This window comes from Lagopus muta, chromosome 1, assembly GCF_023343835.1.
Source record: "Lagopus muta isolate bLagMut1 chromosome 1, bLagMut1 primary, whole genome shotgun sequence".
Taxonomy (NCBI): Eukaryota; Metazoa; Chordata; class Aves; order Galliformes; family Phasianidae; genus Lagopus; species Lagopus muta.
The window spans coordinates 121,474,533-121,607,775 of NC_064433.1; the positions used below are offsets into that span (position 1 = coordinate 121,474,533).

The 133,243-nt window shown below is 38.2% G+C and overlaps 2 protein-coding genes across 3 annotated transcripts; one reads left to right on the plus strand and one right to left on the minus strand.

The window, feature by feature from the left end:
* Window positions 1-65,871: 65,871 nt before the first annotated feature.
* On the minus strand, window positions 65,872-97,677 carry MOSPD2 (motile sperm domain containing 2). Of its 2 annotated transcripts, none has more exons than XM_048957203.1 (15): window positions 97,586-97,677; window positions 97,351-97,414; window positions 88,504-88,659; window positions 87,665-87,751; window positions 85,082-85,236; window positions 82,780-82,840; window positions 82,062-82,100; window positions 80,890-81,014; window positions 77,109-77,279; window positions 74,321-74,433; window positions 70,727-70,823; window positions 69,886-69,982; window positions 69,223-69,352; window positions 68,427-68,529; window positions 65,872-67,950 (listed from the first exon to the last, which is right to left on the minus strand). In XM_048957203.1, exons 1-15 carry the CDS (start codon window positions 97,592-97,594, stop codon window positions 67,804-67,806), a joined length of 1,554 nt encoding a protein of 517 aa, XP_048813160.1. In that variant the 5' UTR covers window positions 97,595-97,677; the 3' UTR covers window positions 65,872-67,803. The 2 variants fall into 2 exon arrangements, with proteins under 2 accessions (XP_048813160.1, XP_048813168.1); XM_048957211.1 differs by having other exon boundaries at window positions 97,351-97,411; window positions 97,586-97,652.
* Window positions 97,678-97,783: 106 nt separating this feature from the next.
* FANCB (FA complementation group B) lies at window positions 97,784-113,945 on the plus strand. The gene is made up of 9 exons (XM_048951297.1): window positions 97,784-97,903; window positions 98,235-99,255; window positions 100,087-100,239; window positions 100,779-100,871; window positions 105,673-105,801; window positions 106,542-106,705; window positions 108,772-109,226; window positions 110,062-110,299; window positions 112,495-113,945. Exons 2-9 carry the CDS (start codon window positions 98,323-98,325, stop codon window positions 112,913-112,915), a joined length of 2,586 nt encoding a protein of 861 aa, XP_048807254.1. The 5' UTR covers window positions 97,784-97,903; window positions 98,235-98,322; the 3' UTR covers window positions 112,916-113,945.
* The last annotated feature ends 19,298 nt before the right edge of the window (window positions 113,946-133,243 follow it).

A 133,243-nucleotide genomic window follows, 5' to 3' on the forward strand; every position in this document is an offset into this window, starting at 1 on the left:
GCACAACTGCCACGGAGTTATGAGTATTCATAGGACCATAGAATCAGATTCGTAGATTCATAAAGTCACAGAATGACCTGCCATGAGCAGGCTCACCATCCACTAGACCAGGCTGCCCAGAGCCACATACAGGCTGCCCTTAAATGCCTCCAGGGATGTGCCATTCATAATTTTTGACTCACCATAAGTCGGTCTTCATCCAACACTTGCAACAACATTTCATGTTTTCTGTTGCATATTTTCTGTTATTACCATCAAGTAGATTTTGAAAACTATCTAGAAAATCTTGCAGATGTAGATGCTTCCAAGTTTCCTTGTGCAACACATGAAACAGGACTAACAGTCAGACTATATTTAATATGAAAGCTTGTTAAGGCCAACCCAAGACATGAGGTAGCAGTTAGTGCTTCAACAGCCCAGGCAACACAGACAGCCAATGCAAGAAATGCAGTAGCACTTGCTAGGCAGGCTTCTTGATATGTTTGGCATTAGCAAAAGTATACCTGCCTCCCACAGCCTCCCAAGTGATTTTATCTTCTGTAGCTGACTCTGAATAACTTTTAATTACAGTAGATGCTTAGTTTCCTCATATAAAGTGTGGTGCAGACTATAGGCAGACAGACATGCCTTCAGTGTAAGAGGGTATGATTTGCTATGTTTAAATGGACATAAGTAAACAGCATGAGCTAGGCCTTGAGTGATAGCAGAGAAACAAGGATGCACAGGCTTTCTTGCTATTGAGTTTATTTTTGATCAGAGAAACAGCACTGATGATCTAATCTATCCAGTCAAAAGTCTTTAGCGTCAATACAGAAAGAATAGCAATTTAAATCTGTCACTGACAACTGCCCATTTTCAGCTCTAGCCAACAGTGTAACTCAGGAAAGAAGAAATGCAGGTTTATATTGACATGAAAGAAGACAGCTTTTGTAAATTCATGGTAACCACCTGTCCCTCACTATAATTGACCAGCATTAGCTTTCAGATACAAATGTTCATCTCTTCAGTGACTAATGTAGATTTCATCACTTCCCTTATAGTAAGTGGTTTTATTTTCCCTGCAGGGCCAACACTAATGAGTTTATTTAATAACAGGAAGAACAAAATGGAATAACTTTGTATAGTTTCTACGTCTAGCTGACTTGAGTTTGCTGACAGAAGAATTGGTAGGAAACTGCCACTTTCACTGGATAAATATTAAACTTACGTTGGCTAAAATATATTTGCTCAGCAGTCAGCTGTGTGACTACAACCATACACAACCATACCAGAGCTAACAATTACCTCTGCTAAAGTCAGGTGAAGACAGCAATGTGGCTGTGTAGACCTTGGCACGGACTAGTTGCAAGCAGCAGTGCTTCATGTCATGCCTATTACATCTCCTTGATTCTTAATTCATTTTATGCTGTGTTTTTTTGCCGTTATTGGAGACAATAGAGACAGTACACAGGGCACAGAGAAAGTACAGGAGCAAGTATTTAGACTAAGTTTTAAATCTCAACCTAGAAGCAATTTCCAACCTTCATGTTCACTCAGTCCTGTCCTCATAGGGTAAGTTGTTTCAGCCTCAGTGAAATCTGAGTAAGTTTTACACAGTGATTTGTGAATTATTTAGGAATCAAACTTAATATATGGTGATAACAGATTCTCAACAAAAATATTTTCAACTCTGTTGCAAATATTGCAAATATTTCTTACCAGAACTCTTCAGAGAAAAGCTTTTTGGAAGAGCAGCCTATTGCCTACACATGCCTGAAGACAATATCAGAAATGCACAAGCTGGTATGCACGTCACTGGCTATGGGATGTACATCAGTTCCTCTAGATCTGACATATGCTTCATTTTCTACACGCATGACACGATATGCTGCTGCAGTGCTAAGGACACTGTAAGCTGCACAGCGTTAATACACAGAGCCAAGTGAGCTCTTACACACAAGGTGGTGCTGCTGGGCTGCACAGTGCCACTCCTGCTACTGCAATGCACAGACCATTTTGTGAGAGAAAGCCTCACTTATGAAAAGCTTTCTTTTTTGATTTTCCACTTTCCAAATACTCCACCCTCCCAGTTTGAGCCAGCTAGGAAATAACAGTTCTGCTTGTCAGAGATGGTGTGCGTCTGACTTTTGTCTTTGTTGAACTCTTTAGGATTTGTGACACTATTTTCAATTCTGTCCTATGCACCTTTTTCACTAGACTTCAAATACTACACAGGTCTGTCAGTGAAATAACCTGAGGTAAAATTTTCAAAGTGACTACATGGAATGTCACAGTACACATCCCAAAGTTCCAAATCTTTTTCTTTTTCTTTTTCTTTTTTTTTTTCTGTTTTATGTAAGTGAGATATTAAGTTGTGAGCCATACAGACACGTCCCTACATTTGTTTCAGAGACTCTAATTCAACTCCATGAAATCAAAACAAGAGACACTTTACAACAACACTTCTGCTACCAAGAGTGAAATTCATATTTCTGTTTTAATAAGCACTGATGTAACATGCAGTGAGATTTAGGTATGTTAAAAGATTGAAGTAGTAGATGTATCTGATACGTAATGTTACTATTCGCAAAAAAGGAAATGTAATGTCTGAAAATCCAAGCATTTGTGGAAATAATATGTGCATACACTCCTGAATTGGTTCCATCAAGTAATACCAGTTGGTGGCAGCTGAATTAATTGCCATAAATTTTCAGATAATAACTGTTGAAATCTATACATTTATGTTGATATGAGCTGGAATAATTCTGGAAATCACTGAAGATCACAACAGCAACACACAGAAGATGGACCAGATTATTTTGTTAGCCATTAAAAATGAAAGAACACGGAGAATTAGAATAGCAATGAACATGAGCAGAATTTTCTCACTAGTGTACAGAATGCCTCACTGTCCCCAGGAGAGTTCTTAACAAAATCTTAAGTACAGAGTGAATCACAGAACATTCATTATTTCCTCTAAAGTATCAGTTTTCCTGTATTTTGATGTAGTCTGCCTGACTTCATACTGTTGCTGAATCTGGCCAGAGAAACTCTTAACAATCTCTTTTGCAGATAATGAGTTTCTAGATAATCAGAAAGAAGTAAAAGTTTGCCAAGTTTTGCTTAATGATCAGGGTAGTTATTAGTTATGCTTTGAAGAGAAGGAGGTTGCTTACAGACTGATTGCATTCACTGGTGAAGTTAAATAGGCATTCCTTTGCTAGAGTACAAGCTCTGCATTGTTCATGATAACCTGAAACAACTTGTCTGTAAACTTTATGACAAGAATTCTCTTCCTTAGTGAGTCCAGTATGGCTGGGCAGTCTGCTCACTGCAGTTATGAAGAGAAGCAAGACTTATGACTTTCTTGTTTCTAAGGGCTGATTTTAAAATGAATGGTCAATTTGAGATCTCAGTAGTGTTGGCATAGAAACCTGCAATAGCTCCTCAGCATCATCAGGGTTTATTATTTAAACCACTGTTGTTATTTCCATGTCACACTGTTGGTGATAAGATCAAAATGTTGTTCCAAGTAATAGTGTCCTGAATTCTGGTCTTTTGGTCTTTTTTTTCCTTGAAAAAATACTTTCCTTCCCACGTTTTCCTTCTAAAGCAGATCCATCTCTATTTTCATTTGTGCTAGCAAGGTATCTTTCACCAGACAATCATGTCTGGTCTAATGCTACAAGCTCCACACACGAATGAACTCCCACACACAGACAATGTGTAATAAAAACAAAATAGTATAGCACCTGGTGAAGCAGTGTGCAACATAAAGAAGATAAAAATTCCTGCTGCTTTTTTTAAGGAGCAGTCACTTTTGCTTTGTGGACTACATTTCTGCTTTACAGAGATACTCCACAGTAACTTACTTGCTTCTCTGGAAAGTGCCTGCCCTTTCATTTGTTGTGCTTTAACACCTCTTGTTTTCTTTACAGTGTGCTGACTGCTAAATTGCCTGATGATCCTCATTTTAAAATAATGGCACCTCCATTTTATTCCTGAAGGAAGGAAATAATAACGATAATAAAACCCATTTTATTCTCCCGACCCATGCATTTTTCCTCTACCAGTGGGCTTTTCTCTGCAATTCCTACTGTAAATTTCCACTGTAAATCCAACCATATACTGTAGATGGAGCTTTAAGTTTTGCCAGGAAGAAGTCCACTGGCATAAGCCTTAGAGATGCCCCAGTAGCAAAAGTACGGAGGGTGTCACATGGAAGACAGGATAGGGAGTGGGATTATGCCAGATGTGTTTGTGGTTTGGATTCATTCCTTTGCATTTGTGTCTTACAGATTAGCATGCAGAAAAAACCAGACCCAAGAAAATCTGGTCTCCAGACCCTCTGGAATCCTCAGAAAATAATGGGAAGCCCTTAGAGCAGGAACCCAAGTGTATCTCACAAAAATTAGAGGCGACTTTTCAAGTGTTTTATTGAAGAAAACAGTACAGCAATCACTAAGCAGAAGAATTACTATGAAATAAGTGAAAAAGATTCCTGCAAACCAGAGTCTACACAAAAATGAAAGGTCAATGGCAAATTCTAATTAGCATAACATTTTTAATGGGATTAATCTTACCCATGTGTATCAGCAGCAGATGCAGGCTTACAAAAGAAAAACTCTAAGTGGGAAAGAGGTTAATTATGTAGGTAGGCATTACAGGACCACTTATAACAAGATTCAGAAAAATGCTTTTGTGAAAAAGTGGAATTGTCATATTCATTTAGAAGTATACTTTTCCAGATACTATCTTCTCGTTAGAAAAAGCGTTTCTAAACATGCTTACCTAAGCTTTGCTGGAAAGTTGGGAATCAGGGATTGCTTTTTTTCAGGGAGACATAATGCTGATCCAGGCTGACACAGCCTGCTTTTCTCTGTCTGCATTCCACTGCCCTCTCTCCCCCTTGTACACACATACATCTCTACTTGCCCTGTAACTCACAAGCCTGCCCTGTAATATGTTTGGAAACTTGTTTTTTGCTCAAATACGCTTGCTAAATTATCTTTATCCCAAAAGAGATGGAGGAGAGTCGTTAGCATTCTTTATTTGAACAAAGGGAGACTTTACTGGGTTCATTTCCCAGTAGGGTGTCACAACTTGTCGGAGGTTGCAGCCTCTTTTTTATCCCTACTTCCCAGCTGCAGTTTCACTACCTCTTTCTTCATTGACTGAAGTTCTTGGACGTTACAGACTTAATGGTCCACCTAATAAATGTTCTCCGGTGTATATCACCACCTTGTGTATCACACACTGCATGTGTAATTAACGCTGACATTATATTGCCCAGGGTGGAGAAGCTAATATTAATTAGCCTATTAATCCTGCACAGTAAATCTAAAGTTTCTAAGTTCAAGTTGTCCATTGACCACTGTAACTTCTTTTGGTTTCAGCTAGTTCTTCTTCCTGATATACCTTATTTATTTGGTGAGAGTTTCAACTAGTTCTTCTTTCTGATAAGCAATATTTGTTGAGAGTTTACAAAGTTAGTACAATTGTCAAGCAGAGAGGAATTTGCAAGCCTCTGCACAACTTGTTTGCAAGGACACCTTGTTTGCAAGCCTCTTCTATCTCAAACAAGTAGAAAAGGAGTACAATTTTAGGCCAAGGGAATTGGGTTTAATCTAGAGAAGTGATTTCATGTCAAGCAGCACTACTGCCGAGCTGATGTGGTAGTCAGGGGGTTGAACCAGATGACCTTCATCATTGCCTTCCAACCTCAGCCACACTTTGTATAGGCACCTCAGCATGGAGGTAGGTAGAAGAGAGTTGCAGGGTGCTTCTCTGTAAAATGTAGCTGAAAACACTTAGGAATACCAGTCTTACCTAGCTAGGGTGTCCAGATGAAGATATTAAGCTCTGAATTAAAATGTTTGCCAAAGCAATAGACAGCTAAGTCTTTATTTTTGTCTGTTTATCTATCTATCTATCTATCTATCTATCTATCTATCTATCTATCTATCTATCTATCTATCTATCTATCAAATTAGAAGAATGGTCCTTGCATTTTGCAAAAAGCCTGTGAGGTAGTGTCCTTGCATATATCAGAAAAACTGGTTTAAGTTTTGTATTCACCCTCAGGCAATACACATCCTTATCTCCTATCTGCAGAGGAGGAACAAGCTGGAGATTATCTGGGGATGAGTGCACACTCCCTCTCTCCTACTAAACCGAGTGAGAAGCGTACCCTGTGCAGTGCCTGGGTCACAGGGGGGAAGAACAGGTCTTTGCATTAATGGTGAAGGGATTGACTGAATTCCTTCCTGTCACAGCTCCATGAATTGCCCATGATATTTTTCTTCACAAAAACACTGTGTGGGTGTTTTATTATCACTTAAAGTCAGTGCTTTTCTTCAGCCTCACTGCAGGGAAGGGCCATGAAAGACCTTTGTGTGCATATAGCTGAGCTATACAGCCTGTTCTTCCAGTAATGCACCCTTGACCACCATCCACTTTTACAGCAGCAGCTCTGGCACCTCTGTCAGCAAATGTAACTTTTACACCCAGCTCATGCTGAGATGATCCAAACATACATCCCAATCTCTGTAGGGAATGCTGTACTCACCTGGAGTATATAAATTTAGCTTACATCTATCTCTATTATTAATAGACATTTTAATAAATTGCTGTAGCCAGCTGGAATAAGTCCACCAGGTGAACAAGCTGTCTGAAACAATAGCTCATCCCCACCTACTGCCTTCTGTTGGGGTGCTTGTATCTACCTATTTATGTCTGTAATATGCTGGTAACATTAATTAACGCTCCATAAACTATTTATAGGTGTTCCTTTTATGTAAAATTGTCATCTGAAATGCAAACAAAGGTTTATCACCCTCCACTGCACTCCCAGCTTGCAACAACCTGTGCCTCAAACTTTGGACTGAATGATGGCCTCCTAAGTATATCGGGGCATGGACTTTCCCTTCCTCTTAAGATCATTAAGATCACTTGCCACAGAGAGGCAAGTTTTCAAGCCAGTTAGTTCCATGAGGCTCAGCATCAAAGTGATGGTTTGTGTGTGCAATGGCAACATTTGTTAAGCACATCAGTGTATAATGAAGTTAGAATAGTGGGAGCACTACATTAGGAAAAGGATCCATATAATTACAACCACTGCGTAATTCTAAATGCACTTTTGCCTGGAAAACCACTACTCTCTGATTTTATAATGTCATTACTGCTGCCTATTTCATTTTAAATTACAATTATCACTATTTTTTTATTCCAACTCTTCAGAAATAGAAAAAAGTCCCATGGATAGAAGCAGTGCAATTTCTGTCAGTGAAATCAGATCTGTCTTTCTGTTACATGTAGAATCTATGATGAAAATAGATCTTTTCCCCATAGCATAAATAAAATGTAGTATCAGTTCATTTGTTATCTATTAGATATGTACATAGTGTAGCATCTTACCAATGATCCACTTTAAAGCAGCCTTATCTTCTAAAATCCTCTTTATTCTGATTATTGGACAAGCACAACAGAAAATAGGAGAAAGTCATTCTGAAATCCTTCTTTGATCTATTTACAAAACCAATTTGCAACAAGGTAACTCCAAATTGATTTCAGGATTTAATCTTCACGGAGACAAACAACATCAATCAATATTATGTGTTACAAAAACTCCCAAATCTAATGGCTAAAAAAATTAAGAGTTCAGAAATATTCTCATTTCTTTACTATTCGACATCACGGATCATAAATCATAATTATCAACTATAAATCCTAATTTTTCACTGTAAAAGGAGACTATTTCATTACAAGATTTTAAAGACTGCTTGCAAAACTAAGTATACCAGAAAATGTCCTGTTTTCTTTTCTAAAAATGACTCATCTGGTTCTCTTTTGCTTCTCTTCTCCTATAGTGTTACTTACAGTCAGCCTCTCCTCTTGATGACACAGTCAGTCTGCTATATGGCATTATGTGTCCAAAACTTGTGAATGTAATGACACCAGCTACCATCTGATCATCTTGTACAAATTTTGATAGTGCTTGACATATATTTAGATTATGTTTGTTTTATGAGCAGGTTTTGTGACTCTATGGTGTTTAAATATACCAGTAGTATCTTACATAATGAAGAGTTATCTTAACATTTTAACAACAGAATATGCATCAGAGTAATGCGACATTATGTCAAGATAATGAGATGTTACAGACTCCATCCAGCCACCTCAGCATTGTACCAATGAACTCCCAGATTTAAGCATCAGTCAAGATTTCAATGTGCATCTGCAAGACTATTTCCTTGGCTCAGTTTTTAAAAAGGTAAGTTTGTTTACCTGTGGTCTGCTTTGTTCTCTGCTGTGCTATTAGGCCAGAACTGTTCTGTCTGAACTGCAGTGACCCTCTCTGGCCTACAAAAATGATCAAGTCCTGCAATGTCATGACTATGCAGAATGATTTATAGCAGCCTGTACTAATTATGCAAGAGGTGAAGTAGAAAGAAACATTTGCATTGCACAACAAGCACAGACTAGACTCTTCCATGCCAAATATCCATGTGCTTCTTACCAAGGAAACCAAGAGGAAGTTCCATGTTTCACGATTCTATGTTAATTCAGTGGGTTCACAGTAATCTCTTATGCCCAGGATTCTAGAGCACATACACATGACCATGCTCATCATGGAACTTCCCAACACTGCCTATCTCCATACCTCCATGAGCCCTCCGCCTGGTGTCCAGATTTCACAGACAAAGCATGGGTGTATCTGGTATAACCAGTCTTATCTAGCAGCTAATGAAATAAATGACAAAACTGACTGAAACAGGAAAAGTTGCAGGGAGGGATGTATCTCCCAAGGCTTGGAGTCAAACTATGGGAATTCATGTCTTTAAACTCAACAGGAATCTGCACACTATGGAGATCCTATTCACAACACACAGCTGAAGGAAAAGGATATGTCATGACACAAAATCAAGACATGAGGGATTGAACGGAATGTCTGAAAGCAGCAGGATCAAAACCTTGCCCTTATCTATAAGAAAATGCAGGGGTAACTTAACCCATGAAGACATGCCTAACATGGTGTGGCACAACTCCTGATGTCATAGCCATGCTGTCTAACATTTCCAAAGATGAGATACCACTTCCAAACTGCCCATGGAAGATGACTTTGAAGGGTGTTAACCTAAACTGTGCCAAGATATTACTGAGGTCTGTGCTGGCTGATCCGGGACAAAACCTGGAGTACACTGACAATTAAGCCCACTTAGTGGTCCGTATTTATTTTGTCAGTATAGCTACATTCTAAGAGGCCAGGTATTCCAGGTGGTCTAGTCCAAAACTTTCCATGCTAGTGTGAAATCAGTGCTGTGGAAAAGTTAACTGTTCTATAGAGAAGAAGAGTGCAGACCCTGAAGCCTGACTTCTTGAAGACTTACATGAGAGACTTGTTTTAAAGTTCCTCTATCCTTTAAAGACTGTACTATTAAGATATTATTAATAAATATGACCCTTTCTTATTAAATATTTATCTTAGGCAGGTTTGGACCTGAGATCTCACCTCTCCTAGATGGGTACTCCTACTATCATTACTTTATGCCTTGATTATAAAAGAGGAGAGATCAGACATGGGCAATTTCATGCATTAAACATGTAAACTCTGTAGGGCTGCTGAATATATATGGCACCTTTTAGGCACCTGTGAGTCTCCAGTGGGGGAATGAAAGTTTAAATCACATAAATCTAGGAAGTAGATGGGCATTAATAGAACTTATCACCACTGCCATTTCTGTAATAATAGAGTGGTTAATGAACAGCCTTGTGCCTTACAGGAGGTGAATATATTGGCATGACCTCTAAAGTAGCCTCAGTCTTCCAAGGGATTACCTTATACTGATTTCAAGTTCCTTCTTTGTGTCATGTTCCCTCTAAACCTGTACCACTGACAACATGCAAGCACTCACCCTCCAGTAAGAATGTTCTTTCTTGCCAGTATATTTTTTCATGCTTTAAAAAGTTTTGCCTGTGCCCAAGAAACCTATACCTGATGAAGGAAAAGCAACAAAACATCAAAGTTAAGAGTTAAGTCTTCACAAGAGAGCAGCATTTGTTACCTGCATATGCTACATTAACTCAGCCAAATGATGAAATTGTGGCTCTCATGGCTTCAGACCCAGGAAATGCAATGCTACAGAATGCAGAAAACCTATTATTTCTTAGCACATATACATATGGCACATTTTTTGATAACTAAATTTTATTACAACCTTCTATGGAAAAACAAGTAACTGTATGTCTCCTTTATAGTTCCCTATCCTTCATGCAGATGTTTACTAGAACATCTTTACCTGAAGATAGCTTACTAGTGGGAGGCACAGAGCTCAGATAATCACTCTGCTTCTGATTACAGAAGCAGTACAGTGTCAAAGTTTACGATGGGATTTGATTTGTAAGTCACGCCTTGCAGATGTTCAGTAAGGCCTTTTCTTCCACACCATAAGCATGACATGGGGCTCAGAAAGGATTTGCAAATAAAACCTCTCATCTCATTTCTCTTTGGGAAGCGGAGTCCCTGGCACTTTTCTGAAAGGGAGGAAATGCCTTGTCCTGTGTTTTTCTGGTGAACCAGCGGTTGTGCTCAAAAAGTGTTTTGTTGGAGCTTCATTTCCTTGCCTTTAAATACAAAGTGTGTGTTGCAGTTAATGAAACAAGAATCCTTCACTGCAACAATGTAAAAGACAGCAACATGGCACACACACCTCTTCTGCCATAACCTTCTGCATGGTGACCATCGTCTGGTTGTAATGTCAAAGAGGTCATCCTCATGTTAATGAGGGAATACCCCTTAACACTGACATATTTTTGTATGCTTATTTTTCAATTTGGGATACTGGTCTTTCATTTGACTTTTATAAAGGAAGTGCTTTGGAAATTTTCAAGCAAGCATTTCAGTTATTTTACCCTATGTTTTAGGGACAAACTCATCTGTCAAACTATAAATTATTAATAAATCACAGTCATTCATTCCTTAATGTCCGTTTAAATATCCTCTAATGCTGCTTTTACCTTAAAAAAAAAATCAATAATGGTCTCCACCAGTTCCCACTGTGATGGGCTTCATTGAGAGAGCTACTCCTACCTGTGGCAGTATTTTATTTCATGGCATGCGTCTAACCTTCATTTCTCAACAGGAAAGTTTGTGTGAGGTAGAAGTCTGTGAAATTTACATTCTTATGATCAACTTCTTCAGCTCATTGGGTATTCTACCAGGTTTCAAATAGGAGCTCTAGGAAATAATGAAACAATAATACGCTGGTTTGCACTTAGTAGGTGTCATACAAGGTCCCTAATTGCTTCTGGTTTAGCCTCTGGAAAATTGCAGATATTAACACTCTTTATAAGCTCTCTATTGCAACTCAAAGTGATGAAAATGGGTAAGATAATTTTTCTCATTGAATCTAGTAAATGTAATTTTGGCTACATAGTTACCAAGGGAATTAACTAGAAGGAATACGATTCTTCTTTCCTAATGTGCTTTCTAACACATGCAGTACATCTGAGAAGAGCCAGACAAGATTCTCGGAAGATATTTATACCCTAAATTCCATTGCTTTAATCAAAGAGCAGAGAATGAAATTGGAGTCCACTACTTTTGTATTTTTATGGATCTAAATTCTAGACCTGGGTGTTTGAGGAGAAGTGTATAGAGGCAAAGGGGAAATCCATGTCCTACAGAGTCCAGAGTTAGACATGAAAGATACCATTAGCCTGGTGAGTCTTCATCTCAGATTTCTCTAACATCAAAGTCCAAAGCCATTCTCTTCTCAGTCAGCTCCACAAGCCTCGTTCCTACAGATGCTGTTATTTCTTACCACATAAAGGGCGGTGCTGATAATTTAAGTCACCAGGAGGATTGCCACACAAAGGTAATTGTTATTACCTTACTATAGGCTTGCCAATGATCTGTGTCTGTTAACAATTCTTAGCAGTAGTGAATCTGAAGTTGGTCTTAGAAACTGCACTTTAGACTTGCACTGGTTAGACTTCACCTTGCAAAACATACCTTCAAAGCTTGATTAGCTTTGATTAGCTGCACTGCAATAGAAAATTTCAGGTTCCTGTTTCTCGGGCACAGTGAATACTGGGACATTGATGTCATGACAAAACACGAATTCTAATCACAAAGATTTCAGAAGACAGTTGTGCATGACGTTCCTCTACTGTTGTGTCTATAAGATATCAGCTAGATTTATACTGCACTCCTGAAACTCTCCATTAATCAGTGTGCTTTTCCAGCCTGAATAATTAGAAACATCAACTTCTGCCCAGTCTATACCAGCTGAACTCAAAATAGCACTTAAAAACACATTTCCCTAATTAGAATGTCTCCTAATTAAACCTTAAATATTTGCAGGTCTTATCAGACTCTAGTATAAATATTAATGAGGTATAGTTTGTGAATGCACAGAACTTTAGAGAGCAGTTGTGACTTTCAAATTACCCAGTGCACTATCTGGTACACAGTATTGATGTGCTACTCATCTGCAAAGTTTGCAAAGTTATTTCTGTAACTGATAAACCTTTAGAGGCTTGGACTGTATGAGCTCTGCAGCTTATGTTACATAAATCTTCCACTTTCTTGCTCAGCTTCACCTTGAGCCCGTTACTACAGTGAAAGGCTACTGCTCTATCTCAAGACTACTATACATGATTTATCAAAGTAAAATGCAAAATTTAAGCTAAAATGAAGCTAAAGATTTCCTAATTACATATGGGCGAACCCAGCAGCACTTAACTTAAAATTAAAAACACCAAAATATATAAAATCATGTTATCTGCATTCACTAACTTGCCAGGTTCCTAGGGCGCCTAGGGCATCAACCGTCACTTTTCCTACTATTATAAACATGATAAAGGGAAATGAAATTTAATAAAAGCACAGAAATCTGGCCCATGAGAAAGCCCTTCCATTTGAATGCACTGTTCGTTTTACCCCCTTTCCCTGATGCAGAACTGTATAAGTCCAACCTAAATATGCAGGTTTAGCCATGTTCACCATGCACAAATTGAGTTGCAGTTATGGCATTTGGCACCCAATGGCAGGCACTTCATCCAGCTCCACCCTCCAAGCACTTCTTTCTAGAGTCTCCTCCACATCTCTCCCTTAACCTTCTATCCCCTCCTGCAGGGAAGCCCACTGAGTCTCTCCGCTATCCCAGATAAGCACCTGGGACAGTTTCAGCTTGCCCAGTTGATCTCTGCTATCCTTATACATAGGTAAAGTAAGGTAAAGTCATCAGAAACGGAGGATCAACATCCAGACCCATTCACCCTGAGTTTGGTACCTCTGTTAGAAAGGTCTCTGTATCCAGCAGAGAGAAACAGGTGGCTCTAGAGGTTAAATTAATCAACACGATAAAGAGGAAGCCTGAATTTAAACAGAGATGAACCATCTGTTCCATGCAGGAATTTGTCTTTAGACATATGCTATAGGAATGATTAAATAAATTTCTTATAAGATCAATTTATTTTTATCCTTAGCCTGAAAAGATTAAAAATTATAATATATAGTAAAATTATTCTAGCAGTCCATTCATGGGGGATTTCTCTGGGATAACACAGCACAATACCTAGAGACTGATCTTTGAAAATTTAAAAAAAAAATCATAAAAATGGAGAGAAGTGAATGGAAATTGTTGACATGAATGTTGGAATTAAGCACAAAAATATCCAGATCTCTGCTTTCTTTCACGTTGTTTAATTCCCAAGCAATAAATGATTTATATCTACTTTATAGAACAGGATGAATCCTGTTATCCCGTACAGAATATAATGCCTACAGTCAACTGTTCAGCACTGTAGAGTGAAAATGACTCTTCAAGCAAGTTAGTCAGCAACGTCTACAGACAGTAGTAGCATAACAACGGTATGGAGATTATATGAAAAATAAAACCACATACAAAGTCTGCCACAAATTTCTAAGATCCAAACATTCTTATAAAAATATAAAAAAATAAAAACCCAATATAGAGGAAACTTGTTTTAAAATAATCTTTGCAAAGACACCAGCTCATCTCAAAGGGGTGTAAGAAAGTATGAAAATTAGACTCAAACTCCCAAACTTCACACTTATCACACAAACCACATCAGCTGTGGGAACTCTTCTTCATGCTTGATGTCCAAAGCCAAAGCCCAGTTATTTGATCTCGTTTAACCTCCTTTGAAATTTTTTTCTCCACTTGCTGGACGTTTTCCCAGAGCTCACAGTACACACACAGAAATATACAGTGGTTAGATGCATGCACAGTAACTTCGTATTTGGAAGTTAGAAAATACATAGATCTTTTCATGGCAATTTTGTATCCTTGGTGAAGTTTTCACAGCTCCCAGAAGCGGCTAAATTCGTAGAATCATGGAATGTGTTGTGTTCAAAGCAACTTTTAGAGGTTACCTAATTTCTCTGCCATGGACAAGGACACCTTCCACTAGTACATGTTTCCCAAGGCCCCATCCAACCTGTCCTTAAACACTTCCAGGGATGGGGCATTCAAAAGTTTCTCTCAACATCTTTGATAATCACAGGTTTCCAATAGTCTAAAACTAGAAACCTGCTCAGAAATAGCTTGTTGGCTGCAAACAGTGGCTGGGCACAGTAACATACCATTCCCTACAGCAGCTGTGATTTCTGTTCAGCACCATATTCCTTCAAGCAAGATGTCACAGCTGTCAAGGGATGTTTCTCCAGAGAAAGGAAAGTCGAAATAATTCAGCTGAGCCAAGAACAAACCACAAACAGGTTAAAAAGCAGATACAAACAAGAAATATCCTGCTGTCATTGGACAAGATTCAATTTCTGCTGGGATATTTATCTGGTCAGTGCTTCAGGCTCAAGTCTACCTGAGCTCAATGATAAGCATGTCTGTATTGAAGAGGGGGTGGAAACTTGGGTTTGTTTGAATAAATGTTAAGCCTTCCATACCAGGTGCATCTGTAGCCCAGCTGTGTACGTTTAGGAGTGTATTTGCTGCTGTGCAAAGAGAAGGTGATAAATTAGGCAGCAGCAAATGCAAGGATACCTTTGGCTTTCCAGTTCAAAGTCATACACACATTCATCACTTTTTCTGCCATATTTTCTTCCCCAGGCACAACAAGAGCGAGGAGCTGAGGCAGACAGAAATCCTGTAATGATTTCCTGGTACCTGTGGACACAGATGATGACTGCTCTGTGCCTCAGCTCTGCCTGGAATCTGAGGCTGCTGGAGAAGCAAAATGAGGAATTATGGCACTAGCCAGTTAAAAAAGCTCCCCTTGAAAAGCCCAGGGCTTTTCCTTCTTATAAAGGCAGGAGAAAGAGCCTGCAGCAGGTATTTGATGTTCAGTAGCAAGAAACAAGTATTTTAATAAAGATAGTGTAAAAAGCCTTTAAATACTAATAGCCAAGCAAGTGAACTGAGGTCTACAAGCTCTCAAGTGATGTTCAGAGCAGACCTCAGGAAAACCCCTGCCTTTCCAGATACACCTCCATGTCTGGCAGCAGCTCACCTCTCCCAGGTGTCCTCTCTTCCCCAGCAGTGCTAATGATCCTTGCCCCATGTCCAGAATCCACAGGGCCTGATAGTGCCAGGAAGCTTGGCCTGCCTGGGAACCCAGAGCAGCCATTGGCAAGAAGATTTACATTTTACCAAGGGTTTCCTCAGTTGCTTACTCTTGGAGATTTGTCTACAGGGCTTTAATCTAAAATGAGAGATCATTTCAGGCTTTTCTAAGTTTCTAGCTAGTCTTTATTCAGGGATGAATTCCTATCAAGGAAATGAATAGCAGAGTGAGACGATGTGTTTCGCTGACATTTTCATGAGCCAGCAAGAGAGTATCTAAAGACTTTAAATATTAATAATCCTCCAGATCTTCAAACCTGATTTTCCCCTAAAATCCGCATCAGCTCCTTAATCAAAGCCTATGTAACCTATTAGCATCTTATTTTAAGCTGAATACTATAATAAATACTGTATATAAAGACTACAGAACGATTGGGAAGCCCCAAGACAGTAATTCCAGAATATAGTAGAGTATGCAATTACCTTTAAAGTTCTCTCATTACTGCATTGCTCTGCTACAGCATGCATCTGGATTTCACACCACAAGGAATTTTAAAGTGAACTGACTGAATTAACATCAAGATAGAATTATCAATGAAGTAATGCAGTGGGTTAATGCAGCCAACAATGGACCTGTGTGCCATTCACAGCCAGGAACACAGACATTTGACTTCCAGACTAACTTTGCCTGCACAAAAATCATGCAGACCTAGTAGTAGAGGTGGTGAACAGGAGATCTTCTGGCAGTTCTCAAGTATATCCTTCTGTGACCAGATCTCTGAATAGCTGTGCAAAACAATCCTCACAGTATTCCTCTGTAATGTTTCTTCCCCAGTCACACTTTTAGGCCATAAAGAAACTTAAGGAGAATTCTTCCAAAGTGCCTTAAGATTGATTTCCATTGAGGGTTGTCTAGCAAAGGGATAAGTTTTTAAGTAGGAACCAGACAGTGTTTTCCAAAAATGCCCATGCTTCTGACTCCCCAAGATGGCCATGTAAGATAGGCATCCAAGGATTTGAACTTCTGTAAAATGGGACTTTGATAGAACACAGACACTTTTAAATACATTTTGTCCCATTACTCTACTCCAGCCTCTAGCCTCCAAATGGCTCCAAAGCACTCCTTGGCACTAGGTATTTAAATAGTAGTATTTCTTATTAAGTTCCAGGAGGGCAACTGATGTAATCTCCTTTTCGGTGACATCTTTGATTAATTCATCCTTTGTCATCTGTAATTTTTTGCTTAAATCTCTGTAAGTGAAATCTCATCTTCATTGTACTCAATTATGACATTTTCAGTGCCTTGTAGACATTAGAATTTCTTCCAGTGTATTAACTTGACACTTGATTCAGTCTCAGCTTTTCTTCCCAAGTGCTATCAGTGTTTTCAGCTACTGCACCATGATTATCTGGAAGAAAAGTAGGACTAGGAGTAAGAGGTGTATAAAATTCCACAGTTGTGTCATTTTGAAGAATCACAGGCATATAATCCACGTCTGAACATTACCTGTTTGAAATGGGAAAGCTGACAGTCAGAGCTGGATCACTGAGGATGATTTGCTTGTATTTCAAGCTTTCATTCAAAGAGCTCTTTGCTAGAATTTGCAACAAAGCATTGTTTATTTACATACCCTATATGTTTGAGACCACTAATCACAGAAGAAGCCTCTACAGATAAATGCTATACAAAAAAGATAGAAAAGTGCTGAGATCTAGCCCAGTGACTTGGTAATGCGGAACAAGTGATAATAAAGAAATGTAGATAGTCTGGAGAATACTAAGGTAAAGTAAATCAATATTGGTCAGCATATCACACAGTAATGCTGACATGCTGGTAATCCAAAATCCATCAAACGCTTCTGTATTCATCAAGTTCAAGAGAAAATTAAGGAGGAATTTTTAGGAGAATATGGTTTGACTTTGTGCAGAGAGAGCATCCCAAGTATGGAAGGTCATGTAGGCGAAGAACATCATTTGGAAGCATAAGGACTGAAATAAAGAAGCTTCTGAATTCTCAGTGAGAGGTAACGCAGGAGTGAAGTAGGTCTAAAGAAACCTTAAACAGTGGTTTAAAATGCCATTCTCTACCTTTGGGTATGGCCCCTTGTTCAGGGGCTGCATTTCAGCTTCAGACAATTCCCAAACCTTGTAGGCAGCAACATGATACGCCAGCCTCACTTTGGGGCTCTGCAACCTGGCAGACATAAGTGATGGGCAACAACATCAAGCATGGGAAAAATTATTTTTGCAATAGAATTTCTATGTGTATAGAGTCACAGCAAGACTGAGAGTGCAAGAGTAAAAGGAATGTTATTGTAGGTGCTGAGAAAGAAGAGCAGGAGCCAGAGGAAGAGAGATTCTGCAAGCAGAACCCATGATTTTGAAATAAACATGGGTGTGAGAGCCTCAAGTGAGAAAGTGGCTTGGAGCAGTTAGCAAGTAATGGGACTATCAGCCATCTATATGATACCTGAGAAAAGGAGTTATGGAGGAGGAAGACAGAGGCTGATCTTAGACGTGTTGAGCAAAAGATCGTAATAGAACTTCTGAAGGGCTGATGAGAGACAAACTAACACTAGAGGTGTTAGTTGGGCTTGTGAGTTTGGAGATGAGGGCTAGTGAGGAGACTACAGGCCAGTTACAAACCAATTTTGATCTATAAAAAAGTTTTTGAAAAATTAGTAACTAGCATTAGAAATTCAATAATTCCTTTACTCACTGGAAGTAAATTATCTTGCTGGAATTAATTTTCTGTATTGACTGTTTTTTCCTTCTAACAGTAGAAGTACACATATTTAAGCAGTTTTTATTCTTATGAAAATTATGCCCTATACATAAGTGTTGCCAATTCCTGCCTCAACACTTCCTCATTTGATCCTCATTTCTTTATTTTCCAAAATTCAATGAGCAATCAGAGAGGATCAAATGTCTTGTGTTTGATCAGTAGAACTCTGCATGAGAGAAGAAAGTCAGATTATGCCTTGTTTATCAGACTTTGTTTCAAAATGAAGAGATTTTTTGTATCTTTAGCCTTAATAGATACATTGCTGTGGATTTAATTTCCTTTGAGTTAGTATCTAGATTTTATAAGGAAGGAAAAAAAAAACATCAAAACATCCCCTCTTATATTCATGCACTTTAGAAATAAGAAATTGCTATCATGTTCTTATCATGTTCTTCTTTCATGTCTAAGGAGGTTGTGGATACCCCATCCCTGGAGGCATTCAAAGCCAGGCTGGATGTAGCTCTGGGCAGCCTGGTCTAGTAGTAGGTGACCCTACCAACAGCAGGGGAGTTGTAACCGGGTGATCTTTGAGGTCCTTTTTGACCCAGGCCATTCTATGATTCTGAGCAGCCCTCAGAAAATGCATCATATAATATAATAAATAACACAACTTATTTTAAGTTTTTACTTTTTCTTATTTAATGAAGAGATCAGACTTCAGATTGCAGTTCTACATGCTCCATCTGAAAATTAGCCAGTAATGCATTTATGACAATGAAAAATGGATCCACAAAGAAACAAAAAAGTGGATGAATTTTTGGCAGTCTTGAAACCTATTCTCTGATTCCTGTATCAAAACAGAAAACACAACTGCATTTTTTGCACTAGGGGCTGACCTGCAGGAGAGGATCTCTGCAGAGAAGGACCTGGGTGTCCCAGTAGACAGCAGGCTTTCCCTTTCCCTTTCCCTTTTCCTTTCCCTTTCCCTTTCCCTTTCCCTTTCCCTTTCCCTTTCCCTTTCCCTTTCCCTTTCCCTTTCCCTTTCCCTTTCCCTTTCCCTTTCCCTTTCCCTTTCCCTTTCCCTTTCCCTTTCCCTATCTCTTTTCCTTTCTCTTTCTCCTCTCTTTCTTTTCTTTCTTCTCATGCACACACAGTCACACACACACAAATGCATGTCATGTCATCAGCTCCGTGCACTGGGTGCCTGAAGGCCAGATATAGCTCAGAGCCTCCTGCTACTTGCTGAGAAAAGCAGTCTCAGGGTGACAGCTCAATCTGCAAATGGTATAAGAGGCTGGAAGCAGCATAGGGTTGTACAGAAGCCTCTACTGCAATCCCACTACCCCTTTTTGGATCCGCTTAAGCTTGCAGTTTTGGATGAGATCTGGAGATGAGAGACAGTGCTGCGGGCATGCAGCCCCTCACACAGGCTCCCGATGTCCATAGAAGTACTGATGTATGTTAAAGGAAATAACATTTTCCTAACCCACCTTAAAATATCATTTCATTCTTCTTCGTATGCTTCTCTTTATTTCCATGCAAAGATGGTTCTTCTCCAACAGCCCAAACAATGAGCAGGACTGCTGAGCAGCTCCACAGACATGCTTTGTCATGGACCAGATCTAAATGCTCTCTCAAGTGATTCCCAGGCAGAGCTTAGGAGTCACAATGCTGCAGGAGCCTCTTGCAGGAGGCAGTTTGCAGGCAGCAACCTCATTTTTCATAGCACAGAGGAGGCGGTACTTTATTTGCTGCTGTTCATTCTGTACACAGACAATAGCAAAGCTGGCAACTTGTTCAAGCACTTCAAATCTTCTAGAACTGATTTTCCGACTCTCCAGCTTTCTACTGGCTGTATAAGGAACACTGATGCTTAACTTGGATGCCCAAACTCTGTTGACACCTCTGGAGTGAAGTCACTGATTGAGACTTCAGTGACTGAAACAGGTGGTCAGAACCTAGACTTTGATCAGAGGCCTATCATAGTATAGCCTTAAACCTCTATGTTCTGACTCATTTATTATTTCCTTGCCATGTGTGATAGATAAGTAGAAGACCTTTTTTGTGCTGCACCGAGAATTTGCTTCTCTCTTGAAAAACTGATATAATAACACAAAAAAGCAAAAGTTACAGATATGATAAAATTAAGACAAAATGATTAATAAATGATGATAAATAAAATGGTAAAATAATGATTAAAAGCTTTGAGAAATACATGCCATAAAATGCACAAGAACAATGAACTCCTAAACAACATTAACAACCAAAAACCCATTATCTCCTCAAGCACTAATATTATCCTAAACGATTTAAAAGTAGTAGTAACAACATACTCAAGAAAGGCAAAATCGCACTTAGGTGAATTAGGCATTAATATCACCTTCTTGCACAGGATGCAAGCATATAGGAGTCCCTGAAAAGCTCTGAAACAATTTTCTTGGAAACTGACAGAAAGTTAAAGTGGCCCATGTGGAATTGCCCAAATGCATGTTGGCATCAAAAGAGCTCGGCCAGCACGTCGAGGGAGGTGATCCTCCCCCTCTGCTCTGCACTGGTGAGGCCACACTTACACTGCTGTGCCCAGTTCTGGGCACCTCAATTAAGTGAAGTTAAAAGACAGGGACCTCCTAGAAGGAGTCCAGCAGAGGACGACCACAAGGATGACTGGGGGCCTCCCATGTGAGGAAAGGCTGAGTAACCGCGCTCCGTTCAGCCTGGGAAAAAGGACACTGAGAGGGGATCTGGTAAATATTTATCACTATTATACATAACTGTTATATACAACTATTTATAACTAAAGGACGGTGGGAGGCAAATGAGTGAGGCCAGGCTCTTCTCGATGGTGTGTAGCAAGAGCACAAGGAGTAGTGGCCTAAACCTTGTACATAGGAAGATTTGTACTAACATGCAGAAGAACTTCTTTATGGTAAGGGTGATGGAGCACTGGAACAGGTTGCCCAGATAGGTTGTGGGGTCTCCTTCTCTGGAGACATTATACAAAAACAGCCTGGATGCATTTCCCATGCGACCTAATCTAGGAGTTCCTGCTCAGGCAGGGGATTGGACTCGAGCAGCCTCCTTCTAATCCCTGTCATTCGGTGATTCTGTAATTCTGTCGTTGGTATGGAGAAGAGACAGCAGCTATAAATAGGAAGACTTGGTAAAGAAATACTCTTTTCACATCTTGGCCAGGATTCTGGCAATTATTTATTTTTAATAAATAATACAATTTTTTTTTAGCTCTTCCCTTCCCTTCCCTTCCCTTCCCTTCCCTTCCCTTCCCTTCCCTTCCCTTCCCTTCCCTTCCCTTCCCTTCCCTTCCCTTCCCTTCCCTTCCCTTCCCTTCCCTTCCCTTCCCTTCCCTTCCCTTCCCTTCCCTTCCCTTCCCTTCCCTTCCCTCCCATCCCCTCCTCTCCTCTCCTCTCCCCTCCTCTGAGCTCTTGGGTTCCAGTTCCATGCTGATGCAGGGAATCACCTCAGCAGGTGATGGAGAGCCCCTGCCAGGGAGCAGCTGCTGGGCACCGTTGCCCGGCGTTGTCTTAGTGACTGGGGACTATATCCATGCTGGGAGGCACTGAGGCCCCCATCTGCTGCCCAGACAACCTCTCCAGAGAGCTTTGCTGTCTACTGGGGGCACGTGTCAGAGATGTTAAGGAGACTCCACCGCATCTGATCAAATAAGAACTCCACCATCTGGTTGTTGTCATTCTAGCAGGGTCATGGGAGGCTGGTGTGTGGGCATGAGATGGAATGCAACTGAGCAATTGGGGGCAAAGTGTTCCGGGGGGCAAGTTGGCTGGATTGATTACCAGAGTGTTAAACCAGATTTGATGGAGGAAGAGCATGGAGTTCCTTGTGAAATGAGGAAAAAAGTCAGGCTAAAAGTTATATGCCTTCATGAGTGCTGAAATGGCAGCTACAGATCTGACCTTTCTAAGCCAGGTTTTCGCTCCCGATAACAAATGCATTCCTACAGACATAGAGAGTCAGTGCGGACAGCGAGTCTCCTGTTTCTCCAAATAACATTGTTAGCTATCCTATCTCTGGAATGCAAGGCAGCAGGCTGGGACAGTAAACCACAAATTAACAAAGAAGCAGTGGATTGGTGGATGAAGTTGATGCTGATAAGAGGACCGTTCAGAGCCAGGCAAGCATCCTCCAACTCCACCCAGGTTAAAGAGTACACAGCCAGGAAGACAACGGCCTTCATCAGAAAGACCACCAGATGACCGGGGCGAAATGCCATGCATGGGTAGAAGAACTGAGACTCGAAGCGGGGAAAAATGTCAATCATTCTGAGGACTCACTGTAATAAAACAATCTTTTCTTGGACATCCAATGCATATGTGAGCGGCTTGCTCTTTAAGCATGTGCCTTTCTTGACCTCTGGTAAGCAGGCTAGGAGGCAATACCCCCCTGCATCCAGCATAGATGTGCAGCGCTGAGTGAACATGCCTGCTTTATGACTGCTCTGTGGTTATAGACTTTGATTCCGCGTGTCACTTGCAACAGAGAAGGGACTGGGAATGATGACTTCTAAGTAAACTGTGGAGAGAAACCTCCAGTTGTCCAGCAAGATCTTGTGAGGACTCCTAGGGAAGACAACATTGCCAAGAGCCTGGCTTAAACCTTCCCGCATCCCTCTAGAGATTCCTGCACCCTCTGCTTCCCTACAGTGCCTGTATAGCAATGCACACTGCATGGGGAATAAACAGGCAGAACTAGAGATCTGTGCGTGCTTACAGGGGTGTGATGTCATTGCAATCACACATGAGACATGGTGGGACCTGAGTCTGTTCATCGTGCGGAAAGGAGGGCTGAGGGGGGATCACATAAATGTTTGTGAATATTCTGGGAGTCCTGGTGGATGAGAAGCTGGACATGAGCCAGCAGCGTGCACTTGCAACCAGGAAGGCCAGCTACACCCTGGGCTACATTAAAAAAGGGGAGGACAGCAAGGAAAGAGAGATGGTAGACCTCCTCTACTCAGTGCTTGTGAGGCCCCATCTGCAGTTCTGCATCCAGGCTTGGGGCCCCCAGCACAAGAAAGGTGCAGAGCTCTTGTATTGGGTCCAGAGGAGGGCCACTAAAATGATCAGAAGGCTGGTGCACATCTACGGTGGAGTAAGGTTGAGGGAACTGGACTTGTTTAGCTTGGAGAAGAAAAGGCTCTGGGAGACCTTATTGTGGTCTTTAAATACTTGAAGGGAGCACATAAACAGGAGGGGGAACAGCTGTTTATGAGGGTGGATAGTGATAGGACAAGGGAGAATGGTTTTAAACTGTGATAGGGGAGGTTCAGGTTAGATATTAGGAGGAAGTTTTTCACTCAGAGGGTGGTGATGCACTGGAACAGGTTGCCCAAATATGTTGTGGATGCCCCATCCCTGGAGGCATTCAAGGCCAGGCTGGATGTGGCTCTGGGCAGCCTGGTCTAATGGTTGGCGACCCTGCTGTGGTTGAAGGGTTGAAACTGGATGATTTTTGAGGTCCTTTGCAACCCAGGCCACTCTATGACTCTATGTTACTAAAAAGGTGATGCTTTTAGATTTGCAGGAGGAAAATGCAGATTCCTGGGGACTCCCTTCCCTCTGAAGGGCTTTGAAGAGGAACACTTGAACACTTACACTGATGCTACAGCCACCGCCCTAAAGCCAGGATTGATACCCTCATCTGCTGTGCAGTAGCTGCACTGAAAAGCAGACTTTAGCTCCTCAGTCCATTAGCATTTTTGTTTGCTGTTTTTGGGCTGTGCTCAAGCAATCTAAGGGTGCAATGACTTATTTGCATGGAACAGGAGGAGAAATAAACCTCTACCCTGAGAATTTATAAGATTTTGGTTTTTCTCTCAAACCTGCTCAGTGCTTAACACATACAAGTCTTCATTTGTCAGTGTCTCTTGAATAATCATCCTTTGAAGCCACTTCATGAAGAAACTCACTGTTAAGGTTGTTTATTAATGCTAGCAAATGAGTTCTCATTAGAAACAGTTACATGCTACTGCATTATCATGAAATGAGAAAGAGTATCAATAGGGATGACATGACTGGATGCAAAATTCATTATGGACTCAGTGTGGAGTCCAGTAGAGCTTCGTGGTCATATAAACATCGAGTTTATAAAGCCCATTTTGAAAGAAATGTTAGAAGACATTTTCTGGCTCACATACCAAGAATACATGTGCTCAATCTTCTGCCAGGCTGTGTCTTTAAACTCATACAAATGTGTCAATACTTATATATACTTGAGACACATCTCTACCACCAATAAATTAAGCATTATATGGCTCTGCATGGATGTACCAAATCACCTCCAAGAACAGACTAAATGCATTATATCTATGATACACCAGCGATAATTCTCCCTCTCTCAGCAGGATCTATTAGCCTGAGCACTGCAGCAGGCTAACGGAGCTGGTGTACCAACTAAGAGGAGGGGTGTCTGTGCAATCCATAGTCCAACTTACTCTTCCCATTACTGCTTATGGAAGTTTTAGCATTAAAACAAGATAAAAGTTCAAGAGACATCATGCAAAATAATATATACGATTTTCAAATAATTTACCAGAGAATGCCCTTTTCATTAAATCATCTTTTTTTTTTTTTTTTTTTTTTTTTTTTAATTCAGACCTTTTGATGTATTTCTCTGGAAGGATGTAGCGTCTAAACAGGTTATTACTGTTTTAAAACCACTTTCACTCCGTAGTTCTAAAGCAGTGGTTCTTTGCATTGTGCAGTGAAATACTAAGGAACTTAGCCTGAGAGTTGCAGAAATGTAATTAAAAGAGTGCTTGACATTTCTGAGCATGCATGCTGTTTGTATTTCAGTCCACATATGCAACTAACTGTTCTTGCATCTGAGCAGAGAAGTTAGCAATACTGAAAAAAGTGATGGCGTTTCAAAAGATGACAGGCCTACTTTAGTTCAGTTTTAAATTTATGATTATTTTTGGAGTTGTAAGATGTGGGTACTACAAATGTAAATCACTGTCACTTGAACACAGCTCACTAGAAACATTCCTGAGAAGCTGGCTCTGTTTCTGTCTCAAACAGGCTGAAGGAAGGCTACTTTTTAATTTTCTTTTTTATTATGATGTTTCTTACTCTACTCATTTCCCATAATATAGCAGAGAGCTAAATCAGTGAGAAGATACAGATTTTGCAGGACCATTCTAATCCTCCATGATATTTGAAAGGCTTCTCCTTATTTACTAAATTAGTCTCAGTGTTACAAAAGTAGTTCATAAAAATATTAATAGAATTATTCTTGTTTATAATATGCTATAACATCACACTTTCCATTGTGTAACATTGAGTCTGGGATGCACTTACAAGGTAGCGCTGCTAATTTGTTCATCCAGTTTGAAGACCAGCACGTGACCTTAATGTATAATCAGGAAAAGCGTGGGAGTATGTATTTCTATCACATCCTCAATATTCTGTCTGATATTCTAAGAGAGGAGTCTTATTTTTGATTTGATACAGGCTGCTTGTATGAAGTACTGACATCAAGCAGAAGCATAGAAGAGAGGGAGACTTCCGATATGTCGCATAGGACTTCCTTCCCACTTGTACACGCACTCCTTGTCCATGTTTATACACCAAACCAGTGGTAACAGCCTATGTCCACAGAAGTGGACATTTTGGAGGATGCTCCAAAATGAGATGGCACTGTCTAAACTGCCAGCTGCTGCAGATGGCTTTGATTCACGCTAGCTTCCAAATAGTGCCTGAGGTCATCACAGACTACAACCATACCCAGGACCCATCTTACAATCTGCCAGTAGCAGTATAAAGGGCTCAAAGTTTGGGAAATTCCTTGGTACTGCTTTAATTTTCAGGCAACACTACACAAATCTGGAAAAAGAAACTCCATTACCAGTCGTGTTTTATCCCCACTGTGTGTTCCTAAAAACATGTCTGAATCTGTCCCGCTAGCGCTTGAACCCAGGGAGATCTTATAATGATGGAAAGCAGATAAATGCCAGAATGGGAGTTGGTAAGAACTGTGTGATGTGGTTCTGGCTTTGGGGCTAGAGTGTTTAGCTCTGAAACTGCTGTACCTCACAGACATTTGCTCCAAGGAGCCTTTCCAATATTCTAGCCATGTAAAGCTCTCCTAACACGTTTGAAATGTACTTGGTATTCAGAGACCTTTTGGACTTCATCCAGATGTGCAGAAGTACACACTTTTTATTTCTAATTCTTAAGCTTGGCACAAGTTTGGCTTCTTGAGACTGACATCACAACTGTAAAATGCTTTTAATGTTGGTGAGAGACAGGCTGAAAGACTTTATTTTGTCATTAACTCCCTGGGCAGAGTCTGAAACTGCACTGTGTTTATTTATTATTATCCAGTCAGGATATCCTGCATCACTTCAGCCGAAATTAGGCACTTTGGTACAAGCAGCTGAGGCTCACCTTGAGTGACGTACAACTCATGGATTGCAGAACTTATACGTGGATATCTATACACAGGCGCCACATGTGAGTAGGTATCCACAGTGAAACACAAGGACAACACATTGGCTCAAGTGTGATCAAATTGAACCCAGGATGTCCCACATTTAGGCAGCTGAAGGCAAGTAAGGGGAACCTCATGCTGTGTTAGTACTGACCATGGCAGAGAGTGGTCAGGACTGACACATCCTTTGACTGGACTCCAACTCCTCCCAGTAGAGAAGCAGGCACTGTCTCCTGCACCTGGGCCTGAAACGTACGTAACTGTTTGTGTCTCTGTGACAACGGACACTTCTCAGAGATGCCAAGTAATCTCTGACTTATTCAGAATGAATTTCAACTGAAAGCCAGAGTCTTTGAAGAGAGTCTCTTTTCTTTTGAGAAAAAGTCTTTGCCGCTGATGTGAATTTTCTGTGACTCCTGATCTTCACAGACAGCTTCAAAACTTGACACCGCCTGAACACATCTGCTCTGTTGTCAGTATTGAATTGACAGTTCTTGACCTTCTTTAATCCTTTAGGTTTAACTTTATTTACACTTCATTTAAATTTAATGACTTGAGGCAACCATGGGCAGTCATGCCTTTCTCTTTACAGTTTTTGTTTTGTGCAAGGACTCTCCTTTTTCCATTGTTACCATCCTGCCAGTCCCAAAGGCTGCTCAGAAGGATCATGAGTTCTGATTTCAGTCTGAGCTACTCATTTTAACCACAGTCTGGAAAACCACAAAGTAGTGCCAACCAATTGAGCCTGCATGGATCTGCATTTGTTTTTTTTAATGTACTCTCAGGCTTGACTAGTCATCCTTCTCATTGACTACACATGAATAATGCATCTTGCTTGAACTAGGTAGATGAATTCCCAGCTGCATTCAGTCATCATCTACCTGCTTAATGCCTCTGGAATATAAAAGATGCCCATCTATTTTTAACTATTCAAGACCAGGAATGATAAATATATTCATGTACAGACTCATGACTCATTTGTTGTGATTGCTTATACTAAAGCAAGGGGGACTGCAACTACTAAATAAAATGATGTTGAGGGAGAAGAAAGTCAATATCAAAAACATCTTGTGTTGATAGCAAACAAAGTATTCACACTAAGCTTTTGATCCTTCAGCAAATAAGAGCCTATGAGCAGAGTTCCTGCTCTGAGCCATCTTGGAATACTTCAGCAGCACCAGGGCCCAAGTCCTGGGAAGAAATCCCTTGTGCACTTCCCCAGGTGTATATGATGTTGAGTATTGTCTGCATACCATATTGAACACCACATGCTATCTATATGCGTGCATGTATATAGAGGTATAATCTTCCAGTGTGAGTGGATCCACAGCTATTGAAGGGAATTCAAGAGCAGTACTAAAAAACATTCCCTTCTGACAGACAGAAAAAGGAGCTACAGTGCATCTGTCTTTTTGGGAAGGGGTAACGGAAACTCAGAAATCACCTATCCTTTCAGCTTCTCTACAGTTTTCTGTTCTCTTTTTGTTGCATAAACAACAAGGGGTTTTCAGGACAAGAAAGCCTTTTCCTTTATAGGCCTTCTGCATTTTTCCATTACTTTACTGCATAGCTAGCATTATGTTCACACTATATTTGATCTGACAGCAAATGGACTGGAGACTGCAAAAATGCTGTAAAACCTTTGGTTTATCCCAGGGTAAACTCTTCCAGTGCAGCTACTGCAAAAGATGCCAGTAAATCTGCCTTCACAAGTTATCCTTGCAGACCACATAGTGGGGTTGGGGCCTCCATCAGGTCAGAAGAAAGGAGTAACAGCTTACAGGATCCTGGAGGTTACCAAAAGAGTGCCAAGAGAAAACCTACAGTTGTCAGAGTGGGTAAGAAATCTGGCTCCAGCTTTGTCTTTTTCTTTTCTTTTTGGTTTGTTTTTTGCTCATATTCATAAACAGCCAGTTCTGTGCTGGGCATATCAGTGGAAAACAAAAAGATCGTAAATAAAGGATTATGATGACAGAGGAGAAGTAAATAAAAGGAATGGATGAATTTTCAGAAAAATGTTTCTGATTATGCTACAATAAAAGACTGCTGTGGACACAAACATCTCTGTGACGTACAGTTCTCCCAGGTCTGGAGAGGACTTCCCATGGTAATAACAGCAAAAGTGAGGAAAACCAAGATTGTTTCACTGGAAGTATGATGATTTGAATTTTCATTGTAAGTAGTTTCCAGTACACAACACTGTTTCCAGGCATAGCTTTGTTAAGAGCTTTGGGAGTCCCACAACGAGTGGAATGTAGGCACCATGCATCACTTTTCTAGGTGGGAACACAGCAATCAATCTGTCTTGCTCCTCACCCTGGGCTGTATTTGTCCTTGTTAGACAACAGCTGGGAGGTGAGATGGAGAGGGATATAATTCAGCCAATGATTTGACGTAGACCTCAGAACACTAGTGCCAGTCCTGTATCCCTCAGTTCTGTTCCCAGTGCAGCAAAGCGTGCCCAGAAGGTGATTCCTCCTATCCTTGAGCACTCTGTGCCCTCAGCATGCTGCACAGCAGTGCTCTTCTGAAATTATACAGCTGGTCCTGCCCATGTTAATTTCTATCAACATCCTGTGTACTCACTGTGAGGAGCTGCAGCCGCCATGAGGCCTCCTCTCAGCTCCTCTGCTGTGTGCTAAGCAAACCCAGGGGCCTCAGCTGCTCCTCATACAACTTGCCTGCTACAACCTTCACCATCTCCTTTGCATACTCTTATTGCAGATCAAACACATCCAGGAGAATTAGGAGGCAAATTCTGGAACCTCAGTGCCACTTTGTTTTTCTGCTCCCTCCTCAGCCTGCCTCCCATTGACTCTGACATCCCCGCCATCCCAAGTGTTCGCAGAGTTGTCCTTTCTGCCTACCCTTTGTGCTAACTTTTCCCCATCTTCTCAAAAGATACTTCATGTTGGAACTTGCAGAAGTTGTTGGAGGCATTTGCTTGAACTTTTTGGATGATATAGTTAATCATTCACTTCAAGTTGTAGTCTCTTTTCTGTGTCTGGATGCAAGTGATCATTAGTTTTATAGACTGTGACTGTTATCTAGCAGCAGAGATTTCTTTCATCTTTGCAGATCTCATTTTGTTGTATGATCAAAGGTATTTCAACTTCAAATTAAGAACATTCATTATGAACACCCTCTAACTCAAGTCACATCGGTCCAGCAGAGCTTTTTTGCAGGGAAAAAAAATTGAATGGTTTATGTATTTTACTGCTGCACAAGATGATTCACCCAATGTTAACATGCCTCTAAAACCTCAGACTCTGACTTATCTGATCCATATCTTATCTGTATGTAGTTTTGCACAAGAAAAATGTTGTTTTGAGTTATGCTTGCAGGCAGTTTCTATAGTATTGCTGGGGGTATAATGCAGTCGGTGCTAGGAAGCTCTGGCTCTACAAGCATCTAAATTTCAGCATAAATTTATGTGATTTCCACAATAACAGCTAATGAGATCTGACAAAGCAGAACCAAAATGAACTGTGAAAGACAGATGACAGGAAAAAAGTATCTCTGAAGTAAACTTCAGCGCAACATGCACCTGCTTGCTCAGTAATTTGTGCTGCACTGTTTGTTCCAGCGGCTAAGCTGCTGCACTGGGCATAGCTGATACATAACTAGTCTAGCTACCTGTACACTGCAGAGCAGCTTTAAGATAGATGGATTCATAAAAGAAATTCAGTTAGATAAAATTAAATTTAGCATATGCAGAGTCCTACCGAAAAAATATATACAGGATAATTTTATTAAAAAATAATCCACAACAAAACAACAACAAAACCCCACAGACAGCATTTTCATTTCCCTGTACGGATATATAACTATCTGGTTTCTACAGTCTTGTGTGTGAGTGTACACATTAGTAAATATTAGCCAAGAAGCACACATGACTTCTCTCCTTTTTTGAGAGAACATGCACTTTTGGTTGTTGCAAGATTTTATTAGGCCTACAGGAAAAAAGAAAAAGAAAAAGAAAAAAAAAAAAAAAGAAAAATAGAAGAGGTAAAACCAGTACTTGCTGAGTAGTAAACTTAGTTTCCAACTCTGTCAAAAGATCAGAATATAAAAGGTCTTTCTTTTTTGCTTAAAAATCAGCAGACAATTATTTTGGCAGTGTGTTACCTGTTATAATGCAGGCAAAGAATATTTTTAATTCTATCGTTTCAGAGGAAGAATAGGCAAACTGCTGGTTTCTATCTGCTTTATATCTGCTGAAATGACCTCTGTATAGAAGTCTCACAAAAAAGGATGAGTATTTGCCCCAGAGAATGGGGATAGTAATTCAGATCATTTGAGTCCTAGTTCAGGCTGTGCCACAGGGTCCTTGCCCCCATCCCAACCTTTATCTTCTTGCATTCTATCTTCATTTCACCTCCAGCAGGGATTTCCTCTGGGTAGGAACTGACTCTGACATGTCAGTTCAGTGTTCAGCAAAAAGAACCTTCCAGCCCCAGGGACCCAGATCTGTTTGAGTATTACAGTAGTACATAATATCTGACTACTCAGGCACACCTCCATACCTGCTGCCACGTGCCCTGACAGCCTGAGGATCCAGGGCTCTCAGCTTCCTTCTTCATTCTCCTGGCAGACGCAAGCTTGTGTTGACAGGTCTGTTTCATTTTTTCCATTTTGCACAGGAACCAACAAGTCTCTATGCCCAGGAAACTGCTACCATAGCAGAGCTTAGGATCTACTCATCAGTGGTGAAGGCTTGGGAAGCTTTTGCTTCCATGGAAATTAGTGCTCTCTGATTTGTACATAGCAGAAATACAGACATTCTTTCCACCAGCTCAAAAACTCCACAGGCGGTCAGAAGCCTTTGTAGTGGAAGGAGTGTTAGAAGCCTCAGCTAAGCAGTCTTCATAATTACCCGTCAGTGGTAGGAACGTGGAGTATCTGGATACTCCACCTAATTGAAGTTATCCAGGGAAGCAGTACACTTCAATGGGTACATCTTTCTCCTTAAGTAGTCAAGGAACCACACACCACTTATGGACACCTCAGCACTTTTTATAGATATGGCTTGTGAGTAGCTGGCCTAATTTATTACATTTCCACAGCTGCCTTATTAGGAGGCTGAGGATCCATATCTTGCATTCAGCTTGGAGCAAAGATGCCTTTATCTCCATCCCTTGTTAGCCTCGGGAGTAATGCCACAGAAGTCAACTGAACTGCATCTTCGTGAAGCCAGCATAAGCAAAATCAAATTCAGCATGCAAAACAGTCTGACTCACCAACTGAGGGAGCAGACAGATGAGTCAAGTGTAAAAACTAGTAAGGAACTCAGTGCAATGCAGAGAAACCCAAGCAGGCTGGGATGGTGGGAGCAGCTCCTCCTAGCAGAGCAAATTGGCCAGAAGAGACCTTGCTGAGAGCCAGCTGGGAGATCTCCTTACCTGGTACTGTCACTGCACCAGTGTCTAATGGAAAGGGAGCTTCTCTCTGAGCTGGGATTCAAGGCTTGTTTTTTTTTTTTCTTTCTTTGTTATGTATGAATATGGAGTGAATGATAATTTAAAGCAAGTTAGTCTTCAGGGCATGTGTTTTAAAGCATATACCTGAGTTTCTTCTGACCTGGAAAGTAAAAATAAAATAAAAAGAATAAAATAGAACTAATAATTCTCACAACATAGGGCTGAAAATTTCTATGTTCTCGGGCCTTCAGATGAAGATAATAACATGTGAAATAAGAGAAATAGAGAATGCAGCTTTTCACATCTGTCACTATATGAAGCTCTGACATTTTCTTCTACTTTTTTAATTATCTGTTTTGAAATATTTATGATTACCTTTAATGCCAGATCTGGATTTTGGAATAGCTCATTTTCAAATGAATTTGAAATTACCTCATTATATATATATGTATGTATGTGTGTATATATATACATGTATAATTTGAACTCTGCATCTCTCTGATTTATTTATTTTTTTTAATAATTTCAGCAAACTGCACATTTTCTTGCAAAATGCAAAATTGATTTGCTTCTGGAAGGCAGAAATCCTCTCTGCTTATTCAGGAACTATGTAGAAACACTTTGACAGTGCATGTGTCCCAGTGATGGATTATGCAGCAACACCAGGGCATTATCAGACCCATGGCATTCTGATAATGGATTAGTACTGCAAGTCACTGGTGCTTAAGAGCAGATTTTTCATTATGAAAATGAAGGTGTGATATATTACTCCAAAATACAGTACCAGGATGTGAAAGTTGCAAGTGAAAGTACAGGAGGAAGAAAGACACTCACACCATGCTGATATCTTCTGATATATATTTAAACCAAGCTTCCATTTTTAGTAAGTCTCCAGAAGCTGCCAGCTTCCCTGGAGGTACAATTTTTGTACACCAAAGCAGAGTCAGGGAAGATACATGTTATTGCCCTCAGCTGGCATTGTTCTCACTTTTTTTTTTTATAGCAAAGTAAGGAGTGAAGATATAGAACCACTGCCTACATGCACATATTAAAAAAAATCCATTTATTTACTTAGATTCAGTTCATTATGATTAATTTTGCACATTTGTAACTGTGTCCTCAAATGAAACCCCATTTGCAGGATAGGGAACTCCAGGAATAGATGATGGCTGAGCCCAGTAGATGGCAAAGCAGTACAGCCTGCAGCAGTAACCCCTTAGCATGCCATGGGCTTCTTGACGAGCCACATGAACCTTCCTGCTATGTTGTTTACAATAAGTATTAGATTTTCAGTTTCAGAGCCTTTAATCTCAAGGAAGAATTGAGCAGCTATGTTTTCTGCATTCATTTGCATTTGTGCATCCAAATTCACCTGTTTTACAGTGAGAAGTTGAGCAGAACAGCACCTCTAGCATTGCTAAACAAAGTATATTCATAGGAGGATTCCTCATGAACAGTTAGCACAGAAAAATCATGAGGGAGACTGCTCAGCTGCCCAGAGAGTTGCGTTAGCGGCTGACTAAGACACACTGTGGATTGCTGGGATGTTGTTATCTCATCCATACATAGCCTGTATTGGACTATATACTGATCTCGTGCTGCTGAGTAATAACCTGAGGAACGGCACAGGGAGTTAGGCTCAGACCTACTTTCTCAAAAAGACAATAAGATGCCTCTGTAAGGCTCAAGTCTGGCCCTCTTCCTTCATGTTAGAGGTGATTTTCAAGGCCCATGCTCCCTGAGGCTTGGGACATGGCAAGTGCCTTTTTGCTAGGAGGAAGCAACAAAAAAGATGCTAATATTGCTCACATGTGTGCAGCAGCTTCCCGGCAGATGGCTGGTACATGTTTGTTTGTTTGTTTGTTTTACCAGAGGGAGGAAAGGAGAATAATTCCATCACTAGCCCCATTTAGCAGCTTACACTACATCTTCATGTTTTGCAAGAGTTTTTGCTCTCGGAAAGGCAATAGACCTGCTCCAGGACTCCAAATCACAACTGATCAACTGTATGTTGGAAGAATACAAAGCAGCTGTGGATTCAGAGTCCAATTTGACCACCACTTATGGTTGAAGGCAATGTCCAAACAGACAGTCAGCCGAGGTCTCTTCATTGTTGAAGAAAGAGCTTCACAATACATCAATCCAGGCTGATGGACCCTGCTTTTGACAACAAGCGGTTGCTCAAATAAATCAGTATGGGAATTACGAAAGCTTTAGCCAAAGACAGCTGTGCATTTCCATCCTTATCCTGTAGTGGGCCTTAGACAGAAGATGATGGAAGCGTTCCTGCTGACTGAATTAATGATATATATATTTTTTCCATTATGGATTCTGAAAGGAAGAAGACCACTGCAACTATACAGGTGCAAGCACCAAGTGCCTTGGGGAAAAGAGAAGGAATTTCCTTCAGCATCAGCTGCAAGTTTAGTTTTGGAAACTGAGTGGATAAAGTCATGTGCAAGGAACCCAGAGTGTAAGCAAGAATTGATGAGTGCACCCAAAGGGGATGGGATGGCAGAGCTCTTCCAAGCACTGTCTGCAAAAACTGGCTTAGATCTGGGGATCAAAGAAACCATCCCTGCATTATTCTGTCATACTCAAGGGAAAGGATAGTTTTTGCTAACTAACATACCTCCTCAAAGAAATACCAGACCACTATTACTTTCCCAAGAAAGTCCCCCATGACACCTGTACTGAATAACCAAAAAAGTTAAAAAGCAACAGCATCATAGCATTTGGTAAACTTTGTGAATGTTGGCAGCTCTTATAGTGCCAGCTTCTGCTTACCCTAGACTTGTCTTTGTCTCCACAGCTTCTGAAATCACCAAAGCACCAGCTGCAGTGATTACAGACATACTTAGACCTTTATGAAACTTGACAAAGAGCCACGGTGTCAGATTTTAGTTTGTATAAATCGACTTCTCTCTATTAAAATTAATGGAGCTGCACCACTTTGAGCAGCTGAAGATGTAGCCCATTAATTTCAGTTTCTAAACAGAGGGAACAACACTGTGATACAAAAACTGTCAGCCATGGGCTTTTTACTTATTGATTTTTACTATTTTAGGAGAATATAATCAGGAAAAAAAGTGTTTTATAGAATAGCCAGAATTATTCCTGTACTCTAGCATTAAACAATGTGAAAATACTGAAAAATATGTTTTTCTTCTTGTGGTAATAAAAATAGCTATCTAAAATTTAAGGAAATAAGACAGGATGAAGAAGATATGCAAATCCAATTCTACAATGAAGTCTTTCTTTTTTTCTCTTATGGATACATTTTTAAATTAATTACAGAGATCCTTTGTAGCAGTGCAAAAAGCAAGTGACAAGAAAACATAGTGACTCTGAATTCATTGGAGAGTTACATTTTCAGAACTGTTATTTCAGAACTGTTATTTCTTCAAGCTCTATTGGTATTTTCCTGAAGATACTGGCTTTGCAGAGAGAATCTGTGTTGTTTGGTGTTGGATCAAAGATAACTATGGTATACCATGATAGTTGTCTGCACTTTATTGACTGCATCCCAAATCTTCTTTAAAACTTGCTAAGTTCCACATAATTTCATTCCCCTTATATTGAGAATCAAGAAGTTGAGCTCTAGGAGAGGAAGAAAGGTATACAAACCCTGAGCAATTCTTATGGGCCTTATGAATGGGGTCTAAAATGATGCAAATATTGTACACATTTTGTATTTGGTGGATTTGTGTGGGGGAATTTTAGCTGGCTAAGAAGCTGAAGTAATAAAAACTTCATGATTTAAAAAAAAAAAAAAAAGGATATGACTGAATGTATTTCATAGATCTTTTTACCTTAATAGTTCAAGATTGTATTTCTGTACAGATTTTGGGATGCTGTATTAAAAGCTGCTGTCTCCTTACCACCTTTCCACCGTGTTTGAATGTCATTTGATAAAATGCTGTAGAAGAACACCTGATTACACTCATATTTCACAAGAGGTGACCTGACAGGGTGGTATAAATTAGAATGGCAACCCCTTTAGAATGCCCATGCACTGCTCTTTTTATCCAGATCAGTGGAAGAGTCTAATTAATTTGGCAGAATTCTTGGGTCCTCGATTACAACATCTGTTCTGCTGTGGAGTGATCCAGCACAACCATCTGTCTTTCACTGTGCAAAGCAAGTGGCTGAGGAAAGATTTAATATTTTTTGACAGCAAAGGATAGAAATGAACACAATATCAAATTTAAAGCCACGTTCTTCAGACCTTCAAGGTTAACTACTGGAGTTATGCATAGAGCAGAATACTGGATTAGAGAGACATGGTTTCTGCCAGGACATTATTAGAGAAGGACGACCAGAAAATGTGCTCTGTTGGAGTGCACAAGGTTCATTGCAATTTTTGTCTCAACCTGCTAATCAGTATCAATTCCAATATTATGCCTGAGTCATTAATTTTTGTGGCTCTCTCAAGCAAAATACAATCTTGCTGTCCTAAATGCGGCCATCACTGTGAAATTTGCCAACAGCTCAATATCAATGAAAACAGTGAAAAAGAACCACCTTCCTTCTCCTCATCATGACAGCCGCGTTGGCAACCCTCCTGGTATACATCTAATTATGTTGCCAGAAGAGTAACTCTGTCAGCTGGAATAATGTTGTTCTGAGAGACAGCTTTGCCCAGGTGCCAGTTTTGGAGTCTGTCTCATGTCTGCTGAGACTGCACTAACCAATGGATCTGCATGTCCACTGGCGAGGACGTGGCAAGGAGACAAGGCTGCAGCCCCTCAGAATGGTCTTCTCTTCAACTCCGTTGTCTTCAGGCCCAAGCTATCAGCTCTGTGGTGTCGGCACACATGCCTTAGTAGCTCATGTTTGCAGAAAGAGGCCCAAATCCTGGTTTCTAGAGGATATCAAGATCTAAGGTTTCCAGTAGGAAGGAGTTGTTTGCTATCTAGCTAGAATATTTCCATGCAAAATGACTGGTGCAAAATCCCTTAGTAACTGAGGTGAAAATTTTTGTAATCTGTGGGGCTATCTTTTGGACCATTCGGGCCATTAATTTCACTGGTAAAATACTTTGACTATTCAAAGGATGTCAGCATCACAAACAGGCCTTCTACATTCAACTCATTACTTACAGCCCCTGTGTCCTCTTATTATGTAAGACTGGTGATAGCCAATGGTCAAGGCATGCCATGATGCTGAAACAAGAATTACATTTGGGTTTAAAGTAAGGCAAAACAGTCTTACATTGGTCACTCATGCATCAGTATCAAGTAAAAGATAACTGACAAGGGAGAATGGCCTGTGGTGTCTTTTGTCCATAGATTCAGTATTACAATTATTTCTGTAAGAACATGTGTCCTATATCCTCCTTACATCTTCTGCTTTCAGGTTTAACTTGCAGTAGCTGAAATTTCAGTCTATATGTTTCACTCATCTTTTTTTCACACATCACATTTCTTGTCCTTTCCCTATTTCACAACTGTATCTGTCTGTGTTTTAGTATCTTATGCTATGAGATTCCTTTTTGTTTTGTTTTTTGTTGTGTTTTTGGTTTTGTTTTGTTGTGGCTCAAAGTTTTCTTTATTTGCTTGTCCTTTTAAGAGTAGTAGCATTTTTTTCCTCTGTGGCTGCAGGGGAAACAGCCTGAGAAGATGACAGCAGAAGTCTAACACACTGTGTACATTGAAAGCCATTGTCTTTTATCCTATTCAGATGTCCACTTTTACGTATGTTGGCCTCAAAATTGCAGTTCTAGCAGTCAGGTGCTGCTGCAAAGACTGAAGAGGGAGACATTGATTGGCATATACTAATCATGTTATAGACATCATCCAAAGCCCATTGAAGTCACATCCTGCTAACCTCAACAAGCATTTCAGGCACACAACAAGGTTTTCACTCTTGACAGAAAGAGATGGTGTACGCATGCCCCCTACATACTCAGCTTTGCTTTTCTGTTCTCCTTTCCAAAATGAGGAAGGAGAACTGGCAGGCCTTGCTGCTGGTTGTAGTGCTAGGTTAATGTTCTGCAGTAATTTGGCTGGCCCAAAAGGCAGTTACAGTAAATGTGTTAGTGGGAACAGGCTCCTTTTATTCCCTCCCTCCCTAGTGCCTTGGTAAAGCTGTGGTTTGCACAGACTTTAATTAGAGAAGAGGAATTTTGCTTGCTTTCCAGCTGGGATTTCTTGGATTTAATTGTCATTTTAGCTTTTATTTTTATTGATTTTGTAGCAAAACAAATTGGTATAATCCTCCAAGCCAAAATAGATATAATCCTCCAAGCCAGCAGGGAATGTACTAATGGAAAGAGAGTTATGATAAAAATAACCCACTTCGCCCCAGCAAATATCTCCATCATTCAATAGTAGCTACCTGCTGTCATCAAGACCAAAATCCCTTTTTTCCACAGCACTATTTTGTTTTCATGAGTTTCAGAGTTTTCTAAAACAGATTGAATGTCTTTTATTTTTTCTTTTTTTTTTCAAAAAAGGTAATAGCACTTGTTTCAATCCAGACTCCAGGGTCATTGCTGGCTGCCACAGGCATCAGCAAGAGCTGAGCTCAGCTGCTTTATTTATTCTCAGATATTAAAAATCCCCCTTCTCCCAGATGATCACTGGCCTTGAACATCTGTAGAAGAGGCTGTTGTCTGACTCAGTGGCCCATTTGGCAAGAATGAACGGCCTTCATTAAGGAGCACTGTCTGACAGGTGAAATATCAGAGCCATGACACAGAAATTACTTGAGCCTGATGATAGTTCACATACACACCCTCCTCAGGATGGGGATGATGCACGCTGACACTCGGTATATGGCAACAAAGCTACTGCAGTCCCAAAGAAGAAAAGGTGAAAATGCATGTGTCAGCTATGGCAAAGGTATCTCAGGACTGTTGGGAGGAGATATTGCAACACTGATAAAAAGGAGATAAAACTGTTTATTCTGTGTGGTTAAGAGACATCACTTGAGGCTCAGAATGTAATTTCCCCCTACAGTGAGATGTAGGGAGAATTTAGGCACCTGGGCCTCAGGCAGCTTTCTAAAGGGCTCCAAATGCATTCCTTTAACTACCATTTCTGTCATGAGCATACACACACACACACACACACACACACACACACACACAAAACCATTCTGTCATTCTGGCCTCAGTGTCCTTGTAGCCCTTTCTGCCTGATGGCTGTCTGTGAAGAGTGCCTGCTGTTGCATCATCCCAAAGCCTAGAGGATGATATCTTGGGCATGGGATCTAAGTTTGCTTTGGTTAAGCATAACTTTGATCATAACATTTCCTGCCTGGACAAGTCATGCATTCATAAGGATATACACGAAAGATCATTGCTAACACAGATTTTGCAGCTAGTCACTTATTCTCCTTTCACCAGCTCTGGATGCTGGGGACTAGATTGTCACAAGTGATGACCCAAGCATACATACATGCCTTGGCAAGAAGGGCTTTGGCATCACTGTAGGAAGATACCATTTTTCCTAACTGGTAGTAGTTGCCTGGATCACTTCCATAAGGTTATATCTGAAATTCTTGATATTGTATTACTTGTTGCTGCTATCACATTAAGAACTGAAAATACCTGAATTTGCTTTTGGAAAGGACATTTTCTTTCAGTCATGTGTTATTAATACTAGCTTCGGGTTCAGACATCACAGACAGAGGAGTTCAGGATGTTGTTAGTGCTTAAAAGACATAATTTGGAAATGGTGAATGGTTTCCAGCCTGTGACTGAATCTAATTCTTTACCAGTGTTATGTTCAAAGTGAAGGCTGGGCATCAGATAGTGAAGGCAGACAGTGGAAGACTAAAATCTAGTCTTGATGCTGAACCCTGTATGGCTTGCAGACCTTCTGGGAGAACTGCTTCTGGCAGTGTTAATGTTTAGTTCAAGCTCATGAAGTGATTGGAAGTAACACAGTGATGGGTGTCAGAATTAGGGTGCAAGCTACCATGAAATGATGACATATGTTTATTGAGTAGTCAACAGAAGCTTAGTATGTTTAAAAGAGATTTTTTTCCAGGAACATTAAATGACATGTTTAGGTATCTGGTGAAGTCATGCATGCTATAGGAGTAATGCTGGAATCAGATAGTGTTTGAATTAGGATTCAGATTAGTTTAGAGTTAGTGGTGACAGGGCCAGAAGATTTTATAAAAGATTATACAAGGTCTATGGGGTTAGGGGGAAGACAGATAGCGGCAATTACAGATGACATTTGGTTTGTTCCAAGATGTATAAAACTGGAAGTGGGGTTACTTCAACATAAGTTTCTGGGCAGCAGAAGTCTGAAGAAAGGTTGAACAGCAGACAGGTCCAATGTGATTGAATGACTCAGATTTTTGGACCTGGGTGTCAGTGGTCTCTAACACTGAAGGTAGATTTTTGTTCAGAACTGCATTCATCTCTGGGCTACAGAAGCTTACAAGTTAGGCTTGCTTCTGGATTAGCACAGCTAATGCAAAGTTAGCAAAGCTAGGGTGAGGTCTGGTGCAAGAATATGAAGTGGTGTTAATAGGAGTCAAGGTCAGAGAATGCTTTTAGTAGCACATGTAGTGATAATAAGCTTGAGGAGCTAAAACGGTCACTGGGTCTTCTAGTGACAGATGATGTTGGCAAGAAGGTTTCTGTTAGGTTAGTTTAATGAAAGGTCAGGCTCATATCTCTATATTTAAAGTTGAGACTAAAGGGAGAATTTTTAATGGCAAGGGCATTAGATGAAGGGTTATTTCTGGACTCTACATTGTCCAAGAGAATGTCTGGTTGGGATAAAATTTTATTATATAATCTTACTTTCGTTTTTACAAGAATTACTGGACTGTGATGTAAGAAGGAGGGTTAGATTTGGTTTTAAAAGCAAAGGTTTGCGACAGCAGAAATTGAAGAATGCAATTTATAACTTGACCCCAGGAGAACTGACGGAGTGCAGTGAGGATCTTTCAAGGTGAATCCATATCAAAAGAAGTCACTGTATGGTGGGGGAAGAGGAGAATAGTTTTGGGAAAGCAAGAGTTGAGGAGCAAGATTTACTATTGTTACCTAGAACAGCAGACAATGGAAGGAAAAATTGAATCTATTCAGCACTGATGACAGTCACCAGAGTACAGTGTTATAAGGATAAGTTAGGGTGAAGATTCATCAGAAGAAATGCTGCTGTAGTCATGTGAGTTGTCAAAAGCTCCCAGTCTCACATGGCTAGAGAGAGGGCTGGGGTCAACAAGGGGCAAAGACCAGGCAGACCAAAGATGCTGCACTATGTTGCTAAGGCATGAGTGAAAGCAGGGCTTAGGTGTGGGAAAGCAGAATGTGAAGATCCTGGATTAAAATGGAGAATGACATGTGTTTTGACTTTCACTCTATCAAAGGAACTAATATTGGCTAAAGATGTTTAGGCTAAGAAGATTTTATTAATGAGTTTTATTGCTGCATCTGACATTTCGCATGCCTAGGGAAAGCAAACTCAGAAATTGAGATTTATGGTTAATTTTCTGGTTACTAATGATCACACTTTTATGATGTTAGCCCGGAATTCTTCTATGGGACCAAATTTTCTGAAAAGGAAACTCACCTGACCCTGCAGGGCAAGGTACAGCAAAAAGGCTTGCAATCATTGGGGAGTTTTTTGTTGTCTTTGTCCATACTACAAACAAGCTGAGAGGAGCATAGTCAAAAATACAGATAGGCTCAGGGTTAGCAGAAAGGGCTGAAGAGTAAAATTTCTACCCACAATGCAGCAAGAAGTATGGGGCAAAACTGGTTGTATATTGATGACAGTGAGATGAATCAGCATCTAGAGTCTGAATGAGGCTACTGAATTGGGATGTGAAGGCTACTGGGATAAAATGAGGACTAATTCCAGCAGGACCAACAAGTGTAGGAATAATTTTGCATCTGTACCAGTCACTGAACTATAGTTTTAATGTTTATTTTAGAATTCAGAAGAAAAAAAAAGGTTAAATTCAGTGTTATTGTTGGTAGGGAACCCTTATTCATAGGAGTTAGGAGTCGTGACAACTGAGTTTAAAAAGCAATATGTTTTAGTGTGTGCTGCGTCCCTCAGACCACATGAGGGCTATAATCCCAAATAACACCTCCTGTCTCTCTAATTCCAGGACGCTGCTAACCGAAGTATGCAATCCTTTCCACCCATTAACTTATCTCACACTGCAGTCTGAAATCTCAGTAGATCTTTTACTCAGGGTATTCACAGACTTACCATAACCCTTAAAGAACTGAAGCTTTTGAAAACATCTTAGTCTGAGAGACCTTTTTATTTTTTTGTTTTTCTTTTTTGGCTGGATTCTGAAGGTTAGTTGAGCTATGGTGGTGGCTTATTTTTTCAATAGTGTTTCAGAGATAGGCAATAAGCCTTCAGTGATTTATGGGTACATTTCTCATTTCATCCCATTGAGATTCTATCACTTCTTTTTTATGAGATCATTTGAAACAAGTGCTGCTGCCAGAAGGCATGGGAAGTATGTCTTGATTTTTGTGAGATTTTGGTCAGTATTCCAGATAAAAGCATTCAAAGGACAATTTCCCTGGTGGCTCTCCATAAATTCTGGCAATATAACAAGAGGAAGAGTGTTAGTTTGTTAGGTAAAACGGAACAGTAATGTTGCAAGGCTAGAAACTGGGTGAGCAGTTATTTAACATGGTACTTAGGTATATTTGTGCCTTTAGCCTAAAGCTGAAGGATATTGTGGAGGACATATTTTGAGAAAGCATATGTAGAAGAGTAATTCTGATTGTTCAAAGTTTATGAGCCCAGTTAGTTGGTTAGTTTCTTATCATTCAGAAGCACTGTTTTAAGATAAAGCTGGTCATCACAGTGTTTTTGTAGCACAATCTAGTCCCCTAAATTAAGATTAAAAGCTTGAGGTAGTAAGGATTAACATTATTTTGATAGCCTAGTACTGACTGAAACCCACAGTTTTGCAGTTAGGTTTTTATTTGGGGCTTAGGCTCAAGATACTGTACTCAGCTTTCATAGCAGTGTGTCACATAGTGCCCTGATAAGGTCTGGAATGCTAACCCTATCCCTGACATTAACCACTGTCCAGAGGAAATGCCAGTAAGGACTATTAAAGCAACAAAATTTAGTCTTCGAATTCCTCTTCTCTTACAGGTTATTCCCTCCCCTCTTGTAAATAAATCACTCTAGCTCTTATACCTTCCTACCCTAAGCTTAGCCATTCTCCCCAGTCATAGTTCAGTCACAAGATCCCCACAGATCCCTGTCTGATAAGGTATCCATCCTTCTCCTCTAGCACCATGCTCTGACTTCCTAAACACATTGATTGTTTTGTACTGTTAAGCTCAACACTAATGACAACTCTAAACATAAATCCATCACATTCATACTATAGATCCATGTATGCTGTGCTGGACACATCAGGATTTCATAACAAATCTAGATTTTCACATAGAATCTTTGTTCCTCCTTTCTTTCCTTCATCATATGGAATAGACAGCCAAAAACAGATTGTGGCCAAGCTCTGAATGCAGACAAAGAGAGAACCAGGATGTCCAGATCAGTGATAAAAACCTCAGAAATAGCCTCAGAGCCTTCTATCTTCTATATGAATTAGAAGTCAGGAGAACTCCTGGCCCCCATTTAAGCTCCAGTGCATTTTTGTGATAAAACTCTTGGAAATGTTTCCAATACTTTCCTTCTGCTTTAAAAAAAAAAAAAAAAAAAAAGTTAGGTCAGACACAGACCAGCCTGTGAGGGATGACTCAGTAGCCATATGGATACAAACATGACATACCACACAGAAATCCCAAAACATGGCATTAGCCCAGGGTAATGTAGTGAGGGGCAGGTTGGGGAGAAAAAGGTACCTTATGGATCCCATTGGCACACTGACACACGGATGTTTGAGTTCAGTTTTGTGCTGTGCTCATATCCAAAATGTGAGATATTGCCAGTGTGCATTTCCAGGGTGCAAAAACTGGAAGAGGGCTGGTCACATTACTGTAGAAACAACAACCTTCCTTCCATGATAGAAAGGTGAGGGAAGCTTTGAAAGAGAAGCTTTCAAACCTTGCTACACATTCTACTCAGATGCAGTAATCCAACCAACATTAGATGACTGCAGCTGATAACATGGTCTGTGAGTTAACTCTTATTCATGAAGTGGAGAGGATGAAAAGAGAAAAAATAATGCAAAATCACTTTAAAGATGAGAAGATTTCAGATGAGGATTGGTGCAAAGCCTGGACTGGGTTCCCTAAAACAAGCATCCTTTCTAAAGAGTACATGAAATTTTTTTCTGTATCCCCTTTCAGTAACAGCTGAATCTTGAACCCACTAAAGGTCTGCTGGCTTCTTTTCATTACATCACTTTGAAAACCTTTATTTCTCTGCATTACTCTGCATGTATAACCAACACCAAAACTTTCATTTCCATATTCCTTCCCCAATACTCCACGTACACTACAGAGATCAATCTATAGTCTGTCCCCTAGGACCAAATCAGGAATGGATTTGAAGATCCTGCTGTAAGTATCCTATTATCTAACAGCTTAGAAAGCCCTGTGACTCTCAGCTGATGGGGAATAAGTTCAAGGATTTAAATGAAGTTGCAATGGGTTTGTGCTTCTTCAGTTATCTAGACTAGATGCTCATTTCCCACGTGAGTAAGAAGTTGAATCACTTTTAACCTGGCCTAAGGACATGTGGGAAAAGGAACAGGGCTCCAAACATACCTTGTACTGAAGAGTTGGTCCCTCTAACTCCATGTGAAGGGAGAGCAAAGGAGGCTAAAATTGGCAAAATAGCTCAATGAGCCATGTGGAAGTTGCTTCCAACAGCTGCAGAAGGAAAAATGCCCTGCACAGGGTACTTCATTGATGAATATTTCATGAATATGACAAATCAGTAAACATATTATTTAGTAAAAGATTTTCATCTTATCTATTCATTTGGGACTGCTGCACAGCTAATGTGGAGAATATTCAAGGAAAAGCTGTTTACGTGCTCTCACTTTGGGCTGAAATACAACTTTTGAAGGCACAAGTCTCCTCTGGAGTGGGGATGTGGTGAATGGCAACAGGTAGAATACACTGTACCAGTAAGTACCAAAATACTATGCATGATACCAAAAGGAGACTCCTTTGCAGTGTACTGCATCTTTCAAATGGCAACTCTCATTGCAGGCTGCAAACAAAATACAAGACAGATATCAATTCACACTCCTATCCATATACAGAAGGGTTGCAGGTGGATGTCTTTCCTTTCCCAAAGATGCTTTACACTTTCTTCTTGTTATCTAATATTCTGACTCCAAAACAAAAGCTGCATTTTGTTCTTTGCATTTAATATTGGAGACAATCCTGCTTGCTGAAAAGAGAGACAGAGGAAATCTCTCTGGACAAGACTCCTTCTTACCCTGCCACGGTGCAGTGTGTGTGTTCACTCCATAGTGGACTCCACATGCTGATGCATTACGATGACAAGAGAGTTGCTTGGTGGCAGAAGCCAAGCCCTCACACAAGTAAAAATCTCTCTGCTGTGTAAGACAAAAGAAATTCTCAACCAAATTTGAGTGCCTTTTTCTGCTGGTGGTTTTAAGCTATTGCACACCTCCTCAGCTACTGTATGGTGGGAAGCCAAATAAATCATTATATAATTAATATAAGCCTGACACAGGGGAGAAACCATGTAATTAATTGTGACTAATGCAACTGTTAGACTACAGAAGATAAAATAAGGTTGTTTTTGCTACTCATTGCAAAGAATTACCAGAAGGCAGCTTATTACCATATTAACTACTGTCATTTAGTCATCAAGTCACAAACACTCTGTACTCTGGTTTAAACATTTTCCACATTAATGCATCATTCTCACCATACAGAGGCCAAATACTGCATTGGAATGATTCAGATGAAATACCCCAAAACTTCACAGATGATGTTAAAATTGAGGACTCTACTCAATGTGGTCCAATTAAGAAGATAAAATATTTAAATGACCTTTTCCATGAGTAAGAGAGCTGACTGGAGTTCTTAGTCATTTTATAGTTGACACACATTCAGAAATGAGTACATTTTCTGTGCACGAGCAGGCATTGCCCAACTCAGCTCACTGCCATCTCTCCAAAACAGATGAAGAAACAGAAAGAAGAGAGAGGAAAATGAAGATTCCTGTACATGGTAATATGCACAGTCAGATGTGAGATCTCAGTGGTACTCCCTTGTGTCCCTCTAGGGACTCCTCCAGGGACACCGTGGTCTGCTCAGGATGGTGGAAAAGCTTCTCTTGGTTGATAACAATTATTTATTGCTGCCATAGCTATGCTGCTTCTCCCACTGAAGGGTCTAACAATACTGAAATATTTTCTGATATAGACAATATTAGAGAATGCAGAAGCTTGTAAATGAATGAAGCCTTTAAATGAATAAAGCCTTACAAGACAAGAACAGGGGAGCATGGTCCAGTTGTTTCCACTTAATTACCACATTATCTTATTGTACCTAGTTATTACAGAGTGACACAGAGAACTCACGTTATGCAAGGATGAGCATGGTATTCCAGTTTTAAAAGACCCTTATTGTGTTTGCTTTCTTTGTATTTTTATAAGACCATTTCTCCTCTTCCTGATCTAAATGTGTATGTCCTGATCTGAATGTGTATGTTTGGTGGCCCTGCTAGGCAGGGGGGTTGGAACTACATGATCCTTGAGGTCCCTTCCAACCCAGGTGATTCTGTGATTCTGTGATTCTTACATACTCACAAAATTAAATGGAGATGGAGATGCAGTGTGCCAGGTGGCCTGTAACAGGACATAGCTTCTTACATACATCTTCAGCTACTTGTCTAAATCCTCTACAATAATTAGCAGTGCTTGAAATCCATGTCCTGATGCAAATGATGCAATCCATTCCGTGGATCAGGTCACAGTGTGTCAATCCTGTAAGAACACTTTAAACTGTCTGTCTGCGTTGTGTTGTACTGTATGTGTGTTGCACCTCACAATACAACCAGAAACAAAGCATCACTGTTATAAAATACACTAACAAATTACAATATGTATATATATATATTTATATACAGTGTAACTGCACACCTCAGAACGGAAATTGAAGCATTGTTATAACATACATGAAAAAAAAAAGAAAAGCAATACTGTAATTAAAGTTTTGATGGTTTAAGTGTAACAGGAAGTCTTTTTAGACCCATTTTCTTAAAAGCAATTACAACGCAGCTGCATAGATACTTTAAAAAAATTCCAAAAATCTTTTCCAAAATCTTCAATATATCTTTACCACTTGCAGTAATTTTGTTACTGGCTGAGTTTCCTGTTGTATCAGAACTGCCATTTTATCATACACAACGGTTCATTCTCTTGTGTACTGTCTCCCTTTCTTGCAATGATTTCGTACCTTCATGATGTTGATGCAAATAGTCAATATTAAGAAAATTTTCTTGTGCTTGATTTTAAGTATTGGGTATCACTTTGATGAGACACAGAATATGTGCTATGTGTTACAAGTGAACTATGATCTGTCTGATCCCTCAGGATCAAAAGACTTGTAATACTTTTTGGTGTTTGTTTAACACCACATCTACCTTTCAGGAATATTAAGGAGAGAGGAATAGGTGAAATATTTGTCTTTCTATCCTCAAATTAAGTTTACGTAATGACTTGCTGGATTTTTTTTTAAGAGGTCGATACTTAAACAGTTAATTATGCTTAGTACTTAGACGCACAGTGATGTGATGAGCAGTGCATGCTCATATTCCCAATATTTGACATTATGAATGAAATTCATGTAAGTTCTTTGGTATTACACATGAGTCATTGACAAGTGAATTAATCTAACCCAAATTTTCTAATCTAACCCAAAGAAGTTTGTTCTTCTCTGTCTCCTTTTCTTTGTCCTCAACACTGGGCAAAGTTACTTGAAGGTGTTTTCACTGATGAGGCTCTGGACAGCCTGGTTTAGTGGTTGGCGACCCTGCCCATGGCAGGGGAGTTGAAACTAGATGATCTTTGAGGTTCTTTTCAACGCAGGTCATTCTACGATTCTATGATGTCATTAAAGATTTTTGCAGGCACAGTTTTATGGTGACAATGACCAGCACTCAACACATTGGCATTATAGCATGCAGCCATTGCTATTTACCATCTTTGCTGTAGGCCGGGTGCAAACAGCTTCTAAAAATGATAGCAGTTGTTGTTACAAAAGTCAGTGACATATCCCTCAGGGAACTGCCTAGAAAACCCTCTCTCAGATCCCTTTAATATAAATCAACTCGACAGTCAATGTCAAGGATGTCTGTCAGCTGCGCACTCCCATCTAAGACAAAGAAAGACTTCTTAGGTGGGAAGAAAGAAGTTGAGATGGCAAATTTAACTAATCTTGATATTATGCCTGAGGACAGTTATTGACAGTTTTAAGGTCAGGCATCTCAAGTGGATATTATTGTGAAATGCAGGTTTTATTGCTTGTGTCAAATGCTGTTTCCCCTTCAGGCGATGAACAGATTTTCACAGATAAGAGTTAAAACTGCGTGACAGCTGAAAGGTGGGATGTAGTAACATTTTTGTTTATATTACCATGGGTTATTTAGTGCTGTTATTACTAGTTATGTAATAAAACAATGATATTATATCGATTTATTTATGTTCAGTTGTCAAGGAGAGGGAATGATACTCTCCAAAACAGCCAGCATGCCTCCCAGCCTTTGTGATTAAAAAAACTAATTACCTTGTTCAAGACTTGTGCAAGCACCTCACCACCTGCATTACAAAATTTTACTTTGTAAAAAATTCCATTATGAAACAACTTTCATCAGGAAACGCATTCTCTACTCTGAAGAGATTGCATGGCTGTAATGAGCACAGGTTGTAATTTTTGTTCTGTGCCTCATGCATTGTTTCTGCTCCAGAAGGTTTTCACTTTCAATTGTGATACTGTTTATGGCTTGTGAGCTAGATAACGCCACAGCAGCACAGATTAGCCTGCTCCTTTGTCATTTCTATATATTATAAAAATTAATATCCTCTGATAATAACAAATGCAGTTATTTGGTTTGCAATACTGTCAGAGATTTATTACTGATTTATCACTGATTACTGATTTGTGCCATCAGTAAACAGTGATTCATGTAGGACAGCAAATATCTTCAAAGAAGAAGTCACAAAGTGTAAAAATACAGAGAAAGATGATGGCATTTTTTGTTTAAACTTTGACACTTGCATTTCTATGATTATGTGGAATAAAAGAGGTGATGCTGAGTATTTGCCTCTGTTTCCAGATTGTAAGTCTACCTTTGATGTTCTTGTTATAGAAGACACCAAACAAATGAGATATCTGGGTAAACCATAAAAGGCAATGGTTGGCTGGTATTCTACACAGTGAAAGGGAACCTGGAGCCAGGGTATGTGTGGAGTAGGTGGTCAGAGGTAGATCATATCGAGTGATTGAGCACTGTCGCTGTAGTTCATAATTTTCAATGTTCCTACATGTCGCAGTTTTGAAGTTATTTTAATCCCAAAGCTTTTAGAATATCACAATAGTATCTTGCACAATTATTGTACTCACCTGTTCCTCACACCTTCATACCAAAGGGAGAGTGAACAAGACTGGAACTATCAGAACAGTTTGGGAGAATCACCTTCAGTTATACAGTGAAAACAGAATTTAGCTTGAATTTACTATCCTATGTCAGGCTTACAAATCTGAAAATCACCAATGATTGTAAAGTGCCTGAGCAGTTGGTAGAGTCTAGAACCCAGTCCTTCTTCCTGTAGAAGTCAGATGAAAATTCTACCTCAGTGCCTAAAGGATAAAAAAGCTGGTGAGGCCTTTGGAGATATTTGCCATCTGTTTTTGGACTAGAACTAGAGAAAGATTCTTCTAGTATGACAGGGCAATATACTTTTTCTGGTACCCCATGAATTTGGGGCTTTCTTTTGCAAATCTCACCAAACTGGAATGATCCTTCTTTGGACTATCTTGACAGAATGCTTGCACTTTCTCATCATGAGAAGGTCTGACTATACCATCCTCACAGCTATGTTTCCTAAAAGACAGCAGTTCTTATCTGCTTTGGTTTCAATCGATTCAAGTTTTGCACTTTTCAAAAAGTATCAAAAAATCTTGTGACTAAAGTGATCTGTGAAAGGTGGGAGCTGGAACACGGAGAGGAAATAACCTCAGCAGGTCTCACAAGGACACAAATTAATAGATTCAGAGACTCCTACGTGCAGCCCTTTAGTCTGATCTCTTGATGACATTGCCTTCTTCTTTCTTGACCTAATGTCATCTTAAAAGTGCCCAGAGAGTTCCTTGTCTTCTGAAACTGAAATCTATCATATCCAACACAAATCAATTAAAATTAAGACAAGAACACAAGACGAAGCCTTTCTGTTATCTATTCTTTGTTTTACAGGAAGGATTTTAGCCCATAACCAAAGATTTTTTCTTATTTTTTTCCACCACTATATTTTTAAATCATGTGTTGAACTATCTTAACTATTTATGAGCAGTGTTGCCCCAACTTATAATGGTATTTGGTCTAGCAATGACAATGCAAATGTGAGCCTTGTAAATCATTTGTTTCCAAATCCTTCTCTAACGCTGCACATAATTATTCATTCATAAGCAGTTTTGACATTTTATCAGATTTCCACACATGCAGTTTATAGAGTGCCTGCATTTTTGCCCTACCTTTCATGACCAGAGATTATTGTACAAAGTCCATGTGACAGTAAGTTTATCCTAGAGCCCCCTTTGTCCTGTTGATGTCCTTTTTTCATACCTTCTTTCATACTGTTAATCTCTGATTTTGTATTTATTACCTGATAGCTTACTTCAAAATTAGTACTTTGGAAAGGCTTTGAGATGTCTGAAGTACAAGTTGTATGCATAAGAACATGGTATTCTCCAGAATTTCACTCAAAGTCATTAAGAAATTGTAAAAATGTATAACAAGATTTAAATCACTTTTCTTATTTTTGAGGCACTGTTTCAAGATCATTTTAACTCCTTTAGCTACTAGCTTGTTAATAGCTCCTGGTATCTATTACTTCTTCCTGAGCAAGTTATAGACACAAAAAAAGGCAATACAATAGGAGATTAAATCAATTGTGTAAATACAAGTCACAGGCTGGCAATCAGCTGATACAAATACTGAAAGATCATTAAAAGCTTCATTACAGATAAGGTCAATTATGCAGCACAACTATGCCTTTATTTTAAAGTTTGCTCAATATACTCTTCTTACCCAATAGATATTTTCCTTGTCTTTTTTATAAATTTAATTTGTGCGCCAGTGACAAAGATGCGTGAATAAAAGTTAAACATTTGCTCATCAACTATCAACTGCAAATTCTACCAACATTATGAATATCAGCAAGGAAGGGACTCGCTTTGTCCCCACGGCATTTGGTAGTTGCCATTCATTCGTGCTTCCCCACATACATACCTTTTGTATTTTCCGTTCTTTCCCTATCAACCAGCTGCTGGCTTCAGCAGTGCTTTAAAGGGCTTCTTTGAAGTCTCACAATTCTGTTATGACAGCTAAATTGGGAGACATTTAACACCCCTATTTCCTTTTCACTATTAAAAAAAAATAACAATTGGGTGTTAAATGCAGACAAGGTAGCTGGGAATACATGGTGAATACAGCATCCAGACCTACAGGGAACCGATTCATTGATGGCTGTTCTGTGAGGTGTCCATCTCACTCCCACACAGTGAGTAATGAAGGCACACTCTGGCCATCTCCATCAACTTTCTGCAGCTTCAGCTGCCCTATATGCTATATTGTGTTTTGTTTTTATCAGTGGTTAAAATATTATCCAATTAAACTTGTTTAATCCCAGGTGACCTTGCACATTTCTTGTAACTCTTTCCTTGTCTCATATTGCTTCCCAATAGCCATGGGGAATGCAATGAAATGCCTTCTCCAACCAGCTGGACCTGTATCTCAGTCTGACACTGGATACAAACCTGACAAGGAACTGCTGCACTACTCTAACATTAAAAAAACTAGCCCTCTGACTGACAGGGGTTCTGTGTTCATTTCAAATATTGAATGTATTCAATTTCCCTGCAAATCCCCACTTCAGGAGGAAACTGATGACTATAGTGATGGTATGTGTATGGTTGGACTTGATGATCTTACTGGTATTTTCCAACCTTAACGCTTCTATGATTCTATAATCAGCAACTACCTCATCCAGAGCGTGGTAATGGGTCTGTAGACAGAAGCCACACACAAAAATATATTACAGTCATTAATTTCATCAAAATGTGCTATGAGTCAGAACTTTTATTATTACAGTGTATAAAGAGGAGAAAAACTCATTGAAAAGCTTTACAATTTTTTAGAACAAGAGTATGTAGATGGATGCTCCTTAGTAGGAGCAAGATCTTGTGAACTCTAGCTCAAAAGAAAAAGCCTGTCTAGCGAAGATTAAACATTTCCTGGTGGCAGCAAAGAGCTGACAATAACTCCTAAAGGACAAGTAATTCCTAAAGAAAATAAACTTTATGTTCCTGAATTTCCAAGTGATAAAAAACCACTAGAACATTGAAGCCTAATAATTTCCAGGTATCAGCATAACGGCTTCTACTGTAATTTTCCCATCCTGTGCCAGGCTTAGATGGGATCATTATGCTTTTATAAACTTGTCTGCTCAATAAACAATCTTGAATACATAAAGTCAAGGAGAAAATGCACAAGGATGTGGAGGAAATCAGAGCTTGTATTCAGGCTGTCTGTATAATGCTCTACTCAAAATATCCTGCTTGCCATCCAGGTGCAAAACTTCACAGTACAAGAGTGAGAAAAGACCTGAGCCTATTTAAGCTACTGTGGCAACACACAGCCAGTCATGCCACACTTTTCTAAATGATATTTGAATAAAATTTCACCCTCTGCTGTTGAAAAATATGTTTAAAAAGGAAAAAATATTGCTAAAGCAACTTGATCTATCAAGTTCCAGCTTGCAAAAAGCCATGTATTTTATAGCATAAAAAAAACATTGTAAAAGTGCAATTAAAATGAAGCACACATTATATAATTACATATATATAAAGCATATGGAGCATATGGAACCTTTGGAAAAACAAATCTTGATTTCTGTTAGTAGAATAAAAATAAGCAGGTACACATGGCCTAAGTTCCTGCTTCATTCAAAAGGGAGAAGTATTGTTGCACGTTCTTTGATTTTCTATAGATATCAGAGTGACTTTCATGAGACTTGGCTTTTCTGGCTGTTAGATCTCCACTGACTTTTGTCAAGGTCATTTCTTTGCTAGGAAGACATCACATATCATCCATCCTGCTTTGACAGCTGTGGGTCTAGAAGGCAGCACTTGAAAGCCTTCCAAAAGATGTCTTAAGGTTTCTTGCTTTTCTGATGTAATGGAGGAAACTCACATATTTGTTTCTGCATACATCTGCTCTGTTTGTATTCACTCAGTAATTTCTGCTGACTGCAGTGCTAGGATTTCAATCCGGGAAGAGGAAGCTGTGGTATAACAGTAATGTACTCAGTGCAAACTGAAAGTAGCCAGTTATGGTATCTGATTTTGGCATTCTGGATTATAAATCTTGCAGAGAGGTTTGGTAGAGGCCATGCACACCCTCCTAGTACATTCCCAACATGTAAAGTCTTCTTACTTCTGCACTGACAAAGGACATAGGAGGAGAAGGACAAAAAAAAAAGCAAGGTTGACACTTGAGTTCACCGCTCATCTCTGCTGAAGCAGGAAAGCAGAATACTGTTCCCCAGCATCGCCTCTACACCTCTTTGAAAGCTTTGGCTGCACATATCCCAGTGCTTCACACTGTGCAGGGAAGGCCTCTTGTCTTGAGTTAATGGTGTAAAGAAAGAACAGTTCACATTCTTGCTGGACAGCTGCTTGTGTCATAGCAAACAGCAATATGAAAACCAACTTTTTCAAATCTCACAATCTTGCCAGGACTCACAGATCTAATTGCTCTTCAAGCATACAACAAAGGCACTACTGAAATCATGGTGATGAAGAACTTTCTGGAGGGAAGAACTGAAGGGAGGCTGTAGTGAGCTGGGGGTCGGCCTCTTCTCTCGTGTAACTGGTGATAGGACCAGAGGGAATGGCTTCAAGCTGTGCCAGGGGAGATTTAGGCTGGACGTTAAGAAATAGTCCTTCTCTGAAAGAGTGGTCAGGCACTGGAATGGGCTGCCCGGGGAGGTGGTGGAGTCACCAACCCTGGAGGTGTTCAAGGAATGTTCGGACATTGTGATGAGGGATATGGTTTAGTGAGAACTATTGGTGATGGTTGGACTGGATGATCTTGTTGGTCTTTTCCAACCTTGGTGATTCTGTGATCAGAGAAATCATCTGAGTACACCTGCTGTGGCAGGGGAAGGAGGAAGGGAAGATGAAGTACTTCTCTTTCCTTATGGTATGAATTCATGCAGGGGAAGGCAAAAAGAAAGCAGGCCAATGCCTCAGGAGCTGTGCTATGAGAAAAACAGGAAGCCACATGAATGTTGGTCCCAGAGACAAGGGAAGGGGTTGCATCATGGTCAGGTGCTGTGAGCTCACGAGGCTAACTACTCAGAGTTCTTACATTGGATGCTCATGGATTTACTCATGGACACTGACTCAACCTCTCTCTGGCAGCAGGTCATTGGCAATTCAGTGCCAATGGTTCTTTGCTGAAGACCAGGGCTCCTCAAACCCTGTGTCCATCCTGACTTCTGGCCACTTTCATACATCTTTTCAGCTCCTCTCATGTTTTAATGTCCATTGGCCTGCCTCTAAATGCATTTCTACATTTCTATTTGGATTCAGAGTCTAAAATCCACTATTTTGCATTTTGGCAGGCAATGCATGTCTGTATCTAGATTCAAGATTTAAAATAAAATAAATTCACTGTTGTATGCTTTGGTAATCAGTGCTGCAGTTAAGATCTGGCTGGACTTTCCTTTTGTTTTTTTCAGACAATTTACTCTGAATTGCCTGGTTTGTTAAAATTTCGGAAGGAGATAACATACAAGCAGACATCATTTTTGACCTGCATATCTGGTTATTTCTGGAAGGCACAGACTGAGTTACCACTTTCAGAAGCTGGCTTTGTGGTGACCTATGTGGGAGACCTTCTGGTAGTCTGTTGTGTGTCTCCCACAATATGAAAAATGATATGGAAAAAGCAGTGGGCTTCTGTAAACAGTGGGCACTGCTTTTGTCCTGAGCTTCTTATTTTAACTTTCTCGTTAAAAATAAAATAAAATAAAATAAAATAAAATAAAATAAAATAAAATAAAATAAAATAGAATGAAGAGATAAGACAATCCAGAACAAGACATTTAAAAAAAAAAAAAGGCAAATTTTTTGTTTGTTTTGTTTTGTGTGGGTTTTTTTTTTTTGTTTGTTTTTGTTTTTTTTTTTTTAATCAAATGCTCTATTACTCATGAGTTACTGATCATGGGAAAACCAGGCTAGTTTTCTTTGCTGTTTTTCAATCTGTTCGCAGTTACTGCTTGGAGCCACCTAAGTCTGACTAGAACTGTCAAGTAACCATGGCATCCAAATACATTCAGATAATAGGATGTGCACAGCTTTGCAAATAATGATGTCAAGTTGTCAGAGAGGAGAACATAACCCCTAGAACCACAGTATTGCCCTTTCGCAATGCTTTGATATTTATTTTGCCTTCACGCTGTTATTAAATTCACATGAACTTGGATGATATTTCAATTTGATGAAAACTTAAATTATAAATGAATCCATGCAGCTGGAAAGAAATCAGCTCATATAAGTGTCATGTTTGAGGTATTGAAATAAGGGAATTTGAAGCCCCTCTCAAATGAGACAAAATAATTGAGAGATGTTCAGTAGTATTTGTAATACATACTAATGTGGAGAGGTTCTCTAAGACTCAGGCCTTTCTTCATATGGTATTTGAACATGATGTTTTCTCCTCAGATTCCATGTAATGGTTTTTAGTTCCTTCTGTGGAAAGAAAACTCTGTACATGCTCTCATCCCCTGTGTACCAGAGTGATGTATTAACCGTAAAGTTTTTTTTCTTTCTGATCACTGCTCCCTCCACCAACCTGATCTACTGAGGACCCATTGGTCTGATTGCATTGCCACTGTCCCCCTCTGCATGGCAAGGGCAGACTTCTTGGTTTCTGAAAAGAAAAGGGAAGATGTCACAATAGTGAACCCATGGTCATGTCCCAGAGCGCAGCATTCCTGGCCACTCTCCCTGCTTGGACCGGAGAGGATCGTGCCAACACAGACACTTTCAGCCTTAGGCCATAGTTACACAGGGGTAGCTGAATCTCTTCCCCAACACCTGAGGCCTTCTCGCTCATTGAGATACTGTGGTCTTCAAGAGACAGAAAGGTGACAGTGACCTGTCCTGACAAAGTAACAAAGCTCTACAGGGCTGCTCTCTTACTTCAGCAGAGTGACAGGGGGCAGGGTACAGCATCAAGTGGGAGAATAATGATCATTACTGGAGGGGAGAAGGTGGGAGAAACACTAAGAAAGATGAATAGGTGGATGGACGGGTGATCAGGCAAGCTTTTACTTTATGCCAATCTGACAGACTTTACATTTATTATCCTTCTGCTTCTCAGTTTTTCTCCAACATCTTTCTTATTTTACAAAAAGGAAAACAAGAAATAATCTGAAAACCTTGCAGAAAAAGGATTGACTTGCTATTTTTAAAGTGAGTTAATGCCTTGTATGGCAAATGGACACATTTTTCCTTCTTTCAGAAAGCCACTGGCAAAGATTTTTATTTCTTTACCTGTATGCAGTGACATTTTTTTTAAAGAGCGTTTGCAGTACAGTTTTTGACATGACAACTTGGAGTGATTCTGGAGAAAGCTGAATAAATTTTCTTACTCTCTCAGAGTAAGAGACTCATGGAATACACAGGACCTGCAGCTGAGGCTAGAGGCCTCTTGCATCCTTACCCCTGCTGGGGAATGAGAGAACTCCCTCACCTCAGTGGGCTCAAGGAAACCTCTGGGCTGTGATGTTTTAATGTAGATTTGCTTCAATACTACAATATTATTACCACCAATTGATCATGAATCATCTTTCCTTCTGAAGCATTAAAATGAAACTGTTATTTGCCTATTGTGTTTGTCATTGTACCACTCATGCCTTCGTTTGATGTTATCTCACACCTGACAGTTCACAGTATCCTTTCCACAGTCGTTAGGAAGTAGGCTGAATTTGCCACCCTTTGTTCTGCTATGGGTGGGATAGAAAAGAAACTGCAAGACGTTGTTGCCTTGCTTAAGAAAGGAGTCTACATACACAAAATAGCACTAATCTGGTAAAGTGAATTTCTAGCCTGTTACAATGTTAAAATTAACTGACTGCCAAGCTGTCTTCCACAGGTTACAAGTTTAGAGAGATATGGACCTGCATACAGCAACGATACTGCTTGTAAGGATCTGTTTTTATGGATGTTGGATACAAAACCTATATGAATGTGTACACCATGAAAGGGGAGGACAAGAAGATGAGCCACGATTGAAAGAAAAAAGAAAAAAAATCTTCTCTCAAGCGGTAAGAAGCAGCCTGTGGGTAAGGGGATGCTGTGTTCCCAAAAGCTGAAACCGAGCAAAAAAGAGCACAGCCCAAATGCCTAGAAGATGCTTTCCAGGAGTAAACTTGGTGCCAGAGGGAGAAGCACAAGGTTGCAGAGGGAAGGTCCACACAGCCTCTGTGCTTCTGCAGGGTTGTGGGTGGCAAGACACCTCCTGCCATCCAGACCCCAAATCCCTTATGTCCCCATGGCTCGCACATGAGCAGTTTGTGCCCCCCACATCACTACATTGAACATTTCTTTAAGGAGAGCAGAAACTACATAACAAAAGGAGGCTTTCCCCTAGAGACTCCTGCTGATCTCACAAGAACGCAAACAAATAACTGCTAGGAAAGCCAGATTGATTATCCCCTCCTCATCGCCAAGCAGTTTGCAGCCCTCAGCCCCTCAGCTCACCATCAGAAACTCCAGCACTGGATTTCTAAACTTTCTGAAGGCTTTTTTCTTGGGCAGCCAAACAAAAATTGCAGCAGAGTACTCTCTTCTCCTGCTTTTCACTTTTACTGTCTAAATTTACAGATGCCTCTGCAATGCAATGCCTTCATACAGACTCCATTGTAAGCTGTGAGCATTATTTAAAACACTGGTGAAGCTTTCTCGCTTGGCACAAGGAATCTCCCGATAGATGTTGCAAGAACTCTGTTCATTTGGAGTTTTAAACACATCCAACAAAGCAACTCAGTCACTTTTGCCAATGATACAGGGTACCCCAGCTGTGCCAATCTCATTTATCTAATTTAGATCAATCCAGTTAAGTAGTATTATTCACTGCCATGCCTGCAGGAGATTTCCCTGGTTCTTCAGTTGTGTCTGAGTACTGAGCAGGAGGACACCCAGTGGCACACCGTGATTTTCAGCATCACACTGAAGGATAAGCAGGTCTGCATTCATCAGCATCTTGGTCGTTATTAATTATTAATTGTGCTAATTCACAGCCAAGAAATCTCTGATTTGTGCTGGCAGGCCACTCAGCACTGTGATATTATGAACCTACATGTAAGTGCAGTGCCCATCCCTCACCAGGCTGTAGGGAAGGGAAGCTGAGCAACATTAACACAGGGCTGTCTAACCTCACTGCTTGCAAATTTCACCACTCCTGAAGTCTTCTCTTCTGTGGCAATAAAATGGCTGTAGGCATTAAATACATATAAAGTTTATATATATGTTACTGACGGACCACAATCACATAATTTATTTCATTTTTTATATTTTAGTGCTTTTTTAAATTATTCTTTCCCTGTACAATAAGGTTACAAAGCAGATTTGTTAGGACAGTTCAGAAGGATTTTCATCATGGAGTTGGACAAATTGCTGCTTTTCACTACAGCTGCAATTTAGATGCCAGAAGCAATGAACTTCTGCCTGCTCCCAACATGCACCTGCATACTGAGGGAGGTTAAATCACTTCCTTGTAATGCCAGCTTTGTATTTTTAAGCTGATGCCTTTGATCACCTTCAGCATTTGAAGACTGTCATAACTAGCAATTACAGTAAAATTTCTGTAAGTCTGAAGCAGACTTATTAAAAAAAAAGAAGGCCACAGGCAAAACTCTGTCAGGTTTCTGCTGAGCTCCATGCTTCACACTGCCTTCCACCTCTTGAGATGTAGATGTGGCAGCAGTCATGGCACCAGTACCATTTCACTCCTGCCCTCCTCAGCAGCCTGCAGCATGCATGCCAACCCTGATGGCACCTCCTTTTCACCATCACCTTGACTGAGAGTCAGGTGAGAGAGCTGCTTATTATTTTTTGTTCACTTTTTAGACAGCATTAAATCCTTTGTATTCAGTAAACAACTATTTTAAAAATGTTTTCTAATTCTTCAAAACTACTGCAGTACCACCTTGATCCAGCTTTCCACAGGTCTAAATTCTGGCCAAATATTCACTTAGACCAATCAAATATTTTCCCTAATTTAATGACATTTTGATTTCATTGTCCTGCAGCGCTATATCACAAATTATACTGGGAATTATTGATCAGTTTCTCCCACAGCTTCTGGCAGTTTGCTGTGAGATTTCAGACAAGTTCTGGATGGAAACCCTATCATAAGTAACAGCAGAACATATCGGTAGCTCTGAAGAAAATACGGAGCACACAGAGGTATGTCTCTAGATAGAGGCTTTTCAACTCATTTTCATGTTGTAGAACTCCTTACATTTCCTGGAGGAAAAAAAACACCTATTGGAAATTTTACTCAACAAATTTTTACCAAATTTTGATTGATCTTAATATATTATTATGTAATAAAACAAGTTGAATTATCACATGCTTACAGTTTTGGTCACCAGTTCAAAGATGATTGAGATTACTTTTTGGTAACAGGTATGTATAGAACAGCATCATTTTCATGCTTATATTCTTACATGCCTGGAACCAGCTTAAACATCAGAGTGCACATCGGTGCTGGGTTTTTGAGTGCCTGGATCTCAGCTGTCTCCATGGGCCAGGGACAAAAATAAGTGAAGCATCCACTAGCCTAAGGTGAGATACAGTGAGGTGATATAGTTGCAGTAACAAAAAAACAAAGGAAAAATCAGAACTGACGAAATTGACAAACTTACGGGATTGCAAATATCTAGAATGACCTCTGTGCAGTTGGACGAAATAGGAAATGCAATCATGTTTCATTTGAGATAATGACATATATTCATTTGGTATCAGTTTCCTCAGCTAAGAAAGAACTTACAGCACCAACAAGAGAAGGTATTCAGAGGTGTCCTGGTGTCCCCCTCCCACATCTTTCAAAGCACACTGAGAAAAGCAAAGATAGTCAGGTTTCATTCCTCCAGGCAGTTTGATACAGTCCATCTTCAAGAGAGAGCATGCACTGCAGGCGTATTTCAAACACCTGTCCTAGAGAGTGCCATGCTATGAGTTGAGTAAGCTTTTTGTTTTCTTCAGAGTCCAATCTTTACATCTTTCCCATCTTTGATTATTCATAAAGCAGTAACCCATGCAAAAGACCAGAATGCTATATTAGAAGTCTGAAATCCTGTTTTGCTAAAGCATGACTCACATCTAGAAAACTCTATCAAAGAAACATATCATTTGATAAACAGATAAGTGGTTCCCTCAGTTTCAGTGATGGGAACACTTCAAAAAAACCCTTCAAAAACTGATTGCCTTCTAGTAGATTGTAACCTGGTCATGAGGTTTTCATTTGACAGATACAATCTAATCCGAATGGAAGATGACTGCATTCTTCCTTCGTTCTTTGCAAGTTCAGATGTGTTTAAAAATACAGGACCTAAACCACAATGTTGGGCAACTCCTTGTGTGCAAAAGAAAGGTGGCTGACATCCAAACAGTAGAGATGAAGTTATGGATACTGAGTCACAAGCACTTGTAAGATGATTTAGCCTGATATGCATAAGTCATTAAATTATCTTCAATTTGATCCATAACTGCTTGCAAAATCCAGCTTGATGTGAACCGGCATCATTTCCTAGAGCGACAAGGGGGAACGGGCTGAGGGATGAGAATACATTTGCTGAGGAATGATACATGATTAGCTAGCACTAGGAAAACTAGATGGCTGTACTTCAGCCTGTTCTTTTGGAATTCACAGCTCTGACAACTCAGAAGATCACCCATCACACCACTAACAAGACAGCCCTGCTACAGATCTTGTGTGTTTCTCATGTGTGATGGGTTGGTGTACGAATGGATACCACCTGGATGCTGAGATTTGGAAATTAGGCTTGGGAGATAGAAAGATGATGATCAAGCCTGTATGGGTGAAAATGATAATTCATGTTCTTAATCCCAGCTGGCTCAGTGATGTCTTTCCCAGCTTCAGCTTGTTTGGAAGATTTTTGGTTACACAGTTTCCCAGTTCCACATTTCTACTGTTAAATTATATGCAGAAAAATAAATGTCACAAGGTCCTTCCTACTGCAGCAGTATGAACTGTAAGGCAAGCTTCTTTAAGATCTTGCATGCTATCAGAACCACTCATGCACTGATATGTCAAAGCAATGAGAGCATGTGAAGATGATGTGAATTTTTTCATATTTATGCACTCAAGAGCAACAACAGCAGACCATAGAAGAATCCTTTCTCCCTTGCCCTTCTTTCAGAGAGGATCTGATGAAACCCTATGAATTATGCCTCTTAAAGGGCCCTTGTCACTGGAATCACTGCTTTGTCTGTGCTAATTCACCCTATCATTTTTTTCTTCATCCACTTACTGTGCAAAATAGATGCTGGAAAATAGTGCATTTATCTGGTGAGGTTGGTCATACATGTTGATGTCTTAAAAACTCTCCTTCTTATGCAGCTGTAAGAGTTCTTAAGATACAAATGCCTTAATTAGCTGGTTTTTAGTTCTCTACAGCAGTCAGTATTGGAGTGGTAAGAGGAACTATGTGATTCCTTTAAAATTTTTTATGGAATGAAGGTTCCTTCACAACACTAATTCTGAACTTAATCTCTTAGACTGTGCCAGAGGATCCGAATTATATTTCTTAAAACATTATTGGAAAGACTATGTAAGGTACAAATGAAAAGTTTTACTGTGTATTACATAAATGAAGCATGGCAACCTATGCAAAAACACACAAATGGCACCTAAAATTCAGCCCATGGCATGCCATGCACTGTAGTTTCTCAGCTCTACACACCAGGAACTCATCTTGGTAGAACTGAGAAACACATGAAAAGACATCACATCACATCACATCAGATGTTCTCCAGCACCAGCTCTTTATCTTCTCTGACTCGTTCAAAGTGACATTCAAGGAGATAAAGTGCTTCTGAGTTGCGAATGTTCTTGTTTTGTCAAAAGAGCAAAGCTTCTCTCTTCTCTACTAACCTGTCCCAGCTCTATTTTGATCTGTAAATACATTAAAATAAACTAATTAAATGTGCATGGCCCAGAAGTTGGCAAAATTTTGACATGTGGGACACTGTTTTGTTATTTGTTTTAAGAAGGTACAATCATTACAGCTGGAGAGGCTAATTCAATCTTTTTGGACCTTAGTTTTCTCCATGTTTAATGGCAGTAGGACCAATGTGTATTTCAAGAATTCTGTTATAATAGATACACAATAAGTGAAGTGCTCAAACACTAGAAGGACAGCAACAAAGAGAAATGGGCAAAACTGAAGAAACAATACAGAAAGAGCATGTTTCCTCTTGTTTGTGAATCTCCTGCAAACACAGTTTTCTTGAGTTTTCCAAAGACTAATATGTCATTTTCAATTACTGACTGCTCTAAGACAGCATCTATGTGGCTAATGATCTGCAGATATATATCCAAACTGAGATGGTTAATGGAAAGCAAATCTCACTGGAAATGGATGGAGTGCAAATGTACCTGGCTGCCACACTTTTCCAAAGAGCAGACAAAATCAACATACACTACCTTCCTTGACTAATTCACTTTTTTCTTTTTGTGTAATACTTCTCAAGGTTTCTAGAAGATGTACCTACCTAATGTAGTGGAGAGAATTACCTCCACATCCACCTCCACAGATACTTTTGCAATTTCTTCTCAGAGAGATGGGTACTGGGTAGCCCCTCTGAAGGCTCTCAGACTGCACCATATCCCCATGTTCTCCATCCATACACGAGTACATGACAACAGCACATGAATACTGTAATTAGTGTATAGGTTGGAAGAAAATTACTTAGCACCTACTCCATACTCCCCCAGGCACTCAGTGTGTGCCAATCATAGTGCCTGCTCGAACAGCAGCATCTGGGATTACATAGAGTTCAATATACACTTGCTCAGGGTAGTATTTAAGAATGGTACTTTTATCATATAATGCAGCAGACTGGCACAAATGAACATTGCTTTTCTAAGGCTTCCCACTGCTTTCCAGGCTAGACTCAGAACCCATGTATTTACATCCTCTTTGAAGAACAAAGCCTATCGGACTGTGAATTCCTCAAGAAGAAAATACCACTTGACTTTAAAGAACACTACAATCTTTTCTTGACTCACCACCATCAGGTGCAAGTTTAAGCTTAGGAAAAAGAAAACCACCATAAAAAAAAGAAAATTTGTTACTTCTGTACACGAAAATGCACTTCAGGGTATGGGGATTGTAATCATTCACTCATGGCAGTACGTTAAGCGTCCATCTGTAAGTGTCATTTGCAACAGATTAATGAAGCACCTGTGGTGGCTGCCCAGACCTGCTTTTCCTTGCAGCAATTTCTCAATTGTAGCATTCTAGAAAATGAAAGCGTAACAAATTCTGTTTATGCTTCCTTTCCACACTGTTGTTGTCATCTGTATTTATTTAATGATGCTTCTCGTTTCTGACAGTTTCTTTGGGGTTTGAATAACAGGTGCTGGGATATAGCTCCAAGCTGTCAAAAATGATACTGGCAATGATGTTAACAGATACAGGGCAGAGGAAATACAAGGAAGTTGCAATTTTGAAAAATTCAGCACCACACAGGGTTTGTTAAACTGCATCATCATTACCCAAAGGATATCTTAATTCAGATTTCATCATAATCACAAAAAGAGATGGTGGTGGTTGTGGTGAGACCGATAGTGGAGACCTTGATTTCTTGTATCCAAGGCATTTATTTGCAAATTAAACTAAACTACATTGGATCTGAACAAAAAAAAAAAATCAAAAATTGCTTTTGTTTCCTCCTGGGCCTCAGAGTAAGGCAATATTTGCTCTAGGGAGACCACTTACACAGCCATGGAACACGCCGTGCAGCGTTGCTCCACTTTGCATTCCTGGCTTTCTAAATGAAATTGGTAAGACGGGCAGAACCTTTACTGCTTTTCTCTTAATGCAGGAATGCTTGTTTACTGTTTGGTCTATTTCACAGCATACAGGAACATACTGGAACATACGTAAGTACCGGAATAACAGGAGAAGATGTAACGTTTTCGTATTTAGCTCTACAGCAGAAAGTACCTATTACAATATCGGTTCCTTCTGCTAAGTTCTAACAGACAGTTTTTTGCTCCTCTAAAATAAGCTTGCACAGACAAATATAATTATTTCAGGAGGAAGGTCTGAACAAGACCAAAGGAAAGATGTACAGCGACATAACGCTTTGGAAAAATATTTCAAGGAACTCACTGTTTTCCCACTGGTTGAATCAACTGCTGGCATCTCATGGACTCATCAAGATGAATAAAATGCATAATTCACCATTCGTCTAAGAAGGTATTTTTAGCAAGAGGCAAAATCTACAAAAATATTTTGTGAAGAAAAACCCAAGTGGCAGTAAAGTAATGAATACATTCTACAGTGGACCTAAGGAAATAAAAGATAAATAAAGAGAAGCTAAAGGCATTTTTTTTTTCATATTCAAGATTCCCTAAATTTCCACCAACTCTACTGCAGTGCTAATACATCTGATAGGATGAGAAAATGGGAGAGAGGAAGTACTACTAACAAATCAGGAGACTCTGCATTGGCAAAAAGAAGAATTCACAAGTCCTTTGAACAGGCTACTGCTATTCTTTGGACTGTGCTGAAGATTGCTAGGCCTGCACTTTGTATTTGGACGTGATCATAGAATCACAGAATCACAGAATGGCCTGGGTTGAAAAGGACCACAATGATCATCCAGTTTCAACCCCCCTGCTGTGTGCAGGGTCACCAACCACCAGACCAGGCTGCCCAGAGCCACATCCAGCCTGGCCTTGAATGCCTCCAGGGATGGGGCATCCACAACCTCTCTGGACAACCTGTTCCAGTGCATCACCACCCTCTGTGTGAAAAGCTTCATCCTAATATCTAACCTACCCTGTCTCAGTTTTACACCATTCCCCCTTGTCCTATCACCCTTGTAAACAGCCGTTCCCCCTCCTGTTTCTATGCTCCCTCCAAATACTGGCAGGCCACAATGAGGTCTCCCTGGAGCCTTCTCTTCTCCAAGCTACACAAGCCCAGTTCTCAACCTTTCCTCATAAGAGAGGTGCTCCAGCCCCTCTGATCATCTTAGTGGCCCTCCTCTGGACACTGCCAGTCTCACTTGAAAGAAAGTTCAATAATCTTTTCTCTCAGTTTTGGGTAAAATGTCAACTCATATGACTGCTGAACACTCCATAACTACAGTATTATCAGTACTTCTATCTCTGCAGGCAATGGGCCATTACCGTACTGACCTCTCCTTCGTGTTAAGCATCTGTAGACTAAAAAGAGAATCAAAATCTAAGAAGGTGTAGCTATTTTTAAAAGACTAAACATTAAAGACTGTGTATTTCCTCAAATTTATTTCGTAACTGTATTTTTCTGGAACATATTAAAATAGAAAAAAATGCTCATCGATTCATCATACAAAGAAAATACCAACGTAGTAATAAAATACAGAAAATATTTATGAAAGCACCAAAACATTAAAATATTCATATTGGCAAAGACTGTAAGAATATATTTCTCACAATTTTACAGTAAAGTGCTATTCAATCCACTCAAATTAAGGAATCAGCAATTTAATAGCATGGCTAGTAATTATTATCTGGAAGTTATAAATCACTTTGTTACTTTTCTCAATAAGACAACAACCCATTTTGTTGGAAGCAAACCATCTGAATTTTGTGCACACGAAAATAACTTAAACATTCAACAGTTAACAGTGAACAATGTAAGCTGTGAATTCATTCAGAAAAAAATACTGAGAAGGAAAATGTACAGAAATTAGATAAATGAAAAATTAAGAAACTCAGACTATGGTAAAATAAGGTATAAGTTATGAAAGGACAGAAGACCATGCACCAATTCTGACAATTTGCCTTTTGCACAGTTGTTTCTAGTAATCACTTTGAACCACTCCTGCTTTATTAGCTAATCAGTTTATTAACACATTTTCTAAGCTGTCCTTTTCTATTCCCTAGAAATGATACTATAACTACAGCGAACTGGAGAGATACCATCACCAAAAAGACAGAAGCAGATTATGACCTTTACTTTTCCCCAATAATCTCGTATTATCTATTGAAATCAACAAACCAAAGCTAAATCTACTACAACGCTAAATTGTAGCAAAAATTAATTTCAGTAAACAAATTAGACATCATCTACAGTTAAAAAAATCAAATTTATGAAAGATACCATCAGTCTCCTTTACGGTGTTTACCATTTTAATGTACATATTTACAGCCACGAATACAAAGAATTCTTGTTAGAACAAAGTAATGCTTGCTTCATAAACCATTTTTACAGTATTTTCTGAGAAATGGTAGAAATAACACTTTCATATCACCTTCAGTAATACTTAATCTTCCTGGCTTGAAGTTTTTCATAAATTCATCTGTGATTTAAGCATATTGCACATTTCAGAGTAAGTCCTTACACTGTTTATTAGTCTTTTTAGGAACCGTAACTTGGTCATCAAAAGCCAACTGTCACCCTCCTCCTGCAATTTTACTAAGAGCTGCTTCCAAAAAAAAAAAACATAAAAAAAAAAATAAACAGGGAGGGAATAGGAACAGTGTCCCAGCATGACTATTTCATTACTATTTTTGGAATCAAGCCACGATTATTTTGCTGGTCAATATGGCTGTGCGTATGTTATTTGGTAGAAAATGTTTGCAATATGCTTGCTTTCAGGAAAAGGAAAAATAAAAAAAGAATTTAATTAAAGAAAGCAATGGCCCTGAAAATAATTACTAACAGATATCTTCCTTTATACCAGACTGTACATAGATATACAAAAAATCTGCCCATGGTACACAATTTATGTAGATTTTCCTGAAAGAACACGTGAAACTTTAGAATACATCAAGCAGATGCTTACATCTTCTGTGAGAGTAATTTTGAATGTAGGAATGAATATGATGAAAATAACTGAAATACTGTATTTAAAGTACTTGAGGAAAAAAGCAACTAAAGCTTTAAATTATGTTGTTGTATTTGGTTTTCTTCTTCCAATTCAGTAGTATTTGTTAAGTTGTATAGCGGAAATAAAACTGCCAGCTCTATCATCTCCTTCACACGCTGTTCCAAGTGTCTACTCTCAGTAACTTGCTTTGTTGGTCGCTTACTTCATTATTCAGCAAACTCCTCCGTTGCTGTGGGCTCACAAACCTCATGTTGGCAGTTCCAGAATCTGAGTGTAGTACAGTAATCATTTCCGCTCCAGACAACCGTGATAGGCAGCATCTTTAGCGCAACGCGGTTCTTTTTAGCTTCTCTGGCTATATGCCAGGTAGAAGCAGAAGGCAACAATAGTAACTGATAATGATGATAAAACAACTGACAACTGCTGGAACCAAAGGCAGCGATCAATCTGCTCTTGAAGTCTTTTATTAATTTGCAGTAAATGAGTTAGCTGAAAATAGAAAACATTTCAATAGTTTTAAATTACCACAAATGAAAGCACTTGCTAATGTAAAGCAATTTAGCCACAAAATTTTAAGCACATTAAAAATACAGCCTCTTAGTGATCCCTTTTCTATCACTACATACTTCAAGAGACTGTTCTACTAAAGAAGCGTAGAACTTTATTTATATTGCCTGTATCAAGCAGGTGACATCTCCAGACTAGGAAGAAATAGATACTGTTCACATGTGATACGTGTCATAAAGCAAGACGAATGAATAAAGTACACTGGAAGTACACTTTATTAAACTGTTAGCACTGAATAAAATAAAATAACTAAATTCCTGTCACTGATTTACTTTTGAGCTCTAAGCTTTTCAAGCAGCCTAATTTACAAAGCATCAAGGACATCTAGTACAAAACAAATCTTTTTATCAAATTTTATATGCTTGTTCAAGATTTAGCACAAAGGAATACATTATTACCTGCATATGTAAATCTTCATTGGTTTTTGCTGGAATATTTAGTGCATTTTCTTTTAATGTCAGAGTAGAAGGCTTACTGCTTTCTATGACATGACACCTGAGCCTGTTTAAATGATTAAAAAAAAATATGCACAGTAAAAATCAAAAATTAAAATTAAATAGGGAAAGTAAACTGTCCAAATAACTGCTATTTATATGTCCTTTGTTATCTACTAATTTTATAAATAACTATTGTAATGACAGTCTGAAAAAGCTTCATCAATTATATGTTGAGAGCTTTTGATACAAAGGCAGATCAAAACGATCTGTAAGCACAGATAAAATATACCTTAACCATTTGAAATTTGTAATACAGGATTTACTCAATCAAATGCAACAAGAAATGCAACAAAGCGTTAACAGCAAACAAAATCTAAAGGTTTCATTTCCATATATTTGTATATGTATCTCTATATGTAAAGACACACACACACTTCACAGGTGCATTTTCACATCTATTCCCTTTTTTTTTTTTTTTTTTTTTTGCTTAATTCTTGAGCAGTGCAATAAAGCAACAACAAAAAGTAAAGCATGTGCAGACTACCATGCAAGGTGCCTTACATATTAAAAAAACTCTTCATTTAAAACAGAAAGCCACAGTAATATACTTCAGTCAGCAAGCACACAACTGAGTTTGGAGAATCCTTTACTGACTATGATAATGAAAGTGACTAAGAACTATGACTATGAAAGTGCTATAAATCAGATAAATTACAATGGCTACAAAAAACCTATCAGCTGAAAACCCTATACTCACCTATGTTCCATCACTTTGGTCCTAGGGACTTCTTTCCAAAACTGAGCCAGTTCTGGTACACCTGATCCAGAAGACTGGTCCATTTCTGCAGCCATTATAAGGAAACGATCCTGCAGAGAAGCTGAAAAACCTGCCCTCAAAGAAAAAAAGTAAAAAGAAAAAAAAAAAAAAAAAAAGGAAAGTGCTTGGATAAAATAATAGTATTACAAAGTACATGGAACACTTTTAAGCAAAAGCTTTTTAAAATGAGAACTTTTGCAGGACCAACTTATTGGAACTAAAAATGATAAAATCATTCTTATGCTCAGCGGCTTTCGTTATAATTTTTCTAAATTCCTTCAGTTTCCTTTTAACGGAATTAGTTTCACCTGAGCAATTCAATGGTAACCCACAGCTTTATAAGAAATGTATCTTTTTAAGATAAGAAATGGACTCAGCTGCAGACAACACCTGCTTATGTCTATGTGGAGTAGTAAATCAGTATAGGCAGTTACTCAAATGCTGTATGACAGACATGTTCTCTTATAAATGGTAATACTGTCATACAACAGTCAAGTGGACATTGGTTTCACTCAGCCTTACTACCTGCAATTTTTTCTATCTAGTCAGCCTTCATGTTATCATCCAGGCTTTCTAAAAAATTCTGCATAAGATTTTACTTACCACCATGAAGAGAGACTATTATGTCTAACGATGTGCCGGGTTCACAGCTGCTGTTACTGGGTTTAACTCTGTACTTTTCAGGAGCAGTTGTTCTTACCTAAATGCAAAAAAATAATAAGCAGGTATATAGTAAATACACAGATGATGACCTTTTCATAATCTAATTCTGTATTGACCAATAACACAGAAATCCTTAAAGACTGATTAAGACAGAGTGAAGCATATCTTTAAAATACCTTACTCTGTAGGAGTAATCACACTATTTCATTTTTTCCTCTCATCCACTTTCAAATGGAACACCTGACAAAATTCTGGAAAGTATGGAAACTTTAGTTACTTGTGTGTGAAGAGAACATAAAATATATGTTGGAAAACCAAACCAGGATGCAAGCCAATTCAGAATTTCTGAAGCAAACGTAACTGCATTAATTCATTTGATAGTGACATTTGCAGACGCAGCTGCATCATTATGGAGCGTTACTAACTTATTCCCAGTCAAGATTTTAAAAGGCAAAAAGTTCTAAGGACATCCATTTCCAAAGCTCAGTGCTTTCTTGTTGATTGTTATAAGTACTATACTGTCACCAAAGAACTAACCATCTCTAATAGCTCTTTTTCAGCCAATGCTCCAAAGATTTGTATTATTTGTTCTTTGGGGTGGCATACCACAGGAACAAATTCAGCCAAAATATTTCCTTGATCTGCTTTCAAACAAACCCCAACCATGTTAAAAAAATTAAGCCCTTGGAAAGGAACCTAATAGTATTTCTTCCTCCTTATCAAAACTATGCAGAAGTTAAACATTTAATAAAGTAAACCAGATCATGCTTAATATATTTACCTTAAAAGCTACTACGTTTTTAGTGACATTTGTCAGAACTATCAAACACTTTTTCTCTCCAGTTTCTTTGGATCCAAAATATAGTTCTTCTGCAGGACTGGCAAAAAAAAATACAGAAGGGCTGGTTTATTCAAATTATCTTTATTAAATACGATATAAAAAAACCTCATCACCTCTACAAGGAAATAAAATACATTCAACCTTTCAGCTATGGTTGCTGTAAACAGCTTTCCATTAAAAAAACGTGAAAAAGGCACAGAAATTTTGTACTGATGTTTACAGTTGACTCGTGACCACAAATGGACCTAGCAAAATCAGTTGAATTGACTACTGCCCTTGAATTCTTCTACCTGCATGAGTATGACAACTGGCAAAAGCAGGGATAGCCAGCAGATAGATACAGTCCCTTCAGCCCTGCATTTTACAATGCTACGTTAAGGGAAAACTTAATCAATTTCAATTCTATTATGAAAGGCCATAAGCTGTTACAGACAGGGAGCAATTTCCATCTCATAAGCCTGCCCCTAATGGCTGTAGTGCACACATAAGAGGAGTAGGCAGGTATCTGTAAGTGGCAAACATTATAATCACTACTGCTAAATTCATTTGTGCTTATAAGTCAGTCTTCACATACTTCTGAAGATGTGTAAATAAACCTAAGGTTTTGCTTATTTTAATATCTTATGCAATTAAGAGTCATGCATAAAATCTTTTAAAACCACATCCATCTACTATAATTCATTTGGGATTATGGATTCAAATGAACACTGCAAGGCCTAAAGTAGGGCATGCTCATTTACAAGCTGACAGGAAGTTCAAGTAACAATAAAAAACTGCTTCCTTCATATATGCAGTGTAAGGACTATGCAAAGAACTCCCATAGCATACAGTAATATGGCATTGGATATTCTTTTCCAAAAAGAACTTACTTCTGCCTTCTTCTGCCCTTTGCCTCTTTCTTGAATACAAGTTTCATTTTTGATCTCTTCCTCAAACAATGTCACTTAATAACACCAATGCTTTATTCTCTCTCATCTAAACACATCAGCACATTAGCCGAGAGAAATAACTCTTGGTGCTGGATGGCAAACCTGAACTCCTATGCTAGAACAAGAGTCCAACAGTGATTGCATGGGAGGAAGGTGCCTGTGTTTTGCAGTATGCTAGACAGTCCACATGAAAACATTCTTGATAGGGAGGAAGGAACTGTGCTAAGCAAGGCAAAAACTGATGGGTGTGAAAAAGGCTAATAAGGTAACTAAGTATACCTCCTTCTCTGAGGTCTTTCATTCCCATTCACAAACTTTCAAATACTCAGCAACAATAAGGAAAAGGATTGTAGCTACAAGGCATTTCAGTGACATTAATGCTAAGCTACTGTTGGTGTGAACGTTAGAGAAAATGCAAGAGAAATCATACATGGGATTGAAAAGCATAAACTAGTGCCAAACAAGCAAAAAGAGCCAGAAGAAAGGAATACTGTGCCACAGCCCCATGCTTCTTGCTGTTCCACAAGCTGTGGCAACCGACAAAAAAAAAAAAACCCACAGCAGAACACTTGAGAGCCAGCTCTGAAGGCTTACTGCCTGTCAAGTCAACCAGTTACACAGTAGGGGATGGAGGTGATACTATAAGCACCCAAGCCTTCTCACACTACCTTCTTTACTATCTGAGGTGTGGGGAGAATAAACAGTTCATATCATATTACAAAGTCTTGTCTATAAACACATTATGAGCTACTCTTCTGCTAAAAAAAATGTGAGTAAACAGATGGGTTTTCTTTTGTCTTTTATTTGTTGTGTTTTTTTTTTTTTTTTTTTTTTTTTTTTTTTTTAACCTTACCAAATACAGTAAGTTATTCATGAGAAAAGCCAATAAACGCCAGCCTTTCCTAGGAAGGCCTACAAGGCAAATGCAATAGTGATACTAACCAGAAAAAGTTACTTGTGAGCATGACCATATGCGTGATAAAAGAGAAGAGCATGTTTGCTAGTTCTGCTTTGTGATTCAGCTCTAGTCATATATCAGGGCAAACAAGTGGCAGGCAGTGATAGGTAAGGAATATCAATGCAGGAGGTCCTCTGCAGAAGCAGTTGGGGAGAAAAAGGCAACTGACTCTTACTGACTACATAGTACCAGCAGTGCTGTTACTCAGTTTCTGCTTCTGTCCCCATGCCAAGACAACAATGCTGGTATCAGCAAACAAAAGCTAGCTCTACAGTGTTTATTCATGCCTCATGTGTGATATAGATACTTGTGAGCAGAAAATTGCTGGTTATTTGTTTGTTCAGTGCTCTGACAAAGAGGCCAGGGAAACCATAAGCAGGTTTTCATCTACAAAGTGACAATATTAGCAAAGAGCAACAAGAGAACACATGCTTTCAAGAGTTTACTTGAGGAAAAAAAAAAAAAAGCAAAAAAAAAAAAAGCAGGACCAAGGGGGATACCAGTATTTTTATTTTCCATGATAACAAGGCAGTCAACTATAAAGGTGCTAATATTCATAACATTCATTCTTCTTGAGTTTACATAATCTGCAGCACATCTATGTTTGTAGCAGGAAAGAAGTGGTTTTCTCTTAAACTTGGTTTTTTTAAAAAAAAAAAATTTTTTTTTTTCCTTTAAGTAGGTGGATGGATCTACTTCATTTGTCAGAAGGAAAGCAAACAAAAGTATTTCCTCTGAGTTCTCTTCATGAAAAATCTTAAGTAGATGCCCATGGATTTTATAAATCCCTTTAAGATAACAATTCCACAGTCTATGCCTTTGTACTGCCAACCAAGAAAGTAGAACTTCACAGTTATTTATATGCAAAAAGCTAATTTTCATTTCAAACATATGAAAATTTGACATACAAACGTTTAGATGCTAATGAATATGTCATTATTCAAATCCATTCCAAATCTAATTCAGTGCAGCAGTTACAAAATTAGCTAAGGAATTACCTATAAATTAGCTATTTTCTTCATTCATTTAATGGCGAACTGTAAATGAAAATACAAGTTAAGATCTACATCATTTTCTAAACAAGCATCTTAACCTGAAAAGCAGTGAGAAAGGAGATTGTCTAATTGATTTTTCTTGAACTTTTGTGCTGAAAAAGAGATTAACTGCTAGACATAAAAATACTGCCATTTGAGATTGTAAGCAGGTGTGCAATTTAGACAGCACTTCCCACACAAAGAATTGTACCCATTCAAATTGGTTCAAGGTACTAGCAAAGGTGCCACCTTCAATCTTGCTTCAATAGTCTTTATCTTAACAGTGAAAGTTGTTTTCACAAAAATAGTTGATTTCATTGGTGTAAGAAATAGTGCCAAATTACCAATCATTCTTATTACAGATAACACTGATGACAGTTTTCCAATATATCTATTTATATATATATATACACACACATACTTAAGTAGAAAAAAGCATGCCAATGGATACACAAAGATTCACTGAAAATGCATAAAAGCAGAAAAACATATAAATAATTTGTATTTGTTAATAACTACTGCTGTTTTTAATAGCCTGAAAAAGTCTGGTTTATTTTAAAAACTAATTACTCAAGTGTCCAAGGCACATTGTTAAGAAGAAAATTATTATTACCTGATATGTAACAAAGGTCCTTTAAAAGTGGTTAGTGCTTTCTTTGCATTCTTTGGTTTGAACTCTGTTTTGTCATTTTCCTCTGACTTGGAAATTTGTTCTACAGAATTCATCTGAGTAAAAACGATGGTTATAATGATTAACTAGAAGTCTGGGTTACACACACTACAGATTCATGCAGGTATTTTAAAGAACGTCAGGAGGAGGCTTATTTCAACATTGTACAAACAAAATTTACTATGTATTCATTGCTTGACAATTCTGGAAGCCCATCACATAAAAAAAAAATGTATTGTAAGTCATGTTATATATTAAAAATGCCTTTTTTCTCCCCTTCCTGTATATTTTCCTGATGCCTGAGTTGGTCGTTTTTGTAGACACCAGATAAGCAAACTGTGGTACTTATAGTAGCAGTTTAGAAAGTACTGATGTTACACTTTCACTGCAAAAGTTTCCAAGTGACACCCCACTATAATCATTGTTACACTGAATAGAAAACATAGTAACAGCTCCACATTTCACTGCATTAAAAACTTGCTGAATGTATTTTTTATTTTTTAAACTGATCTCTGAAGTATTGGAGAGTTCAAACAACAGAACTTAAATTCTGAGGTTTTTCTTCTGTTACATTAAGAGACTACACACAAGTCAACAAGCCTGCTGGATGTCCACCTCACGACTCTATAGTTCTTTATTCTCAATAAAATGCTGAATGGGAGAAAAAAAATACAGAGAATTGGAAAAATAAGTGGCATGATGACTTGAGAAAATCAGCAAGCTAAACATTCTGCTTAGCTTTGTGTTTATTCCACTTGAAACAGCGACAGAAGATAGGAAGGGTATTCAGTTTATGTAAGTTACCTGAAGTGTGGGAATTGAAGAAATACAGTACCACAGAAGATGGATTTTTGTAAAAAAAAAACAAAAACAGAACACCTCAAACATAGTAGTTTCACTTATTGTAACTGTGGTTATTTTAAAAGATTATTGTATAAATACACTGCATAGTCAATGTGTTTGGATTTATTCTACATAACTCCAATTTAAATTACCAGAAAAAAAAATTTACAGTAGTACCCACTGAAGGTGGAATCTCACATGCTAAATACAGGTGTCTACAGAAAAGGCACTTACAATTAAGTTTATTGCTCACGGTTCCCTCTACTCTGTGGAAAGAAAAAGGCACTTCTACGGGATTAGAGGAGGGATACATAAAAATAAATCAGATGAATTCTTAGTGATTACAAAAATCTGCAGATAATGCAAATAAATACCAGTAACATAGTAAATAATAATGAAATCTCACAGGTTACTTGAAACCTGTCACTTCAGAAGTTGGCCTTATCCAAAAATATTTGATAAGTTATATTTATGAACAGTCAAGTAGAAAATAACCACTTTTAATATGCCAAACATTCATAAAATAAGGAACAGTTTCTGAAAAATAGTTTGGAAGAAGCTCAACATAGAAGGGGCAAACACCGACATATCTGCGTTAGAAATGGCAAGTGTTATTTTTATGTGAACAGAAAGCATACTGAAGCAAGACAACTGACTTTTTCCTTGAACAGGAACAGCGCCAACAATGGCATGGAGCCTGAATTTTAGAAGTATGTTAAAGATTGGGTATTAAACATGTCTTTAAATTAAGAATGGATGAGTATAAATGATCAGCGTAATTCAGAAGATTGAGTGGTAGCTTGATTATGCTGTAGGAAATAGAAAAATACCATAAACCATTATTTTTAAATACTGAAAAAGTACACTACGTAGAAATCTGAAATAAAACAAGTAATTAAATATTGAGGCAGTTCAGCACCAAAGCTAACTTTCAAACTAAACAGTGATTATGTTCCTGTTTCTGAGAATCACATCTTAGCAGATGTGCCACAACCAAAACAAGTTAGTCTACCTGTTGTGAAGTTAGAATAGCTATGTAATGCCTCCTTCTGACTTTAAACTCAGTGATATATATTTATATAAATAGATGGCCAAGTTACAAATGAGCACTGTAAAAACAGCCACATTTCAAATTATTCTGATAAAAACATAAAACAGCAAATGAAAACAAAAATGTGATCTTTAAGAATTTCACTACTTTAAACAAGTTTTGCAATTCATATTCCAAAATGAAGTGTGGCACTGGTGAATGAATTTCATGTTTGTTTTTTTCCCCTCCCCTGTCCTTTCTAAATACAATATCCTCACTGACTATGATTGCATATTCTGAGGATTAACTTCATAGAATTCTACATAAATCAATACCTTTAACATTCTGAAGGCAAATTATATTTTCAATACAAGATGATGCATTAGGGATGTAATTTCTTCTGAGATAAGCAATTACTTTTATGATTTTTAAAAGTAGGCACATAGTAACACTTTACTGTTTATCTGATATTTTCTCAAGCATTTAATTTAAGCATCTGAAAAAAAAAATAGATATTTTAAGATGTTTGCCACAAGATATCTTAAGAATAGAAGTTTGCCAGTTAGGCAAGTTTTGAACATAATACATCTTTTAAATTTCGCTACGTAATTCACTGTAATAAAGAGATATTAAATACTAAGTACACATTTTACTCATTTAGAAGCCAGTCTTAACAGTCCAGTCTGTTCAAACTAAGAATCAAGGTAGAAACTGTAATTTTAATTTTCCATTTTTCTGTGTACGTATTTCAAATTGAGGAAATACAAAGTGAAAGCCAGACAAGAAACAAAAATTGCATGCCTCTTATCCTGATTTGTAGCCATGTGAATAGTTGCCTCAGCTTTCACAGTTAGATACCTTTTTCTGATTAAGATTTTGTTCTTCATTCAGATCTCCAGGTTCCTTGGTATCAGTATCTATCTCTTCTTTACTTTCATGTTCATCTTCACTCGTGATAGGCCCATTTTCACATAAAGGCGTTTGAAAGTCATCGTCTACCAGTGGAGGATAACTGTACTTGAAAGAATCCTAAGAAGAAAAAGGAGATTTATAAAGGACCTCTTAGGATAATGCAAAGGACCTTTTCTACTGTTTTTAAGTGGAAATACCATCAATTCATTATATTGTTTCTAACAACTCGTGGGTTTCAATTATCGCTTTGCTTTGCATCACTGTTAAGAAAGCTTACGCTACCAATAGTTCCATTTCATCATTGATCGTATCACTGCCAGCAGCACGCACTTGCAGCTCAGAAGGCAAGCAGTATCCTGGGCTGCATCAAAAGAGGGGCGGCCTGCAGGGAGAGGGAGTGACTGTAGGGCTTGTTCAGCCTGGAGAAGAGTCCCAGGAGATCTCACTGCAGCCTTCCAATATTTAAACAGAGATAATAGAAAGGAGGGAAATCAACTTTTCACACAGGTAGTTATTGACAGGACAAGGGGGAATAGTTCTAAATTAAAGGAAGGGAGACGCAGATTACGTGTTGGGAAGGTTTTCACTGAAAGGGTGGTGAAGTGATGGAACAGGCTGCCAAGAGGGGCTGTGGATTCCCCACCCTTGCAGAGCCCAAGGCCAGGATGGATGGGGTCAGGCTGATGCTAGGACTTTGTGATCTTGAAGGTCTCTTCCCAACAGAGATGATTTTATCTTTTTAAAGAGCATTCCAAGTGACAGAAAAAGTCCTTTGCATTTTTAATTACGTAGTAGTCGCAATTTGAAAATATTCTTTAAATCCTCTAATTTCAATTAATTGTGAGGATTTTTAACATTCTGCAGTTCACATTTTTGCATGCCAAATCAATTTAAAGATCTCCTTCAGAACAACTGAATAAGTAGAAGCAGCATACTAAGGTTCTCAGTGCTTCCATAACAAAGAGAAACAGTAAAAATTAGATTTTGTTAACTAGAAATGCTTTTCACCTTCCCCAATTAGTTTTTAAATGTTAGCTTTCAGTGTAAGAAAATGTTTAAATAGGGCCCTCTGTTCCTACTGCAATTTCAAACAGTCTTATACTCCTAAGTAAACTGAATTGGTCAATATCATAGCTTTGAATTCTGTGAGACAGACTGTAGCCATGCCCACAGGTCCCAAACTACACTACCAGCACAGACAAAAAAGGCAGGTTTGTTTTCCCTGTGCAAGAGAAATAAATTATGTGATCCCATGAAAGAAATTTAAATAGACAGCCATCCAAAGAAACCTCAAATAAAACCACATATTTCCTGTTTATCTTTAATCAAGGTATAAAGATTTCCTATTTTTCAGGCTGAAGTAACAGTTGTAGGCCTTTAGCTGAAAGATGAAAGGAAGAAACATTCTCCAGCTCAAGCAGTTTTCAGTTGAAGGGCCTGGTGAATACATTTAAGTAGCACTAACAGACTAATTAACTGCTAAAAGATTCCAGAGAGAAATATTACAGAAGACTTGCAGAATGTTCCCCTTCACCCAAGCAATACAGAGCCTTTTCACTCCCTTCCAGCATACAATGGAGGACATATGGCAAAGTGGCCTTAATAAAGAGATGCTAAGTTTGCTGCATACTTCACTTGGACACATTAATCCACAATGCTGGGTAATGGCAGTAGCCAAAAAGCATCTCATCATTGAGACAACTGAAAGTTTCACACTTCTCAGTCACAGTCAATCAGTTTAAGTGACACTGGCTATCTGCTAACAGGGTTGAAGTCTCAGACAGATAAACAAGACAGATTTATTTGATACTCAATGCATCCATTTCAAAAAATGATAGTTTTCTATTACGGGACACTGGCAAGAGCCATACAAGTTTTATTCATGGTAGTGATATTTTCTAAGACTAGGTGTACACAATGGTCATGAAATCACAAGCAAAAAGCCCAGTGACATCTTAATTAACAAATTAAATACTGACCTAAAAACAGTGCTTCAAGAAAACAAGCTATAGGCTTTCAATTTAGATAACCAAGTGAAGAGCACAGTATTCTAGTTAAAAATGCTGCTCAACCCTGGCAAGAGTGCAGAGAGCAGTGAATTAATAAGGCTGAACTGCTCACCTCTGACAAAATGGGCAAATATAGAAGTTTAAAAATCCTGTTGCATGTGCACATGCTCATTCTTGAGCAAGATGAAGTTCAAGCATATGTGCAGAGTTATGAAAAATCTACATTGATGTTTTCCATAATCAGTATTAATGTCTTAGATACTCTGCAGCCACCTTAGTCCATTATTTGTCAAAAAACATATAGATCATTTTTTTTTTTTTTTTTTTTTTTTTAAAAAAGTCCCCAAAGAGGTCTCAAAAATTTCTTTTGGACACCTGTATTCCATAGGATATACCTTCTCTGCATTTCCCCAAACAGTAAAACCTGGCTCTTCTAGGACAGATACCATTAGGGAGCACAGTAGAAAGGAGAGTCTATTTTGCTTGTTCAGAACTACAGCCAGAGAATACACAGATATGCCATGCTCTTCAACTGTATCATGCTGATTGCAAAACTGACCATCTATTCCTAAATGGGTAGAAATCAAAGAGGATGAAAAGAAATGGGAAGGGGAAAGATATTTCAGAGGAAAGCACAAGGAATTAGTATTTACAAATCAGATAATACCTTAAAATAAACAGAAAACCCAACAATCCTGTCAACATTAATAGCAGTAGGTGCACTCCCTCATCAGATTTCAAGTTGACTCAGGAGAAGGCAAGGTCAATCACACCAAGAAAATACGCCTTCTCTGAAAAGATGTTGGAGCCTAACTTAATACCTGTTAACAGTGTTTCCAAACAGCGACAGTTCTGCGGTTTAAAGTTCAGAACACCCACCTAACAGGTTAAATATCAAAGACACTCAATATTTAGACAAAACAACTGCAGGCTCAAAATACATGGCTTTTAAAAAGCACGCATACATTTTCTTCCTGAAACTGTAAGCACACTTGGAGTCCTTGTCAAACAAACACACTTCTACTCTACTAATTTGTCACTGTCACTGCAACTTACTACCACAGATCAGTAGCTTAGGTAAACAGCCTCCAAGATTCTGGAACTTACAGACATTCCTAGAAGCTGGGCAACATGGAGCTAGTTAGCACTAGCTAAGCACTGAAACACTTCAGGATTGAAGGAGGATAGATAACCAAGTCTGCATGCTCCATACAGGCACTTAAGGAATACAGTTAGCAAAGCCACAAGCTTCTTTCTTCGAAGAAGGAATTAGCTATGAGGTATGACAGTAGAAAACACAGAACTGTGCCTTTGGAAAAAGATGAAAAACTTCAGAAGGGCACAAAATCTATTTTCTGTTTGTACAACTTGTCATAAACCAACTCAATCTCTCTAATTCATCAGCTGGGGGAAAATAAAAGAAACGGCACTTGAAAGGGACAGGGTGTTTTTGTTGAAGATTTGAAAACAAGGCTCCCTGTGACTTGCAAATGAATAATTAAAATCATTCACAGAACTGATTTCAGTACTTAAGATTGCAAGATACTGAATTCTCATAAAATTAATCCATTTTTTACTGATGTGACTTACAAACTATCACTCTGACAGAACTGAGAAATTTCATATCCATGAAGTGCCAAACTGTAACACCATATAAGTTATTAAATAAACATGCCTCAATCTAACACAAAAGGATGATGGAATGTTAATATACTTACAGTTCCACCCATGTGAGGTGGCAAATATTCTCCACTGATGTATTCCTGCACATCACTCTTGTTCGTGAATTTTAGCATACTTATTGCATCAGGGCCAAGCCAACCCTTCACAATTTTAAAAGCAGCTTTAAAGGGGAAAAAAAGATACACAAGTTTGTCAAGTTTTTTGTTTTGTTAGGTTTTTTTGCAGTGTATTGGTAGATCTTACAAAAGTAGTACACTATACCCCATAAAACATGGTAATACCGGTTCTGAAAATGTTAGAATGTGCAGACAAAAAAAAAAAAATATTACTTGTAAGAAAAATATTTTATATTAAAACAAACAAACAAACAAACAAAAACAAACACCCTTCTCTATAGTGGAATGAAGATAGACCACAGACTTTCAAAGGGAAGAGGATCTTTGATTTAACCAGTGACTATTTCCCTGTCTTGGAATTTAAGTCCAGGAAGAAGAGAGTGGCACAGGGGAGAGGTGTAAAACAATTGTGTTTCAAGTCTGATTGAGAGAGATAAGAGAAGTTTTATATATTTTCTTCGCAGTTGAAATATTTTGCTGCTTTAAATGGCTCTTACTTAGATTTGGAGTGGTTTTGAACACATCAATTATTTCATTAGTGGTAAAATATGAATACACAGAAAAAAGTATGGAGCTAACAATACACAGAAAAAAGTATGGAGCTAACATAAAAATTAATCTGTATGGCATAGATAAAAGAATAAGCTACTTATCATATGCATTATGGTTAAGAATATTAATTGAAACACAAATCAGCATACACAATAATTACATGGACAAGGGTCATGTGTCTACCTGGAAGCGTACAACCTATTTTTTTATTTTTTTTTTTGAGTAGTAAAAAGTATTTATCAATGATTATAGTGTTCCTAAATCATGAACTTGATTTTGAAAGGATTACAGCTGGAAACATCCAACAGACATTTATCAAAGTCTCCCAGTTTTTTAAGATAAAAAGTGAACATGAGCTCCATTTAAAGTATAACCCAAAACAATGCCAGACAGAAAGACAGCGCGTTAACTATGTAATAGGCTTAAAAATAACTGTTTAACAAATTCACCACTTAGCTAAAACAGAAAGCTGGAAAACGCTTCTTGCTTATACTAAGTTTAAGTTACAATCTTGGGGGAAAATAAACCAACAGACTTACCATTCATTATCCATGGCATTTCAAAGATCACTATCTTCGCTGAAAAGGTAAAGAAAAGGAAATAATCTGAATACTAAATGCATGCATTTCTCTGCTTAACATGAAGTGCAGCAGTAATAGTCATGTAGAAAGAGGAATATATATATATTTGAAAGTGTCATGTTTACTTCCTTGCAGAAGCCTTTGTTAATTGGTTTTCACTTGCTATATCTATTACTACAGAAAGACAGTAGGTGCTTTAAGTGAAAGACAACAAAAGTGGCAGATCCCACAGTTTACAGACTTCTCTGGCTTACTACTTTCCAAATAACAAGGAACTCAGGGATAAAAAGGTTCATTTGATTTTATGTTCATAAATATATACACAACAAATTCTTTGTATATCATGAAAAGCCAGCTGATTTTGGATGTATCGTAAATAAACTTCAGATTTGAAGTTGTGCTGATTCTTACAAGCACAAATATATTCTGAATCTATAGCATGCAGTTCAGCTTTATCAAAAAAGTCTGATCTTCTGCTATGGTTGAAACACTAGATTCCAAGGACAAGTCCTTAATTTATTTCCAAAAATGAGATAAAGTGTATGCAAAAATATTAATAAATAAATAAACTCTCTCCCCATCACTAATGATATTCTTAACTGCTCTTGTTATACACAAGTCTACTTTGTATCTCACATATACAAGTCTAACATTGTATCTCACATGAAATACTTACTAAGGAAGTTTGGATAATAGTCTGTAAAACAGTTGACAATAAAACGAACAAAGTCCAAGTCCTAAAATAAAAACAGAGTAAATAACCTAAATCAAAATATTAGAATACAAATTAGTTAAAATAAAGCACTTGAGAAACAGTGCAAAAGCAGTAACACTGTTATTACAGCCAGATTTTGTAATGAATGGTAACATAGAAAAGGGCAAAAAAGACATTGTATGAAACAGATATATACAATACTGTGAGGCATAGTTTACTACAATACTTGAGTGAGGTGGAAAACCATAAATACTTCTATTTTCCCCGGCACTTCTAACAGAAATGACCACAACTACAAAGGAGACTTCCAGAGACAGAACAAAATGTATTGTTGATAGAGGACCTAAAATCCCCTCATAAGAACAGCATAATGGACAACTGACTTCTGAAGTGATATAAACACTCTACTAAAATACTTACAGATAAAGCAATTAAAAAAAAAAAACAAAAAAAAAACTGTAAGGACTGTCAACAAACTGAAAGCCTAATTAGTAGCTTCAGTAATTATAAAGTAACTGAAAGCTCAGATATCTCTGGAGGCAAAAGATAGCGCTCTGCAGAAGTATTTATCTCAACTGGTAGTTGCTTGTACCAAAACAGTATTTATCACTTAACAGCAATAAACACAGTGATAGATTTCCAAGTAATGATTAGAGTCTCCTGTGCATTAGCAAGCGCACTGCTCTCACTTCCGCTGTGTACCCAAAAGCAATACTATCAGCTATAAGGAGGTTGGATCCATTATTTTGATGAAAGTCCACAAACAAGAATTTAGATGTGAGCAGAGAATTTAATAACTGCATCAACTCTAGTTACCTGAAATGCTGCAACAAGGCATGAACCATCAGAATTACTTGACTGCATACCAATGAGAATAGCTGACATATGAGATGAGGCTATATTAACAATGGAGCAAACAAATGAAAAACCTTCTGGAAAATAGATTAAAACCTCAAGCTGTTTTAGGATAAAATCTATCAAGTACTCTATGTGGCTACCAACTGATATTAAAAGAAATCCTTAGCAAAGTGAGACTGTGCAATGGAAGACTTATAAACAGCACTTGCTGAGATTGTCTTTGGGAGCCTCAAAAACAATAGAGAGAAGCTGAATTCATGGAGAATTCTGAATAAATATTCTGAAGAAAAAGAAAATCAAGGAGGCTGTGACTTTTTTTTTTTTGAACATAAGGGAAATAATAGACTTTTGTGTTTCTGTTATACAAAAATACACACTGCTCAACTAGTATCTTTTGGGTATGGATAGACAGTTCTCAAATCAGAGGTGAAAACATCAACTCTGAATCGAAAAACTGAGTTATCCCATACTTATTTGTAAAACTGTCTTCTCTGATGTTTGTGGCCCTATACTGCATGACTGCAAGGACCTAAGGCAATATTAGGTTTTGCTCATTTCGTCAGGCATTTCTACCACATAAAAAAAAAGAAAGATGCCATTCAATCAAACAATAGGCAAGATCTCCAACTTAAGAATCTAAACTATTTTAGATTGTGAAGTGTGTTCTAAAAAATTAATTGCTCTGCTGAATTAAGCTGAAGAGAACACCACAGAACTCCACAGGCAGTTACTCAAAAGTTATTTTCAGAAGAGATCACTGTTTTCAAAGATGTCAACTACTGCATCTACAGGTCTGAGTACTTCACCATTACCATATTTTTCCATCCCTCACTCTTGACAGATTTTGCTTTGTTGAGGAAAAAAAAAAAAAAAACCAACAAAAAACACAATGAAGCCTGAACTACTGAGAATGAAGCTACAACTATATTCACAACAAAAGAGGGCTCAGCCTATTGCCTTTTGGGTGCTTAAAAATGAAGTCCTGCTATTGTTATCCATAACAATTGATAAACCAAACTGGTAAGTAACTACTGCACAGGAATCATTTTGACTCAGTCATTTATCAAATTAAAAGTTTTCAGTGTACTACATCAAATATAATGTGATATGCAGGAGCACGTAATATTAAACAAATTTTAATATGCAAGAAAGAATTCCAGAAATTGCTTATGTCACAGGAACAAGCCCTACTCATTCGCTGTGAGTAACTGCTACGTTACTTAGGTTTAAAAGACTGCACAGATAATCATCTTCTGCTATGGAGAAACACAGAATCACAGAATTGCAGTGGTTGGAAGGTGCCTCAAGAGATCATTCAGTCCAACTAAAGCAGATACTCTACAGTAGATCAAATAATTCAAAAAGCAAGCAGGAAAAAAAAAAAAAAAGCAATAAGCATACTTACTATGTGACTGATTCCAGTTTCAGCCATGTCAAATACCACCGTTAAAGGCTTTCCATGATCTCTCTTGGCATAATGTTCTAACCAGAAAGCTACGAGTTTCTTTTTATCAAGTTGCTGTTTTTGATCCCTTACATGAAGTTTCACTTTGAACCAAACTGGTGAAAGGAAAAAGAAGCACACAAAAAATGAACCAAGGAAGCAAAATTAATTGAAGCCATTACTTGTATAACTACATAGATGCACTGTGAAATTTACCAATGCCTCAGTGCCTGTACTCCAACTAAAGATTCTACCGTGACACTGAACAGTCAGTGGGACAACTATATATTTTTCCTTTTTCTTCCTAACATCTTTTGTATTAAGACAAAAAGCCAAGAATTGCAGAAGACAAGGAACAGCAGATAAGGAAAACACTCTTCATGTACCTTTTAAAGACTTTTACTACTTATCAAGAAAATTAATTAATTATTTAAAATTAAATACATGTTGTCCTCGGCTATCATGACTTGCACGTTATTCCAAGTACTGCTGTGGTTGACCTTTACATTTCTTTTCTGCCTAAATTTTCTGTACTGTTGAAGTTGGCATGTTCTGAACAGAACTATATGTGCATTATTCTAAATTACATAAAAAGCAACAGACCTTCTTAAAATAAAATCAAGAAATCCAGAAGATGAGTAACATTACTTCAATAAAAGCCTGATATCTTCTGGAATAAGAAATGACTCACATAGAGACAAGTTTATCTTGTAAGAAGCTGATTTCCAAGTAACAGACTTCATAAGAATGCCTGAAACCAAATGACTGGTTATACTATGAAGTGATAGAAGTATTCAAGAGGTCCAACATGAAACACACTCATTTTCGGTACCTCTTCAACAGAAAAATAGACAAGTCCTAGAAATAACTGTAGATGCATTAACATTTCTCTCCCTGAAACCTAGAAAAGTTTTATATAAAATAACACTTTTTTCCTGTCAATGTCTTTTACTTCCTTAAGTTCATTCTATGAATTGCATGGAAGAAAATTTTCCACTTCACATACAGACAAAAAAAAAAAAAAGATTTAAGTGTAATACATTAACTGAATTCTCTAAATTTCAGAAAGATACTCTATTTAAAGTATTTAAAGCAGAACTCTCATGAAAGTAACCAACATTTTTCAAAGAATTTCTATCTAGTTTAAAATATCTACTTCTGATAATGGTGAAAATAGAGCATGTGGCACAAGAAACATTTCTCAAATGCTACTTAATCAGTAACTCTTAACTACTGTACAATCTGAATTTGCATGCTGAGATATTCTCAATCGCTAACGTTCCTTGAAGGAACAATTGGGGGTGGGAAACAGAGACATTAATTATCAGTGACAATAAAGTAAAAATGTTATTCAATGATCTGATTTGCACACATTCTTGTCATGAGACAGTTCCACAGTTTTCATCAAAATAAGTTTGTCTTACTACTTCACTTTCCAATCTCACCAAATTGAACCAACCAGTATAATCACATTCAGCTTTCTAAGTAAATACTATAAAAACATATCATCACCACTTATCCTTGATAAGTTACCTTGGAAGACTAAACGAAAATCATGAAGCATAATACAGCAATTGTTCACAAAGCACTCATAACTTACATGGATAAGATAAAGTTCTTGACAAAATAGACCCTTGGAATAGAAACTGTACTTTTCTGGTCACAGTACTGTTAGAAAACCAGTGGGTTAGTTCTTTAAACTCAGTTGTTTATAAGAGACAAGGCTGCAAATCTATTTTTGGATGAAAAAACAGTTTTGGCAAAAGAAGAAAAAGCACAATTTTAGATTTGAAGATCTATTTTCCTCCCATCTTTGGTTCAAGATTGTTTGGATAGTCTACTAGGTGATTTTTCTTAAGTTGTCTTCTTTATTTTTTTTTTAATAGTTTTTAAGGTTATTTACTTTTAATTGCATGCGATGATGTAGCAAATTCAGTAACAGAAAATGATATTGCCTATATTGCCCATCTACATACAACAGTCAAGTAAAAGTCAAGAGTATTTCAGGAAATACCTACTGTTGCTCTACATATTTTATTCCTTACTCCTCAGTTAAACATACAATTCAGGATTTCATTCTCCAAGAGTTTTCAGCTGCTCACAGTATTACTGAATATTCCTGCGTCATAAGAACACAAAAAAAATTTGCAAACCACTGCAAATATGTGAGAGCTGTATGTGGGCTGTCAGAAAAGCAGCAGCAAATGAAGCTCTGCAGTTATCAACACTTACTCTACTTATATATGCATTACAGCAGATACAGAAATAATGCGCTTCAACAGAGAAGGTAAAAACTTTGGCAGTTAGGATTAAAGGCTTATGGTTCTTGAAAATTGCTGAAAAAGTTTGCTTATTTCATTTCTGTAATCCACAGAAGATACCACACTGACTGAAAGTCATCAACTTCTAATCTCTTTTAGTAAAAACCGCTGCCAATACCTTTGTTCTTTTAGTTTCAAATAACTTCTTCTCCAAAACAGATGCTGCTAAAATGCTTAGAAAAAAAGTAATACAGGATGACTGATTATGTTTTGTGCAACTTACATAATTTATAGCCTTCTTTATCATATCCATGCAGAAAGAGGGCACCACTTTCAAACAACCATTTTGGAAGGACAGATTCAGTCAAATCTGCAAAGCCAAATGAAAGATCATTTCAACAATCAAGTTAATAATTACTTCTCTGTTAAAAATGCAAAAATCCATCAACAAAATACAGAAGTGCCTTTGTAAGCATCCATCCAAGACATATGCAAACATAATACAAAAATGGGGCTAATTTGAGAATTTTACTATCTTCTTCCTCTCAAGCTGCACAGCAGGATTGAGGTAAAGATATGAATAAGATTTAGAAGAAAGAAAAAAAAATACTGCCATGTTTAGTTTTAGGCCCATATCTACAGCCCTTCATGCTTTATCCTTTTTTAAATCAAACTGTACGTTCTTGTAAAGTTCATCTTCAAAACACTCCCATGAAACAAAAATGTACACCTATTCTACCTAGAGTATCAAGCCATTGTTGCAGGTAGCAAAACATTTGACCTGACTGTTATTTGAATTTATTATTATTTTGAGCTCCATTTTAGTCGTGGGGGAATTAAGAGATTGAGCCCCAGCAATTACACAAAGAAAACTAAAGATAGCTACTTTCCTTCTTCCCCTTGCAAGACATAAAGAAGTACAGCTTGGTGATAAGAGCAGCTAAGTTTTAGAAACCCAGTTTTCTAAATTGGGTTAAAAAAAAAAAAGTTACTGCTTAGTACTCCGTGGTATTTATACAATATTTAAGAGCAAGAGCCTTAAAGAAACTAGAGACAGAGGTTAGATGCAGTTCAAAAGGAAAGCAACATACATCATCACAAGAATTACATAACACAGCTTACCATTGACAGCATATTCTTTCCTCCACTGAAAGCTCTCGTCAATCATCTTCAATGTATCATCCACAACGTCATGACGCCAAATCAGGTAATTTTCAACCCATTTGTCATCTTGCTGAAGTCTTTCCACATCTCTAGAATCGTACTTATCTGATTTATCTAGCAAACAAAATAACTATTGTAAGAATATAGCATTTGCAATGCATATACAAAAAGAGATTCGTAATGTTTCAACCCTACTAAATATACTACATATAAAGACTTTCTTCCAGTCTCATCATTTAGCAGATAAAAGTTTTCAATTATCTTCTTACGCTATCTACTGTGAAGATATTTAGAAACACTTCCAGGTTATTCTCAGTAGAAAAATAATTTGTGATTCTTATTCAAATTAAAAAAAAAAAAACAAACCAACATCAGAAATAGAGAAGATGGGGGGGGGGAGAGGGAAGTACAGTTCTTCAAAGACAAAACCAAGTTTGTCTACTTAACACGTATGCAGGCACACAGTCTGAGTACTGGTGGGTACCTATATACCAAGAATTAGGTAGCTTAAGCTTGTGCTGTCTAACTTACAGGCATCATCACAATGACAGGTAAGTTTGTTACAAAAATGCCAAAGTGAATCTAGTTTTATTGAAGATATGCTTAAAGAACACCACCTAAGTTTTTACTTCAATGTTCCTCTTTCGCCTTACAGTCTGCATTCGTTGGAATGTAAATGAAGCAAGAAAATCGAAACAGGCTCCTGAAGGCAACAGACACTGATAAGCATCTCTTTGCTGATCACCAAAACACATAAGCTCACTTGAACTGGTCAGTGATTTGCTCCGTTCATTTTCAGGGTGAGAAATTTTAACAGTGGTTCTTAATTAGATGTTACTTTTGCACATAGTTGAAAATTGTTCTTCAGCAGCAATCAATTCTAAGAAACTACTTTTAGGCAGAGCCATCACAGTTGAATTAAGTATTTCTAACTGCTAGTGGATGGTTTAGGGATACCTACTTCAATCAGAAACCTTAACTCAGAGGAACACACTAAGAAAAGCACATTATGTTCTGCTAATATTTTTAATTCCATGGAGCTACATGTCAACATAGCACTTCACTGATATTTTAATTTATAGTCTCAGTTTCCTGCCACACAATCAATTTAAAATATAAGAGTAAGCAAGAATTTTAAATGCATCCATCCTCTCAGATTGCAGCTTTATTTCCCCCGTGCACATCTTCACATCTAACTGCTTTTCACATGCATTATTCGCTTAGTTTCCTCTTCTTCATTATGTTTCAAGCATTTGCTTCCTTTGACCCCATCCCACTACCTTACCTTGTTCCTTAGCCAAGCCTAGAGTCAAATCCCACTTCCTTAGTTCCCTTCCTGCCCGTCAGCCTATTACCCACTAAAAGCTCTTTCAGTTCCTTCTCTGATCATTTCCATAATCTCATCAGACAACTTGCTCCCTGTATTCTGACTAAGCACAGGTCTGAATACCCAACACATGACAGCCTGAAATGCTCTTCAACTTCTCTGTGGATCTAGGTCAGCCACAGGCAGAAAAAGTTGCAAAGATTTTGCATATTTAGTTCTGCAAAGTCTAAACTGCTTATTTGAAACTTTATTATTCCTGAAATGATTTACGATTTGGATAGTTTTGCCTGAGAAAGACTAACAGTATCTAGTTTCAAGTTAGAATGAAAAATAACAACAGAGAGAAGAAAGGTGACCTGCAGGAACCAACCCCAGCTGACACCATAGCTATTTTGCAAATTCAAACAGGTCACTAAATCAGGTTTTAAAAAGTCAAAAAGGTAGAAAGACTCCACATCATCTTCTGGTGTAGCATGCACTCAGTCCAAATACCCTTCAAAGATACTAGAATATACAGTAGCTAAGCTGCCAGATCCACCATGAGCTACAGTAAAAGTAGCACTGGCTTCTCTTAGCCTTGGAGTATTAGCTATCCCTCTGCCATGGACTTATTGAATATGCCATCCTGGCTACCTGTACCATTTATGACTACTCATAGCCACAGCAAACCAGGGCTTTGAAATACAAAACACTTAATTCACATCAGCGTTACATATCTAGCACAGTAACTTACAACTACTACTGCTATTAATAAGCAAAATGCTTGCCCAAGACCCATTCCATATACATCCTATTTGTAAAGGGGATTTAAGTATTGCATAAATAAAGAAAAAAAGCACACACACCACAAAGCAGAAACTAAAAGGATTCACACTGTTTTTTGAGGCTCTTTCTGCACACATTACATATTTGGGAATACAACTATCAAAAGAGTAACAGAATAGTACATCTTGTATCAAATAATAATTTAAATACACTTGCATATTTTGTGGAAGGTGCTTCATAATACTCATTTCTGGGCCACCAACAGATTTTCCCAAACTCTGAACTTACAGAATATTGAAAAACAGAAATTTATCTTAATTCATGCTTTACAAAACTGAAAGTAAAAGAATGTAGAAAACATGGTATACAAACTTTTAAAATCAAAAGCAAAGAAAGCTGGATTGACAGGTAAGGAAAGCAGAAAACTGAGTTCCCTCTCACCCTCTTCAGCCACTAAACTCAACAAGGTGGCACACAGTATGAATTTAATTCCAAATCAGAAGCAACCAGTCAAATTCTGCCTCCGCATGCACTTGTAGAACACCCTTACTTTAGTCAAGGAAGCACAGCAAGACTTGATAGAGCAACATGAGCACTGACTGCTGTTTTAACCTTACCTGATTTATCCAATTCTCGCTAGAAAATAAATGAAATTTAGAATGAGAATGTGAATCCAAAATAGAAATGTAGTATATCACGCATAAAACAATGATTTGAAGTCATTCCAGTAATCCAGTCACAGAAAATACATCCGTTTAAGGGAGGAACTGCTCTTCAAATCTCTGCATGGCTCATAACTCTATAGGCATCTGGAAACTTATTTTCAAACAACACTATTAAAAAATCAGAATGCTTCTAAATTCAAGTTAATCATGCAACATTTAAATGCAGTTACTGAATTATTGGAAGTTACTGGATTCAAAATAGAATAAACTGAAAGAAAGTAAATCCTTCTCATTCTCAAAATATAGTTTACACACATTCTGCATCACAGCATTTAGTAGGACAAAATGAAACACAAGTGGAGGAGCACTGAAATGGAAACTCAAATGGAACTATAAATTGTATCTGAAGTAAGGTACTTCAATCTCTAAGCCCAATCACATAACACCTGTCAACATCTCTTTATGGTTTAATTAGTTTGGTGGGGGGTTTTTTTGCCCCTACTAGCAAGTTAAACACTTGGCTTCTCACACATGCAGAGCCACCCCACTGAGTTTGGTCAGCCCCTACTCAGGAAGGTGGGCATCTCTACCATTTTTCCATAATCAACATCTTCTAAGTTATTTCTATTTAATCTGAAGGGAAGCAAGGAGTGTTCCAAGCAATGGTGTTCCCAGCTTCTTCTGTTCAGTTAACAAAAGCTGCAAACTCAGTAACAGCACCAAGCTTTTGTTGAACATTTCATAGCTAAGAAATGAGTCTATAAGCATGGAAGCCTGGTTTCTCCTTCAGCTTAAAGAGAGCCACCCCCTACTATCTTGCAGAGGAGCCCCACAGATAGTGGAAAAGTCAAAGCAGGAACATGGCAAGAATCTTTTCCTGAGCTGCGTAGTGACTAACCAAGCTCAGATCCAGAAAAGAGAAAGGACATACTGCTTACCTAATTGGATTTTTACCAGAGAGCACTTTATACATATATACATACATATACATACACACATACATAAATATATATATATATATATATATGTACATATATTTAAAATTGGTTTAAATATATTATACAATAGTCAAAAAAGAAAGTAGAGGAAGTCAAAACTAGTTCTCTTCACAGCTAACAAGCCTTCAGAAAACTGAAAGAGCAAAAAGATGGATCAGATCCCACATACAACTTTTAAGGTTTCAAACTTCATGATCTTGTTTAACCTTTTTTAAAAAAGACAGCAACTTCAAATTACTTCCATTTTCTCATTGAACATTTAAGGTAACTGGAAAGCAGAAAAACCTCATTTTGACCAGCCACTTCTTCCCATTACTCAGCTTCCTTTTTTCTTGTCTAAGTGCAGGGTTCTGATTTACATTATTTTGGTTTGTTGGGGACACATCCTGCTCTATTAATAGGTATTGTTTCCCAGTTGAGAAAACTAAGGTCAAACTATGATTTAATTATCGTCTTCTAAGACAGAAGTCTCTATACTACTACTACAACACAAAACCACTCAAACTCCAAAAATCGTGTAAAACCAAAGAAACAAGTACTTTCACAACACTTTCTTTCTATTTTTTGTGCAAGTTTCATCTATGTTACCAGGAGATAAAACTGCATAATGTTTTCCTTAAGAAATTTTTAAGAGAAGCGATAGAAATTTCACAAGATTCAACAAGAATAGAAAAAATATAAGACTGGAAAATACGAGACAGAAAAAGACGCAGTACAGTTAATTTCCACACTAAGATATCCTAGAGAAGTTAATAATTTACAATCTCGAATAACTCCTCCCTCTGGGAAGAAAACTATCTAGAAAAGATGTTATAGAAGTCACATACGAAGCCAAGAAGCAGGGATGGCACCTACATACCTACATAAAAAAAAAAATCACCCCAAACCACTTTGTTACACTACAGAATTGGAATAGGCATTAAACAAGCCTTTCAGTTTAACTAACACTGTTCTAAATGATATTTCAGTCAAGAAGCCTTGTGTCTGAAACTGTCATAATTTTTCCTCTAGTCATAGCCAGGAAAAGGAAACCCACTGTTAGAAGTCAAAAGTCAATTACATGTTAAGTACTTTAACCACACAGATTTGTGCCTTCAATTGTTAAGTGAGGAAATCTGCAAGGCTGAAAGCAGTTTAAAAATGTCTGTAGCCATGCAGGGACTGAGATGAGGAAAACAAAATCACTTCCACCCAATAAGGAGCTGTTCCAATTCAACAAAATAAAACTAAAAGATATAAATAAAATATCTGCCTCCAAAAGAGATAAGTTTAAAATTTCAGCAAAAATGTCCAAACTCAGTGATTCTAAAATTTACTTTCAACAGGAAGGTCAGACATCGGTATCACAGCTTTCTATACAAGTCTGCTTGCTAACCTGTTCATACAAGTTTCCTATCTTACCCTTCCAACACTTCTCAGTCTTAAAGCCAAGAATCTGTAAAAACAAATTTTTTAGAGCATAAATAAGGGAGGTATTCAAAACATTATCCTAGCAGTTTTCAACAAGTCATGTCACCAAGCTGTTTTGAGAATGGCACATACACCTAGAACTGTATTTGCATTTGACCAATTTGATTTAACATTTTGCTATTGGCTTAAAGTCATGACGAAATTTCATCTTTAAGCTGCTGTGGGAAACGTCTTCTTCAAAGCTGGTTTGTTTTTTTTTTTCCTGAAAATTAAGCTTTAAATAAAGTAAAAATGAAGAGGATGCAAACAGGGAGGGAGAAGGAATACAGACAAAAGAAATATGCAAAGAGAAGAGTGGAAAAACAGAATTCTTGACTAAAAAGTTCCACCAAGATTTTATCACAAATAATTCCCATTGAACATTAAAATGAAAATTAATAGTCCAGGAACAACATGTAGTTTCAGTAATCCTTTAACAAGTAAAATCCACTGAAGAATGAAACAAAACTGTTTGCTAGAAAACACTGCCAGTACCAGTCAGTGCTGGACAATAATCACCTTTTTTCATTGTTTCTGTCACCACCCAGATCATTTACATTTATCAGCTCTCACAAAGAACCCACAGACAGAAGAGAAATCAGGCCCCAAACTGCCAGAATAAGGCACTGTCCACTTACCACAAACAGCACTAAGAGAAACTTTCACATGCTGAAATGCAAGGGCTTTAATTACTACTAGGAAAAACATTCTTCACATGCTCTGAAGTTTTGTTTTCCAAACACAGACAGCATTCACCATGGACAACAGAAAAAAAAAGCAAACAATCAAGCAACACAAGATTTCAGTTAACAAAAAGTGCTGTTCTGAAGTAGGATTCACAGTGGCCAAGTTTTCCTTCTAGATCCCCTGAGAGGCCATAAGTTCAGCAATGTTAGCAAGAAACTTCCGACGCAAACTTCACGGAGATGAGCCACTAAAGTTCTTGTACACTATTTTCCAAACGCTATCTGACTATTAAAAGGATTCTTTTACTTAGTCACATGGATGTGACAGCTGTTCAGATGTTTAATCCAATAAATGGATTTCAAGAGCTTTTAGATGAAAATTTTCAAGGCAGATTGGGAGAAGTCAAGACTGCAGTGTTTAAGTTGGTCGTAACTTTTATGTAAGATATTCCTCCATGTATTAGTTGTGGCAGTTCATATAAGACTTTTCCGAACCATCTATAAACTTCAAAATGTTCTGCATTAATTGAAAACATTGTATTCTGTCAATGAATGATTTCAACCAAAATAAGGACTTAAAAGGCCCTTTTAATTTTCATTTCACAACAATACACAGTACTACAAATCATCCCAGCATAATATCCATTAGAAAATCTGCCTGCATGAGGGGAATCCGGCAACAAGAGTTTCAAGAAGTGATTCTTTCTTATTATAATGCAATCATAAAGTCTCAGGAATAATCAGGACCACTGCTTTCCTCAGAGGGAGAATAAAACAGTTGAAGCTGTAACTTCCTAGAAATATAAGCATCCAGAAAATTTTGCTCAAGTTTCAACACTTGCAGCTCACCTGAAAAAGGAATTAGATTCACTCTATAGAGGCTCACTATTCCAGAACCACACTGAACTTTCTGTGAACATATTAGTTTCTCAGTGTACCCTGACAGCAGCTTTACTTTTTTAAGGAGACTACAATTACTCAATATCAAGCAACCATTTGCACCTTTAGAACACAGGAAGTTGCATGGATCCAAGCCCCTTCAGAGTTCCTTTCAACTAAGAGAAAAGATTAAAATACATACATATATATATATGTGTGTTTTTTAGAACATGCACAATAAAGGTAGGAGGACCATAAACACACTGAAACTTTGTGGTTTTCATACTTTAAATGGGTGTGACAACATTAATTTGCTTGTGGCATTCCTAAATTTTAGATAGGGTTTAAAAAAAAAAATTTCTTGAAAGATCCCTAAACCAAAACCCAAAAAAGGACTAAGGAAGTGCATGCTCAAAACACTGCAGAGATTATAGTTTCCCATGCAACAATAATGTGTTATTTTAATGACTCTTAACAACCAGTCAAACAGAGGCTTCATTACAGCTACAGCTAAGTAGCATGGAGGTACATGGAGTTGCAGGTTTCTAAGGGGAATACTTCTATGAAAACAGGCTGAGGGAGCCAAGCTTGTTCAGCTGGGAGATGAGAAGGCTACAGGGAGACCGTCTTTTGATACTTGAAGGGAGCTTATGAACATGAAGGAGACTGTTTTTTTACATGGGCATGTAGCAATAGAACAAGAGGGAATTACTTCAAATTGAAAGAGTGGAAATTTAGGTTAGACATTAGGATGAGATTCTTTGCTCAGAGGCTGGTGAGGCGCTGGCACAGCTGCCCAGAGAAGCTGTGGTGCCCCATCCCTGGAGGCGCTCAAGGCCAGGTTGGATGGGGCCCTGGGCAGCTGAGCTGGTGGGGGGCAGCCCTGCCCATGGCAGGGGCTGGGTGAGCTGTGAGGTTCCTTCCAACCCAAGTCATTCTGTGATTCCATGATTAAAGAAAAAACAAAAAAAAAAAAAAAAAAACCAAAAACCAATATAAAATAAACAGCAAATGTAACTCTAGCATAATAGATACCATAAAACACACTACCATAAAACACACACACACACAGTGAATTAACTGGAATCATCAACAGCAAAAATAATTTATAGTTTAAGATGATTCTTCATTCTTCTTCATTCTCTTGTTTTATGACTGCCAAAGACAACTTTAATCATACAGAAATATGAAAAGGTAAAATAAACTCACTCTGTCCTTCAAGGTGCTATTCTAATAACACTATCATGCAGTGACTAAACAATGGCCAGTCACTTCTTTGTTTTGTATGCTTGTCCTGCAAATAATCATAATGTCATGCAGCACTCAAGACCCTCCAAAATTATAAAGATAAGTGATACAGCCAACCACAGAAAACTCATATGTGTGCATAACCCTTGTATAAAAGCAGTGACTCTAATAACTCCAATCAGGCACATCAATGCAAAGCAGGTGTTTGCAGAACTGAGGCTTGTGTTACAGGAGATACATGCAACTCCTGAACTCCTGAGTTGTTAGGGTGTTTGCATTAGAAATTAGTAAGAGCGTGTTTTTAATAGAAAACCTTTATACAGTCATAACAAAGTGTTCTGCTTGCTCCAGCTGTTAGCATACTGTGCTACTCCATCGTTTTCTATCATAAGCAATGCAAATCAAGCTGGAATTGAAGTGAAAGCCCTTCAGGCTCTCTACCACTCCCCTTCTCACGAAGATCCCTAGAGCCTTTCATTTACAAGCCCCAAAGCTTCCCAGATTCACAACAGGGTCAGACAAACAGCACAGTACTAATTACTCACAGCACGAATTTGAAATGCAAGCAGCTCCAGAAAAACAACCCCTTCCGCGGACAAACCCAACTGGGACAGCGCGTTTCCCCTACTGCCAATGGCCAAGCACACCAACACCCTGCCCCAACACCCCCTGCAGCACCACAGAGAGCCCCAGAAGGCGGCATCGCGACCCGACAGGGCAGCACCACTCAGCCGGCCGGGGACAGAGAGCAGAGCTGCAGCCGAAGGGTCGGCAGCCCGCGCGCTCACCTAGCAGGTACTCCGCCTCGAAGCGCCGCCTCGTCTCGGCGATCAGCGCAGCTTTGTCCTGCTGCTGCGAACGAGAAAACAGCAGGACATGAAAGGGCCCAACGCAACCCCTCAACACCCTCACACACAAAGCCAGCCCCCCACCGCCCCACCGCCCCCCACCTGCACTCCACCCCACCCGCGCGAGGGCCGCCAGAAAACAGGGGAGAGCGCGGGGCGCGAGGGGAGCACTCACGTCAGCCATAGTGCGGCGGGGCCGCCCGTGACGGCCGCAACAACTGCAGGGAGACAGGAAGAAGAGGGGATGGAGGCGCCGCGTGACCAGGGGGGCGTGGCCAATGGGGAGTGGGCGTGGCCACACGCCCATCCCGGCAGCGGGAGTCGGGCGCTCAGTAGCCCCGCCCCTTAGCGTCATGGCCGCGCCTTCCTACGCCCTGCTTCCTCTCCCGTCATGCGCTGCGTGGCGCGAGTTTCGGAGGGGCGCGGATTGCCTTCGCTTCCGTCCTGTGTTGCTTTCCTCGTCCCGTCATGTCCGGCACTGCGGCGCGGGCAGGTGGGTGAAGCCCCGCAGGCCGGGTCTTCCCGTGGTGGCTTGTGTGGGTGGGTCCCTTCAGGCGGGGGCAGCGTAGCGGTGCGGTCAGCGTTAATTTTGCTACTGTGCTACTGGGCTGGCTGCTGGCGGGCTGTAACTTAACCCGTTAGTTGTTATGGAAGTCTTTTGGCGCACCGTTGCCTTACGCCTTCCTCATCTATGTTATTGAAGCACTATTGGCTTTGTATTCTCGCTTAGTCTGCGTCATTGCTTTGTGATATGGCGTTTTCCTTGAGGGTTAACGCAGCTGCTTGCAAAGCGTTTTACTTTTTGTTCTGCTTTCGTTTTGCAGGGGGAGAGCTTATAGCTGGGCTAAACCTGACAGGAATGGAGAGGTATAGAGTTTTCTTGTAGGGGAATGCACGTACAGAGGAATAAAAATGCTCTTGAGTGAGCCACAGCACGTCTTGTCCTACAATGGAGAGCTTCTCGTCTTCCAGCTGTCGAAAACAAAGCACGTGGAGGGAGCAGCTGACAAAACAGTGAAGCTGTGTGTCAGGAGGATGGCATTTGACAGAGACGCTCAGCTGTTTGTTCAGATGTCCTCTGGGGCGTTTAGCATGCGCGCAAAGCACTCAGAAACTGAAATCGTTTGCTGTGACTGTGCCACGCATTCCAAAACAGGGATTGTTCTTCCCTGTGTTTTGATGAAAGTGAAAAAGCAGGACGGCGTTTTCGAGCACCTTTTACTGTTGCTTCATAGCTCCGACCGGTTTGAGCAGTGCTGTCATTTTAAATTGGATTATGAGCTGAAAGAGGATGTCAGGTTGTTTGCTGGCCCCTCGGCGCTATGGAGGCGTGCCAACAAGCTGTTCTACATCTCTTCTGATACCTGCACGGTTCTGACCGCTCCTGTTCAACTTTCTTCAGTTGTGTGGACAGGGGAAATTGAAGGTGAAGGCACTGTTGTGTTAGGAATCAGAGCTGCTTGCCTGTCTGAGAGTGAAGATGGGGATGAGTTTTGCACTTCAGATAGAGCCATCTGGGGCAGTGAGTTCTTTGGATATGCAATTGAAATGCAGAAAATGCTGACCGGCACATGCTTTATGCCTCATGCTTACAGCAGGGTAGTATCTTCTATCTGTGTCTGCAAGAGTGAGAGACTGAAAAAACAACTCAGAATATCAGCTGTTGCCATCACAAACAAGAATCAACTGATCTGGTTCCAAGATGGTGTCCCTAAAGGTGTTTGTGAGCTTCCTTATGAAAAACCATGTTTAATAAAAACTGCTGTAACCACTAGCAATGATTTGCTATTTATTGTATCTTTTTCATCTGGGAATGTATGTGTTGTACGGAGAGAGAACTTGCAGGTATTTATGCCTTAAGTAGCTACCTTTTCCTACTGCATCTTTTTTGTTTCTATCCTTCTTTCCGAAGTGAGAAGCTACATGTTCAAGATTTATTGCTTTTTGTCTTTCCCATCAACTTCTGATAAAATAACCTGGCTTAAGTATAAGTTTTTAGGGGGAAGATTTTCACTCAGAGGTTGGTGACGTACTGGAACATGTTGCCCAAGGAGATTGTGGATGTCCCATCCCTGGAGACATTTGAGGCCAGGCTGGACGTGGCTCTGGGCAGCCTAGTGTGGTGGATGGCAACCCTGCAAATAGCAGGGGGGTTGAAACTTGATGAGCATTGTAGTCCTTTTCAACCCAGGCCATTCTATGATATCATGTGATTCAGTATATACTTTTTTTTCCTTTCACTGCTCTCTTATATACTTGAAAATAAATCTAATGTTTAGTGCTACATTTTATGAGTCTGATGTGTAGATTCTACTGAAAACAAAATCAATAATAGAATTTTAAGCTTAAGACAGATATGAATGTGCTTGTGAAATTTAGGTTAAAATCATAGTTAACTGTTATTATTTTAAAGCATAAGCTTCTTGGAATTGATAAGCTTTTTGAGTTTTCCCTCTCTGTGTCAAAAAACATTATTTCACAGAAATGACAAGGAGATCCTCACTTTATTTTTCCTTAAGTATGTAGGGACAGAATTAAGTGCTAGGTTTTTGTAATACTCTGTCAAGAAGACGCAGTGGAAATGAAATCTTGTCTTATCTGAAAGGCAAACTTTGTCTTAACAAGATCACATACAAGATTCCAAATATATATGTTTTAAAAGCTCTTCTACTGCAGGTTACTTCCAAATGGCAGAAGGTGAAGTCTGTTCTGGTAGATGACTTTATTGGTTCTGGAACTGAGCAACTGCTACTGCTGTTTAATGATGAATCCAATACAGATGTGTTAAATATGTTTAAAATAATGGACTTTGGAAAGATAAACTATGAAGTAAGTTCAATTTCAATTTGCCTTTTCTCAGCTGTTCAGTCTGTGCGTTTTAAAAAAAAAAAAAAAAAAAAAAAAACCAAAAAAAAAACTTGAGAAATGATTAAAGCAGTGATGCTAAGTGAAATTGGATGTTTGTTGTGAAATGCCCTGAAGTTTGAATATAATTGAGTATAATACTCTCTGTTTGAATAATGACATAAATTATCTGGAGCGATTATTCTACTTTCTGGATAGTATCAGCATCCTTCCGGGAGTACAGTTGAAGATGCTTCAGATACAGATCTTTTGTAATGCTTAGCTTTTATTTAAGAAAATTAAGGTTGTAGTGCATGTTAATTACTGTCTTATAATTGTGTTTTTCTTTTATATATTATCGATCTGTAAGATGATGAAGATGAGATTTTTCTTTTAAAATGAACATGGCTATTCTTCTGGTTTCCTCACTTTTTTTTTTTTTTTGTATTAATGATGTGTAGTATCCTGTACCTTACATTCAGCTTTTTAAATACTTCTGCTGCTTTTTTTTTTTCTTTTTTTAGAGTGGTGTTAATTATAAAGACAATGTTCCTGCTGCAGAAGGATTACAAGAGAATGGTTTGCTTACCATCCAAGCTCTTGAAACAAGATTACAGGTCTGTGCTAAATAAATCTGCCTTCATATTTTTCCAAATTAATTTTCTGTATTGTTAGTCTAAAGAGTGAGGTTCATAATGCTATTTTTATTGGAGAAGTGGTGCAGGGAGAAATTAATATTATTAAGTATCCGTTCTTGAATTGGTGGTAGTCTGTTTCAGTTCATTCGGTTGTTATAAATGCATTTAAGTAATTAGAAGAATCTAATTTAATTTTAATTAAATTTTTGTGATAATGCTGAAGCCATCTTACAAAAGCTTTGTAACAGTCATTTTACTCATGGATGTTTAAATGCTAGTTTCATAATATTAGAGCGTCTATTTCTTTTGCTCAGCATGACGTATTTTGAGATGCCAGGTTTCCAGAGAGTGCTGATGAGTAGCAGCTGTTCCTGGAAGAATGAAGTGTTTCTTTGTCTAGGGACTTCAGTCAAATTGGTTTTAACTTCTGTCCAAAATAGTGACCATTGTTATTTTATCACCTGACGATGCTTTTCTTCCTGATACTGGCAGATTTATTGACATGATATTGCAGTGTAGAGTGAATAAAGTTAAAACCCATATCCTTCTTTTAATTAGCTTTGTATTATCATGCTGGGGAATAATACATGCTAGAATATAGGCAATCAGTGGGAATACATCATCTGCTAGTGAAACTTGAAGATACAGCCTTCTAGTTTAAGTTCTGTTAGTAAACATCCAGCATGTTCTCCTCGATATTCTTTGCCACTGTTGTCTGTGTTTACCTTGGTCAAAGTTAGTAGTAACTAACCAAATGAGAAGATTATTGAAAACAAACAAAAGACTAATGACTTCTGAAGACAGCATAAATCATGGATTAAGTCAATGTAAGAATGTTGTTACTCTATTTGAAGTGCTTTAAGTATGAAATAGGAGGTGATTATTCTGTTCATTTATGAATTAGTGAAAACTTCAGTGTATGGTGCTAGTTTGATCTGTAGCCTTTAAGAGGAAGGAATTTGGCCAGCAAAAGTTTAGTTTATTACTGAAAGAAAAGGAGGATTATGGTCCATTAGGTAAACCACTGAAAAAGGAAAAAAATAAAACATCTTCTAATGACAAATGAGATATCTAGAGATACCATACATCTTCTGAAGGATAGAAGCTGTTATTTAGAGAATAGAGAACAATAGATTTATCTTTCCTGGAAGTGAGAAGAAAACAGGTTAATTTTGAGAACCTCTAGGTCCCTTGCAGCCCTAAATTTGTTTTATTTTATCTATTTATTTATTTACAGTTCTTCACCTTGCTCACTAGATAAAGGTCTATTGGTTTTTACATGCAGAAGTGCAAGTTTCCTTCACAATTCATTACTTTCTACCCGTGACTTGTATAGTTATATACCTTAAACATGATTTTTTTTTGCTTCTGTATTCTTTCCTTATTTATACTTCAGTATAGGTAACTTCAGTAGTTTCTATCTCTTATTTTTTCTCCTTCCACTTTTGTTGTGAAGATCGCCTGCCCTGCCGCTGAGTGCTAAACGTTTTATGTAACTTGTCTTCTGATTTTCTCCTCTTATACACGGTCTGGCTTTCTGCTTTACAGCTTTTTGAATATGTGTTACAATCAAATGAATACTCTGTGTTGCACAGTCTATTGATTTTTGATAGAAGCAAGCCACTGACTGGAGATCTTATGTATCAGCTGCTGATAAAGTCCTTCTGATGGAGACACAGAATCCTTCATAAGTCTTTTTTTTCCCCTAGATTTCTTTCAGACGTAGTAGATCTCTCATTTTCCAAGTCACATGCTAACCCAGGCACTGTAAGAATATTGAAAATCCTCTTATTTTTTTAATGCTTAAAATCTTTGATATTGCCATGGCAATGAATTTTGGAAGTAGGTGTAGATATGATTTTTAGCCTTAATATTGCAATGTTGCTTCCTTGCTGAGATCTCTGTTCTGCTGTATGTGTCTCTGAATAGTAAAATACTGTTGCCTTTTTGTTATCTGTTGTAACTGAATTTCAGAGATGTTCTTGTGTTTTTGTTCCTGCTTACCTTGGAAATTTCCAAAAGTGATGAGTTGTTTTGTCACCGAAATTCAAGTTGTCATGTGTTCACAACCTCTGCAGTATCTCCTATTTTAGGGCAAAGAGAAATAGCAAATGCAATGTTTTTCCGTACCTCCGTTGCTACCCCATAAAACATTTTATGCCTGCGAAGTTGTTTTTTACCCACATGAGAGCTCTGGTAGGTGTTACAATCCACTACACTGAAATAGGCTGCGTTTAACTCATATGCAGTAGTGTGTGTAAGTTGCGTGTTGCAGATAGTGAAACTCAAGAATCTGTCAGTTTGTGTATTTTTGGAACTGCTCTGTGTTTATCATGTATCTGGTCTTAAGCTACTGCCCGCAGCCTTTATGCCTCTGATTATTTTCCTTAATGATCATTAGGCTATCTTCTGAAGAGAACTTTCTTTGGCAGAGTAGTGCAGCTACGCTGTATCTGTGGTTACAGTGTTTCTCATAGTTTTATTTGCTGTTCTGATGTAAATACAGGACTATTCAACATCAACTGCTGAAAGTTTAGTAAGAATTATAGTGCCAGGCTCTTGATTAATTCTTTTTCCTTTCACTTGGCTTGCCTTTTTTAGGGCATTGTGTTTGTTTGTTAAGTTTTTTTTTTTGGGGGGGGAGGAGTGGTTGGATTGTGTGGCTTTTTCCACTATCATTTATTGAATTGAGAATTTATTTGTTCCCATTCTGACGATGTGGTGGTGGTGGTGGGTGGGAAGTTACTCAAGAAATGTTCTGTACGTTTTATTTTTAAAACTTAGATTAGGAATAGTAACAAACAGTTGTTTTCTGTACAACCTTTGTACAGAATCTACAATTTTGTAGATTGAGTTTTTTGATACTTTTTCAAAAAAGATTTCAGTTGCTTGGAAACCATAGAGACTTTTAATAAAAGAGCAGCTTCAGACTCTAGATATCTGGATTATGTTTTCTTCTAGCATTTTTGTCTACTTTCACTGTTTCACCTTTGCTTTTCGTGGTAGTTCTAGTCCTGCCTATTGTAAATCTTCCTTTCCATTTTCTGCCCTTTGCCAAAAGTTCTTGGCTTAGTATTTTTAGCTTTGTATGTATGAGTATTGTTTTATTTATGAATATTGTAAGTTTAATTGCAATGTGTCAAAGCACTGTCCTACTTCCTACTAAGCCTCCACTTCAATTTGCTTTCTGACAGTGATTCATCCATTGTACTGTTTGTGCTGAATTTTCTCTCAGCTTTGTTTGTTCAGCTCTATACTACGGTGTTTTAAACTGGATGTTTATTTTCTGTTTTTAAAATGATTCGCTGTTATTTTCTGTTTCATGGTGCAAAGAGTGTGATTTCTACAATTGCTTGTTACTTGGTACATCTTGGGTATGGATCTAAGGGTGTACGTTTTCCTTGTTCCAGTAGCAGTGATAGAGTGTTACTCTAGTTTTTGCTGTGTGATAAATTTCATTTGTCATTCTTGTGTTGCTTTATGAAAGGGGAAAAAAGTGCTTGCAAAAGTCACACTGGAGAGCAATTGAATCGATCAGTAGATCTTTGGCTATTTTGACTGTTTCTCTGTATGTACTTTCCTTTTTGTTTTTCTTCTGTACCTGAGTTTCTTACTTGGGAGTTTCAAATAGGAGTAAGTAATGGTTTGGTATTCTGTGGACTGCAGTTAGGAAGAGATTGTAGAAATATAAAATAATAGAATTATAGAATGGTTTGGGTTGGAAGGGACTTTTAGGATCATCTAGTTCCATCCCCCCCTGCTAGAGGCAGGGACACTTCCCTTTAGACCAGGTTGCTCAAAGTCCCATCCAACCTGGCCTTGAATGCTTCCAGAGAGCGGCACCCACAACCTCTCTGGTTCAGTGTCTCACCACCCTCACAGTAAAGAATTTCTTCCTAATATCAAGTCTAAATCTCTTCTCTTTCAGTTTCAAACTATTTCACCTTGTCCTGTCACTACGTGCCCTCATAAAAAGTCCCTTCCCATCTTTGTTCTTTATTCTCAACTTTTTCTTCTCCTGCCAGTTCTGGCACTGAAGTATTTCATGGAGTCTGGTATTTGTGATGCTTGGTTTGATAGGTGGCAAATAATTTTGATAGAGAATTTATCATGGTGGGTTCCATTTCCTCTGAATGCCCTTTGCTCTTGCATCATGAGCAAATGGCATTACTCCTTTGAATTCGTATATCTTTCATTCAGGCTTGTCATTTGGTGATGACTGAATCTGATGTCTTTTTTTATTTGTTTATTAGTTTAGAGGTTGTTTTTCCTTTCCAATGATAGGCTTTGTTCTCCCCTCTCTTGTTGTTGACAGTAACAGACTTCTCAGGAACTTAATTCCCAGAATATACTTTCTTGAAGAATATTTTAAAGTATGATAACCTAATCCTTGGAACTTGTCTATGTATTTGACTGTCTGTAAGACAGAAAGCAGTCAACATTTCAATGTCTTGAAAAAAAAATAAAAAATAATGTTAATACTAAAATAAAGCAGAAACAATATTGAGAGAGATGAATATCTACATAAACATCTAATGTGAATATTCTCAAATTAAGATAAACTTGGAGTTTAATACTGAGAGAACAAGATTCTTAGTTTTGTATTTTGGCAGCAGAGTAACCTGACAATTTTTAGAAGCATTACTTCAGGAACATCAGAAATTGGATTGTGATCCTTGCATAAAATGGAAAGTTGAGGGTTATCTTGGTAGCTTTGATACCAGTTATTATTTGCAGTAGACTACAGACTGTGTCCAATGACGACTTTTATATTTTACAGGCTGGTCTCACCTCTGTTCGAGAGCTACAGCAGCATTTACAACTCAAAAAGAGGGTTATTCTTGAATCATGCAGAGCACTAATAGATCTAGTTGAAGGAAGAAGCCATATTCTACCAAGTGCAAAAAAGGTAAAAAGCAACACTTTTTTTTTTTTTTTGCTATTTTTACCAGTCAAAATTGCCTCTATCAAAAGTCATTAATTTGCTTTAAACAAAGTCTGATTCATTATTTTAACCTGACAGTTTATGTAGTTAAGAGTAAATTTAATTTTTTCTTTGAAATTAATCTACACCATACCTCCTGGTGACTGGTTTGTACATGGAAGTAACCTTTAACAGTAAGTTAATGACCAACAGTAGGAGGATTGTATTGTATTAATTGGTACAGTTACCTGTATGTCAAATACCTGTCTCTAATATGATAGAAAGAATGAGCAGTGATTTCTGTAGGCAAAATTTATTTTAGAATGGGGCAGAGGGAACTGTGAGCTGAAAAGGTGACGGAGTTCGGGCGAATGTTATATCTGTATGCTTCTTAAACTAAGACTCATAGTTACTTGAAATCTATTTGATCTTTCAGTATCCTTCAAGTCAACCAGGTTTAGGCAGCAAAGTTTTAAGCAATCAATATAACTTCTAATGCCTTCTTTGGAAGAAAATGTGTACAAAGAGGGGATGTGAGTTGTTTGTTATGATAGTTTTTGTTTTAAGAAAATGGATTTATATCTCTTAAATCTATTCTAGAGAGTAAACTAGTTTGTACAGATTTCATTTAATGTAGTAGATTTTATAGTACAACATGGAGTAATGCTGTATAAAAAGAACTGATATCTGCACTTAATTTATCTAAACAAACATTTTTCTGTAAGGAAGGCCTTGTCAGTCTCTGGGATGATGTGGAAGAACCTTATTCTGTTAGCAAAGAGCCATCATTGACACCTAAACTTCAAGATCACTTCATAGAGAAATTGTGGCAACGTGTTGTGGGTGACAACTTGGTAGTTGGAGTAAAACTAACTGAATCATTTTGTTTGTAAGTACATAGATAAAATATTTTCATTCTGTAGTTTAATAGCATTTGAGATTGCAAGTAAAGCCCTGCAGTAAAAAGAGTGGATTTTTGAGATTTGACTTTTCTTATTTCAACATCTGTGTATGAAGTATTTCAAGTGCATTTTGCCAGTGTTGTTGCTGTGACATGTCTCTCTAGTGCTGTGCCAAAAATATATAATCTAGGCAAAAATCAGCTGCATCAACATAACTACATCATTACTGGAGGCATTTATAACAGAGCTTTCATTGACAAAAATTATGGTTCTTTGTAGTTCACATGAGCATAGGTATACTGACATCAGTGTGTGGTGTAGATTTAGCTCTGTTCTAACTGTACCATTCCTGCTGCCTAAGCATCAATATCTCACCATTCATAGAATGATTTCCTTAAAAAGTAGAATAAAACATTTTTAATTCTCTGATCGACTTACCTATATTCAGCTATGCTGTAGTCAGATATCAAATCTAGTATTTTCTGAGCCTATGCATTATATAAATTACATGGAACAGGCAGGCTTAAAATATTCAAAGCTTCAAAAAGATATGTTCTCGTTATTATCCTTAAAGTGATTTGTTTATTCTGCTCATTTCAGTTGCTTAGTTGTAGTCGTGATTACTAGTGATGTTATTCCCCCATTGATGAGGGAGCTTATTTGGAGTACAGACAATTATTTGGAGAACAGACAACAGAACAAACTTATGATAGACAGTATGTAATGTAAACTTTGGTAGAGTTAGAAGTTACTTTTTGACCTATACTTTCACAAGCATTGTAGCTGACACTGTGTTAAGGTAAGCTTAAGAGTACTGATTGCCTCTGAAAATCATTCAAGTGAGTGTGAGGGAACTGACCTCTCCAGACCCTTTGGTTGTTCTGCTAGAACTGTAGGTGTATTATTTCACAACTACCAGCTTGCTATAACTTTACAAGCAAGCTGACCTTGTCTTCTTGACGGCCTCTGTTAAGAGCTACCAAGGCAAAAGACTGTTTTTGCCTTTCCACTGTTTATTCTTCTAGCTTTGATGACAGTGACTTTATTTTTGAAAATGAAACGCCTAATTCCTATGTAGCTTCAGAAGTCCTGAGAAGATCTTTGAACTACTTTTTTAAAACCAGCAGCAACATTACCCTGTTTTTCATTTTTATAGTTGAGAACCAATCCATGAAAATCAAGTGATTTGTGAAAGGTTACCTCTTAGGCTAGCAACAGAAGGTTGTAATAGGTTGTAGTAGGCTCCAGGAGCCCAGGGTTGTGGGCCTGTGGTTTTGCAGAAAAGGGCTTGCTTTATTTTCAACTCCAATGTGGAGGTTTTCATTGATTATTTTTGGGCTTCTTGCTAATGCAAGATTATATTGATGTTTTAGATTACACTGTGAGGTGATGATATTTCCCATAAAGGAATCTGAATGTTTGTATGACTTGTCAGTTGTCAGTGACATCTTGAGATTGAATTAATTGTTAGAGTAAATTGTTCACTGAGAGAAGATCTGAACAGTACTACTAGGATTTCACAAAAGAATCTTGTATTGAATGAACAAAAGGCCTTTCAGAAAATTACTTCATGTTTAAGGAAACCATATTTTAAACCTTTTATTTTACTTTCTGCATGCACTTCTGTTTGAATACCTAAAAAACACTGTGAATACTACAAGAACTTTTAGTTCTCAAAGAGGCAGAATTTTTACTTTCTGTAGTCCTTTATTATTATTATTATTATTAAAAGAAAATTAAGTCTTTAAAAATGAAGTGCAGATGTCATAGAGTATCTGCAAGGGTTATATTGAGTATTCAACATTTTCCAAGTGAATTAAATGTCCAAATTATTTCAGTTAATGCGAGGGATCTAATTCCTAGGAGCTCTTAATACAAATGACTATTTCATCTAAGATTATAAGTACTTACACACTACGTGGTCTCTGAATTAACTTGGAATAGTATTGGAGTTTGTATTAGTCCTAAATATTGTAAAGTACCATTTTTTTGTTTTTTATCAAAAAGCAAAATGCAAACTGGGAGTGCAGTCATCTTATGTGGATTTTCACAGGTCAGTGCGTGATATCAGTTTGTCGTTAGTGATGGATCAAGACTTCTCTTTCATGTCTCCAATTATTGAGTGTCAGAATAAAATCATTAAGGTGAACGAAGTCTTCTCAGCGTTATCTGTCTCCTCGTGTCAAATTGAGCCCCCTCAGAAAAAGATGAAATTGGACTTGCGTAACAAGAATGATCTGAAAAAAGATTTTCATAAGAGATGTTCTAGGACTCAGCTGGGTAAAACAAATACTGTCACTGCCGTTACCAACCTTTCACCACTACTGGCATTTCATCATGTTTGTTGCACAGTTATACTACATGCAAAGAAACAAAAACATCGGAATGGTGATTTTCTAAAGAGCAAAAGGATAACTTTACTTTGTGGGAAAATTTTGCTGAGTCTGGAAGATATTTCAAATGGGAAATATTCAGTAAATATGCTCAAGGATAATAGTTACTGTACAGGTAAATGGATTGATGGAGTTTGGATTCATGAAGATGTGGTTGATTGTTTTTTTCTGGATGAGATTAATCTACATTTTCAGGGTGTAATTATGTTTCTTTCTTTGAACTCAATACATGCAGACTTCTGAATTAAAAGCTGGGTGAAGCAGAAAGCAGAAGAACCATTCATTTTAAATTAAAAAAAAAAAAAAATTGAAACCTGCTATAAGATTTTACAGTACTGGTGCATCAAGAGGTTAATTTTGAAGGTAAATCTGAATAGATATAGCTTGTTTTTTCCTACAAGTAAGGTAATTACTGTTGATTAGATAACATTTATTTTTCCTGAGTTAGTATTACTATTTTTTAAGTAATACCAAAGTAACTGAAGCTTTTCCTCATCTGCACAGCTATTGAGTTCCACTATATCTTTTTTTCTTTAAGTTCCTGATTGAGCTGATTTTGAACTGGGTTTCTGCTAATGTAGTGAAATGTCCTTTTGATCATTTGCTACGAATTTTAATTTCTTCCTTTAATGCCATATCATCAGCTAACACCAAAGTGCCATCTTAATGTCACAGGAGGCTATTAATAGTGTTCCCTTGGCAAGGTGACATTTATCTTTACAGCTCTCTTATTATATAGTTGCAGCTTTGTTAATCAGGTAACCATTTTGCTCAACAGAAGTAGGTGTAAGAATATTTGTGAGAAGAAAGTTTCCAAAGAAAACATTGAATGCAGGTACAGACTGCAAGTAACACTGGGAGTGTGAATCAAAAATGTATTCACATCTTCTACATTAAACCCGATCAAAGTATTTAGGTTAAATATCTTTATTATTATTATTTTCTTGCAGGTTCCACGGAAGACATAGTTGCGATCCTTGCAGTATCTATCAGATTTTCCTTTCAGATTATGTCTTCTGAATGCACATTGACTCGAGTAAATTCATGGCTACTTGGAGAAATGGACTGTGTTCCATTTAAGGAATGCCATGACATGGTATTCTCTCATAAAGCAGGAAACATCTACGGTACAGTCTTTAGCTGGACACTGAAAAGTCCATTTGAAGGAGTTCTAACGCTATTTTGCAGGTAACATTGGTCAAAAGTTTTACAGAATATTCATTTTATGCTCATGCCATTATCTTCATGTGGTCTCTTACAGGCATCGTAGCCAACAGCGATAGTTCTGATATGAGAATGTCAGAGCGTGAATTGTCATGTAATATTGTGCTCGTACACTGAATTCCAAACAACTGTAGGCCCCTTTAATAGACACTTGGTACCATTTTGTTCATTTGTTTCAATGCATAGTAATTTCATATTTTTTCTTAATGTTTTTTCAACATCTGTTGATTATTTTTAACAGAAATGAGCTAGACAATTTAAATTGCATTCTTTGTCATTTTTAGTTTAGTAATGCAACATGCATTTAGTCTAACTTGTACAATTTTTTCTGATAAACTTTATTTTCTATCTACCATTATATTGAAGAGGAAATAATCTGAAGAATCTCAGTTATTTCCTTATCCAGATTGTCAAACTGTTGGGATAAAATGATGTACATCAGCTAAACAAGATAGAAATACTTCCATCATTTACGATTTATCTGGATTACGCTACTGTGAGAAGAGATTTTCAAGTACTGATAAAGTTTTCTTTTCCTAAGGAGTTCAAGCTAAAACAAAAAAATATACACACACACACGCGCACACACACACACACATATGTATGTATATATATATATACATATATATAAAATAAAGTAAGTTAGGAATCCCTAACTAATAGTAAAAGATAAAACTTTGTTCAATTAAGAATTGGTTGCCTCTCATGTAAGAGCAAAGAGTAATGTTTTTAAAACTCAAGACTTGTAGAAACTTCCTTTTGGAAACTTAGTTTGCTTGATATTCATTTTCAATTTGACTTCACATCGATACTTAATGAGCTGTATGTTTATACTTGTGTTTTCAGTGTTGTTTTTTTTCCCCCTTCATTGAGTCGATCTTTTTCTAGTAGAATGTTTCTCTGACAGATTGAAGGTATACTGACAATTTTTCTTCACAGCCATTCAGAAATGAAATAATCTACATCTGTGATAAGTAGTGGAAAATTAAGATAAGTAAATTGCAATAGAAAGCTTTACTGATCAGTGTGAGAAAACTAGCTACTTAGGGATGTGTCGTGGTTTGAAGAGTTAATCATCTCAAGAGAAGGGAGATGAAGGAAGAGGAAGAAACCCAGTTGAGATAGGAGATACTAATTTATTAAGAGGAATGTGAGATAACACAGAATAATTAAGAATAATAAATCCAGTGAACCAAAAATAAACTGGAGGAAAGAGTCAATCTAAGTTCTTATTGATGGGCCTTCACCAACTGGTGTCCCAGAAAAGATAAGAGAACTTCTTCTTCACCCAGAATCAGGAGATCACATCTCCCAAGGCTGGAAGTAGCATGAAATAGCTGAGTCTGTTAGAAGCACAGCACACAGGAAGTGCACCCAACACTGAGCTTAAGCATCAGGGCAGCCTGCCATATGATACCATGATATGGAATACAGACAAAAACTGGACAGGACGCTTTTTTTTTTGGTCTTTTTTTTTTTTTTTTCTTGGACGTGATTTTTTAGGACATCATCTGAAGAGGTCATTTGGCCATACAGAGGAAATAGGACTTTGGACAAATTGTGTTTCTCTTAGAATGAATGCTGGTCTGTCAATGCATCATGCTGGCGTCTGGGGCAATAGGTTCCCTGTGATGAATACCAGCATTATTTTATCTAGGGTTCGTAATTTGGACATCTAATTGTTTTTAAGCACAATACTTCCTTGCTAGTGGCTGTTCAAAAAAGACCAGCAGTTAGCTACCTAATATCTCTGCAGTGCATATCTATTGATGGTGACAAAATATGAATGCATCTTTTTTCTGCCCCTGAATGCATACTTAGGCAACTTTGTGTTATCATGATATTTTTACATACAATGAATTGTTTCTTAAAGAAAGAAGTGATGCTCACACAACTGGATATGCATCTTAATGTTGAATATTTGTTACTGAAGCAACAGATCTTTTGATACACAGCAGCTAGTCTGCATTCCATTAGAGAATCCTTGTTGGCAGTTATGTGTACTGCATACACAATACTAAAAACCACAAACATCCTAAATTTTCATCGGTTCAGTTTAAAGTAATTTTATTGTATTTATATTTATTATATTTTATTATATTTACTGCAGAATTTTGAATATGCAAGATATCATTAATAATAGTACTCTTATTTTGCAGAAGTCTGACCGTCTTGTTCCAGTGTCTTCATAGCCTTACTAGAGTTCTTCCACCAAGCTGTGATGTAAAACTCCTGAAATCTGGAAGCAAAGGTGTACTTATTGAACAGTTAGCACTGGCTTTGGAAAAAGAAATGTTCACCTCAAGGAGTTTCCTCTCCTCAAAAGAAAGTAAAGCTGAAAACAACTTGACAAGGTGGAATGAGCCTGGCGGGAAAATCAGTGATCCTTCTGTGGCTTCTTTACTGGACAGTGAGGATGGTGTTCAGCATTTCAGAGAGAAGCTTCAAAATGAGCGGGAACAGTGTGTGCTAAGTATGAATGAAATGATGGATGGTACCCTCTACCAGAAAATGGCTTTGAAAGTAGCAGAAGCTCAGCTCAGTTCTGATACGATTGTGTGGAGATTGAGCAAATCCTAGAAAATTATCTACATTTATTTTGAATAAAGATTTAATAAAATTGTAATATAAAATATTTATATTCTCATATATCACTTTTTATTTTATAGCTCAGGTATTTGTAGAGATAATTAACAGTATTTTTGTTGATGACTTATAGCTGGTTCATCGAAAGGGGGTATTAAAAATAGCAGTCATTACTTGGTTACAGATTTCTGAAATATACTTTAAGGTACTTTTCTAATAAATATTTGAAAGTTACAATTCTTGATCTTTGAATGAAATACATTTGACAAGAAAAAAATATGTATGTGTGTAAAATGGTTCTATTAACTTCTACTAGAGCTATCAACACAGACAACACTGTTTATTTGTTGCTTTTTTTTTTTTTCTAATTATAAGACTAAGCCATAGGAAGTATCTAAGTTAGAGGCCACCCTTGGATTTGAGACATTGTGGAGTATGCACTGGGGCTGGAGAAACTAGATTAAGCCTTTTACAGAATTCCATGAACTCTTGAACGTTCATCCTTGTAATCATGGATGTAATCATGCTTTTAAATTAAAGACCATGGAAAGGCTAATTTGCTTAGTAAATCCTGGACAAATCTCTCTTTCCTTGAAACTTAATCCAACTTCAAAGATGGAACAATTGTTTGCTTGTTCCTTGAGTTACAAATGCTTATCTGTTGATATTAGCTGCTCAGTACTTTGGACCTATCCTCAACTACTGTAAGTAATGAGCAACTCCTTGCCTGTTACGCTTTAGTTCTGGTGACAAGATAGTATACGTGTATCCCAGAAAAGAGTAGTTGCTTTTTATCTTTCTTTTTTCTCCATCATAGGTATATTTTTTTCTCAGCTTTGCAAGTAACAGAAGGCTTGGAAAATCACAAATCACAATATTTTTTTTCCCTTTATCTCTGCTTTATGCAAGCATAATCGTAGTGTTTGTCACCTTTTGTTCAAAAGTTGTCAAACAGTTTGCTGCAAATAAAGTTTTAATAGTTAACAGCTTGTACTCTGACAATAAGAGTTCGACTTGAAGAATGAAAGATCTACCAATTCACAGGAACATTCCTCAAGAACTGTGTTGTTTTTATTGTTGTTGTTGTTTTTGTTTTTTGTTTCTTTGTTTTGCCAAGAGTTCCTGTCATGATTTAACCCAGAAGGCAACTAAGCACAACAGACCACTTCATTTACTCCCACCCAGTGGGGGGAATGGAAGGATATGATTTTTAAAGTGTAACAAGTGGATTGAGATGAAGGCAGTAAGACAGAAAATAAATGAAAAATATTAGTAATGGTAATAAGAGGGGTAGATCTGCAAAACAAGTGATGCACAATGCAATTGCTCATCACCTGGCTGACTTATGCCTAGCCAGTTCTCAAGCAGTGGCTGAACCCGCAGGCAATGCCTCCTCTTATTGTTCTGCTTGATGTCTTGTGATGTGAGATGTCCCTCTGGCCAATTTGGGTCACCTCTTCCAATTCTGATCTCTCCCAGCTCTTCACCTCCAGCCCCCTTACTGTCAGGGCAATGAAGAAGCTGAAATGTGCTCAATTTAGCATAAGTATTGCTCGGCACCAATTAAAACATCAAAGTGTTATCAACATGTTTTTTTCTCCTAAATCCTAAACGTGGCATCAACCCAGACACAGCAAAGAAAATTAACTCTTATCTTAGCTGAAACCACGACAGTGCCTTAAGAAATTCAACTCTGTGCTTACTGGATGAGACAGAATGATTTGAAAAAAACAAGCCACCAAACATACAAAGGCATTTTTTGTTAAGCTACACTTATGTTCAGTCCACGGTCAGAGCTAAGAGCTCGTTGTCAGGACTTGGCAATCAGTTGTCACTGGAATTCCCAGGGTAACATTCCTAATTTTAAGCAGCTAAAGGTAGAAATCTCAAAACCATAGCTTGCAGTTAAAATCTGGGTAAACCAGCTGAGAAGGAACTTTCAAAGCAATAAAACTATAATTCATCTCCAGGTACTTGAAGGAGTTTGTGCAAAGTTGTGGAAACAGTTCAGCCATTGATTTTTAGGAGAAAGCAAGGTGTCACATAGTAGCATTGCTATGTGTCCCTCTCTAAAGAGAAATTTTCATTTGTATTTCCATCCATCACTTGGCAGAACTAGCAGAGTTGACAGAATGAAGAGAAGCTGCTACAGACAAAAGTTGCCAGTTTCTAATTCCATGGGATTGGTACCTTTTGTTATTTAAAAGCAGCACGTAGTTAAATCACGTAATTACATGACTCTTCTTTGCCTGTTAATAACCTATACAACAGCATGTTTCTACTAATGAGTGCTTCCAGAGGCATGAATGCTTAGTTTTCAGATCATCAGATGAAATCATCATAAGCTTTCCCAAGAGACCTCTAAGATTTCTGGGAGTAGTTTCCCAACTCTCTAGTAATAACGTTGCACAACTTCCACTTGTAGTGATGCAATCGATAAATTTAAAGAATATACATGAGAGATGCCTTTGTGTCCCAAAATCTAAATATATGCTAGAAATGCCTGGAATGTTTCTGCTGGTTAACTTTTGGGCTAGGAACAATGCAAAAAGTACAGCTGCTCTGAGCAAAAGTGTGCCAAGTTCTCTAGCATCTTCTCATGAAATGGCAGCAATGGGAACATTTTTTTAGAAATGCTTGATTTCCTAAACTTGTCTTTTGAAAATAAAAGCAACTAAGGATGTTGAAATTCTATTTGTCTAGCATGATGATTAATATCTAGACATGTTCTGGTGAAATGTAAAATCCAAATTGCACTAAGAGAATCACTTACAACCTTATAAGGTTGTTTCCTTATATTTCTAGCCCATTTTCTGGATTTCTGTATTATGATAACTATGCACACAGTGCTTTTGCTTACACATAATTACTCAGTAGGAGCAACTACTGGGAGGCCAGTGCCAGACCCTCAGAGCTCTGGCTTTGAGATAGGTAGTTCAGGAAGTCTCTCAAGGGACCCTTTGCTTTATCAGGTGTGTATGTATAACCCTGCAGTGTTTTTGTCTTCATATAGCAACCACTACCTGCTTGTGCAATGTCCAAGTTATGCAACATGTTGTTGATACAAGACTGGGTAGTGGCTGTGTGCACCGCCAGCAGACTTGTGGTTTTGGTGGGTTTTTTTTCACATATAAATTTTTGGCAAGATCATCAAATTATGCTCAGATACAACTTGTCTTGACTGCCCAGAAGTCTAGCAAACATAGTTTTTAATTTCTGAAAATCACGAGGTATCAGTGATTTCTACCAGATATCTATGGTTCTCTTTCTGATTAGGGCTGTGGTCAGCATGCAAGGGCTTCATACTAGCTATTTGAAGAGGCTTAATGTGAAAGGGAATCCTTGCTCAGAGCATATGAGCTTTCATGCCTGATTGCATGCTTATATGTCATATCACTAAAGTCAGCATGATTTAAGGCTGTAAGACAAGGCATTGTGTGTCAAATGACTGTTTTCCTAGCCAAGTTGGTATAACAAACAAAATTAATTGTTACAGCAATTTTCTCTGTTTTTCTCAGACCTCTCAGCCAGGGGAGATGTGTCTGTTCTAGAGTAATCTTTGTGGGATAGCAGTATTTCCTTTTTTAAGTGTGTATATATACATACACATTTTCTGGATTTTTTTCTGGTAATGAGAGCTAAGCCTTCTCTCTCAGTTAATAATTAATCTTTTTCCCACAGCTTTTGAAAATTTGGAAAGTGTGAGTCTTATGACTGTTCTGAATCATGCTGACTGTGCTAAGACGACAAAATAATAATGCTAGCCTGCTTATCTATGACTGAGCTACTCATTAAAGGCTATTAACAAAGATGATGGGGTCAGCATAAGGAGTATCCAAATAATGGCAGTTTTCTTCTCCTCCCTTCCCTATTTTCCTGGCAGAATTGAAGTTTGAGAGTAGAAGGTAAGTATCAATGCAAGGATAAAGGCATGAGTGTGTAGAGGTTGTTTTTGTTTTGGGGTATGTATGTCTATATGTGTATGCATCTGGAGTTTTTTTGACTGTTTTTACCCAATACTCTGTATGGCTGTGTATTTTAGGCATGCCCCTAGGTGGGAACAAGGTGATCATCTTGGATCAGTAGAAATTTCTACCAAAGGTAAAGGCTGTATTGAATACTCCCAGGGGAAAGGCAAATGAGTAGGAGGTTCAATACCACTCTTTAATTATCACTTTAAGAAGGTGATACTATTTTGTTATTTTTTATGACCTAAGGTTTCTAGTATGTGACAACCTTACAGCTTTGGTGCATTGAGAAACTCATAATTCACAGGTACATGATGGCAACTGATACTTATAACTAGGTTAGAACAAATACTGCCAAAGGGTTAGGTCTTCAGTAGTGCAATTCCTGCTTGAAATCCAACATTCACAAACCCCTGTTGCTTAACTGTGGTATTTAGGTCAGGTCTGCAGCTTAGTAAAGAAGTCTCATGTTAACTAATTCTTCTCCTCTTGTCTAAGGTTGTCTAAGTGGTGAGGTGGTGAATCATCCGCCCAGCTGCAATCCTTACCTATGCAGACAGGTATAAAGAAAAATGCTTTGTAATGAGTCCTTGAAAACTGCGTGTGCTGCCTCTGTACCTGCCCTCTTCTCTTTCCTCAGAGCCCTAGTTACAATTTTGAGCTGAACATGTGATGTCTTTTATAATATTGGCTTTGAAACGTTCTCAAGCACAAGGAGAAAAACAGAAGCTGCAAAATCTTCCAAAATGTCTGGATGATGGAATTCTGCTATTTCTGCACAGTCTGTACTCTTCTCTCCGTACAAACTCTACCAACTGGCTACTTTGAAAGCCTTCCTTCTTCCCTTTCCCTCTTATTCAAATGCTGAGGACTGAAAAAAAGAGTCTCTTTCGAAATGCAGAGATCAACTTTGCATAGCTTTAACACGTCAGGAGCAAGTATATTCTCTTTTCCAAAGGATATGACTTGCAAAGTCAAATAACCTGTAGATAAAGGTCATGTCCCTGATGCAAAGCAAGGCACGGCACGGCAAGGCAAGGCAAGGCAAGGCAAGGCAAGGCAAGGCAAGGCAAGGCAAGGCAAGGCAAAAAGAAGGCGGCTTGCAGAAGGAATAAATTCTTACCGTGTTTTCCTAACAGAGATATGAATTTTCCTAAATTAGTGCATTTTCTGGATAAATTGACAAGTTGTAGGCAAAATGAGGATGAATAACAGAAGAGTCCTGTCACTTTGAAAAAAAGTCTTTCTGTACTCAGTAGTTCTTACTGACTCCTGAAAACTCTTGGAGTGAATGAGATACTTTAAAAATCCTCAGTAACCTTCTATAAATTAGTAGTGTGTCTGAACTGTATCACATTAGCAATATCAATGATCCATAATTTGAATGTTTTAAGTGGCTGACGACAGATTGCGGCTATAACGATGATTACTTTAACAGCATCTAAAGGGTTGTTGTTGTCTTAAGTTACTGGAATTTATGGCACATAAGATGGCTAATATAATGTAAATCTTCCTCAATGGTACAACAAACCTGCAGAAAATTCACATCGTGGACTGTGACATTGTCCAGTGCTATCTCTGGTTGGTTGTTAAACCTACCTAATGTATCTCTCATAATGATGTTTCATTACTGAAATTTAATTTTTGCTGTATGCTTAAAAAATAATTGTCTTTGCTTTCAAAAACACAAAATCTTTGATGTGTCAGCATTTCATTTTCATAGGGCTAGGAGGTGGCAATTCTTCCTTTCTGAATGTCAACTTTTAAATCTCTGGGGATCCATTGAGATTACTCCTTTTCTTCCATGCTTACCCTTTCCTTTTCAAAAAATCTTTCTTAGACCTAGTAAAATCTTTGGTTTAAATCCTGGCCTCATCCAAAAAAATCTTTCTGAAGGCTCCAGGCTCTGGACATCCACAAGTTGTTCAGAATTTGCTTTTGATTTCATCTCAAAGTTCAGTGCTGGAGCCAGGAGGATTTCTTAGACCCAGATCCTGAAATATTCTATCCCTCCACCTAGGCTTGTATCAGCTGTTAGCATAATTTTTGAGCAGATACAGCTAGGCTGAACTTCACAAATTGAAGGAAGAGAATAATAAATAATACACATGGCAATAAATTCAGGCGTGTATTTTGCAGTTAACTATTGTTTATTTCTGACTCTCTGCTCTCTTTTTATTTATGCAGGCAAGAGACATGACACTTCAATTTTGTTTGAAATTGTTTGCACTAAAGCTGGCCAATAATTTGCCCATTGTGGACCATGCAATAACACATCTTGTTGAAGTAATTGCTAACAATATTTTAGACTGTAAATCTTCATGTCAAATTGCACATTTTGAGGGATGAATGAACAAATACTGGAATGCATGTGCTCTGAATATCAAAAGTTTAAGAAAGCCAGCCTTCAGTGATGAGCTATGAGAAAGGTTACATGTTAAGGTTATATGTTAAGGTTACATATCACAGGGGAGGGTAACATCATTCTTTTTTTCCAGGTGAAGTAGAAATTATATTTCCTTTTAGGTTTTAGATCTTTTCACATCATAATAAAGGGATAAAGATATGCTCAGCAGTTCATATTTCTAGCTTCTAATACGTTTGAGAGACACAAAGAAAAACTTAACTCGAAAGCTGAATTGTCCTTACTGATACTTGACTAAACATTTCCAAAAGGAATTATTCAATTGTTTTGAATGAGCCCATCAAAACTTAAGAAGCCCTACAGCTATCACCCTCCTACTCAAAAACCGTCCAACCTTCCTGGTTGACAGGTGCTATTATATGGAAAAGTGATATTAGAACAACTAGATTAGTTAAGCTGTTTCTCTTATGAGTTTGAAACAATTCAGGGCAGGAGGAGTAGGCTGCTAGTGAGACACATACAGCTGCTCTGAGGTTGTAGAGTTCTCTCCCTGGGCTGATTCTGGCGATTTGTGAGAACGCGCTATAGGAAGTGCTTTTCTTTACTTGCTTTCTTTGGCATGCTCTTTTGTATAACCCCGTGGTCTTTTGAGGATAGCAATGTTAGAAAAAAATAATAATTCATTTATCTTAAGAAGCTTCTACAAGATAACCTGTTGTGATACAGTGCTTCAAAGATATGTGCTAAACAACATTTTTATCTTACCACTTCCTGAGGGGAAAAAAATGAGAAAAAAAGTGTATAAGTTTCTCAGCTGTTTCTCATGCATCAGGCTTTATCTTTTTCCCCTGTCAGTTTACAAGTCTTATCCTTATTGCCTTATTGCAGGTGCTGTGCATTGATTTACATCACCCTTGTGCTGGAATCCCTTATCAATCTGTTCTGAATCTGAGCAAATCTTATCTCGTAAACTGTACTGAGCTTCTGTTTGCACCATACTGCAATTATTAAAAAAAAAAAAAAAAAAAAAAAAAAAAATCTACAAATCTGTATTTGCCACAGGAAGAAAAAAAAAGGCAGGCTTAACTTTACTCTTCTTGTCTTGAAAGCATACGGAGGGTTCAGAGGGTTTCTATGATCTTTTCTGAGAGTGTTTATCAATAGTGTAGATAAAGGCAATTTGATCTCACATAGAATGAAGCCAAAAGCACAAATTCCAGAAGAGTCATTGCTCAGTTATGACCTCAGAAAGAGGCGTGGAGGGGCTGGCTGGACTGCACCTTTGTTAGCCCACACCTAATTGCACTCCATGCCCTGGAACACCCTCCCTGTGATGCAGGACTCAGTGGTGCTTTGTAGACTCCAGGCTGTGGAGGCCTCGGGTGCCTTCATGTCCCAGCCTGCAAAGAAGTGGACATCAGTGGCTACATGTAGTGCTGAAACGACAGTTGTGCTTTTCCCAGCGTGAAGTGACAGAGTCATTCCCAACAGTGCTGCTGTTCGTTTGATGTCTGCAACCGTACTCTTCCACCACGGCCAAATGCCACCTAGTGATTAAAGCAGGGATTGCACATAATCACAATTTTGTAGAGCACGCAAGAAACTCCTCCTAGAGCAATTCTTGAAGAGATCAAATTTATCACTGTGATTTGAGAATTCTATTATAAAAGTCTTATCTATGCTAACTATAAGTTAATCAATCTTTAATTCCCTAATTGGAGCATCATGCAGTTGCAAAGAATCAGTTTATTATGATGAGATGCCTTTTTCCAAGGACAACATTTCTCATTCAGTGTTGACAATCGTTTATATAAACATTATACACAGTGAGCATTTTTCAGGCTATCCAGCTGGCTAGCATGTTATGTCTGTTTTACTCCTTCTACAGGTCACATTTTGCCACTCCTGAATAGCCACACAAAATACTTTCACAGGAGATCATGACATTCCTGTTGGTTTAGGTCTGGGTTATTTTTTGTGTTTTAAAAATACTCGCTTTTTCCTAATGTTGTGCAACCTGTTTGCAGAACGAATGCAGAACCTGTTCTACAGAGACGCATTTCTTTGCTTTCTCTGGTACAATTTCACACCAACAACTTTCATTTCAGGGCTACCACACCATTAATCTCTGCATGTTCATAGCTGGTTATCTACTGCCTGATGGTACTCAGAGGCTAGGAGTATCTCCCACAGGGCTTACCCCATGGTTGTGGCGTCTGCCTTCACAGGAAGAAATATGGGAGCCAACCAGGCCTGCAAGGTGCTGAACCACCTTTGGGAGCAGTGCCCATAGGTAGGCTGTGCTGATGAAGCAGATAATGTAACTTCTCCTCCCATATGTAGCTTCTACTGGTCATGACTAAATGCTTGCCTTGACCTAGCCTGAAATACAAATTTAATGTGCCCTGCGTGACTAATGCAACACTAGCAGATCCAGTGCCTCTCCAGGCATAAAATATCATCCTTAACCTTGGCTTTGCATGAGATTTGTTTATGTGAACTGCACCTAGTTAAACTTGCATCTTTACTTGCTTGGTCACTCTCAATGCATCACAGTTCCTGATATAATTTCCTGTCTCTCTGCACTCATTTCTCTTGTGCTGACCCACAGAAATTTGTTGAGAAAGGGAATTTTTCATCCACCTTTGCATGAAATTGAACTCTGAATGGTAAAGATCATAAACAAAAATAACAGTTTCTGAAAATAATCCAATACTCAGAATGCAACAGATGGTCTCCAGACACAAAAGAGAAGAGTGCCTGACCTGAAAGTCATAAACTCCTCAATTAAAGAAAGCATGGCTTTCAAGAGTGAAAAACATGATTGTTCAAGACATTTTTTTATGTTTACACAATTATATGGAAAAACAAACAAAAAGAGAAAACAGACTTTGTGACTAAATTTTTTTATGCAATATTCTCTGGTGTCAGTGGAGTTCCAGGAGAAAATGTTTTGGCCTTTCATTTTAATTATGTGAATGTGCTGGTGCAGAAATAGAAAATTTGTTAAAGCTGACCAGTATAGAGCATGTGTATTTACCTGTTCTTTGCCAACTTGTTTTGTTTTGTTTTGTGAGGACATCTGTGCACAAGACTGAAAGGCCATTTTGATAAAAACTGCTGGAATGCAGGCATACCCTTAAACAATTCAGTAAAAAGCTTAGCAAGGAAAAACACCCTTTTGAAAGGGCTCAAACATCATTTATAAGGGAGCTGATCTTACCCAGTAGATTTATAAGCTGATAATTAGCCAGGAACATGAAGGTCCATCATTCGGTAATTTGATGAATAAAGGCTGCCAACCAAAATCTCTTGGCACAGCGCATCAACCTGCAGAGCTTACTACAGATGGTATAACAGTGCCTGACCATCTGATTAAGTCAGGAGGTGCTGACGAAAAAGCAGTATGAGCTCCAGACAATATTTCCTAATTCTTCAAAAGCTTCAGAAATGAACAGTAGATTCTCCACATCCTCCACCATGAATTTCAGGAGATGGAAAAAAACTCGGTCCCAGGCCAGTGTTAGAAGCAAAACACAGCATAAAACAACAAAATTACATATGTATTATTTAACGCCATTACTGGAGAGGATGAAGTGGTGAGGAAAAAAGCTACTATAAGAGGATGAAGTGGAATCCCAGAGCATTTATAATATCCATCTTCCCTGTGGCACAAACTGGCACACATACAGCTAGCTGTTATTTCTTGCAATTTGTACAATTCAAAGCTGTTTTTCACCCCTTCTTAAAAGGCCTACCCAGCGGTCTTTACTCAAAGGAAAACTGTAAATAATAGCTACTGCATGTTAGATCTCCATTCACCCAATAATACACAGCTAAGCTGTGTGATGAAAATCGCAGTTCTCCAAGTCCGTGTAGCAGTGCTGTGGGCACTGCAGATGCTACAGCTTTTTGGAGTTACAGGGTACCACATGTGTGCATAGACACTGTCTGGGTAGAAATACACAGTGATAAAGAAGCACATCTTTTCTCTTTCCAAACAGAGCCACACCAAACCACGCTCTGGGCTTCATTCAGCCATTCACCTCAGGGTGAACACTGGCTCTTAACTCAAGATATATTGCTGTGAGCTTACTCAAGGCAAGACAGTAAAATGACCAAAATCAGCCACCCTGGCTATAGGCAAAGACAGCTGGTGAGCAGCTGGCTGCATCAGTTTGGAAAAGCAAAGGTAGCTGTGTGGCTTCCAGGGCCATCTTCTCCTTCTGGGAAGGAGGCAGTGAGAGGATTTCTCTGTTATTAAGAAACCCCAACCAGCAGAAAAATGGAGGCGTGGGTTGTTATAACAAGCCAAGACACCCTGTATATGAAAAGCCCCAGCCCAGTCAACTCTCCAACACATCTTGTAACAAGAGGATGGCGGCGTATCACATATAACACACCATATATGCCTTTTCCTGTCAGACCATGAGGAAGATAGATGTAGAATATCCCGAGTTAGAAAGGACATACAAGGATCATCAGGTGCAACTCCAGTATTTTACAAACCAGGAAAAATAAGCAATAGTCAGCAATCTAACCTAAGAATTAGTGACCTGAAGTCAGTACAATACTCAAATTATGGACCACTCCACAGGAGCTGATGGCTGCCAAAGGACATGAGAGATATGTCAAAAATTCTTTTTTTTTTTTTTTGCAGTATTCAGGATGAATCCCAGTGAAAAATGGAGGACTGATAATTCTTCTGGATGTTGCTGGAGTATGAAAGGTAAGAATGATGTCTGTTGTTCATGTTCCACAGAATTTCCTAAGAGGGGGCTATCAGCAAAATGTTAACCTGCTGAATACCATAATGATCTATAAATATTAATTAATCTCTTATGAGTTTTTTTTTTTCATTTGGAAAGTTTCTATCAAGAAAAGACTATTTCTTTATTATTATTATTATTTTTAGATTTATTTCAAGGTAATTGAAACTAATGTTTGCTACTCTGCTGCCATCACATATGGAACACACATGACTGCTGCAGTGACACCATCTGTTCTGAATTAAATTTAATGCGTGTTTCATACATGCAGAAGAAAATGATGCACTAACTACATTATTTGGCAGAGCTCATGAACCGTCATTTTAGCTGTGCTTTAACATATTTTTGGGCATTAGAGATAGCTTAATTATAAAGGTTAGGAGTAGTTCCACAGGCAGGATTAAAATGAATTAAGGATTGAACTAAAATCTAAGATTATTTTTCTTAGTATGTGCCTTTCCCAAATGACATCAATTGCATTTTCTAAGGCTTTATAAATTGAACACATTGATTAGAAGTTAAAATTAATTCATATTAGTATACCAGAGCACAAAACATCCAATGTACAAATTCTTTTTTGTTCCCTTTGTCTCCCTGGCAGAAGCACATGGAACTATATCTTTTTCTTTCTACAAAGCAGCAACATTATGAAAGTGCTCCTTCTTCCACCTCCCCGACAATCCCATTTTAGTCAGAAAACAGGAAGGCTGTGAGCTACACAAGCGCTCTCACATTACCTGATCTCTTATATATGGAATCAATGCCCTGTTAGAGGGACTGTAAAGAATGGTGCTATTTTCAGCACAGTGCAGAGTCTCTAGGAAGATTAGGAGAAATTTTAGAAGGAAGTTTTTCACACAGAGTGACGCACTGGAACAGGTTGCCCAAAGAGGTTGTGGATGCCCCATCCCTGGAGGCATTCAAGGCCAGGTTAGATGTGGCTCTGGGCAGCCTGGTCTGGTGGTTGGCGACTCTGCAAATAGTAGGGAGGTTGAAACTAGATGATCATTATGGTTCTTCTCAACTCAGGCCATTCTATGATTCTATGATTCCAATACACATCAAACCTGCAGAAGCCCTCTGGAGGCGGTATTTTCCTGTGTTGCATGTCCTTTGGAAGGAGCTATAGTCACTTGTAAGTGTAACAGTAGAGTTGGTTTCCTCAGTTGGTTTCCTGTTTCGTCAAACATCCTCAAATATCTATTTTCTCTCTCAGCAGAGATGAGGTCATACAGATATGAATATTGGCCATTTCCAGGAGCATGTCTCTGCTGCCATTCTGAGTCATGACTACAGAAAAAGCCTATAAGAGCTTGTATGTACCAACAGCACTTGGCATGCAACAGATAAACCTGCAAAAGAAAAGTCTGGTAATGTTGATAGTGATGACAGCAAATCAACCTTCTTTGTCTGCCTAAGGCTGAAATCAAAGATAAATCTACAAGAAGAGACTTCTATGGTATGTCACCTCTGCATCATCTTGGGTTCTTTCCTTGCTCTCCAGGAGCTGCAGCAATTACTCCTAGCACAAGGGAATTAAAGGTTGACTCTTTCAAAAAAAGAACAGATTTTTACTGAAAGGTAATTTTCAAATGTAGAAATAATAAGGATAAAAACGAGTGTTGATCAGAAACATTATTTTGAAAATCTTAAGATACTTGTTGTATCTACTCCAGGGGGAAAGAAGAAGAGGAAGGAAAATGTGACTACAGATGCATGGGTTGTTTTCAGGAGAAGCAAGGCTTAGCAGAAGCTGTTTGGCAGGAATGGTGCTATAAAACCCCACATAGCCATGAGCTGCTTTAGGAAACCAGGCAGCTGTCTATTCAGGTAGTCTTGTGACTCCTGCTCCTTTAGCACTGATTTGAAATGCATATAATGGTTATTTATTTTTAATGTTTTCCCCTCAAGGTGTCACTGCAGGGTAGACTTTAGGCTATTTACAAACCTCAGCTGTATACTTTCATTCCTAAAAGCATTTGGCTTTCTTTGAAATGCAACCTCAGCTACAAACACTTTGAGTAAACACCACATGGATTGGAGGTAATGCAGCATCTCCATAATGGCAGTCTAACTTAAATTACTCTTTTTTGGTTTTCCTTTTCTTCATCTTTGTGTAACTCATCTGGGAAGAGGCGTGAATGGCTAAGGCATCAGATTTAAGTCCATTCAGAAGCAGCTGTCTTGCTGGTACCAGAAAAATACATATTTGGGATACCAACTGTCATTCCCACCTCTGCAGTAAGGCTTCTACCTGCAGTAGTGTCCCATTGAAAGACCTTTCTGGGAATCATGTAGTTTTCTGTACAAGACTTGAATCCAAATGACTGTTAGCACTTCCTGACACTTTACCTGGCATCTTACATGCTGAAAGGAGTACAGAACAACAAAGGCCTACTTAAAGTGCTTGCTACCTTGTTAAACAGGAATCGGGAGGGATTCTTTTTATTATTTGTTCTAAAATGGTGCAATTGTAGTATGTGAAATATGAGTATCCACTGGGAAGATAAAAAGGTGATTTTTTTAATCTGTTTTCTGTTGCTTAAAAATAATAATTTCCGATCTTGACTTTTATATATCTCAGGGTATTTTGAATGTGTACCTCACCATCACACTTGGTTGCAGCTAGCCAGTAAGTTCAAGGTTCATAAGCACCACTTTTTAGGATATCAAGCTTAAAAAATAACCAGTAGACGAACTAGGGTAATTTCTCCTATTGTGACTCAGATTCAGCAGTATCAATCATCCACATGAAATAGTTGCAGAAACAAGTGAGATGATGTAAGCATATTGTATTAAAGAGTTAATACTTTGTATAAGCATGAAAGAGGATGGCTAGAACCTAATAACATTTGGGTTGGTATCTTCTTGTAATGCATCCAGCCACTAGTGGTGAGTGTCTTCTTCCCAAAGAGTATCTGGCAAACAATGCAAAAATTGCAAGTAATTTACACTTGAAAATAATGTTCACTTCAGTCTTAGCAGATACGAGATCACGGTGGATCTGATGAACCACCTCATCTTATCATTGGCTCATCTTAGCCTGGAGTGTTTTATGCATGTCAAGTGTAAATATGTCTTACAGATAGCTCTCCATGATAGTCCTCATCATTTCACTTCTGTCTTGTAGAAATTTTGATTCCAGATTTTTCTTGATTTTTTTTTTTTTTGCTGTCTCATCTGCTTAGCCAAGTATTTAATCAAACATCCTTAAAAAGAAAACCAAGAATTGAGAGTCAGCAAGGGGCTTCTACATTTCCTCTTCCTCCACCTTTATTTTGTATCTTGCCCTCCATCTCTTTCTTGTGACATTTTCCTGTTGCTGACAACAACAATGTACCAACATTTCCATTTTTGCTGTCTGCAGCAGAACATCAGAGCTACCTCTCAGAAAACAAACTGGGACAACAGTGGATATTATGAAGAGATCCTAAATTAAAGCATGCCTGGCTGAAATATATAGAGATATGCAATTAGGGGCCATTAAGCTGAGCATCTCTACTTGTGATGCAGTTGTGATGATGTTTTAAGTCAGCCTCTGCAGTATAATTAAATTCACTAACTAGATCAGGAGGATGTTATAAGGATGATAATTCAATCACTCAGAAGTTAGAAAATACCAGCGTTTATGTTTCATCTGTGATCCAAAGAATGTATTATGCAAGTCTCCTATTACTTTCTTTCAAATATATTTGAAGATCCCCTTCATAAAACAAAATCTAGATCCACAAGCAGAGCTTGGGAGCTAGGTGTGGGGCTGAAATCCTCTTGTGACTATCCTAGCCTATCAGGATATGTATGATTAGTGAGAAGTTGCTCAAACCAGTGAGTTCACAGCACTGCTAACACTCTGATACCAGAAAGGAAAAGGAAAGCCACCTCTCTGCTGCTGCACTCTTAAGATAACTTCACTTTTTTTCTGTAGGACTGGTCTATTTCATTAAAGAAATCTTCTCCTGCCTTGTGATTTCTCTGTTAATGGACCCTCATCAGGAATTTTCCCTCTGCCTTTGTCACGGAGTGATCTAGATCAATCTGTGCCCGTGACAGGGGGCTGCAGGCCCATAGGCCCTTCCGGCCCAAAAATGGGAAGGGAAAAGAGGAAGGGTAAGGAGATGGGAGTTGAATTTCAAAACAAAACAGTGGCAACGATCTAAGGAGGAATTAATTTTACTAAAAATGTTATTGGAATGCAAGGTGACACAACATAATACAACATAATTGTAATTGAGGCTGATAAATCAAATAAAATGAGAGAGAGAGTGTCCGAAACCAAAAGCCTTACATTGAATTGAAGGAGCATGGCTGGGGAGCACACCCACATGAAATCATGACAGCCTTTATGCATGCTGGCACCTTCCATTGCAAGTGGACTTCACAGCTGTCATTTACCACTGGGATTTTGAGAAATTTTGTTGCTGCCTAACAGAAGGATAGAGATGAGGAGAGCACACTCCATGGTGTGCAGATCCTCGGCTTGCCCAGAGTGGATAGTTCAGAAAGGCATTCACTATGATACCAAGACAGTGGCTATGTGCATGGTGTTCAGAAGAAAATAATTGCAGATTACTACTGCTGAATCCACAAAGGTTATGTCTACGCAGCAGCGAGAGATGTAGTTGTTGCATATGTTAGCACATCCGAGTAGGCTTAACCTCTCTAATTCAATTACAGTAGCAAGCTCAAGCAATTCAATAACATAGAAGCTCAAACTCAGAAGCAACAACAGTGAAATTATAACCAAGGAGCCTTCATCTCCATGAAGTTACCTGGGCACTTGGACACCTTGAAGATGTCATGTGCGTTGTTGTCACCATGCCTGTCAACAAAAATAAAGCTAGCTCATTTGTGTGCTACAGTCCATTCCTTGAGTTTCGTCACAGCTATAAGTAGCAGCATGCCTTAAGAGTATAGTATATCTATTCATCTGTCCCTGGCTGTATCATAGTCAATAATCAAATGTGAGCCTTGATAATCAATTAGACAAATTGTGATTTAATTTCATCAGGCACAGCTGCGCCTGATCTTAGTAAGATACAACTATGTGAAAAACATGAGGATTCTACATTATTACTTTATCAAGATCAGTACAGATAACTAGAATGAATTTATTCTCTCTGAATTAAAACAAAAATAAGTTAAAAGTATTCGCTTGCAAGTAGAAAAAATATCCAAACCCATGAGAACTCAATATTTCTCTGGAGAGAAAATGTGCTGTATTTTTTAAAATAAAATTCATCTGAGTATACTGCTCCTGGACAGCAGGGGTATAAAGTTAGGAAGGTTTTTTATTTCAGAAAATAGAGGCAGACCACTGAATTACTCAGACTCATTCAGCTCTTCAGCACTCATTAAGCTGCAAACGTTGAGGTTCAGAGAACTCAGCAGTCACCTTGTAGTCTAGGATGTATAATTGCTCTATCCAATTTTATTTGCCCTGCTTAATGCAGTATGTCAATTCATGACATATTGATTCAACTTATGGAAGTAATTTTTTTTTCCAGCTCATTTAAATTATAGTTTAGACTGAACATCTTGAAGATGTCTATAAATTATGTCAGCTTTCAGTGAGACTACGTTCAAAAATACAATTCAAATAAAAAGTGCTAACCAATTTTTTTAAATTATTGATTTAAGCCTACCGTTTCTGGAAAATGTAATTACCAAAGTTGAATTTGGCCAGATCCACAGATGATTATATGGATTCAAGTATTAATAGAAGGAACTCTCTCTCCTAGATCAATGGTGGAAATGTATTCTTCAGTAGTGCCTGCAAAGTAGAAGTCCAGTAGTGATTCAGAGTATTTGTCCTTCTAACCATCCCCCAAAGGACAGAAAGCATCACTTACTTTCTGGACCCTTTCCAACACAGTATCTCATTGAAACATTGACTGGAGTGATTCTCTTTAAGTGAAGAAGGATCAATTTGGATTTTAAGCTGAAATGAAGTGTCTGCATAAGCGCTTGCTTATAAATACATTTTATACCTTCCCAACTTCTCTCTTCTCATCTTTTCCTGTTCAGGCCAACATGAAGTAAAGCAGTAAAGAAGGGGTCTTCTAGGGAGACTTTCATGGTACAGTCACTCCTGGAAGCTTCTCCATCAGCCTCAAACCTGTGAGGCAGAGGATAAAGTCCCAGACACTGGCACCAGAAAGTGAGGATAACTGCTATTATTTGAATCATTATTGCTTGTTGCCCTAGAAGGAGGTGACTTCTGAGAACACCTGAGGATTCAGGTATTTTACAAAATTTCTTCTATTGACTTTACTATCAGATGACTTTGCCACACCATCAGGTTAAAAAGTTGTAATCTGAAAGTTTCTATTGCAACATTTTTGTGCTACTAAAACACAAATGCGTTTGTCTTTAATGAAAACTGTAATACTCCCGAAGGTTAAATTTATTACTTCTAAAAGATTTCATCACTGATCAAATAAAAATCTTTTGCTGATACATTCTTGAAGGATAGCATTAAGTTTGTAGGATGATTTGAAAAGTTATGTGCAGGATTATGAAATGGTTTCAGGATAACCTCAAACTCATGTTTTTGAATTATTTCAGAAATCACTGTGGGAGTCTTTGCTTTCATTACAAATCTTCAGCCTTCATTCTATCTAACATGAAAATGAGAGGCTCCGAAAGCCTTTCTTTCACAAATAATTTGGGTATGTTGGAAGCACCCCCTCCAGTAGAAGCTGTTAGTTTTTCATTGGTTTGCATTGCTGAGGTATTAGTGGGTTCAGAAGTGACTCAGGACAGGTGAGGGACCCAACTGTTTTCTCTTTGTGCTTGGCTTGCCCAACCTTCACCAGACTCAGCAGTGAGCAGATCAGTAGTCTTTAGACAAGGATTTGAAGGTCGACAAGGAGAATTAGAATGGAAGAAAATGTCAGGGCATGGGGATTATTTGCTGATAAAAGAAGATCTGTATTGATTCAGGGCTGTTCAACAACAGCAGCACTCCTTGCAAAACCAAGATGCTGAGATCGGTACGTTTTCAGGACTTCATATTTGAGATCTTTTTCCTTTGAAAACCGTAATACTGGGAAATAGATTTTTGTGAAGAGCTGAGATAAAGTTGATGTGATTTCTATGGGTATTTCCCTGCAATGAAAGGAAACCCATGGTACTGTGCTGCTTGGTCCCAGGTCAGGAAAGAGGGCCCAGCTGGTCAGGAACTCGGGTTATGTCCTGCTGTGCCTTCAGCCAAGGAGAAACAGCTTGCAGCCCATGTGGCACTCTGGGGCAAGCAGTACATACAGCATTAACAACCATCAGGACCCAATGACCTGTCAGTGCGGGTTTGGCAGAACTGCCTGAACCACCCCAGCATCTGCTGGGAGCGTGTAGGGACAGCTTGCCCCTACACTTTCTTTTTTTTCTGTTGTTTCCTTGTTAAGGTGAATTCTAAAGTCCCTTAAAAGTTTCCCACTGCAGAGACACAAGGTGCAACACACTATGTATTCAGGGGCTTCACACCCTTGGGAAAAGGCCAGGAATTGCTATGTGGGAGAAAAGGGATTTTGCATTACAAGTCAATGACCGGGAAAAATTCCAGGGGAAAGAGTTGGTTTGACTATAATATGTAAGGCAGAGATTTACAAAAGCACTTAATAATTTGAGTGCCTCACTTCTTGTGAGAAATCTTTGAGGCCTTATGTTCAGAGAATAAGTGCTTGGCGTTTCCTGAAAATTATGTCTCCGTTAACACACTTCAAGTGGTGCATGAAGAAGGGGAGCTATTGAAAATCACAAGGCCAAGATGTTCTTCACCAGCTTAAAATGGTCAGACAAAACATGTTGTCACGCTGAGACACAGCTCTTCAAGGATTTTGAACATTTTTTCTCTTTCTCTGAAAGAGAGATTAAATAACGATGTATCTGAAATCTTACACTGCACTTCAGTTGTGTCATGAAAGATGGAATTCCTATTTGATATTAATGGAGCAGGTGAAACGTGAAATGATATTTCTTTAATCTTTAATGAAATTTCTGGTTTTAGCATTTAGCTCGTCTGTTCAGTGACACAGAAGAGCTAATAATATCACTGTTTTTGAAGGATTTATTCACTACAGGCAGCCTGATTTTCTGAATCTGTAGGAGGCTGCTTAGGTGCTCCAATGATGCATGAAAATAATAATAAAAAAAAAATTCTGTGTCCTTGAAGCCCAGTAAGTAGAGTTAGAAAGGTATAATTAAGAAAGAAAAAAATCTCCCAATAAGCCACCACTCTGGAACAGTAACGCAGTAGTTCAGGAAATAACAGTTCTTCAGGAATTAACGGGAGTATTGGCTTCTCAAGGAGCTCTATAACTCGGATAAACACCTATACATTCAACAATAAAACAGTGAAGGGTGCTTCCTCTAGCATACTCTTTCTTTGCTGAACTACACTACTGATTTGAAAATGAACAGTCGTTTTTGTGAAACATTACAAAATGATAAAGGTTACTAACAAAGCCGAAAAATATAGGAGGAGGAAGTAAACTTTTCTCATGAGTGGTAGGATGTATAAAATAAAAAATACTGTGAAACACTGAAAGTTTTCTTTCAGTTTTGTTGATGCCTGCCTGCCTCTCTATTGCATCTCCAGGTGGATGGAGATGAAATGGCCTCTGGAAAAGCCTCTTGGCTGAAGAGCAAAATGATGGAGTAGAAGCAAGAGGACATTCTCTGATCATGTGGTAGGCTCTCATGGCTACACAACCCGAATCCTCACCATGAACAGCTTTGAGGAGAAAGGGAGCAAATGGGGTAGAGAAAAATGGACACAACCTCCCATGAGTCCACCAAATGGCTCCACAGACTCTTTCAAAGCTCTATATTCACTGATACACACCCAGTGTCCTTTATCCAGCGCAGCATCTTTGGTATGAAGTAAGCTGTATGACCTCTTGAAGTTATCCCCATTTGATTTTCCATGATTGTAACCCAAACTTTTCCCCCCTTTTTTTTTTTAATTTTTATTTATTTATTTATTTTTATTTAGGTTTCTTTATGGAGGGGAGGCTGACCTTAAAACAGAGGAATATTGCAGAGTTATCCAACACATGAAATTATATTTCCAAAAATCAGAGATGTTCTCCAGTACTCATTAAAGCTAGCCAGAAGTGGAAGTAATATAAACCTTGGCCATTCTCCCAGCAGTGTGTCCTAATAATAGAAATGCCCCTCTGACTGAGTAGCTGATACTGGGGTTCTGCCAAGTGATTTCCAT

What these genes read in the sequence shown, in the direction of transcription:
- FANCB (XM_048951297.1), top strand. Translation starts at nt 98,323, where the DNA reads ATGCTCTTGAGTGAGCCACAGCACGTCTTGTCCTACAATGGAGAGCTT. An exon ending in TTCTACCAAGTGCAAAAAAG is followed by an intron (nt 105,802 to 106,541) that starts GTAAAAAGCAAC and finishes TTTTTCTGTAAG; the next exon opens with GAAGGCCTTGTCAGTCTCTG. An exon ending in GTTCTAACGCTATTTTGCAG is followed by an intron (nt 110,300 to 112,494) that starts GTAACATTGGTC and finishes CTTATTTTGCAG; the next exon opens with AAGTCTGACCGTCTTGTTCC.
- MOSPD2 (XM_048957203.1), bottom strand. An exon ending in TAAAGAAGGCTATAAATTAT is followed by an intron (nt 85,237 to 87,664) that starts GTAAGTTGCACA and finishes TCCTTTCACCAG; the next exon opens with TTTGGTTCAAAGTGAAACTT. An exon ending in AAAACGTAGTAGCTTTTAAG is followed by an intron (nt 69,983 to 70,726) that starts GTAAATATATTA and finishes TTTTGCATTTAG; the next exon opens with GTAAGAACAACTGCTCCTGA.